Source organism: Pezoporus occidentalis, unplaced genomic scaffold (genome assembly GCF_034315485.1).
Source record: "Pezoporus occidentalis ecotype Australia unplaced genomic scaffold, CSIRO_AGI_Poc_V1 ctg44, whole genome shotgun sequence".
NCBI lineage: Eukaryota > Metazoa > Chordata > Aves > Psittaciformes > Psittacidae > Pezoporus > Pezoporus occidentalis.
The window spans coordinates 3304505-3448683 of record NW_026915769.1 but is presented as its reverse complement, the minus strand read 5'-3'; the positions used below and the strand labels follow the sequence as shown (position 1 = coordinate 3448683).

The 144179-nt window shown below is 41.4% G+C and overlaps 2 protein-coding genes across 5 annotated transcripts; one reads left to right on the top strand and one right to left on the bottom strand.

Moving 5' to 3' along the window:
* The first annotated feature begins 40397 nt into the window (after positions 1 to 40397).
* KIAA0930 (KIAA0930 ortholog) lies at positions 40398 to 118679 on the top strand. 3 transcript variants are annotated; one of them, XM_062634917.1, is made up of 10 exons: positions 40398 to 40849; positions 77363 to 77511; positions 100243 to 100347; positions 101646 to 101723; positions 104194 to 104295; positions 104728 to 104868; positions 106977 to 107171; positions 109296 to 109458; positions 110588 to 110743; positions 113734 to 118679. In XM_062634917.1, exons 1-10 carry the CDS (start codon positions 40705 to 40707, stop codon positions 113772 to 113774), a joined length of 1275 nt encoding a protein of 424 aa, XP_062490901.1. In that variant the 5' UTR covers positions 40398 to 40704; the 3' UTR covers positions 113775 to 118679. The 3 variants fall into 3 exon arrangements, with proteins under 3 accessions (XP_062490901.1, XP_062490900.1, XP_062490902.1); XM_062634916.1 differs by having other exon boundaries at positions 100240 to 100347; XM_062634918.1 differs by lacking the exon at positions 40398 to 40849 and adding an exon at positions 43893 to 43913 and having other exon boundaries at positions 100240 to 100347.
* Positions 118680 to 123342: 4663 nt separating this feature from the next.
* On the bottom strand, positions 123343 to 137658 carry NUP50 (nucleoporin 50). 2 transcript variants are annotated; one of them, XR_009967827.1, is made up of 9 exons: positions 137380 to 137658; positions 134581 to 134659; positions 133355 to 133438; positions 130369 to 130570; positions 128400 to 129060; positions 127032 to 127109; positions 125847 to 125965; positions 124375 to 124484; positions 123588 to 123724 (listed from the first exon to the last, which is right to left on the bottom strand). XR_009967827.1 is itself a non-coding variant. In XM_062634914.1 (8 exons), exons 2-8 carry the CDS (start codon positions 134647 to 134649, stop codon positions 123522 to 123524), a joined length of 1413 nt encoding a protein of 470 aa, XP_062490898.1. In that variant the 5' UTR covers positions 134650 to 134659; positions 137380 to 137655; the 3' UTR covers positions 123343 to 123521. The 2 variants fall into 2 exon arrangements, 1 of the variants encoding a protein (XP_062490898.1); XM_062634914.1 differs by lacking the exon at positions 124375 to 124484 and having other exon boundaries at positions 123343 to 123724; positions 127032 to 127107; positions 128401 to 129060; positions 137380 to 137655.
* Between the last annotated feature and the right edge of the window lie 6521 nt (positions 137659 to 144179).

The following is a 144179-nucleotide window of genomic DNA, read 5'->3' as shown; positions in this document are numbered from 1 at the left end:
CACCATCCATGAGTCAGGATAGAGGTAAAGTACTGGACACTTTTCTTGTTCAGCAATGTCCAGGGCCAGCTGGATGGCTTTCACCTCAGCAAACTGACTCGATTCACCCTCTCCGTCAGCAGTTTCTGCAACTTGTCGTCCAGGACTCCATACAGCTGCCTTCCATCTCCGATGCTTTCCCACAATACGGCAAGAGCCATCAGTAAACAAGGCATACTGCTTTTCACTTTCTGACAGTTTATTATACGGTGGGGACTCTTCACCAAGCACCGCCTCCTCCTTTGGTGACGTTCCAAAATCTTTGCCCTCTGGCCAGTCCATGATGACTTCTAGAATGCCTGGACGACTGAGATTTCCTATTCGAGTTCGTTGTGTAATTAGTGCAGCCCATTTACTCCATGTAGCATCGGTTGCATGATGTGTAGAGGAGACCCTGCCTTTGAACATCCAGCCCAGCACGGGCAGCCGGGGTGCCAGAAGGAGCTGTGCTTCAGTGCCAATCACTTCCGAAGCAGCTCGAACCCCTTCATAGGCTGCCAGTATCTCTTTCTCAGTTGGGGTATAGCTGGCCTCAGATCCTTTATATCCCCGACTCCAAAAGCCGAGGGGTCGACCTCGAGTCTCCCCTGGAGCTTTCTGCCAGAGGCTCCAGGTAGGACCGTTCTCCCCAGCTGCAGTGTACAGCACATTTTTTACATCTGGTCCGGTCCGGACTGGTCCAAGGGCTACTGCATGAACTATCTCGCGTTTAATTTGCTCAAAGGCTTATTGCTGCTCAGGGCCCCATTTAAAATCATTCTTCTTCCGGGTCACATGATAGAGAGGGCTTACAATCGAACTGTAATTTGGGATGTGCACTCTCCAGAACCCCACAGCGCCCACGAAAGCTTGCGTTTCTTTCTTATTAGTTGGTGGAGACATTGCTGTTATCTTGTTGATCACATCTGTGGGGATCTGTCTACATCCATCTTGCCATTTTATTCCCAGAAATTGAATCTCCTGTGCAGGTCCCTTGACCTTACTCCGTTTTATGGCAAAACCGGCTTTCAGCAGGATTTGGATTATCTTCCTCCCTTTCTCAAAGACTTCTTCTGCTGTATTGCCCCACACAATAATGTCATCAATGTATTGCAGGTGTTCTGGAGCTTGCCCCTGTTCTAGTGCAGTCTGGATCAGTCCAGGGCAAATGGTAGGGCTGTGTTTCCACCCCCGGGGCAGTCGGTTCCAAGTGAGCTGGACACCCCTCCAAGTAAAAGCAAACTGTGGCCTGCATTCTGCTGCCAAAGGAATTGAGAAAAATGCATTGGCAATATCAATCGTGGCATACCACTTGGCTGCCTTTGACTCTAGTTCATACTGAAGTTCCAGCATGTCTGGTACGGCAGCACTCAATGGTGGTGTGACTTCATTCAGGCCACGATAGTCTACTGTTAGTCTCCATTCTCCATTAGACTTTCGCACTGGCCATATGGGGCTATTAAAGGGTGAGCGGGTCCTGCTGATCACCCCCTGACTCTCCAGTCTACGGATCAGCTGATGGATGGGAATCAGGGAGTCTCGGTTGGTGTGATATTGCCGCCGGTGCACTGTTGTGGTCGCAATTGGCACTTGTTGTTCTTTGAACTTCAGCAACCCCACAACAGAAGGATCCTCTGAGTGACCAGGCAAGGTGGACAGCTGCTCAATTTCCTCAGTCTCCAAAGCAGCAATACCAAAAGCCCATCGGTACCCTTTTGGATCTTTGAAGTACCCTCTCTTGAGGTAGTCTATGCCAAGGATGCATGGAGCCTCTGGACCAGTCACAATAGGGTGCTTTTGCCATTCCCTCCCAACCAGGCTGATTTCAGCCTCCAGCACAGTCAACTCTTGGGATCCTCCTGTTACTCCAGAAATATAGATGGGTTCCACCCCTTGACAGCTTGATGGCATCAGGGTACACTGTGCACCGGTATCTACTAGAGCCTTATACTTCTGTGGGACTGATGTGCCAGGCCATCTGATCCACACAGTCCAGTAAATCCGATTGTCCCCTACCTCCACCTGGCTGGAGGCAGGACCCCTCTAATGGTCATCACAGCATTGGACACTTAAGTCGTGTTGAAAGGGATTATTCTTCGTTATCACAGGAGCTGGAGTAAAATCAGCTCTTCCACTCCATCTGGGAAACTGCTGACCAGAGACTGAAGCCATAGCTCTCATGGGATGATCAGTCTTGGCCCTTGCTCCCCTCTTCAGTTTACTCACCCGTTCCTCCAAAGCTGAAGTAGGTTTTCCATCCCACTTTGTCATGTCTTCTCCGTGATCCAGCAGGTAAAACCATAGGGTAGCCCGTGGCATATACCTCCTATATCTCCTCTCTCAAACAATAGGACGCCTTTTGTTAATAGCTGAGACGTGTGTTGGTACACGTGAGGAGCTGGATAAATCAGATAGATCGTCCCTCAATTGTTTGAGGTCCTGGGACAGTTTTTCCACAGCCAAGATGATGGAAGGGGTGAGATTGTCTTCGAACTCTCGGAGTTTATGAACCATTTCATCCACTGTTAGTGGTACTATGTCATTCCAGGTTACTGTTGCCAATGAATGGGCATATGATGACGGTGCATTCCGTGTAAGTTTTCGCCACATGGGTTGTGTGCATTCAGCTTCATCTGGATCTATGGGTATATCCCCTTTATTCAGCTTGATGTGATAGATCATCTCTACGATGGCTGATTCCCTCAGAGACTGGATGCCTTTGTCTATAGTAGTCCACTTGGCTGAACGACTCATAACATCGTCCTTGTACGGAAACCTTTCTTTCACAGCTTCCAAGAGCCACCTCCAAAGGCTGAGGGACTTTTTCTCTCTTGCAATTGCTTTGTCAATTCCCCCTTCTCTAGCAAGTGATCCCAGCTGCTTGGCTTCTGTACCTTCTAGTTCGTGACCATCAGCCCCATTGTCCCAGCATCGGAGTAACCAGGTGATGATGTGCTCTCCTGGTTGATGGGTAAAATCTTTTCGCATATTCCGCAGCTCGGTTGAGGTCCGAGGTCGAGAAGTTACCTCTTCTTCTTCTTCTTCGTCATGTGATGATGACTTCTGATCAGATTCTGGACTGGGTGGTGAATTCACTGGTTCTTCATCTCACTTCACCCTTTTTGCCTCCTTTTTGCTTGTTCTCTTGTGTACAGGGGCAACTGATATTGGTACGAATTGGTCCTCTGGTTTGGCTGCAGTGATTATCACTGTGGTTTGAGTAGCGACTGTACTTGTTGCTGGGGGTGGTGTAGCTACTGCGCTTGGAGCTGGGGTAACTGCGCTGTCTGTTGCAGTTGAAGTTTGAGCAGCTGCTGTACTTGCCACTGGGGTAGCTGCGCTGTTCATTGCAGACAAAGTTTGAGTAACGACTGTACTTGTCACTGGGGGTGGTGAAGCTGCTGTGCCTGGAGCTGGAGTAGCTGCGCTGACTGTTGCTTTGCCCTCAGATCCACCGACATTCTTTTCCTTTTGAAGGTGCTGGATAGTGTTGAACAAGGCCCTGTAAGCATAGGCCAAGCCCCAGCACGTTGCCATGATTTGTCCATCTCTGGTATGGCCAGAATGACCACACACTTCATTTAAGTGTTTTACTAATTCTTCTGGATTTTGCAGTTGTTCGGTGGTGAAATTCCAAAGTACTGGAGGGGCCCACTGACCTGGATACTTGCCCATACTGTCCCACACACCCTGCCACTCATGACTGTCCAGCCTCAGAGAAAATCTTCTGGTCCTCCTACATTGTCGTTTGACCCCAGACAAGACCCAAACCTGACTCTGCTTAACTCTTGAAATCAGTCGTGGGTAAAACACACTCTGTATGCGTGCTAGCATGCTGATCCCCATCATGATCAGCAAACAAGTCTCAACAGCATTAAAAGGACATTCAAAAACTTCAAAACTCTCAAATGTAAATGGTCTGGGGGGAGCACTGGGAGGGTAAAAGAGTGTCTCCTTCACAGGTTGAGCACCTGAGAAGGAGAAAAAAGATGTGTAATTGCTAAGCACTTTTATTATATACCTCCCAAAGTATAAAGGTGGTGACCACACTGGGAACATAAGCCAGATCAGTTTCATAATCAATGATTCTATTGTATTACAAGTCATTACCATAAAGTACAATGAGACAAAAGCCTTATCCCAAGCCCCACACTTGAAAAACACTAATACAGAAAATACTGGATGGAAGTAAGGTACTATATACTGAAACTGTGAGATCAAGAGGAACAACCTTGAGAGCCAATAAATCAGCATTGTGATAAATGACTATTAATCTGGTCAGATCTGTTGTTATCTCAACCCCTTGTGCCCCATGTTGGGCACCAAAAAATAAACTGTCGTGGTTTAAACCCTAGCGAGACAGCTTGTTCACTCCCAGCGAGTGGTGCCGGGCTGAGAGCAATTGAGGCCCCCCACCCCCCGGGGCTCTCCCCTTCCCCACTCCCAGAGGAACGGGGAGGAGGATCGAAAGAGTGCAACTCCCACGGGTTGAGACAAGAACAGTCCAGCAACCAATGTACAACACAAATCACCACCGCTACCACCAATGACAACAATGGTAAGAGAAAATAACAAGGGAAGGGAATACAATACCACTGGCCAAGAAACGAGTCCCACCCGGAAGCCCGTGTCCTTCCGGCTAACTCCCAGTTACCCCCCACCCCGGGCATGATGCGCTGTGGTATGGAATACCTCCTTGGCTAGCCTGAGTCAGGCGCCCCGTCTCTGCTTCCTCCCGGCTTCCCCTCCTCCCTGGCAGAGCATGAGGCTCACAAAGTCCTTGGTCAGGGTAAACATCACTTAGCAACAACCGAAAACATCGGTTTCACCAGCACTGTTCCCGGGCTGGAAGTCAAAACACAGCACTGCACCAGCTACCACAAAGGAGAAACATGACTGTCGCTGCTGAACCCAGGACGCCTGATCATTCAGATTCAAAGTACTTTTGAATGCTTCCTCTAGAGCTTCCTGTAGTAGTACATCCTGCCCCCAGCAATATCTCAAACCATTTCCACAACTGGAAGAAATACAGGAAGAAATTTGTAATGGCTATATTGTTTTTGCAAATAGCTGGGCAGGGTTCAGCTGTTCCTGGTGTTTAGTTATGGATATGGGTGCTTTGCACATCTTTAGAACTTCACACTTATTCATCTTATGCAGCCGAAGCAGTTGTAGTTTTTGTATTGATATTTCTATATTTCAATTTTTTACACCTTAAAACTGTCTGTAATATGGATGGCTTGTAGTTATAAGGGAAGCCGTATTAAAAATAATGAAGTTGTAGTCATTGCTGTATTACTTTGCCTTTTATTTCTTTCTGATTAAAAAAACAAGTTTGTTTTTTTTTTGCCTAGTTTTCTTCTTGTTGTATTTTATTTTTATCCCTTTGTTTTCACATGTTCTTACTCAGCTCTGACACTTCCCATGCTGTTGTTCACAGAAGTCACATGATAATGTGAAGCATCTCTGTTAGGACAAATCCTGCATTTTACTGTAATTTGGTCTATTTAAATGATGAGGAGTGTTTCAGGGAAATACAAAAGGACTTTGTAATAGAAGTCTGAAGAGTAACAGTCTGCTGCCATGGACAAACCTTTTAATAGCAAAACACAGAAGGAACTAACAGAAGTGAATTTTCAAAAGGACAAGCAAAATTTATTAATGCAAGTCAAAGTTGGTTGGTTTGTGAAATAAATCATCCATTGCTGTCTGCCACAAGATCATGTGAGGGGGTGAAGAAGGAACAGAATAGTCATATTTTATGTGGTGATGTCACATAGTACTGGTTGTGTTCTTCAGTCTCAGTGCATGTAAAGCATGCAGAGGTCTCTTTTCTGCTTAACACTTCCTGAGAATCTATTTTCAATTATCATGTATGCACAGATTAAGAGTCTGTTTTAACATACAAGTCTGAGCTGAGATCACAGAGAGAAGCTGGAAGAAGTGATTCAGTAAGACAAAAAAGAAAAAGAAAAAAATCCCAACAGACAAAGGAAATCAGTAGAAGAGGCAGACACTGAATTCAGGACTGCAGGCCCTTCAGCAAAGATTGTCTGCACTGCACTGGGTATCTCTTTAAAATGGGATATTTTATCCTTTAATAGAGAAAGCAAATGTAATTAAACAAAATAAAACAAAACAAACAAACCAGGAAATGGCTTTTGATATGTAGGGAATTGTACTCTGGCAGAGAGAGAGAACCTTAATTTTCCACGCTGTATCTGACACTTTCTAGTTTAAAGAAAATTTAGGAAGATGTATTGGAGCATGATCAGATCATGTAGAATGAAAGGTATGTGATCTGTGTTTAATAGTATTGTGCAATACCACAGGGACATTACTCATGGATTTGAAACCTCAGAAAGAATACATAGATGAGTTTAAAATACCAGTGGAAACATAAAAGGTAGTGCTTTACATGTTTAGAAAAAAATGGCATATATACTTCTTAAAATAGCTCTAGTGGCTTCTAGAACAGGTAGACGTGCCACAGCACGGCACAATTTCAGATGAGAGAAGAATAATTGTTGAGGAATTGAAGAAAAAACTAATGTACGGTACTTTTAATCATTTCTCAAAGCTTAATCAGGCTGTATACCAATAAAGATGAAATATTTCTCAGTGGTAATGGCACATTCAAAAGATTCAGTGCATTTCTATAAAACATCAATTGGTTCAAAAAGCAAACACAGATGCTAACCACAGGAACACGTCAAAGAGATTACTGAGAATATAATAAACGTTCTCTTAATGTACAAATTATCTGTAGTAAGCAGCTAAGGGATATTTTAAAGGGGAGGATTTCCATTACTTTAGGTATGAAGAGACAGTTTTGTCATCCTGCAAATTTTATTCTTTGTTTCCTCTATGACAGCTAGAAACTGCACAATGGAACAGCAGCAACTGAACTGAGAGGTGAAAGACACAAAACAATCACTAACTAGTTGCTTTACAGAGAAAGTCTTCTGATGGACAGGCTAATTATTATTTTTCTCAATGGGCTTTTTCCCAGTTTCTTCAGGCTCGTCCTATAAAGCGAGACTAAATGACTAAGGAGACTGGTGGTGTGAACTGAGTGTTCAACTCCTGCAATTCCTACTGTGTGTGCAGACTGAGAGGCTCCAAGTGCCTCACACACGAATGTAAAGATTGGGAAATATTTCCAGTTTGCGTGCAGAACAAGGATATCACCTGGGTTCAACAAATGGCTAATATCCAAAGCAGTTTCTGTTGATGCAATGCTGAGTTTAAGGAGATGTTTTGTAGAGAACCAGGCAGATTAGCTCAGATGCTGTCATGTCAATACTGCGAACTGCTTGCCAGATATGAGCTGGCTCATATGGGTGACTTGGAGGGAAGGTTCAAAACCACATAGGTATATATGTGCATTACCACAGTGAGATAGCTACAAAAACTAGAAGAGAGGCCACATGCCTAGATTTCTAGTGCTGTAGCAAAATGAAAATAAAAAGCTTTTGCTATTGGTATGTAAGACATTCATGTATCTTTACGTGTATTAGTGGTAATTAGTCAGTGCTTTGATGGGTGCATCACTGTAAATTCTTAACATAAAAATGATTGACTTAAAAGGGAAAAGCCAAAATAGAAATCAAATTATGTGTGTAGACCTGCTCTTGATAAGCTTCATTGGATGCATCTTCTGAATTGGCTCATCCTTAGGCTGTCATGACTGCGTGGCTGAGAACATGCTTGAAATGATTACTATTCTGGCTTCTAAATTTAAAGACAGCTGATTGAATCAACTGAAGTATTAACCAATTTTATCCCCATTTTAGCTAATTGGAAACTCAGTAATGGAACATCCCAGCCCTTTCATATCTTATTATGGAGACACGTATTTCTGGCACAGCTGGATGACTGAACTGTTGCTTAAAACAGCCGTGATGTTATTTCGGTCAGCTTCTCCCAGAGAATTCAGGGAGAGGATTTTTTGCCTTGTTTTCATGCCTGAGTTGGCATTTGGTAATTATTCTGTGTATATGCCTTGTCCTCTAATCTCTGAAGTGGCTGATGAAATGTGCTGTCATTGCAGGGAGGTGTATCTGCCATGGAAGCTGACCTCTTCCCTTACTTGATATATTGCAGTATCAAGAATAATGACAAAGTTTGATTTGTAAGGGGGTTTCAGCCACTCATACTACCACTACACACCTTTTCCTGGCCAGTGTTTTTCTGAGCAGACTCTCACTTAAAACAGCTATTTGCCAGCAGGTTCCTCTAAAAAGGCTTGAGGGAATAGGTCCATGAGCAGGTTGCTTTTTGGGGGTATTCTCATCTCAAGCAGTTACGAAGTAGCTTATTGATTTATGCAGCATATAAAGGTTCACTGCGGAAAACAGGGTACCTCTATTTCAACAGCTCCTTCTTGAAGTTTTTCAGTTTGTTGTAACTCCAGACTAACTGCTTCTACCATGTTTCTGCAATTTGCGTGTGAGATCTGCCTCTTTAATGCCAGAAGAAGGAGGAACAGGGGGGCTTTACATGGTCTTCTAAACTAAGCCTCCCTGCCTCCTTTCTGCTCTCTAAAGCAGTACAATTGTCAAGGTAAAGTAAAACCTATTCCAAGGAGGAAGAGTCAAGTGCTACTCCTTTGTCCTGTACTGCCTTCTCTTTGCATTCTGTGCTCTGCAGAGTAGTATCAGACTCCCATGCGAGCAGGCAGCAGATGAGGCAGTGGGCAGAAAGTGGGAGTTGTAAAAAGAGAGTCACTTGCCTACACAAAGGCTGCTGAACATTTCCTGTCAAAAGTGTTTTTCATGGAAGAGTATTTCTTTGTTGTATTTTTTGTTTAAGATAAGGTACTTTTTTGTTGACAAGTGTCCTGGGTTCAGCAGTAGCAGTCATGTTTCTCCTTCTTGGTAGCTGGTGCAGTGCAGTGTTTTGACTTTCAGCCTGGGAACAGAGCTGATAGTGATGTTTTGGTTTGGCCACGGACTTTGTGAGCCTCATGCTCTGCCAGGGAGGAGGGGAAGCCAAGAGGAAGCAGGGACAGGACACCTGACCCAAGCTAGCCAAAGAGGTATTCCATACCACAGCACGTCATGCCCAGGATGTAACTGGGAGTTACCCGGAAGGGCTGGGTGTCTGCAGGGTTGGATGAGGTATCGGTCAGTGCTTGGTTGGGCTGGGGGGGGCGAGTTATCGGTCGGCTGGTGCTGAGGTGTTGTGTTCTCTTCCCTTGTGATTTCCTTTATCATTGTTATTATTGGTGGTAGCAGTAGTGATCTGTGTTATACCTTAGTTACTAAACTGTTCTTATCTCAACCCGTGGGAATTGCATTCTTTTCGATTCTCCTCTCCGTCCCTCCGGGAGTAGGGGGAGGGAAAGAAGGGGGGGAGTGAGTGAACGAGTTACCTGACTGTTTTTAAACCATGACAACAAGTTACAGAGCTTCTTAGATTGTCTGTGTTCAGGACTCATGGCAATCATTTTTCTCCAGAAGATTTCCCAAGCTACTTTTGTGAGCAGCTCTAGTTTTCATATTTGACAAGGAATTTGACTAAGTTTGATGTATGAATTAGATTTTCTAGAAAGACAATATGGAAGAGTTTGCATCATGTTGGAAGCTGGAAACTGATACCGGGAAGGGAAAGTGGAACATAGCTGGAGGTGGGCTAACCTACACAAGTATTTTAAATACTTCCAGTACACAAGCGCTTCTTAAGCTTTCCAAAACTGTCTCTCCTAATTAAACAAAAAAGGAAATTATAAGAATTTACAATTTCTTCCTTTACTTCAAACAGATGGAATAAAGTGCTAGAAAAAGGCTGTAACCTTCTGTCATGGTTTAACTCCAGCTGGCAGCTAAACACTACACAGCTGCTTACTCACTACCCACCTCGATGGGATGGGGGAGAGAATTGGAAAAGTGAAAAAAACTCATGGGTTGAGATAAAGACAGTTTATTAGGTAAAGCAAAAGCCGTGCACACAAGCAAAGCAAACCAAGGAATTCAGTCACCACTTCCCATCACAGGCAGGTGTTCAGTGATCCCCAGCACAGCAGGGGTCCATCATGTGTAATGGTTACTTGGGAAGGCAAATGCCATCACTCAGAATGTCCCCCCCTTCCTCTTCCCCCAGGTTTGTACGCTGAGCATAATGTGATATGGTCTGGGATATCCCTTGGGTCAGTTGGGGTCAGCTGTCCCGGCTGTGTCCCCTCCCAGCTTCTTGTGCACCCCCAGCCCATTCGCTGGCGGGCTGAGGAGCAGAAAAAAGGCCTTGGCTCTGTGCAAGCCCTGCTCAGCAGCAACAAAAACATCCCTGTGCTATTAACACTGTTTCCAGCGCAAGTCCAAAACACAGCCCCCTGCAAGCAACTATGAAGAAATCTAACTCTACCCCAGCCAAAACCGGCACACTCAGTCCTCACTTCCTTCTAGGAGAGGAGTCATGCTGCTCAAGACATATTATTCCTTCTTCAGAGTACACTCTATCACAGTGAAAATGCTTACTGATTAATGCTAGCACAGGAAAATGGTTGATTGAAATAAAGATGCATGAATACAGTAAGATAACCATTCTGGCTAGCAGCCTGCTAAAATAATAGGTTTTCTCTTGGCAGGCTTAATAAGCCTGCAAAATCTAGGTAACTGCAGTGTTGAGAATCCTTCATTTTAAAGACAAATCAAAGTATGTCTGAGGCACATAGAAAACTGGGTGCAACAGAGGAAGATATGAGGTGGCCAAAAATGTATTAATGTTGTTCCAAGACTTGGAGAAAGCCAGCGTCAGTGTTCAGGAGCTGATAAAAGTCACTGGCAGCTGATGATAAAGTTGTAAATTTGAAGGCAGCAAAGCTCAGTAGGACTAGCATTAATTACGACATTCAGAACAGAGGAGTCTTTCTGGTGCAGAAGCCAGCTAACAGATGATTAGACCTGCATGAAACACCTGCCATGACACATGCAAGATGAATTGTGCATTGGTGAACACTCACAGAGGGTGCGCTGAAGTTAATGGTCAATGGTACAGTGGCCTTCAGATCCTGACTGACAACACTGCTGAGAGGACCAACTCTTCACACTGAAGCTCCTTTAACAGCTCAAGATGGCATTAACCAGTGCTGTTGCTTAAAGAGGTGTTTCCAGTCTTCGTGACATCTATCCCTGTCACTGAATGCCTGTTGTCACTTGTGACTGCACAAACACTTATTAAGGTGAACAGTGAAACGGTTCTTGTTAAAATCAACCCTCTGAAAACAAAATGCTGTAATTGAGAACTTGCCTGAGAAGGTTCATTGTAGAAACACTCTAGGAATGTTTGAGCATAAACAAGTGCTGACACGGAAAACAGAAGTATCATAGAATCAAAAAATCACAGAATGGTTTGTGTTGGAAGGGACTTAAACATCCCTAGTTTCCTCCAACCCTGCCATGGTTAAGGACACCTTCCATTAGACCTGATGTCGTGGTTTAAACCATAGCCAGACAGCTTGTTCACTCACTCCCAGTGAGTGGTGCCGGGCTGAGAGCAATCGAGGCCCCCCACCCCCCCCCCCGGGGCTCTCCCCTTCCCCACCCCCAGAGGAACGGGGAGGAGGATTGAACGAGTGCAACTCCCACGGGTTGAGACAAGAACAGTCCAGCAACCAATGTACAACACAAATCACCACCGCTACCACCACCGACAACAATGATAAGGGAAAATAACAAGGGAAGAGAATACGATACCACCGGCCAAGAAACGAGTTCCACCCGGAAGCCCATGTCCTTCCGGGTAACTCCCAGTTACCCCCCACCCTGGCCATGACGTGCTGTGGTATGGAATACCTCCTTGGCTAGCCTGGGTCAGGCGCCCCGTCTCTGCTTCCTCCCGGCTTCCCCTCCTCCCTGGCAGAGCATGAGCCTCACAAAGTCCTTGGTCAGGGTAAACATCACTTAGCAACAACCGAAAACATCGGTTTCACCAGCCCTGTTCCCAGGCTGGAAGTCAAAACACAGCACTGCACCAGCTAACACAAAGGAGAAACATGACTGTTACTGCTGAACCCAGGACACCAGGTTTCTCAAAGCCCCGTACAACCTGGCCTTGAACACTGCCAGGGATGGGGCAGCCACAGCTTCTCTGGGCAACCTGTGCCAGTGCCTCACCACCCTCACAGTAAAGACTTTCTTCCTAATGTCTTACCTAAATCTACCCTCTGTCAGTTTAAAGCCATTCCCCCTTGTCCTGTGCTTACAGGGCTTTGTAAAAAGTCTCTCTCTAGACTTCTTGTAGGCCCCCTTTAGGCACTCCCTAAGGTCTCCCTGGAGCCTTCTCCAGGCTGAACAAGCCCAGCTCTCAGCCTTTCTTCATAGGAGAGGTGCTCCAGCCCTCAGATCATCTTCATGGCCCTCCTCTGGATTTGCTCCATGTACTTCTAATGCTGGGGGCCCCAGAGCTGGATGAAGGACTGCAGGTGGGGTCTCACAAAAGCAGAGTAGAGGGGCAGGATCACCTCCCTCGACCTACTGGTCACACTTCTTTTGATGCAGCCCAGGACAAGGTTGGCTTCCTGGGCCGCAGGTGCACCCTGTTGGCTCATAATTGAGATTCTCATCAGCCAACATCCCAAGTCTTTTCTGTAGTTCACGTATGGTAAAATGTGAGATGGAATTAAAGTAATACATAAATCCTCATAGCTCTAACATTTTACAGAGGGCAAGAAGTTAACATAAAAGCATAGCAAAACAAATATAAAATTGAAACAAATAACGAGGTAAGTTTTGGGATGGTTAGACCAATACAAGAAATCAGCTTGGCATCTGCTGTGACAATGTTGAGGAAGCCTTAACAATTGCACTGGCTTTCTAGACAAGCAAATCTGAAGTTTGATAAGTGAAGACACGTAAAGCTGTGTGAAAGAAGAGATGCAAGCTGAAGCTAGCATCCATGTCTCAAAAATGCCTCTGAAAAAAGAATACAAAGATTAAACAGAGACAGAGCCCAAATCACACTTGCTAAGTAATCTGAGCTAAATTTAATTTAGAAAGGGATAGAGAGGAGGACCTGGGAGGCAAGATACTTTTGCATCTGATTATTTTAGCAATGTCCCTTACTTTGGTGAGCAAATAATTATTTATTTTTTTAATGATGCATTGTAAACACATTGCTATAGGTAGGTCTAAAATACACTTGAAAAACAAAACATCAACTGTTCCCTTGGTATTTGTGTGAACATATGAATACAAGTGTCGTGACTACATGAAGGCAAGGTTAGGCCTCCTGTAGGTGCTAAACACTCTTGGACTCCTCCATGCACAATGCAGTTAGTTGGAGAGTTGGACTAAGAACAGCCTCAACCTCATGCTTCAATGTCAGATTAGGATAGTCATGGTACTCCTTACTGCTGATGAATTTAACAGAAGAAAAATCAAGCCTTGAATGTGAAATGAAAGCATACTCATATTTTTTCTAGGTCAGCATCACTGTATCATTACTTCAGTTTTGCTGTGGTAGAAAATCAGCAAAGGACTTGATTTCAGCTTTCAAGAAAGCGTTTCTCCCTAGAAGACAAACTCAGAATGGCTTCTTCTAATTCTGCTGCCTATCCAAGATGAACTCAGCCAGCTCACAAACAGGGAAACAGTTCTGTGGTATTCATGGAATTAATCACTACAAGTCTGTGGGCTTGAAATGTGAAAATGGGTTTGTTTTTTTTTAAACTTCCTGCCCAACATTAACACAGAATCACAGAACAGTTGAGGTGGGCAGGGGCTCTGGAGATCATCTTGTCCAATCGCCCTGCCCAAACAGGGCCACCTAGAGCTGGTTACCGAGGACCATGCCCAGATATTTTTTGAGTACCTCCAAGGAGGGAGACTCCACAACCTCTCTGGACAACCTGGGCCAGTGCTCAGTTACCCTCACAGTAAAAAGTGTTTCCTGGTGTTCAGAAGGAACTTGCAGTGTTTCAGATTTTTGCCCATTGCCTTTGGTTTGGGCTCTCCTGAAAAGACCCTGGCTCCCTCCTCTTTACACTCCCCCTTCAGGCATTTATATACATTGATAAGATCCCCCAGATCCTCTTATTTAGGCTAAACAGACCCAGCTCTCAGCTTTCCCAAACATGTGAGCTGCTCCAGTGCTTTCATCACCCTTGTGACTCTTCATTGGACATTGGATTCTTTCCAGTACGTCTGTGTCTGCACCTCCCTCTACCTGCTGGCAATACTTTGTCTAATGCAGGACAAATTCCAGGATGCCATTCACCTTCATTGCTGGCTCATGTTCAACTTGCCATGCACTAGGACACACAGGAAGGGGACTTTTCTCCAAAGCTGCTTTCCAGATGGGTGATCCTCAGCATATACTGGTGCCTGGGGTTGCTCCTCTGCAGGTACAGGACCCTGCACTTCTTGTTGAAATTCATGAGGTTCTTGTTAGCCCATTTCTCAGGCCTGCCAAGGTCCCTTTGGATGGCAGCATGACCTTCTAGCACATCAGCCACTCTTCTCAGTTTGGTGTCATCTGCAAACTTGCTAAGGGTTCATTCTGCCCAGTCATCCAGATCATTAATAGAGATGTTAAACACAGAGATGTTAGACTTATTACTGTACTAAATGTATTCTTTAACCCAGCAGATTTCTGACAATAGTCTTAATTCATGAAATCAAAACCAAGTAAATATTTGCAAATATTGTTTTTATAAAGGATTACTTTTGATCAGAACTAGATGACTAAGAACTAATTCTTGGAAGTATGGGGTATTTTCAGTTAGTATAAGAAAGCTCGTGACTGCTTAAAGCTCTACTTCTTGTGGATTAAACTGCTCTTTCTTTTTAAAACTCAGACATATTTCATGCCATTTCTTGTGCTCTGTTCAGTTGGCAATAGAACAGACATTATATGCTCATATTTTTATGGTGTGACTCACAATTATTAAAAAAGTCATCATTTAAGTAATGTAACATAATGTATTCCAGAGATTCTGCAATCAGAGAAAACTGCTACCACTGAAATATCATTTGAATAGCTCTGTATTAGTGTCTTTCACTTTAGTTCATTGATCCTTAGGCTGTGTACTTCCAGCAGTCTCATCTGAGGATTCTAGCTCACAAGGTAATAATGACTTTCAAAAATGCATCATTAATGTCATTCTTTCTTTGTGGTAAAGGAGAAAAAGCTGGGAAGAAAAGAGAAAAAGAACCCTTTTTTTTTCCTGTGTTCATGGAAACAGAGCTGATGATAATAATGCTGATTCAGGGTCAACTGCAAACTGCATTAAAACTGAGATTTTCTGAAGCTATTGATTATCTTTCTCCTAGTTCATGGGGAAGAGTTCTCCCCCTTAGCCCATGACAGTACCTGCCTTATGCTGGCATTTCAGCTTCAGGGAAGATATCCCTCAGTTCTTCAAATGCCCACCTGGTTTATCTACAGCACTACTTTGGTATGTACCTCTAGAGAAATTGAAAGCATCCCTAACTTGTCAGGCTCAGTGGAATTCCTTTTAAATGGCAAAGAAACTCAAAATTAAAACAATGAGGTTTATTTTAAAAAGACAGACTTAAGTTTTCATTTAAAACTGGAAATAAAAGCAAGAAACACAGACTTTTAGCGTGCACAGTCTTAGGCTTTGGTCTGGGGTTGTCTAAAGCACCTCTTAGCTCTCACCAGAGGGGGTAACAGAACAGAACAGAACAGAACAGAACTCAGCCTCAAAGGTGCTGCCCAAGGCTACTTGCTCATCTCCATTCATAACCCAAGTATTCTGAATGCTTTGGAATGTCAATGAAGCTTCAAAGTCCACCACAAAAAAAATCACTATTTTCAGAGCACCTCACCTGAAGTGCTGACATAGGCATCTGAGAGATTGGTGCCAGAATGTTCTTACCTGAGAATGACTACATTTGAAGGGTAGAGGAATAATACAAAGCCTCTTCCTCTTCTCATGCTTATCTTTTCTTTTGGGAAGCCTTTTGAGTAATAGACTTCCTGTAGCATATTTTACAAATCCCATGATAAATGTGTTCTTTTTTTTTATTTTTATTTTGTAGCAGTTTCAGTCACCTTCTGGTTTACTGACATTTTGGTGGGTCCACATTTGCACCATAAAGTGAGATGCCAGTTTTAAGAGACATCTGATCTCAGTGCATCCAGATTTTTAGCAATCTGTAAGTAAGAAGTGCTCTGAACAGAGACTTTGGCTTTAGTATTAAAGGAGAAGATCCACTTGCAAATGAAGACCCAGTCCTCCATAGGTTGAAGCGTCTCTTGACAAAACAACATCCAATGAGTAAGATAACATTCTAAATTGGACAGTTTACTGCAAATTCTACTTTTGACTATTCTTTGGGGGTTTTTACTTATTTTTCAAATTTGAACAAAGTTTGCTACTTCAAAGTTTATTCCCTAGTAGGCTTTTTTTGCCGGCTTACACCCAAAGTGAGCTACCAAGGATGCACGAGGGTACGAGTCCACTTTTCGTTTGTATTTTGGTGTTTATAGCAAAAGTCATGTAAAAATTCAAACTTCCAGACTTCAAGCCCAGAAGTAGGGTCAAATGATAGGTTCATTTTTCACAAACGTTGTTTCTTGTCATAAAGGGAAATGTTTAGCTGTGTTTTAATAAAATACCTGTTCCATCTGGTGTTAGTATCATTGTTAGAAAGAGTTCACTAGAAACCCTTACTCAGAATCTGAAGGGCTCTAATGTTTTATTGTAGTGTTGGCCATGAGCTAGTCAAGCTGTAACACAGAGCAAAACTCCTGCCTGCTCACTGAAGACCTCACAAAACTGTAATTTCTGTAACTCTGGCCAGATTCAGCCAACTTTAATTCAGATCATTCTGTATTTTACTGCTATTAATTCAGCTTGTGTTTTCAGTTGCAGGATCCTTACACTTCCCTTTCTGAACTGTAACGTTATAGTAAGTTATTACATAGTTGGGGTTTTGCACCCTGACAGCAGCAGTTTTTTACCAGTAAACCACATAATGGCAATACAATTTTCATCTTCCTTTAAGAAACATTTGAGACTTCATTAATGCTAAATAAGTTTTTTTGAAATGTCTTGTTGAAAGACATTATACAAACATGAAGTGTTTTTGTTCATAATTGTTATTATTTGAGTACCTTTTCATTGCTCTGTGTATTTCTCTAGTATGTGAAGGTCAATCATTTACAGAGTGCTTGGAAAGCTTCTGAACTGTGTTTGTGACAGAACTGAAGAATGGTTAATGAGAAACCTAAGGGGAAATGGGCTTCGTGCAAGACCAAGCCACAGTTTCTGTCTTTCCCCTCCAAACAAAACATAACATTATCATCTACTGCTCACAGCAGAAAATAATTTCTTTTGAAATCACCCTTCTTTACAGTGCTTCCGTGTGAGCTGTCTCTGCTGTTGTAATAAATTAACAGTGATACCCCCAATGAGAAATTCTGCGTATGGCAGCAAGAGCTGAGCCTTGGTTTGAAGGCAGTAGAAGATGAATTTTGATGTAGAGCAACCTTTCTGAGCATGGTGCTGGCTGAGGTAAATTGAGATGACTAAACTGCATTCATTAGAACCAGTCTGAAAGATACAAGGAGAAACAAAGGAAAAAAATGATACTTTGGGATATTGGAAACTTTCTTACTCATTAGTACACCTATTGTGTTCAGGACAATTCAGCCTCTGTTTTGGCCTATTTTAGAACTACTAGATGAAGTTAAAGAGCTTCTTCAGAAGTGATCCAATAGGAAGAACTGAAATATAAACATAGGGCTGGATTGCAGTTTGAGGTATGTGCTATCAGTGGTAGCCAGGAACAAAGTAGTGGTAAAATATGAAGTGCTGAATATTTAGCCAGGAAATGCAACAAATATGGTACTATTGAGCATATCTGCATTACAGTCCCTCTCCTCTTGGGCCTTGGGTCTTCATGGGAAACTACTGCAAGAATATACAAGGGTCTGAGTGTTGGATGCAAGAGGTATCCTGCACAATTTTTTTTCTCACAGTATATGTCCCTTCTACATTTTTTAAAAGTTCTTTTTAGAATTAGTCAAAGTTTACTAAATGACCCTGCAGAAAAACCCCACCCTTCTATTGTAAAAATGCAACCACATAAAGCAAAACAACTACTCTGCAATCAGCCTTGTTGCATACACACAGTCAAACCCTTCAGGTCAAGGTGTTTTGAATTAGGTTCTTAAATCCTCAATTTAAATTTAGCATCAAGAGGTTTCTGAATCCTAAAGACCTTTCAGTATCTGGTCCCTAAATGAACAGCTTGGCCCTTGAAAGCCTAAGCACCTTAAGGATTTCCCACCGACTTAGATATGTGCCATAGGTCTTTTAAAAAACAAATAATTGTGGGCACGCCAAAATATGACATCAGGGTTCACACTCTACATTCCTTGTTCTGAAAATATTAATAAATACCTGCAATATAGAATATCTCCCTTCTAGGAGGCTACCAGTACTCGCATCCATCCAGGGGATGAACTGGATTATCTGTCCTAACCTCTTTTTCTAGAACTGAGCATGCTACACACTGTCTGTACTCATGTGCTGCCACAGGTCAGTGATGCTGTAACTCAGAGGGAGCAGTGCTGTCTGCAATGGAGCAATGCAGCATCTCTGCAGCCCACCATACAAACCCTGTGTGAATCTCAATTACTGGCTGCTTTAAATGACTGTTCTTCCGGTCAGGATATAAGCACATACAGGCAGGAAGTGGGGAAGGGGTTAAAGCTAATGCCTTTCTCTCATTCAGGTCAATACTTTCACAGTCACTTCAGGCTTCATAAATTCAAATTCTCCTTTGTGCTGGGCAAGGGGAAAAGATAGGGCAATACATCTTTAAGTACTGAAGATGAGATCATCTTCTTTTTATAGAAACTGAAGTCATCCAAAAGCTGTACAGCAGCAGGCTGAGCACATTTCTCAAGCTGCATGGAAAATATCTGGGAATTCCTTTCAAATAAAAAGGGAGAACATATCCAGCCAGACCTTATCTCGAAATGTGACACTGCTTTAATTTCCTGGAGAGAACTGAGAGTTTGACTGGTTTTATTTTATTACATCTCCAGTCATTTAATTCCATCTTTACAGTCATGAAAGTGAAACCCAGGTCTTTCTTTTTCCACTGGGTATGACTGAGAAATCACCATAGCACTTTGAATTTCATCTCAGAAAGGAAAAATCTGTTGCAGTTATGGAGCGACTACTAGTCATCAATATAAAGCAAGAAAACCCACATAGAAATGTATCCTGCCATAATACTGTTCTTTATCAGGTGGGCAAATAAGAAAGAGTGAATATTGTTCTTAAAAAATATTCTTCTGTATGTGAGTGTGCACACATGCACACTCACATACAGAAACAAGCACACTCATGTAGTTGGAGTCACTAGTGGGTCAAGCACAGCCAGGCAGAGGCCTGAACTGGGATTCCTGCAGTAGCAAAGATAGCATCACAGGGCACGTTTGTAGTCATGGCTTGCCCCTGTAAAAACCCCAATAATGAATTCTAGAATTAGAGCACCACAGGTGAAGCTATAAACCGAAGCAATGCCTACGTTTAGCTATGCATCATGAAAAGTGAGTGGCTTCACTGTTTTCTGACTGTCCTGCACGTTGCATTGCTCAGTGTAAGTCATTCTGGGATTAGCTTTTCCTGTGGTTCCTAATTTTAGCAAAGGTTTAGTAGTCTCAAACAAGAAATGAATATGTTGTGGCAATTGTCTTCGACTGGTTTCATATACTGTAACTTTGCCTGGCAGAGGAGAAACAGTCGTTAAAGCTTAGTGAAAGCTCACAGGAAAGGGATTTGACCGACAACATACATTGTATCAGTTGTGGCTAGAGGTCAAGCCTAGTTCCCCAGTCTGGTGTCTTGCTCACCAGACCCTGGTGCTTCCCCATGCCATTTCAGAGGGCAGGACTGAAACAGGATTTTAACATTAGGCATAAGCGGACTGGAGGGAGTGGGGAGTGAGATGTGTTAAAGGTCTGTGAAGGTCTTTACTTGCAGTAAAACAAGAAGCAAGATAAGCACTGCTCTGGTTTTCAATGGCTTGGGTCTGGATTCCACCTCTCAGTCACAGGTTCCCTGAGACACAGAGGAAATAAGATGGTTGGGAAGTTTCTCTTTTTTCTCTTGGTCATTAATGACCCTAGGCTGTGACAACAAAATAAACCCACAGTACAAAGATGCATACTGTTCTGCTGGATCCTTACACAGACCCAAAGGAATCTCTGCAGCTGTCTAGCCACATCCATTTCAAGCAATCTCAAACTGCTTCATTGCTTAGAACCCCTATTCCACTGTGACCTGAGTAAGTAGCCAGTGGGCCAAGCTGGACCAGGAGACCTGGCTGTGTTTTGCCACCCTGCGGCACTGCCAGCTCTGAGCCATCAGAGAAGGGAGGGCTTCCTCCACTGAATGCATCAGGCTGTTGGAAGGCAGACCTCCACTTTCCTAATTGAAAGCACTTCAAAATCCAAGTCCTGCTTTCCCCAATGTTTTTGGGGAAGGGTAAAGCATAAGACTGGGTGAGAGAAATTACCTTGCCTAGTTTTCAAGACCAGTGTGTTTGTGTATATGTGGACTCCACCGCAGACATTAGTTTGATTTATGAGTTTATTTGCTGAGTTTTACTATTGTACAGGCAGACCATCGCAGTATAGTATTACATTGTAGTGGGTCCTATTAGGAATGACATAGATCAGAAAACTACAAAAGGTGATTACTTTTGTAATGTGAGCTTTATTTCTGAAATAGTGTATTGTGTTACAGCTATCCTTTCAGGTTTGACTTTCATAATAAGCGTCTTAGGAAATCAGCGGAGAAATTTCACTCCACATTCATTAACAACCAAAACCCAAGTACACTGCATGCTACAAAAAGCAGATAGTGTATCCAAGATAGTTACACTAAAGATTTATGTTATTTACTAACATCTACCCATATCCTTAGCCTTGTAGACTGGCACAGCTCCACTGTTACATAGCAAATACATCCCAACTGAGAACCCAACCTTCAGAATTTTATCCCAGAGACAGTCATAAAGCAGCCATTATCAATTTAAAGAAGTTTTTGTGTCTTTGGTCTCTTTTCCTTCAGTCTAATTTTTATAAAGGGAAAGCCCTCATTTTACCTATTTCTTTGAAAGAGTGTGCATAATGGATGCATGTGTTTTCGCTTTTGATTAGTTTATTATTGTTGTATTCTTAAAGTTCATAGCAGGAGAGTATTTTAATTGCAAAAAAGATAGAGAAATGTTCTAATTTCAAAGTCTTTCACTATATCTTATGTTTTTAGCATTCCTTGGACCCTAAGTTCATTCGTATAACAAGATGGATTAAGACCAGTAAATGGAATTATTACTGATACCTTGTTTTACCTTCAGCAATCATTGCCTGTCTCACAGTGATGAATTCATACTCATTCTACCATGGAATAACCAATTGTCTCACATACATTCTTACAGTTTTCATCATTACTACCTGATTATCTCAAAACCAACAACTGCATTATCATAAAAACTTTTTACATGAGTGATAGCATTGATTTTACCATTGTAAAGCTGAGGCACTGAAAGAATCACCAGAAAAATTACACTTATCTGGAATACTCTGTGAGAGAAAGCAAGAACTATGTATCTTTCACCTTATTATATTATCTGTCACTTGTTCCAGGCACAAAAAGCATGGACTTCAATTTCAACTGAGTTAATTTTAGGAGACCATATTTACCAGATCATATTTACCTAGTTTCTGCAACATCTGAACCAGAGATATTATAGACAACAACCTAGTTGTCTACACAATCCTAAATTGACCCAAGAAGAGCTCCAGGTCTGGGGTCACATGTTAGAAATAGATGTGTAAAGTGAAGAAGGCTGCTTTCTTGTTGCACAAATTGTGTTAAACAACGTATTGCAGAATTCCTGAGCACTTGAGTTATGCTACTTTGTTTTTTCTCATGCCTTTCTTAACCATCCCCAGCTTTAAAAAAAAAAACAACATTTATCAGAATATTTTAATGTGACAACCAAAATCCATCAACATAACCACATAGTTCTTACTCACAAGTCATCATCAAGTGTAGGACATCTCAATATGCTGCAAATCACTCTGCCGCTTCACCTGAAAGTAGGATTCAGGACTGTAGTCAGTGGCCACCCCTCATATAGATATGCAGTTGGAAGCGTAATACTGCCCTTTGATGGTAGGCTCAACAGCATTTGTGTGCAGATAATGAAACAAAAGGGCTGAAAGGAGTGGAACACACATGGAAGACAATATTCCCTTACAGTCACAGCCCTTCTGCTCATTGGCATTCAGCAATCATTTTGCTCCTGCAATTACACCACACCAGCAGAAAGATATTCCTTATAATTTGCTAACAAAGATAATGGCAATATCACTATATCTGTGTGATTTCTGTACCTTCCAGACCATTTTGGTACTCAGGTGGAACCCTGGTCAGCCAGGGAGCTTGGAACCACTTTTCAAGGCTTAAGAAAACTGATGTAGTCTTTAAATAAAAGCACCAACCCACCTTTGGGACTATTACCCAAACTGGACAGCTGAAGATTTTTAGTAATTTACTACTAACAAAATTCATATTTAACCATGAAACCAAGCAGAAGTAGGAGAGAAAGTTTAAGCTGGATAACAAAGACAACAAACAATGAGTATGCATGTGTGCATGTACATGTGTGACTTGTTTAAAAGAGATTTTTGTATCTTTTCATTGGCTTTTCCTAGAAATCAGTCATTCTACAAGTTATAATGTAACTTTAAAGAAGTCATTTCAAAGACACTGTGGCATTGAATTAAATAATTTAGCTTTTCTTAGCAGTCCAGCTAAGATAGTGACTGTTTTAAAATTAAAACCAATGTCACCAAAAAGAAGGTACAAGAATACATAGGGCATCCACTGAACAATTTTAATATCTCTAAAATGAAAAGCTCTGGCTTCTTTGTTAAGGTTCATTGTGTTGCACAGACAGAAAAAAAAAAAAACAACAAACAAACCCAACACAAAACCCAAAGCCCAGCATGACTAGTTTTCTGCCTTAATTGTGTCAAGCTAGTAATAGCTGAACTGCTGCAGAGCTATTTACTGCAATTCCTTTAAAGCCATGCTTAGAGTGCAGTACACATGTCATTAAGGCAATTATATACTGCTCTGGGCTGCTTATCATACTGGTAATATCAGAGCAGGAAGGAAGCACTTCCTGCACTGCCCACAGGCTAAGCTTATAATACCCTGTTGATGCAAGACAAATGCTGAACCATTACTGGAAGACAGCTGCATGTTGAAGGTGGATACAGATGACAGTGGAAGAGTTAGTGTTCTGACTTCAACTTCAGTGCCAGGAGAGCACATTAACTTCAGTTTTCTTTGACTGGGACAGAATAGGAAAAGATTAAAATGGTCCCTTTAAAATGTACTTATCCAGAAAATAAGTTTTGTCAAGTCCTGATCTCAGTTCTTGGTGATTTTGTCATGTTGTAAGCTCTGGTCTTCTAAGCAGCTGGTATAAGAAAATGTGCACAGCCATTATCCCCTTTAACAAAATAAGTGCTGCCCAAGTCTGAACAGTTGTACAGGTCTGGCTACATTTTTCAGTGAAACACAAGGCAGAGCAGCTTCCAGCCTAACATAAAGGGTGGGTGAACTTGCCTAGGCAGAATTTTCTGCTAATGCCATCAAATCTGAGCCAGCTTATTTCAAGCCACTTGTGGTATTTCTACACATTATACACTGTAGACATACAGAATTCTTGGAGCTAGAATTATAAGCGAGATTCAGCACTGTTCTTGTACAGTTACTTAACCAGTGCAAAACGAATAACGCAGCTAATTTGGCTTGTTGCTATTTTCTGTCAAACTTCCATAGTGAAAAAACATGCACTGAAATGATGTTACATTGTGGTTTCTTTCAGTTGTTTGGAAACCACAAACCATCACACATTTGTCTCTCAACATACAGGAAATTGATGTTTCCTGAATAGTTAGCCTAAATTCAGAGTTGCAGGTTTATTTCCATTTCAATACAATATTGATACCATAAGGAGTGCATATTTTAGGGATTCTGTATATTTATAAAAACTCATCTAGAAGTCTGAAAAGAAACAATAGTTAACCATACCTTTGATCAGGAAGAACATGAAATGTGCTTCTCTGTTTTCTCATGCTCTTATCACTACTTTTCCAAGCTTTCTGCAGGCTTCCATTGTCTATTTTGTATATAGTCTTCTATAAAGTATCTTAACGTTATCTACAATCCACCCAACACTGTCTTCAACAGACCTTCCACTGTGTGCAACTGTACCATGGGGAAGGAAATATTTTTTTCTTTCTTTTTGTGTCTTAGTATATCCATTTACTTTGATTAGGTTTGCTATAATCTTTGCATCAGATTGACCTGATGGCAGCTATTAGCTTCTTTCTAATTTACTTCATGATCTAATGAAATACAGTTTTTAGCACAGAGACTGAGAAAAAACATGTGTACTGTATTATTTCACTGAAAACCGAAACCAGTTACTTCATACACAACACAGGATATTTACTATCCTGCAAAAAGATTCTTATGTCTGAATCAGTAGAAGCCTCAGTAAGCCCTTCAAAATTTAACCAGATTTTCAAAAATGCTGAAAATTGTAGTTTTACCCGAACAACACCAGCAACTCTTTAAATTTTTCAGAGTTCAGCAACCACAAGTGACACATTATTTGTCATCATTTATTTGAAGTAAATCACTGCCAGATGTATGGAATACTTTTGAAAGGCCCACTTAGCTGTGGGCATTGAGTTACTTTGAAAGTCCTCATCAAATGATGGTTTAAACAGTGTGCTGTGCCATGGCTGTATGTACTGGTATAAACTTGAGGTACAAATCACAACCAGTCAGAAACTTGATTTCCTCCCAAGTGTAGGGTGTTGGTTCGTAGTACTTCTACAACCTCATTTCTACAGAAACATACTGAACAGGCACAGAAATCCATAGCCTGGACTGGCTAGGAACAAAATTAACACTTGAATGGACAATAAGTGTATGGGATAAGTATACAATAAGTATACAGCCCTGAGCACTGGGACATAATTGTCTCACAAAGTGTTACTGTAGTCATTTGTATGCTTTCAGCGCAGACCAACAGCAATCTCTCAGGCATCACACAGAAGTTAATGCAGCACAGAGATCATTCCACTTCTTTAGAAGTGCCTAGTAGTAAGTGCTTACTAAGCACCTTCAAAAATGCCTAGTAGGGCAATTTGAAAGTGCCTAGAGTTTCAATATGAGTGCAGGCTGTGTCATAACATTTACCTCCAGAATTAGACCCTGGCCTGTGGTATTTACTAGTATATACATAGCCAGTAAGCCCCAGAACCCATAAATCTTTATGTACAAAGAATTTAAGGGGAGAATAAACTAAATTGTCATAGCCTAGGTCCAAAATTTTGGGTGCTCCTCTTGGCTGTTGAACCATCTTGACCCATCAAGCTTTCTTTTTTCCTTATGTAGTTTTGGGCAACCTCTACTTAAAATCAGAATATAAACGAAGGAGATTGTTGTGGTTTAACCCCAGCTGGCAACCAAGTACATGAAGCCTCTCACTCACTCCCTCCACCGTGTTTTTTTTGGAGAGGAGGGGTTTGAGGCAAAGGCAAAAAGGCAAAAACATTTCAGAACTTCACAGAGTAATCAGTTGAATATAGACACATATTTCATGATATGTTTCTTTTTCTCGATATAAGCCAAGCATTTGAAGTTAGAAGCATGGGAGGTTATTTCACACACTTTCTGGAGTCATGTTGTGGTATTGGATATATTCTCTGGCCCTTTTCATTAGGAAACCATGAAACCATTAAACACAAATGCTATTAAACACCACCAAATTCACAGGCGTTTGAACGGTAATTTTGTGTGGTTGCACATTAGAGGCTCTATTCAGGTTATCACCATCACTAACAAGGGACTTTGGGTTGGATTTTTGAAGGACACAAGGAATTGTTTCACTTTTCTTTGGTCAGGACCAGGTGAACTCTAGTCCTTTCTGCCTTTTCCTGTAAGAGTGAAAAATAAATTACTGCTTTTCAGTGGGGATTTTTGCCACTTTTTTTTTCTAATTCCTGTCAACATATTGGCAGATTCAAGTCACTCAGCTTTTCTGATTTCACATTCACAGAGTCAACAAATTCCCCTGCTCCTAACCCATATCCTTAGAACTTTAATATTATAATAAGATTCAATCACTCATTTAAAACACTGAAGCATGTAATTGAAAACATTGCAATTTGAAAGTCTTTTAAATGTTTATGTCTAACATCATTCTACTTAGGCCCAGCTGATTATAGCCAAGTAGACAAGGCAAGGGCTGAGAATCACTTCTACTGTCTACAGAGCTTCATATGCTGAGGAGCCACATGAAATTCTCTGCTGCTTAAAGTAGTTGTGAGAATGGTTTAATTTCTTAGATATAGTAGATAGGTGGGTTAGGACAAATTTACTCTGTTAACACACTGCTTCCTGAACACAGCCACACTAGAATCTGTACTTTATTTGCTCTGAAATATTATGCAATAGGGAGTTAGGCCAACTTGGGAAAATTGAATAGTCATGTATCATGGATTGCACCTGAATACCCAAGGTGTTTCATATAACATCACAAGTGCTGTGGTCATTTCTTCTGCTTCTGAAGTGTTCCTCAGAGGAGTGGATACTAATGAATGATGAATATCTCTAAGCTTTTCTACCTCAAAACAGAACTTCTGTCAACTGTTTTGGAAACAAGTGGAAATACCATTAATGTGATCCATTTTTGACATTAAAACAGGATGAGACATCTGGATACAGTTTCCTAATATCATTAGCATCACTTGTCATTTTGACCAGATCATAAAGTCCTAATATAAGGCAAAGCTATTTTTTTATGCACTTTTGAAAGTGCAGCTCCAAACCACATTTTTATTGGCAATGAAAGGAACCAAGTCATAATCTACTGCTTGGCTGAGAAGCTAGATTATTTTCTGTCACTAGCTTTGTCCTTCCAGATGAAGATAAATTAGAAGTATGGGAAAGCTTGTATTGCAGCTCCTCCATACATACCATTCACTGCTTAGATAAGAAGCTTCCTCCTTTTGAGTATTACCATTATGGCACTACCTAAAGGGTCCATCATGCTAAATGATCTGGTTTGCTATGCTTCATACACATATGAGTCTCCTGAAGGGGGCAGAAATAAATCACTGCTTACTGTCTATACAAGTCTGGCACAGGAGAGGTTGGACAAGGAACAAAGGCACACTAGTTTGAACTGGCTCATCCAGGACTGGCCAACATGTCAGTGGCACAGCCAGGAGCAGAATCCAATTTCCCACATTTCTAAGCTTGTCCAGGTATTTCTAATCTTTGCTACATATGGATTGCAGAGCTTCATTACCTTGCTTTTAATGAAAAGCAACAATCATAAAACACCCAGCAGAACAGAACATGCTGCTGAATAGCCAGTAAAATCTTTGAGGAAGAGAAAATTCCCTGCTGCTACAACAAGCACCAGCATCAGATATGGCTGTGAGGAAGGTGGAGTTTCTGTAGATTTAACAAGGACCAATTTGCCAGTTCATCTGCCCTGAATGTTTGTTTTCAGCTTATGCTAATGACCAGGGGCTGCCTGATAGCAACTGCAAATTCTAGTATAGACAATTTTGAATGAATTGAATTGGAAATGGTTCTGTAGTGTCTATGCTACTGCTTTGTATTTTGCTGTGCTCTTTTAATCTGTATCTTCCCATTTGCTCTTGTTTTATGGCCAAATCATACATTCTTTGAGAAAGAGCTTGTTTTTCTGTTCTGTTTGTACAATACTTAGCACAAAAAGGACCTGGGAATAATAATTATTAGGATAAAAATAACAGCATTTTTCCCTTAGAGCCAAAAAATTGCCTGGTGTCACTCACAAACGCATCTTTTTGTTGTTCTTTTTTTCTTCATCTCATTTTCCTTACATAGTCACCCATTTTAGCTGCTTATAAGAAGATCAGGTTTTCTCTCACATAATTTTGTGAGGTTTTATATCAGTCTGAGAGAAGGACAATTTGTGAGGTGAAGACATATGTTTTCAGAGTGTTCCTTAGTCCCTGGTGCATACTCAGGATGTGTCAAAAGACATTTGATGGAGTTATCACTATAGCAGAAATATTTTGAATGTCTCTTCAATAGAAAGTTTTGTTGATTCTCCCTCCTCCTGATCAAAAAGGGGAGGAAAAAAATACGGGAGTTTGTGAAGTGTCTGCTGTCCCAAACAGTGAGGATATATATATATTAACCAAAGTCTCTTTTAAGTAAGAAATAATATATTTAATTTGAAAACAAATCCTTCTATGGAATTCATAAGAAACCTATTTATTAGCCCAAACTGTCATGGCATCCCCTCAGTGCTGGACCATTTGGCAGACTCTCACTCCTATACACCAGTGTTAGTTCCAAAGCAAAGTGTTCTACTTTCAGGTTAATAAATTTTAGTTAAAAAAAAACAAACAAACAAAACCTCCCAAAATAAACAAAAAGCCAACCAAATAAACAAACAAAACCCCCCACCAAACCCAAACCAAAAAAAAACAAACACTTTTACTGTGGCAGCCTGCTGACATTATCCATCCAGCAATATTAGGTTGTTACATACACCTACCACATGCAATAATAGCTGTTACAGTGCAAGACGACAGTTGTTGCAATGATATCAGACCCTTCTGCTTCTGAGAGCTAAGGGAATATTGCATCAAAACTTCTTTACATTGGCACATGTTCTTATGCTTGAAAACCTCTCTCAAGGGTCACACACTGGTGAAAGACTACCAAAAGTAGCTTCTGTCAGGGTGCTGTGACAGTTGGCTGCTCTGCATGAGGAGAAACATGAGCTGCAGGGAATCCACACAGGATTGTGGCAGTGCAGGGTCCTCACCAGCTACAGCCTGTCCTATCACCCCCAGCCAGGAAGCAGAGCAGATCTGAGGGGTGACCAAGGGTAGCCCCTAACCCTGAGCATTAGGTAAGCTCACAGCAAATAGGCTGTAAAATCAAGATCACAGGTCTCACCAAGTGTTCAGATCAGCAGGACAGATTGCCAGGTATAGGCATAGCTGCAGCAAATCTCAAGCTATTAAAGGTGTGACCCTCAGTTTGAAAGCAGCTCCCAAAAGTAGTGCAAGGAGCCCACACTAAGGTTTCTCGCAGAGATATTCAGGGGAAGCCTCTGCTGAGGCTTATTTTTCTTTTAAGGCTACCAGCTACATCAACTCTGGGCTAGCCTTGAGCCCAGGCACCCAAAGCCCCCGGGCTCTGACAGTTTTCTCCAGCAGATTTTAGACATTTATACGCCATGTCAGCTCTGCCCAGTCATATTTTGTTCCTTTGTGTGCTGTTAGGTCTCTTTATATTTTTATTATCCCTCTTTAACATTTGAAGATGCGGTGCATAATGCTTGAATTCAACTACAGCAAGATCACCAGACTAAAAATGTGATCTGATTTTTTCCTGATTGAGTACATTTCACCAAAGAGCCTTGGGAGACATGCTCAGTAGGTGTTATTGCTCATTAGTTTGTACTTCCCCTACTGAACTTATTTTTACCCTGAATTATTCATCAGATTCAAAGGCTATAATAAAAACAAGACTAGCACATAAAACAAGACAGGGACCCTCTTCTGTCCCCTCGATAAATGGACACAACTGACACCCAGACAACTAAACTCGCTTATCCTGCAGGACAAAGTGTCACCACCACAATTCACCATCATGTGCAAGCCCCCAAACCACAATTGGGAACCATTTCCCCAGAGCAAGGCTGCAGTAGTGACTCTTACCAGTATGGAAGAGTTATGTGCCATGGTTCAGAGCCAGCTTCATGTCTTCTTGGTTTGCTAGTAAGGATGCACTAAAGCATGTCAAGAATGAGCAGACTGAGCTGTAAACAGGTTTCCTTTCTCTCATGGGTTGCAGGAGTCATCTAGGTTTAACAAAAAGGTTGGAGAATGGAGAAAAATTAAAAGAAATGCGAGTGAGGCTTGCAGCCAGATTTATGGAAAGCAGATTTTTGTGAGTGAAATGTCAGGTGACATCCAAGACCTGACATTTTGGGATGCTTTTGCTATGACAATTCCTTTACCTTGATTGCTGCCATGTCTGATTTTTGAAAGACTTCTAACATTGATTTCTAAAGCTTTGTGCATAAGAAATAGAACTAATCTGTTTAATCTCTTCGGGACAGAGACTATCGCTTGTACATGCATAGTAATTAGACCCAGCATAATTTTGAGCCCTTAAATGTTGCAAGGGATACTGGAGCATTCAAAGCTATACTTATGACATTTTTCTTTTGGGTTAATCTGAAAATATTGCACTTATTCTTCTCATATCGCCCAAATGCATATGATCTTCCCAAGTGGCATGGTCCCTTTCTACTTATTACAAAGACTTGTAGATGTGTTTACACCTCTGCACATGTAAGCCTCACAACGGGGATCCTTACCCAAGCTTATCTGCAAAGGTATAATCAAGCCACCATAGTAAAGCTGACATCAAAGTAGCTCATTAAGTGAAACTCTGGCAGTTATCAATTACACTGTTGAATGAAAGCATTTGTCAGAGCCAATATACAGACAGGCATCCATGAACAATGAAACTAGCTAATTACCTACTAAGTCTTTCCATTTACTTGATTGAGTTTGGCAAGTAGATAGAGCATGTGAAACCATTCTGCAGGGACTTCATGCTTGCACTTAGAGACATTAGCTCTTCCTGACAGGAAATTGCTTTTCTCCCTTAATGTTTCCACAAAGAGGTGGTAAGACACAGGAAACCATTCTGTGCATTTGGCATCTGACATTCATAAAACTTCAGCAGTCCCTGTAAGCAGCTAGGACTAGATATAAGCATTGGCATGCACAGTAAAGCCTTCAACTCAAAGCAGCCGTAGCAGCACCCCTTGGCACTCCTGACATGCAACACTTACTAGATAAAAGATTTTCCAGGAGAGAAGCTGACAGCCACATTTTGGGTAGATGGAAAAGGACATCTGTGAAAGAAGAAGAGCTGTTTGCAATACACTGTTGCTTTTGGCGTTAGGAATCAAATTCAAGTTCAGGAATGAAATGTTTCTGCCTGTATTCAAGACATCAAGTAATCACTCAATGCTCTACAAGTAATTAGAACTGTGAAATTTAAATTGATGTTCTTCAGCTTATTTATGTTAAATATGCTAAGAAAAGCCTTTTTACAGAGCAAAAAGGCATCCTGCCTCCTGAATCTCCTTAACTGCCTGTTTTTCTATTACACTTCATCAGGAAAAGAAATCCCATAGCCTTCTGCCTGAGATAAGCACATAATAAGCTCCCTAAATCTAACAGATGTCTCTACCTTTTAAGCCAACCTGGGGAACACATTTTTTAATCCAAAAAAGTTCGGCTAAGGAGGAGCACCACTACATGAAGAAGTACTATGTTGGGGGAAACCCAGAAACCATGAATGGCCTTAGATTATGCAGATGACAAACCGTCTCTTCCTGTTCTGACTGCTCTAGTCTGACACGAGCCTCACTCCTCAGCACTAGTAGCAAGCAGAGACGGACACAACAGTCACAGCTACTGGGAAAGCAGGGTATCTCATGTCTGGTAATTAACTTGTTATCATTTACTTTTGCTATTAACCCTGGAAAAATAATCTTAACACAATTCCTAGAGTAGGATAAACTCCTTCAAGTCCACCATTCCCTAGGAAAGTGCAGTTTACAGCTGGCCAGTGAACAACCTGCCACTAACAGAAAGAGCATTTGAGACCTCAAGTCTTCAAACAGTTCAACTCTCTACTGCTGGTGGTACCCAGCAGAGTAAGCTTGTACACAAAACAGTAAAGAAACTTTTACTTTTAGGAAATACAATCCCTCTGAAACACCATTTGGGGAATTCTTTATGCAATGTGAAAGGAGGCTACAAGCCCAGATAAGATTTATGTTTATATACATTACTTTCAACAGAAGGCAATATGTAAACAATGTAGGAGAACACATACACTCTCCAGAAATAAAACCATAATGTCCAGCCACAGAAAGCTCTACTGTATTTCAAAGAACTTCTGGTTTACGTAAGGTACCAACATGCCTTTAGAAAAATGGAAAACTAACCTAATTTCACTACACTTCAGATTGGTAGAGCCTTGGGTAAGACATTATGTATTCAAGATTTATGCTTTTATCAACATGCTTTTTAAAAGTCTATTGAAATTAACATCATCCTTTGTTTTTATTGAGCTTAGTGCAGGGTTTATTGCATGAAGCATAATGACCTGTGTTGTATAGACAATTAAATGAGATGAACTATTGGCCTATTTTGTTCTTAAATCCCTGTATGTTGCTAAATCTATGACAATAGAACAGCAAATTGAACAAACAAGAGTAGCAAGTCAGCAGATACCAGTTATTTACATCTCCAGCTTTAGCCTTTATCCTTCCCATCAAAGCATCATTGTGGAGAACGCATTTACCAACCAAACGACCATGCTCATGTGCACCACAAGTAGGTGAAATACACCAATGTCACTCAAAATTTGTCACTTTAGTCTGGTCATTGTTTAGTATTTGATTAAAATGAAACACCTGGGCAAGTGTATGCAGAACAGGGACCCTAGGGCAAAAGTGTCCAAGACAATTATGTTCAAGAACAGGGATTAACCCGTAAGGAAGACGGATTTCAGCAATGGCTTGAGAGAAGTACAGGGAGCAAGAAGAAAAGGAAGAAATTAAATCAAAGATGTTATCTTGATATTTAAAGACACTTTCCTATAGGCTCCTCTGGAACATTAATAGATATAGTAAGATGACAAAGATATAAACCAGCCATTAATTTCATTACTCTGACCCTCATGATTTAGGATAGCATTTTTCAGCACCTTGAACATTTGTTGAATGTGAAACTGTTGAAAACCAGACCTTTTAATAGTTCCTGAAAGCATTAATTCCACTCCAACTCCATTGAGGAATTTGGCTGCATACACTTAAAGATAAGCTGTTTCAGAAAATCTGAGCTTAGTGTTGCCTCCAGCTGGAAATACCAGGCTGATGGGAAATACTAAGAACATAGATCTATCTGTATCAATAAGCTTGTACAAAAGAATAGGTCAGTCAGTGTCAATTGAGCTGGATTTGCATGTTTGCTTCTACTAAGTTTGGAATTATCTTTTTTAACACTTCCTTTCTCTCAATAGCTTGCTTCTGCTGAGAATTTCAAAGCGTCAGCAACTATTAATGAATTACTCAGTTAGCCATACGCTCTTCATGGATAGGGAACCCATAGCTCCAAAAAGAGGGTGAAGCATTAAACACTCTTTCCATTATGATTTGTGCAGATATGACGTATGTTAGTTACAAAATGCAAGAACCAATACACTTTTTGCCTCCCAGCCCACTATTTTAGCTCTTTCATAAAGCTTCTTTCCTTCATTCTCACTAATTATACCCATGTAACTAAAGTCTATGCCAAAACACACCTACTACTCTTCAGATTCCTTTCAATAGATGCAGGTGGTCTCCATAAAGGCTGACTCAACTTCTAGTCAAAGTTTCTTTTATAGTCATTAGTAGAATTTCAGATTTCTTTTTCCATCAAAATAAGTGATCTTTCTGCCTCAGAATAAGCCACTCAAACTGATAGGCAATTTGTGCCACTGAAGCCAGCATACAGTTTATTGCGCTTTCATACCTTGTGGATTTAGTGCCAATCACTGAGGCAAAATCAGTCTAAAGTAATCCAGACTGATATGACAGTGTGACATACCAATTCCTGTGAAAAAAGAAACAAAACAAAACCACCACAACAATTATACCAGCTAAAGGCTTGGCTAGGCAAGAGTTTAATTAGGTATTTAGTGACACATTTGTCAAAGGTACTGGTCTAGGAGGCTAGGTGCTAGCCTTCTGGCAAAGCTAGCTTTTGGTTCTGGACCTTCCCTGACCTCAAAAAGTCTCTCTCAGTCCCTCTGCTGCAGTTTTCCTTCTCAGCTATTTGAAAGTGTGTACTCTGTTTAGATTAGTAATGTCCAAGGCTTCCTGAAATATCAAGGCCTTACTAGGATTTAAAAGTCTTATATATCTATTTTCTTATGTTTTACCTCGTGAGTATGAACTTGCTTAATTTTATTAAATAAATATTCATTTTTCAGAGGTACAGTTGATTCAAATACAAGGCATAACTTTCCAGGCATTGCTGTGCATGAAAGTTACTGTACACTAAAAATTACTGTACAATAAAAGTACAACGTGACCTTCAAGATACAGTCTGAAATTTAGGAGGTAATTGTTTGTAATTATACCAGATGAACAAAATTTAGGATGATTCGAAGTGATCATTGATTGTTGTGAACTCCCTAGATGGGTGCCACTTTAAGAAATACATACAGGTATAATTTCTATGATTTTCTGTAACAGCAGATCCCATGATTTATAAAAGCACTTATTGGAAGGAGCGTGGCTAAGAGTTCTCGGAAGTAATCATCACTCAGGTCACTAATAAAAGCTTTGCAAGCCACTAAAAAATACAGACCATTTTCACAGCTTAAGGCTATAGCTACCTAGCTAACTGCATTTTCTCAGTTCACCACTGGTGGAAAAGGAAAATCCTATGGAGACAACCAAGTGGGCTTAATACCTTAGCACCTAATCTTGAGCTAGTGTGCAGAAAAATCGTGTTGTCATGAGCAAGATACTCAAAATCACCAACATACCATAGCAGTTGGAGACCCATCTTCAAAAAATTCCATTGTCCCAGAGGTAAAGTGTTACCTGAACTGCCTTGAATGTAGTTGACCTGCTTGGAATATTTGCTTAAACTATGAATCTAAAGAAAATCTACCATACCAAGTTCTTTGTTTTTTATCTGCAGGTGCTGCTTATGCCGTTTGTTAGAGCAGCCCTGAGTCTGCTGGCAAGTGTGATTCCTTTTGCTCTCTGCTCACAAGTTCTTTGTTATTTTTGCCTCTTATCTAAAATACATAAATCCATAAATACAACAAATACTGACATACTAATATAATTACACAATTCAGTATAATCAACATAACATTAAAAATAGTAATATAAAAATATGGTTATATTACAGAAATTGTAAGCTTTTCAGATATCCATTTTGTTAGATATTTCTGAAAGTAAAAGATTCAGTCATTACTAGTTGCATTCATACAATGGTTACTCATTTTCAAATTTGATTTTCTGTTTACTTTTCTAGAAGTCTACATAAAATTCAGGAGTTTAAATACTCATTTCCAAATTCCAATGTAATTATCTATAAATTACTGCTGAAAATTCAGGGGCTTTTTAGAAAGTTATCACACATCTTTTCCCAAAAGAATCAAGTTAATAGCTGCTTTCTTTATAAATTGTGAATTATTTGATAATTTCTCTGAAGTAATTTCCTTTATACTCTGTATTACTGTCTGTTAGGATTTAATTTTTTCTTTAAGGCAGGCTGAAACTTGTTCTTAGTAGCTACAAACAGGTCTTGCACAAGCCATCAGCATCATCTGAATTGGACAGCAAACATGCAAGATTCCCGTAGCAGCCAGAGTGGTACAGCTCGGTGTCACACAAGGTCAGTTCACGATACTGACTCATCTTGATGAACACTCACCACCCAGCTCTCTTTAGCCAGACATCTCTCATCATCTCATAGGTCATAATCAAGCACTCTTTTACACAGTCACAATTCAGAAATCCCATGTCCCTAAGAGGTGGTGAACTTTTCTTTATTATTACTGCCTCGGCATTCAAAGCCTGCAACATACATATAGGCTGAAGAGCACAGATGCATAAGGATATAAATAAGGTGAACACTTTAAGTTCCTTGAACTTAAGGAACTTACCAATATATTAGCATCAAGTAATACTGCAGTGGAGAGCAATGCTAAGCTTGTCACTGCTTTGGACAAACTTCCCAGCAGATACTTGGTCTGTGCAAGCTCCACATTGCCTCTGCTGTCTGAGAAAACTTCCCAGACAGTTCATTTTTTTTCATCAAAATCTTGTACGCTGAATACAAACCTATACCTAGACTGGCAGGAGCTTCCTTCCCACAAGGGGCTTGCCTTTACCTAGGGGCTGCCCCATTTCCTCACAGGGAAGTATGTGTAATAGAAAAAAATAGTTATTTCGTACTTGGACTTCAGATGTACTGAGCTGATGGAGAGCTTGGGGTGGGTTCATAAGTGGTGAGCTGTACTTGTACTGTACCCAGAAACATCTCAAGGAAAGCAATGAAACATGGATTCTGTACAAGTGGCTTATAAAACCCAGGAGCTTATTATCACAAAGGCTACAGTTCATGTCTCAATCTTATTAAGATAATTACACTCTCAGGAACAGCACAGCAGCAGCCTAGGATAAAAGGCTCAGGTGCAGAACACTCAGTGGTTTGGGCTGTAGGATAGAGGGATCAGGCTAGACTGAAAATGATTCATGTAAGTTCTGACATATGTTTCTACTCCTACAATGCAAGGCCGAGCATCTCCAGCTTCCATTCAGCATATCCTGTGGCAATTAACTGATGAAAGTAGTGATAGTGATGCAAGAGTAGCACAAAGGGGGAAGGACAAAAGAAAGCTAAACAGGTAGAATAGCTCTAACTTCAGAAATACAAGATCTTAAGTACTCTGCTGTGCATTCAGAGGAGTAATTACAAGGGACAGTTTCAGCTGAAAAAAATCTCACAACATTATATGGATATAACTTTCAGAATATTTAATTGTAGGTTTAATCCTTGCAGCAGGATTAGTCCTGTACTGAACACTGGACAGTTCCAGAAGTAGCTCTGAATTATCTTTCAAGCTGACCAGTTTAACACAATTTATAATGTGAAGCCCAAACCTGCTGTGTTCTGAGTCCAAATGCGTTGATGCAGTTATGGAGGCAATTAAATAGAGGTTGTAGAAGTAATTTTTTGCATATAAACTCCCTGGATGGCCCACTGACCCATGAGCATGCCTTGAGAGAAAGCAGCAGGCTGCTGAAGATGGAGATACCCCAATTTATGACTAAAATATAATTAGGATTTTTAAGCAAATTGCTTAATCTCTTCAGCACAAAGCTGCATTTCATGCCCTTTAAAGTGGATATAATGCTCATTTGCAACATGTCACTGTTATAAATCTGAATTCATTATTATCAACAAAGAAAGACATTATAAAATGAGGCTACTTTGCATGCTTTTTGTAGGTTGAATACAACTTTCAAAGCTTCAGAATTCTAAAGTATATTTCTGCAAAAGTTTATGCACATACAGCTCTTGAAGCACACAAGTAGTGATGATCTCTGACAGGCTATAAGTAGCTACACAGGTTTTGACAGGGTTAGTACTGTAAGGCATTGTCGTGGGGGTTCATCTGTTAGATATACATTTAAACGCATTAAATAAGCCCATATTTGCTAACTTGCAAACTCATTAGATAATTACATACCACGTGGTCTTACTAACAAGCACTGCAAACTGTCACTGTTAGCTGCTCTCAAAATAAACATAGTAAGGAAAATATAGCCTTATATAAATAACTTGCTCAACTTGTGTACGGGTAGTAAAGCTTGACTAATTCAAAAGACATTCTTCTTAACATTAAGTCACTTGCTAACAATGAACTTCAGGTTTTGTATTGTTTTAGGTTTATGCTGTACAGGTCACACATCCTAAGTTAAAAATATGATTTCAGGCTATTCTCTGACCCATCTGGCCTAATCATCTTGTTGATTAATATACATTTCTTATATCAGGACACAAAGTGCATTAATGTGTAAGAAAGCCCAGGGATCTGCTGCCAGGGCACTGTGCAGGCTGAAAGCTCCCCAGGGGCCAGGGACTTGGGGGAGACTCCCAGGCTGACAGGGCCTTTGGGGCCACAGCTCAGCACTACAGAACCTAAGCAAGGGAACAGGGTAAATCAGAGCCTACGTCAAAAAGTACCTCCACAGTCATGAGGCAAATTCATGGCTGAGAAGTCATCCTGCAGGTTATGCTCCAGATCCACAGCATCCATAATCAAACATAGACACAACTGGGGCAGAACCAAAGACCAACAACATGCTTTCACCATAGGTCAGAAAGAGTCTCAGGGCTGAAATTAGAGTCCCCAGCCTGTGCATGTTTGTGCAGACCTCAGATGAGGCTGGTCAGGGCCATTAAGGCCAATTAGTACCCCCATGGCCCTAACACCCATTATTCTGTTGCAAGATAGAGAATTTATTATTTTGTGTGTAATTGAGTTGAGTGAGAGCATGCATGGTAGGATGGGACTCCTGGTATCCATTATAGTGATAACATGGTGCTAAGTGTCAGTGAAGACCTTTAGGAGCAAGATATAAAGATAAAACACAATCCTTCCTCTCTAACAGAACTCCACCAGAGTTTGGCTAGACAGAGGGATTTGTTCTGTTAAAAAGTACCATGGGATCTTTAAAAACCAAAATCAATTAGCATTTCAGGTTTCTAACTGATCCTAAGGGTACTTAAACAATATCCCCTTTAAGAAAACAGACTTTACCCCTCTCCTGATCACAAGCTGTGATCTACTAGGAGGTGTGCTTGGCTAGGGAGGACTATGAGGAGAAAACAACTGAGGATTCTATTTATTGGCCTGTTTTGGTAGAAGCTGGAGAGAGTGCAAGGTCGGGCTAGGAACTGAACAGGGACAGGAATAGCATTTCATTACTCAAAAGGCCTGAATGGGGCAGCAGCAGGTTTGCTTAATTGTTTTTTTTTAAGCAGGGTTGCTGGAACTTTAGGGTGAGAGTTCAAGGCTCAGCAGAGAGGCTGAACTGTTGGAGACATTGGAGAACCTGCTGCAGGGTTGTCCACAGGCCAGCGGCACTGCAGGTGTTAAGTATTTCCTTGTACCCCTTACATGATAGTGGTGTTTGGATCAAGAGATAATCCACTGGGGAAAAATGCCCAATCCTTGGGTAGTACAGCATAATGTGAGGTAAATGAGACAATGATCTCCTCTTGCAGCAGATAGATTCATTCCTCCTGTCTTAAGTGTTGTATCTTGGCAATGTCATGGACAACTAGGAGACAAACAGTATAGGACAGTATTTTGATGCTCCTCCCCTTTGTAAGCCGATAGGATAAGTAACTCTAAAGCACACTTTTACAGGGCCAGTGTGTGACTGCAAAACGTCATTCTCTCCAAGAAAGAAAACTATCAGAGTAAACAATGGAAGAGGTGCTCAGCTCATGTGATTGTGTACCCATACTTACCATTGCTCTGTAATAAAGTAGATATTTTACTAGAAAAATGCTAGGTTAACTTCAAATTTCTCTGATGTGTCCCATTCAGCCTTGCACAGAAAATGCTCTTGTCTATACCCCTTTAACGGGAAATCAGTGTATGGTTGTAAATAGCATCCAGCAGGTGTCTGTTTGTTAGTTTATTGGTGTCAGAAGCTGACATGAAACCAAAACTGGAAACACGGGGTAAATGTTTGCTATTTTGGAGAATAATCATGCAGCATTTGAAACCTTTTCTTTCTTATTTAGCTGTAGCGAAAAGCTCATCTGTAAAATCATGTCAACTCAAATCTTGGGACCTTTGTCCCCTTCTCCCCTTCCCACTCAAGGCCCGCTAAGTTTCAAATAGGACTTCAGAGAGAATAAAAGGCTGCATAAGCCTTAACAATATTTTTAGGAACTGAGGGGAGCATAAAGTGATACTGCAAACAAAAAAATGTTGAGCAAATTATTCACACAGAAGGACTGGCAGGCAGTTGTATTGCTCTCCATCTGCGGTTTAGCAAATCCTGAATTTATGAGCTGAGGAAGCTTTGGCTGTTTTTGGTATCTGGTGGGGACAATAACTGGCAGCAGCAGGGCTTGGGGTCCAGTCTCTGCAGCACAAACTGGATTATTCCCTGGGATCACACATTCCTGATTTACGTTGCAGCTCACTGGCAAACGTGGTGATGCTAAGGGAGAGGTGACCCAGCTCTGGGTAGATACTTCAGAGGGTGCCTTAGGTTGGACTTTGTCCCCGTAGTGCTATGCATGTGCGGTTACAGCTGGCAGGGAGTAGGCTAGCAAGAAGGAAGCAGCAGCTCAGAAGATTTGATGTCAGTGGGGCAGGCACAGAGCTCTGCCTGCGGTGACAGGAGTCTGGGGGCAAATGCGTAGGACGTGGCGAGAGGCAAGGATGGGTAAGAAGGTGTTGGGGACACCTTCTGGCAGGGGTTGGAACTGGATGATGTTTAAGGTCCTTTCCAACCCAAACCAGTCTGTGATCCTACGGTATCCAGTCGTTGCCAGGAAAATGCTTCCCGGCGACACGGAACCGCCAGCCACAGGGGCGAGGCCGGCGGCTGCTGTCCCCGCCCCGGAACCGCCTGGAGGCGGTGCGAGGAGCCGGCAGCACCGCCCCCGTGCCTGCTGTGGCAGGAAGCGGTGGAGCGCGGCCGGGCAGCGCCTGTGGGGAGGACTGCGGTGTCCCTGTGGGCTCCTGGCGGTGCCCGGTAACTTTCTGAGGGGCGAGCCCTGGGGCGCCGCGCCCCTCACCCGCCCGCAGGTAGAGAGGCCGGGAGGGCTTCTCGCTGTTGCCACGGGGCGGCCCCCGGCTCCGCCCGCCGCTGCCGGGAGAGCCGTTCGGGCGGTGGGGGCGGCAGCGCCCGGTGCCGCGGCTGCCTCCGCGGGGCGGCCTGACATGAGATCATCGGCAGCATGGCCTCTGCCAGGAGCGGCGGCCGCACCGGGCCGAGGGACCAGGAGGCCAACGGCGACCTGGACCGCTCCCTGCAGCAGATGCTGCGGGCTATAGCGGAGGAGCGGAGCCGCGCCGGCCTCCGTCAGGAGATCAGCGGCCTCGGTGAGTCGGCGGCCCGGGCCTCCCTGCCGGGCTGGGTGCGGGTGGCGGGCGCGGCGCCCCGGGGCCGGGCGGCACCCGCCAGCAGCGGGGACCCCCTTGCTCCTTCACGGCTCGGGCTGGGGCCGGCCGGCGCCTGGCTCTCCGTGTGCAGCCGGTGGCAGGGGCCTGGGAACCTGTTGTGTGCTGCCGGGCTGTGCTGCTGCCGCGGGGATGGGCCCCTTTTCCTCGAAGTCCCCGGGAACAGGAGAGAGCAGCGGTTTCTGCTCCATTGTCTGAAATGCCCTTGGAGAGAAATGGTCAGAAGACACTACGCACATGAGCTGATCATCTGTTTTCTTTAAGTATAAACTGTGTATCACGTGTTTTGGAAGACAAGCTGAACGAATTTTGTGCTACTCTCTCCAGTGCATAAGCTCGTGTGGCTCTCAAATGATCCCTGTAGTTTTTTTTCCTCTTCTAAGTCAGACACCTCCCTTCTCTGAGTGTATGACTTCACTCCGCTTGCCGTGGTCTAGTAAGCACATGATGAATGTGGTGGCTCTTGGTGGTCTGTTAATTTCCTTAATCATGAAGGGTTTCTTCAGCTTTTTGGCTATCCTGTTTATTTACGTCTTGACTGATGCAGATTTTACAGGGCACGGCTTTATTTAGCTTTTGGCAAAGCTTATGTGTTGCAAAATGAAAGTCTGAAGTTGAAATTCAGTTAACTTTAGGGAACAGAGTGGGAACAACAGCTGTCTTAACCATTTGCATCAGGGAACTTTTCTGACTGGGCTAATGAATAGAAATCATTTGGGTTTATGTGCAATAAGAGATCATAGGCAGAAGGTTTTGATGTTAGAAATTATTTATACCTTATTCAGAACCTTTGTATATCCTGGACTGAACCTGTGCTTTAAGGGGATGAATGGCCAGAAGTCCTGGCAGGGTCAGGGTTTTAAATTATGAGTACTGATGTGCAGTACTTCCTTTGTTTCTTCCATGAAGTATTTGTTGTCTCTTCCTTCTTCAGCTCATTTTAAGGTCCCAAAAGTTTCCATTTCTGAGTCTTCCTTAAAACTCAGAATGACTTTTTGTCCCAGATTTACTGTATTTATGATGTAGATTGGCATGGGAAATCTCACTGGTTGTCTACGTGACCTTTATGTATCAGTTTGTCTGCCAGTGCTTACTGTGGTCTCCCAGGGGAGGAATAGACTCTCCCTTCTTTATTTTCGCCTTGCACATAAAGAAGCTTATGCAAAGAGAAGCGATGAGTCTTTCCTGTTTATGCTTCTTTTTTCCAATGGATTTGGATCTCTGGGCTTTACGTAGTGTAATAATGTTACATGGCCAAATCAAGTGTCATGGCAAAGAAACTGTAAACAGACCAGGAAAAAAAAAAAGCCACAAAATCTAAATGCCTGTGAGATTGCATTCATTGAAAAGCTGTTGTCGGCTAATGTTTGGCCATATCATGTTTGAATGAAGATAAAGGCTCACAGGAAAAGAAATACCACCCTTGTTTTCTTTGAGTGAAATTGGGCAAGGGAAAAACTGCGGTGGCTGGTAAGAACATAGAAATGCTTCCTCTTGGCTTGCCTTTGAACACGCATCCACAGTAGCTCATCAAGAGAAGTCTTGCTGTGTAACCTGGGGATAATCACACGAGTAGTGGGACAGTATTGCACTTCTACCAGATGAAGACTTGAAGGGAAAACCTCAGGAGAACTGCTTAGCAAATTGCACTGATGGCCTGATGCTGGCTGTGGAGAGCTGCCTGTGTATGTCTGTACCTGTGTGGAAATAGGTTATGTGTTGCCACAAGAGTGCCTTGGCTGCTCAGTTTTTCTATCCAGGGAATGGAGCTGAACTTTCCACTGAGAGCCATGTTGTTTGCCAAGCCACTACGTCTTTTTCAGAAGTGAGGTGTCCTGCAGGTGGAAAAGTGCCATGGATCTCCCTGCCCTGGGCAGCTGTGGATGTGATAGATCTTTAGCTGTGGTGGCTGTTGTGATTTTAATGCAGGGAGAATCTGTTCCATGCTGGCTGTTTCTGAGCATAGCTGCTGAATATCCGTTCCTGCTGGCACTCCCCTTGTTAATCCCCAAGCACTTCAGTCACAAAGTGGGACTGTTTGTAGGATTAGAGGTTGCAGACTCAGGCTGTCATAGGAATATACAAATTGTCACAGTATCTGACCAGCTTTTTAAAATCTGCATATATTATTACCTGAAGTCTGGGAGAACAATCTGCGAAGCTTCCTTAAGGCCCAGCAGGCAGAGTCTCTCTGTGCTATAAATATCTGCTTTTGTATATTGAAGGGTTTTCCAAGATCTTCATTTCATTGTGTGCTGCACATTACCTGATACATAACATTGTGACTCCCAGTGAATGAGTGCTCCTTTTCCCTATTCTGTAATTTATTTATGGGGAAGTAAATAGTTTAAATACTTCTCTTAAGAAAAACACTGAGCTTCTGAAGTGGTGCACAGTATGTAGTTCATAGATGAACAGAGGGTTATCAGGTGTAATCCTGCAGTTTAAATTTATGTGTGTCTGGATTGCACTAGTGAACGCTGTTGCAGGGCATGCAACACAGTCAGACTAGCTTGGCGTGCTCTGGAATATGCTGGGCACCAGCAGCACAGCAGAGGTGCGGGCTTTTCCTTAAGTTTTCAGTACTTGAGAAAGTGAATGCAGTCCCGTATGGGTTCAGGTGGTTAATAGAGAGATTTTGTCTGCTTTTTGTGCCTGGGTGCTGTTACTCAAAATGGACCCACCTGTTGGGCTGCAGGATGAGCTTACCCACAGCTGGTTTTGTATTACTGATGTTTCTTTTTGTAATATCCAAATCCATTCAATCTGTGTCAGTAGCTTAAACCTGTTGTGAGTCTTTTGATATCAGCTGGCAATGATGTTGAATTCTGGGTTTTCCCCGAGTGCTGTTAACCCCTCAACAATAAAATGGGAGTCACTGAGACATGATTTGGACAGCCTCTCTCCTTTTGTGTATTGCCTTTAAGTGAGCCCCTACTTCCCAGCCTAAGGAGGAAGTTGCTATTTTTGCTGACACTGAGTTTTGGTGAGAGGAATTGCTTTATTTCAGGAATATCATATGAGCATTTGGACAGGTATTGTCCACAAATGTAAGCATTCCATGGGATCTTCCATTTTGTCCTGTTCATGTAAGGTAGCAAATACAGCAAATCTGACATCGTGCTTAAAAATAATGACTCATGAGTGAGTCCTTACCACGCTGCTTGAGGGGAAGGGTGATGCCTTCCTGAGAAGCCTCAGCTGGCTGTGAGCGTCATCCACTTGTATAGAGTATTACAATGGTGTTGTGTGCAGAGCTTGCTTCAAAATGCCGTTTGTTAGAACATTTCTCTGGAAAAATAGTTCTCCTTCTGGGGAAACAGCTGACTTGCTGTATGTCTCCTCAGCCAGGCTGTGCGTAAGGCTCTGAAGTTACCTTTTTGGCCAAAGCCTTGAGCTAGGAGGGTTTTATTTGTTTTCTGAAACTACTGTGTAATGTTGTCAGATGCTTAATTTCCCTATTTGCCTAAGTGCCTTGCTGTTATGTAGCACAGTGTGCTTTGATGGAGGTGTGACTTTGTGAATACTGAAAATTATAATGAGTAAGAAGAAATGAATAGGTAGATGTGAATAATGTCTTAAATTGTGACTGATCAGCAATGGAGATGTGTAGCCACGTGAAATGTGGAGACAAGGATCCTGAGAAGCAGGTGGCTGCCCCATGGGCTGCAGGAAGTCTGAGTAAGCAAGCAGTTGAAAACTGCTGCCACCAAGCACTGTTTGTAATGGTGATGGTCGTAGGTGCCAGTGGAGAGGCTGGACCCTGCAGAAGGCCTTATAGTCTTACCAGGAATCAAGTTTTTCTGCTGTTTGTTTTTTTCTGGTGGTGGAGGAGGTGTTAGAGGAGGGCAGAGGAGGGTGTGCTTGGCATGGGGACAGCAGAAGGAGTAATGTTCATTCTCAGAGCCAGAGGATTGTTTGAACTTGTTTGTGCAGCAGGGCACCCCAGGGCATGTCATGTGAGTAAAGACAGTGGGATGATTCATGTGCCAAATTATCTTGATGAATAAATCCTGGAAATAAATAGGTGTCTAGCCTTCTTGAGAGGAGGAAAGGTGAGGTGGCATAAGTGCTTGTGCACGTGAGTATTGTGAAAATATGCTGGAAACATAAAGACATAAAATGTCTTACATTTTGTCTTACATAAATGTTGGGAAAACATGCGTAGAAGAATGGTGAAAGAAAAGTTTGGAGAGCAAAAGAGGTTAAAATGAAGAATTAAAAAGAAGAATGAGTAATTTGGGTTTGAAAGTACTAGATGTAGTAACTTTAATTGAATTATAATATTCAAGAAGGATTATATATATGTGCTTCTGAAACTTTGTGGAAAGTGTAGCCACTGAGTAGGTGGAATTGTCTGGTGTGAATCTGCAGCAGTAAGGAACTGGTTTGACAGGAGTAGCTTTCATGCAGAAGCAAAACATTTTCTTCATTTGTGGATCATGCTGGAGTTCAGTGATTTGTCCAGTCAAAGGTGAGAAACTACCAAAGCTTAGAAGGTTTGTTTTTTTCTCAAGTGTGAAAAGCAAGAATAATGACAAATCACATCTGTGCTAACAAAAACTTGAGGGACATGTGCAACCAAATTTGCTCTTGGTAATGTCACCTATAGTGAGATAGTTTAATATACAAATGTGTTGAAAAATTTAATTTCATTCAGGACTTTTAGAAGGATTTAATTATAGTTTAAAATACAGCTTTTATTGCTTGTACCTTAATATTTGTGCAAGTTCTTTTGTCCTATTTATGAAATGTTTTGCAGCTAATGAATGTGAAATGTTCAATGAAAAACGAATAGTCAAATACTGAAGCAAAAAGAGGATAAAAATGTAACTTATAAATAGTAAAACAAAAAGATGTTTATAAAGTGCTTCGTAATCAGTAAAAAAAAAATAAATTATAATTAAAAAAAAAATCACAGCATTCCAACCAGGAAGAATCATTACAGAAAAAGTTCCAGAAATTGCAAATGCAAAGTGAGATCAGAACAGTTTATTTAAATCCAAGTTAAAATAAGTACTTTGAAGTCAAAGTGATATAACAGCTCACCCTGGGGATTGAACCTCAGATTTGTGTTGGAGAAGTATGAGTAAATAGCAAAGGAATTCCAGGTATAATGGAAATGGGTATAATACGATTTATTTTTTTTTTTTTTTAGAGGTAGAAGGGGAAGATGATTTTTAAAGCCACTTTTTTTTTTTTCTTGATGTGCCTTTGAGTGCTTGGACAGGGCGGTGTAGGAGAAACCACTGGATGGGAGAGAAGAGCTTGTGGTGCTGCTCTGGGATGGGCCTCAGCAAGTAGTGCTCATACAAAGAGTGTTATTTGTACTTCAAGGACATCAGAGGTAGGCAAGTCCAGTGGAGAGTAAGTTTGGTAAGTTTGTAGCAGGGCTGGAGCAGGTAATTTTGCAACCAGTGTGCAGGTTTTTAAGGTAATGCATCAATGAGAACAAAGTTGAATCCTGCTGCTGGGAAATTGATGTTTTGGCAGGGCTGTGCTGGGTGGCATGTATTCTGTTGCTGAGACTTCCTTCTGTTAGTATCACCGAGCAGAAGAGAGGCTATGTTTTATTTTTTTATTTTTTTTATTTTTATTTTTTGGTGTATTTCTGTGCTGGTTGCTGGGACTGAGAGCAGGACAAATGACTGTCTCATGCTGGGTCTGGGAGGCCTTGACATGTTAGGAGAGGATTGTGTAGCATTACAGGCAGAGGCAAATAATGGTCTTTATTATTAAGGCTGAAAAGAACTCATGTCAGAAGAAGTTTTGAGATTCTAGGATGCCCTAGGATCCCATCCTGCCACTTCGCCAATCAAGCATAGGATATTTAGGAATATCTGTGTAGGATCAAGTCACGGTGAACGGCAGTCTGGGGTAAACTCTGGAGCTGCAGCCCCCCAGGGTAAATACTGCATTGTTTTGGGTTTTTTTGTTGTTTTTTTTTTTTTTTAATTGTGGTTCATTTAGAATTCCATTTCATTGTTTATTAGAACCTTGTTCATGCGCTTGTCACTAATGGCCTGTCAGGCTTTCCATTACACACCAGTGTTGCTAGGGGATTTGTAATTTGACTTTGAAAGGTTATTTTCTGTCATGAGCTTGACATGGATCATTCCAGACCAATAATATAATGTGGTCTTTTATTACAACTCTTGCATATTTTTTGAGCAGTTGGGTTATTAGTTTATTCTTTGTTTTTAATGGAGATGAAGCTTTATGGGATTTTCATGTCCTGCTCAAGAGTATACATCTTCAAATTATAAGAGTCAGACTGGAGATGCTGAAGGAGACAAGATTTCTTTAAAAGGCAACAACAGAAAACACCCGCCCCCCAAAAAAAAACCAAAATCAACCAAAAAAAAACCCCACCAAAAACCAAAACCAAACAAACCTAACAAAAAACCTCCAAAATATCTTTCAGATATTTTGTTGCCTCCTCTAAATAAGCAATTTTGGTTTTAAAACAAGGCGTGTCGCTCTTCATTTTTGGATGGTAGCAGGAATTGCTGGATACCTAATTTTTGGGAATGAGTCAGTCAGCATGAATTATGAATCTGTAAGCCTGACAGTGGGAATAGTCAGGGTATTTTAAAACATCCATCTCTCATATATGTAATACTGTAGTTCTAGATAGCTTAACTGTTTGGTTTTGTTCTAGCAGAATATTCTCTAAATCTTCAGGGAACTAGTTAAAAATCCATTTTGAAGCCTGGATTCTGTTTTGAACTTTTAAGATGGTTTGGAGGTTTGTATTAGGGATTAAAATATAGCTTACCTTTACAGTTCAGGGTTGATCTTTTAAGGATTTAATAGTATATCTGGTTGGATTCTTTCTAAAGAAAAGAAAAATTGGATTTCCTGAAGAATGAAGCATGTTGGTCTCCCTCTCATCATCTGTGTTCAGGGTGCTGGTCAATAGAAAAAGAAGATGTAAACAGTTGAAATATGGTTGTGTCTTATGTTCCAGCTACAGTTCAGGAAAACCAAAACCCTGCGGTTAAATAGTTAGTAATGGTTGTTCTATCTACTTATGCTCTTAAATATGCTAAGTAGGATCAGGGTGGCAGCTCGCTGACATGGAAAGTATTACCATGAAGTGAATGATAAGGTGTAAGGAGAAAGTGTATAAAATCACTTCATGATCCCAGGAACCCTCGAATAGTGAAGCTACTTTCTTCCAGTTGGTATTCAAAAGAATGTGAAACTGCTTTGGTCTGTTTGCAGCCCCTTGGGCTAAGCAGCATGGATATCAGAGAATCAAGACTGCTCTTTTTTGTGTGTGCAGTCCCAACAAATGTATTGATTACTTCTATGCAGGAAATAAAATACAGAAATACCAGATGGAGCATCATACTGCACCTGTAGAGGAGTTGGGGTAACCTGGGCATGGTTCAACAGAAGTGCCTTTGAGGCCACCTGCTCTGTTGTACTGTGTCTGGTTTCCCTTATGGGAAATGACATTGCTGGGCTTCGTCTCTTTCCTTTGAGCAGGATGTGCTCAGTGAGTCAGCAACCTGGATTTGATGTTAGTGTTGGGGTGATGAAAATCCTGGCTCAGTAGCAGCGTAGCTTTTTGTAAGCTACCACGCAGAGGAGAGAGGCACTATATTAGTAATTGCAGGGGCTGCCTCCATGCCTGCATTCTCTGTTTCAGGAAATTTGCATTAGGTGTTGCTACAACTTTATCAGTCTGTCAGAGTTGCAGCCTGTAGGGTCTTCTGAAGGAATATTGGCAATTTGCCTTTTGAACACTTTGTAGTGTTTCCCTTGATCAGTTTTATGTGAAAAATACATTACTTCTGATTATCTGTATCTGGAAGTAATACAGATAGGTTTAGCTTCAATCTCTACATGTCTTAACTACCACTTAAGTCTTGGTCCTGTCTTGCAGGGCTTCATGTGATCAGCAGGAACTTGAGAGATGGGTTAAAATGCCAGTGAAGCTTGAACTGTCTTTGCACTAAGAAGAGTTTGGTTTAATCGCCTGGAGATGCTTAAACATCATCAAGATGAGGGAAGTGTTTTCAAATGGATTTATAGTATTCTGCTAAGAGCTGAGAAAGACTTCATCAGACATTTATTCCTCTGCTTTTTCAGAGAACAGGTAGATGAGCTCTTGAATGTCTAGCAATGTTAGATCTTCAATAAGGAATATATTTACTTACCTGCCTTAAAGGACCCTAAGAGGTGGATTTTAAATTTCCATAAAACTCAGGGCTCCATAATAGTACAGAAGATGTTTAGTGTGATTTTAGTAATCAGTCTTGAGGAGATGAGTTTATTGCCTTGTGCAGGTCACTTCTGCTTGGTTGTTGCCGGCCTGATCCTTTCAGAAACAAAGTAGCAAACTCAGGGCAGTATGTCTTGGAAATAGCGATCTCTGTGAACCCTGGTGGCTTCCTAAATAATCATGATCCAGCTTTCTATACACTTCGTAGGAGTGTTTAAGTACTTTATTTTCCTTGGTTTTAATGAGGAGTGTAATTCTGCCTAATAACAAAGACTTGAATGGGTGACCTGTGTTTTTCATAGCAAGGGTGACTAAACTCTAGTCAAAGCATCATGTGAATTGTTAGTAGCCTGTGGTTTATGTGAATAAAGACAAACTAATTTCATCCTCTTTGATCTTTGATATTACAAGATTACGTTATGCTGTGTTCTTTGCTGTGACTCTTCAGATTCAGACTGGATTGTGTGTCATAATTGGCTTTTTTTTTCCTTTCAGTTAAAAAAGGAACAAAGATTTAAAGCTTTGTGTTGGGTGCTCTGGGGATATAGGAGCTTTAAAATTGTTCCAGGATCAGAATAATTATTGTGAAGTTTTTAACTTCTGTTCAGCAACTGTCAGGCTAACTCATTTGGTGATACATACATACACACATGCACACACACATATATATATGTATGTATTTAATTCAGTGCATGGATCCTATGACAAGATAAAACTGTTTTTTAATGGAAGAATGTTGCCTTTGATACTTGTCCCATGTTTTAGCATGTCTAGTTGCTCCCAGAAGCTAGTGGGAAAAACTGGTTGTGAACCTAAAATAAAAAAGCAGGCAAAGTGTAAGATCCTAGGTAAGCTGTTTGCTACTTCCAAGTTTTGATGTTTTGCATTTATTTCTAAAATACCATCTCTAGGTATCTCCAGCATAAAGAGATTAAAATGTTTGGACTGGCTTGGAATTCTGTCTTGAACTTGGTCTAAAGTTTTGCTCTGTGGCTTTATGATTTGACATTTGTAGATGGTCCTGGTGCTGCAAGTATCCATTAATGACATAAGTACCACTCTAAGCAGGCTGGTGTACCATTTCTGGAAGTTGTGCTGTCCTCTACACCAGAGGCAGGTTGCTCCTTACTGTAACATGGCCAGGATCATCACCTTCAGCTAGTGATATTTTACTGTCATGGCACTTTTTTCAAGTGTTAACAGGGGATAGAGGACAGTCATCCATCCAGTGCTTGCTTGAGACTTTGAGTCCTTAGTCAACCTGAGGTTTGATTGTTCATCATTCTTTTTACTGGATGGTCTGGCACTACAGAGAAAGGGGGAGGAGTGAGTCACACTCTAATCTGGAACACAGTTGAAGTCCCTAACCCTGCATGCACACACTGAGTAGGGATATAGCAACCATTAGTGCTGAACGTCAGAGATCTGAGTTTGGTGTCCGCTGTTCTGTGGATTTCTTCTGTGATTTTGGGAAGTTGCTGCCACTCTGCACCTGCATTCCCAATCTGGTATTTCAAAATAATAAGCCATTACCTCTGAGGGAAAACTATGGCTGACAACTCTACTAATATTTTAGGGACAAAGGGTGAGCGAGGGCTGAGAGCTCCCTCCGTAAGCAGCATCCTGGAGGAGTGCAGTAGCATAGCCACAGTGGAGTGCATCAGGGAAAGTATGGGTCCATCCAGTGTGGACTGTCCTCTTCACTCCTGAGTTTGTTGGTTTGGCAGAAAGATTGAGCAAATGGTAATAACAGTGAAAACATATATGAAAAATATGAACCAACAGTTCATATATTGCAGTGTTAAGAGACTTAGTGATTTTGTTCCCCATCTGAATAAAACCAACGTCTGTAAATAACATTAATTTTGCTTTATTAACAAAAGCCATGAACACAGAACAGTCTGTGGGATTTTGGGGGTCAAAATTTGAATTCTAAGGTCCTTTCCAAGGTGAATTATTCTATGTATCTGCCAGTACTTTACATTTTTCATCCCAGTACTTTACATTTTTCAGTATCCCAGTACATTCTGCCAATAGTTTACACATTTCATTGTTTTGAATGGGGCAAAAAAGGGAAATCAAGCATAGGCATGATCTCCTTCTTTCTACTTTCCTGGCAAGAAACTTTAAAAGGAATCACAAGTGTTTCTTCTTAAGACAAATGCTGTGAAAAATGCAGCAATTAAGAATGTAGCACTTACCTTGCATTGTTCATAACTGTCTTTTAACCCTGAGGGTGAAGGCATTTTCTCAAATATATGGGAAAACAAAAGCACAAATAGAAACTGGAGTTTCTCTGGCTGTATCTGGAGCCTTTATCTGTCTCTTCAAATGTAAGATCTATGTTTTAGTGCTTTGATGATTGAATGGAAGAAAATTAAGAGTCATGTTCTCTATTTCAAAACTGTTCTGGTGGTGAAAAGCAGCAGTAGACATTGCCTTCTTGTGTTTTTGCTGAGGAATTTTCTGAGACCTTTCTTTCTCAACTCACATGTTCTTACTTGGGGCCATGTAACTGTCATGGGACAGAGGTGGTGATTTCCCAACAGATAAAGGTTGTGATTATTTCTGGTTTTGTAAACTGTATTTCATAACAATCTTTTAGTCTGGAGGGAGTGGCTTGTTGAGGGTGATGTGGTGGGTGGGAGAGAGACCCAAGGAGGGCAGAAGAAACAGAGGTCAAGTGTCAAACCATAGTCCCATTGCAAGGTGGGGTGAAAAAGCTAGGAAGTTCTTAAATATTTAGTCCAGTATTATATTCCCTGGGCCACTTCACTGTAGTGCACCCATATGCAAGCCTTCTGCACCTGTAGGGATTCATAGCTGTGCAAGCTCTTCTCTGCTTTGGAGGAAAACTTTAGTAGTGGTGCTGGATACAAATGGAAAGAGATGGGATGTTTCCAGCAGCTGACTTGTTAATGGTAGATTACAGCTGTGTTTATTAAACTGAATAGTAGCTTTGCCGTAGATGCTCTCTGTCTAAGGGAGTAGGGTGCTCCTGGTGTTAGGACAGTTGTTTTGTCTTCTTTCTGACTGAAGTTAGTATGTCATGCATGTTACTAAAATTCCTCCTTTGTTTCTCTCTTTTAATCAATAGTGTCTGTTTTCCCAGACAGCCAATTTTTCTTGTTTTCAATAGTTCTGTTGTGGACTAAATCACAATCTTATATGTGTGGAGAAAGGTATTGTTCCTTGACAGCCCCAAGTAAAGCACAAGATGCCTGCAGCACAAAAGGCTGGTGTGCTGTTGGAAGGATTGATGGTCTCCAGATCTGCAGTTTTGCAAGCTACATGCAGTGCCAACAGGCTGGGCTCAGACTGGTTCCTTGTTCCTTTGATGATTTCAGAGTGAAGTGATAAGCTGTTAGAGGAAACGTTTTTCTTGCTCGTATGAATGTGGTTTGTTTAAAGAGAAGGGCCTGCTTTTGCAGGAGGTGGAGGTTTCACTGGGATGTATGTGAGTGGGCAGGCACTCTTCATTTTTAGCCAAACAGCTATATTTGTTATTGTAGAAGCCTGTGGTGTTAATAATGGAATTGCTAAAGGGAGTGCTAATTAATTGAAATACCTAGTCACTGGCAAAGATGTTACATTTGTTGGACATAACGTTAAGTACCACTTTGCTTTAGCCTGAAGACTCTAGAAAATAATCTAAAATGGTATTTTTAAAGATTTTGGGTTTTTTAATACCACCTCCTTCTGTAGACTAGTGTTCTTACATATGCATGTCAGGTTGGACCCCAGTTGAGAGATGCAGTTGGACCCAGTTGAGAGATGCAGTGTCAAACATTTGGGGTTTTTTAAATCTTGGCTGCAAGATGGGTGAAAGTGTTGGTTGTCAGCTTCTAAAAGAGAGTGGGTTTGTGGTCTAGAAGGTAAGTGAGAATTACAGTTTCCAGTGCAGAGTTGCCAACTGCTCACTCAGCTGCTACTGATGTACTACTTAGAACAAAGAAACTGAATTTGGAAAATACTAGTGTGTGGTAGTAGGAACGTGTAGGAAATAGCTCTGCTTCCCTGCAAAGTGCTGGTGTAATAATTACTCCTTTCTGCCTTGCCAACATGATGCTAACTAGCAGGCTGCAGCAAAGATAAAATGCTGGAGGAGGTACATATGCGAGAACATCTGTAACAGCCACACTCTAGGTTTATAAGGCTGGAGCTCTTCTAAAATACGATTTACTGGTTTTACCTGATCTACCACAATAGTCTCTCAGGTAGTGCTTTGACAGTGGTATTTATTAAGTGTGAAAATGAAGACATTGGAAGTCATGAATTTACAGGACTAGCAGTCTTTGATCAGTGACTGCTTTGGCAGAGAACAAAAATAGCATGTATATCTAGAGTTGAAAATGCACATTTGTCCAGATACAGACAAGTTCTTGCACTCCAGCAGTGTCAGCATGCTTCATAAGCTACCAAGTGATCTTCCCAGATTTGATTTAGGTCTTGGAAAGTTCGAGACTGTCACTGGGTGATTCTGGAAGCAGCAGCAGGGAATGTGTAACAATTCATCCCTCTTCCACTGGGTTTAAAGAGGTTGTATCCAGAGGAATCAAGGTTGCCTCTGTTAAGGGAGGATGATTGCACCTGTTATGAATTCTCCACAGTTGGTCACTTAAGGAAACACAAAAGCTTTGTGCATTACTTTCTAATGTGAAAGGCACAACTCTGGTGTTATCCAAGTGAATAAATGAAATCTGGAAATGATGCTTCGATGCCTTCTGGAATTGTGTATGGGTTTGAGTAGGTTTGGATGCAGTTTCTGGGGAACAGAACTACCACGTGTGATGAGAGGCTGAATTACAGCAAAGTAGCTGATAACTGTTGGATGAAAATGAGTTTACAGTTTCTGTGCATCAAAGTTCAGTAGCAGATAACTGTATCCTATCAGTTATATTGACCCTTGCTATAATTAGGTATTTAAACTAAACTGGCAGATGCTTGCAAGATGCTGTCACGATTTGGTATTTCATACTGACATATGGTATTTAATTATTTCTCTCTAAATTTAACCTCTGAGATTGCTCCATCTTGGAAAATGCTTCTCAAATTATTTACAGTTCAGTCTGAATTCCACTTTTTCAAAGTGGATATCTGCAGATGATGCACAGTAGTTCATGCTTTTAAATCTTGTGGGCTTTGATTCATTGTTAAGCATTAACTAAAATGATGGTTTCCACAGCATATGTAGTAATAGAAGAGAGAAGACTGACAGAGAGGCGTGAGCTTTAAGAATACATTCTCCTTGCTTTTTTTTTTTTTCTAGAGGAGGTTGTATTTGTGTTCTCAGGCATAGTGATACACAGCAGTCTTAAGAAGCAGGAGAAGAGCACATGGAAATGGAGAATTGAAACAAATCTGGATGTAAGAAAGGTCTTTCCCACCTTCCTCTTCTGAGTAATACAGAAACCATCCCAAAGAAAATAAAGGGAAAACCACAGTGCCCAGGGTCCAAGCACTGATACTCATGTTTTGTATGAGTGAACAGTTGTTTTACTTCAATATTCACATTACTTGCATGAAATGAAGTAACAAATAAGCAAGTTTTTTTTGTCTTTGAGATGGGAGGAATCAAAAGAGGGTCTATGTTTAAAGAAGCTCTAAGCCCCCAGCCAGTCTCTGTGAACACTTCGTGAGTGTTCAAACTTGGGCATGTTCAGCTGTATCTTTTTCTGTCACTTTTAGTGGTCTTTCAAAATACTTTATGAAAATTTGTATGTCCCTTTTATTTTGACAGCCAGCATGAAATGTATTACAGCACTGTCATGTATGCTATCATATGGCTGTCATGTGAAAACAAGCATTCACCTTAATGTTTGTGTTACTAAGTACAAGTATTCATTTGCTTAGAATATACTTGAACATGAGTTGCAGATTCAGCTGAGTTATTCTCTTCACGTGACTTCCACATGTTTTGAGGGGTTGGACTTTAATACATGAACTCGTGCTAGACCTTTACAAAGATCATTCTGTGTTCCTGAGTGGCCCTCTCCTCTCAGTGAGAGAAAACAAAGTGAAAACAAACATGAAGAAGTTGATTGAACTGGCAGATGGTATGTGAAGTGTAGAAAGCAGAAATCAAAGTGCTCTAGAAACTAAAGTTTTCTGGGGTGACCAGAAGTACTTCAGACAGCAGTTGAGTACATAGATAAGATGTGTTACTGGTATCTGGAATGATAGGGTGAGTACTGGGCAGAAAATCTTTTTTCAGTAAGAAAATAGAAAAATAGCACTCCCCCAACACCAGCAACCCCCGCAAGAGAATGCTTAACAAATCTAGTATTTGAGCCAAGGTGTTTTTCTTTCACAGCATCACTTCATGGGAGTTGTTCTACTGCTTTTTTTAGCTGTTTTCTGTATAAGGAGGTGCTAAATTTGACCTAGAAAAAGTAATTCAGTCTGTGGAAGAACTTCTCTTTGTGTATTGTTTTCCTTTCATTGTACATTACAGATGTGCCTAAAGCTGCACTCAGAATATTTTTTTTACAAACCCCTTCTCTTTTGGCTGGAATTCAATAAAATAGAAAATAGCAGAAAAGTATGATTTGAATTCAGAAACAGCTGTATAAGACCTTATCAGTAAGGAGGCAACTGAGAAATGTGTTGGCTGATTGCTCTTCAGTTCCAAGGGAGTTCCTCAGGTGGGTGGAATTGCTTCCATTGCTGCTGCAGTGGGCTTTTATGAATTTAATCTTGAAAAATTAAAGCACATTAAATACTGAGTTTCTCTCTTTGTTAGGGCTCTTTTTCTGTGTTACATATTGTTGTAACCATTCAAATTGAATTGCTCTGGGCTCAGTTTCCTCAATACAAAACTCTGCAATTTCATACAGTGGTTGTATTTTAAGTGTTGCCTATGAGAGCTCTATTATACTCTCTTCTAGGCCCGTTAGTGTGTTCTCTTGTACAAGGGCACGTTTGAATCTTGGCTGCTGTTCCTGGGTGTTTCATCTAGTTGTGCTAGAGCTCTGCAATGGGAATATTTGAAGAGCAGGGAAGAAGAGGAGATAGTTTTGTGGAAAGGAACGTATATGCCTCAAAACTGGTTGCATTAGAAACTCTGTTATTGGGTTCAGCTGAGTTTCAAACATTGTGTTCACGGAACAAGTTGGTATTACCTGGTTTTGGAGCTGTAGTAATTCCATAATAGCTCTTCAGTGCAGTCAGGAGAGGAAGTCAGGTGTTAGAAGTTATGAGGGAAGGGGTAGAAGTCAGTGTTTTGCTACAGAATGGTTTCATAGCACATGTTCATCTTAATAAGGTTCATTGAAGGGCAGCAGAGGTGCCATGGGGATAGTTTCCGTACAGGGCATGTTTAACTGGTAGGCTAGGACTTCTAAACCTGCAAGAAGACTGCTTCAGGTCTTGTGTGTGATGGAGAATTGTAAAGTGGATGGCATAAATACAGTTTATACACAGTAATTGCTCACTGTGTCTTGTGAAGAAAGCCATTACACTAAGTTGGAAATTTGTAGATTTAAAAAAAAAAAGCTAAAAACCAAAAGACCCCATCACCAAAGAACAACACCCCCCCCCCCCAAAAAGCAACAACCAAAACAAAGAACCCTTCCCCCCCCCCCCCCCCCCCCCCCGAAAATTACACACAGATTGTTTGGTAAAAGCTGTTGTGTGATTCATGGTCACAAATAGGTGTAGGTTGTAAAAGCTTGCATAAATCCAAGGAGAGCATGGACAGGTGTGTAGAGCAGAGCTCCATTGGGTGATGCCACATACACAGGTCTCTGGCACAGGATTAGACATGCATTAACCGTGCCTTTGACTAGAAGTGCTATTGCTGTATTATTATGCAGTGTTAATGTACAGTACCTATGAAGACCAGGTGTTTCACTAGTGAATCTAGAAGGTGTGGTCTGTTATCCTTTCTGGATGCAAAGAAAGGAGGCAGTTCTGTTAGGGAGAGAAGAGGTTAAAATAGGAGCTGCAGGAAAGTATAGGTAAAGGGCATGTAGGTTTTAAAGATGGTTGTAGGATAGCAAGACCAACTAATTTTACTGTTAATAAACCAGGAATAATTGACAGATCAACAACCTAAATGTCTCCTTTTTCTAATGCAGTATCAAGTCAGGTGAAAGCAGCTTCACAAAGGAGCCATGCTCAGATCTGTCGGCACTGTGTCTGTATTTCTCTTCCTGCTTGCCAGTAGCTAAGGAGGAGGTAGAAAGACACAAACTGTGTTACAGAAATACTATGATTACATTTATTAGGAGGTCTGTGTACATGTGTTAGATTAGCACCAGCTATCCTCTTTAATTACTTGATTTTGGTAATTAAGTTCTGTAGCCAAGATGCTTGTTAATCAAGGCAGATTTACACAAAGCCTTAGTGTAATACTTAAGTATGGGAAGGCAACCAGGGGTAACGGTTTTGGTCTTTCTCTTTCCTTTGCCTGTAGCTGTTCAGGAAGGAAATGGGGAGATGCTGGTTGTGCGGATGTTGAGCTGTCAGGGAGCAGTGGTTTGGCAGCTCCCCTGTGGAGTGCTTGGGTAGCCAGGCTCTGGTGGTTCTAATCCTCCAAGTTCCTTGCAAGGGCTTTTTCAAAGGCTTATAGCAAGAGCCAGAAATATCTCTAGAACAGACTAAGAGATCTGATGGACAATGGCAGTGTAGAGAAATTTCTGTGCTGAAACCCTGTGTGACTTCTTATGGAAGGGTAAGGTAATGCTGCTTTACCGAACCTCTCATCAGGTTTATTCCATGTGTTAGCCTCTCATACTCAGTGGCACCTAGGTTGAGGCTTGGATCGCTTGTGTGACACGGAGAAGGGATGCTATCTGCCAGGTCTTTCCCTTGTCTCTTGGCTGGTGAAGAAGGACTAGCATTTGGGCAGTTTGGGCTTGTGGGTACTTCGGGTTTGTTTTTCCAGATGGACTCTGTGGTTTGTAAAGGTGAGTTCAAGCTTCATCCTTGCCCTGCACCAGAGGCCTTTAACAGGGAGTTTCTTTGTTGCATCTCTTGTTTCCTTGGTGCTTCTAGGTAGACATTGTCTGTTGGTCTTCCCTTGTCTGACCAGATGCGGTTGTAACTGGCCCTGGAGTTCAGAAAGAACGGGGGCGTGATGGTGGGAGGTATTTGTTCTTGGGAGCCTGTCCAGGGGCCATGAAAGTAGAAGGCTCTGTGAGGAGAGGCTGTGGGGAAGGGGGCAGATGGACATCTTGGGGTTTGGTGGCCAAGGCCTGAGGTCATGCTGGTGGCTGGTGTCACCGAGCACATTTGCATATGGAAGCCCCTTTGCTGCTTCCATAGTTTCCCAGGAATGTTTGTTCCCCTGTGCATCAACAGCCTGGGCTGGCAGTTGACCACACTTCAGGAGCGACTGCGAATGTGCTTTCCAGTTTCCCCATCCCAGGAGCTGGACGAGCACTTCCACGCCTTCTATGTGTCCTGTGGCATTTGGCATTGCCAGTGCGGTGTCTGCATCTCCAAGTGACCTTGGTGGTCATGATGTGAAGGGAAGGGCGAAGAAACAGCCCCCCCCCGCAGGTTTGATTCCAGCTCCCCACCAGGGACTGGCGGAAGGAGTGTGAGTGGGAGAGGAGGAACCTGCTGCCACCCAGCTCTCATCCCCAGCTGCTCTGTTGGCTGGTTCCCTGTGTGACTTGGTGGAGCATGGACATGGAGATTGTCAAGGACAGCCAGCCACCTCTCAGGCAGAACTGGTGGAGGAGGCTTCTTGATTGTGCGGATGAAACAAGCTCTGCAAAAAGAAGATGCCCCTAGTGGCACATACAACCACTCAGGCAAAGACATCCACCTGCTCAAGAGGAATACTTTTACAGAACCTGTTTATCCTAGCTTTCCTTTCTGTTCTTGCCTATTTTTGCAGTGTATCTAATTTAGCCTGTTTTAAAAAGAGTGCATTTTATTTGTTACATGATGTAAATAGACAAACCCTTTGCCTATTGTGAAAAACTTCTTGTAGTACCTGTTGTATATATCTGTTTGTTAAATCAATTAAAAAATTCCTGAGCCTAAAGCCTGGTTAAATGAATTTTAAAATGAGTGTGATGGGGAGATAGTGGCAGCCCATCTACTGAGAGGAGAGCTTTTACAAATGCACTGATAGGGAGGTGCTGGAAGAGCAAAGTGTTGGGATGATTTTAAAGGGAGTTGTTTTGTGAAAATCAGTCTTCAGGAGAGTCTGATCTTATTTGTGGCAGTACAGTCACTGTCATATTCTAATCAACAATTTTAGAATGGCACTCTGTTGTTTTAAGTAATTTGTAGGTCTACGTTTGGGCAACTGATAATTTTAAATAATGGTTCCGAGTTAATGTGTTACTGCCAGAGTAGTGGAGAAATGGCTATTTAATGAAGTAATAGTCCCCCTGTACTTGGCACTGGTGAGGCCTCACCTCAAATCCTGTGGTCAGTTCTGGACCCCTCACTACAAGAGAGACATTGATGTGCTGGAGCAGGTCCAGAGAAGGCCAGCAGAGCTGGTGAAGGGTTTGGAGCACAAGTGTGATGAGGAATGTCTGAGGAAACTGGGGTTGTTTAGTCTGGAGAAGAGAAGGCTCAGGGGGGACCATATTGCTCTCTACAACTGCCTGAAAGGAAGATGGACCAGGAGGTGGCTGGCCTTTTTTTCCCCAGTAACAGGACATGGTGACTGCCTCAAGCTGCACCATGGGAGGTTTAGATTAGATATTAGGAAACATTTCTTCACAGAGATGGTCTCGGGCATTGCAACAGGCTGCCCTGGGCAGTGGTGGAATCACAATCCCTGGCAGTATTCAAAAACTGTGTAGACGAGGCGCTTAAGGGCATGGTTTAGTGGTGGACTTAGCAGTGCTGAGGTAACCGTTGGATTTGATGATCTTAAAGGTCTTTTCCAGCCTAGGTGATTCTGTGAATGAGTGATGAGTTGGTAGTGGTGGGCAGAAGGATGACAGCCCAAGTAGGGACCAGCAGCGTGGTAGCCATGCTTCTTGTTCTTGGTTATGGCCTGTGCTTCCAGTAGGAGGAAGGAGTAGGGGAGTGCTCCTGTGACAAGTTCCACTGGTGACTAGGGGAGGTTCTGACACTTTTGGGATCGACTGGGTGGGACTGTCCTGTGGCTCTGAACCAGTGCCCCCTGCCACAGCTACAGGCTGGGCAAAGATGAGATTCAGAGCAGCCCTGCGGAGAAAGACTTGGTTGATGAGAAAATGAACACGAGCCGGCTTCAGTGTGCACTTGCCGCCCAGAAAGCCAAACGTATCCTGGGCTGCATCAAAAGGAGTGTGACCTGCCCCTCTCTTCTGCTCTTGTGAGACCTCCCCTGGAGTATTGTGTGCAGTTTTGGTGTCCTCAACATAAAAAGGACATGGAACTGTTGGAACAAGTCCAGAGGAGGGCCACAAGGATGATCAGGGGACTGAAGCACCTCGCGAATGAAGACAGGCTGAGAAAGTTGGGGCTGTTCAGCCTGGAGAAGAGAAGGCTGTGTGGAGACCTCATAGCAGCCTTCCAGTATCTGAAGGGGGCCTATAGGGATGCTGGGGAGGGACTCTTCATTAGGGACTGTAGTGATAGGACAAGGGGTAACGGGTTAAAACTTAAACAGGGGAAGTTTAGATTGGATATAAGGAGGAATTTCTTTACTGTGAGGGTGGTGAGGCACTGGAATGGGTTGCCCAGGGAGGTTGTGAATGCTCCATCCCTGCAGTGTTCAAGGCCAAGTTGGATGAAGCCTTGGGTGGTATGGTTTAGTGTGTCCCTGCCCATGGCAAGGGGGTTGGAACTTGATGATCTTAAGGTCCTTTCCAACCCTGACTATTCTATGATTCTATGCAGGTCATCTGCTTCAGGCAGTTGATGAAGGCAGGAGCCTCTTGCCTGAGTGTTTGGAGGACCTTTGCTGGTGCGACTTGTGCTTGTATTGGAGATCTGGGGCCTAGATGTCACATGGGTCATTTGAGCAGATAGGCCTTTGTGTTGAGTTTGGCTCAGTTGTCCCTTATCATCACAGCCTGCGTGGTGCTGTGGTTCAGATTTGGGACAAAACCAGATTTTCCAGTGTCACAGAATCATGGAATGGTTTGGGTTGGAAGGGATCATCTTAAACATCTTCTGTTTCCAACCCCGTGCCAGGGGCGTGGTTCTTCTTCACAAGGTCTGTAAAATGCTGCAACATCTGTGAGATGGTATGACATACAGAACATTATCCCTGATAAACCAGTTTGCTTGTACAGCTGTTCATTGAAATTAATATATATGGGTTAAAGTCAACATGTGCAGGTTGAAATTGTTATTTTCACTTCAGAAAACATAGGGCTTTTTCAAGCTCTGTGATGTATTCAGAGAGTCTACATAACCAGTGTCCTTGGACGTTGCATCGCGCTCGTGTGCTTCCTGGGGTCTTTTTGTGTTGAGCTCAGTTTCCCTGGCTGGGGGGGCTGTCCTGAACGCTGGAAGGAGCGGGGCCATTATTCCCGGTGCTGGGGGGAGCTGGAGCCTCTTCAGTGCCCGGCCCTTACCGCGGTGCCGGGGGAGCTGGAGCTGTTTCTGTGCCCGGCCGTTATCCCCGTGCTGGGGAGGCGGGAGCGTCGCGGCAGAAGCCGGGCGCTGTCCCTGGTGCTGCAGCGCAGCGGCCGCTCTCAGGGCTCCTGGGGCCTTGGGCAGGTTTTAATCAGACTTTTAAGTGCTTTGTTTCCCTGTCCCCTCTCTTACCTTAGCATAAAGTATTTTGTAAGAATTGGGTGGCAAAAGGGACAGGATGCCTTTATAATAAGTGTTTTGTTCAGTGTATATGATGATAGTAAATTGACTTTAATCAGTTTTACAGAACTCTCCTTATTGTTGTGTCATATGTCTTTGTACAGGGATTTAATTCAGTTGTTTACAAGGCTTTTTATGCGAGTTTACCTCAGGTTTTGAAACGGTTGTGCCATTATTGTGAAGAGCACAAGCATGCATGATACTTTGAACACAACGATAGGGAGGATTGGCATCCTAAGCAGGGAATGATGTAGATGACAACATATGACACTGTATCATTCCTGACTGCTCAGGCAAAACACTGGAAAATCTTTGGTGACAGGTGGATGTATACACCTGAGAGGAACCTGTGTACTCAAACATGGAAGTGCATGGCCATTTGTGGAGTTTTGCGAGGCTGGAGAGACCTGGCAGGTCTTCTGGTGCAATGTCTAGGGGATGAGTAAAAGAATTTCATCTCAAAGAGGAGAAGATAGGGGGAGGTGGCATTGAAAATCACCTGAAGGCTGAAGAAAACACAATTGACGTGCTTTTTTTGTTCAGGATTTCTGCTTTTCAGACACTTGGTCTTTATGCTGCTGGGTGGAGCAATGTAAGAAAACCCTTTGACTTCTTCTGTATCTGGTTCTCTATAGTGGTATTTTCTGCTAATTTCCTTTATTTTTACCTCCAAGAGGTTCTCTAGTTTCTGAAGCTAATGACAAGGAAGAAGGAAGCTCACCTTTCCAAACTCAAGTGGAGGAAGGGGGGCTGTTTGCTTTCTCACTTTTGTTAAGAGAGAGGGCACAACTTCTTCCTGTTCTGATTCCCTCCAGATAATTTGATTGATAATAAGCCCCAAACATGTAAGAGTTCACTGATGCTGTGGGATAGCTTTCTGAATTTGTAACTACACTGCTTTATAGCACAGTGTAGGTATGGATTTCTTTGAAATCAATGCTTGCTTGGCTGCAGCCAGGTTACAAACCCTTTTATGGATTTCTTGGCTCATCCATAGCTGTTTTCCGGGTAAGCATTAAACTGGGATCTCAGTTTTTCTTTCTGTTGGAGTATTGAGTCTAATTATTTTATTAGTTTAGTACCTTTAATATGCTGTCTTTTCTGTGAGCTCTAGAAGGCAGTTCTGCCCTGTAAGCAGTACATATCTGTGAGATTACTGGCTTGGGCTTTTAGAGAACAAATACCTGGAATTAATGTGAAAAGACATGTTATAGATGATCAGCAGACTCATGCTGAGAGGGTTTGAGAGGCTGCAAGCCCCAGCTGTGCCCATCCTGCTGTCTGCTGGAGATGATTGCCACCACAGCAGAGGTTGCAGAACAGTCACTGGGTCTGTTCCTGGGGTGCTCCCAGCTGGGCAGACTGAAAAAAAGAGAATTCAATGTTAGCTCATGTTAATAATCTGACCTGCCACTGCAGAGGTGTAAATTCAACACCTGTTCTGCTGTGCCCACTCCAAGAGCACTAATTTGTGGCGGAAGAAGGAACCATCAGCCACAGATGACATCTTTTGAATTTTTCCCAACAGAAAATATATAAGTGTATTTGGAGTTGCCTTGTGTGCATCCATGGGGGAAAAGTGATACTTTCACGTATTCCCTTGTATCCTCAGGCCACTTGTGGTAGTGTCCAGGGTTTGAGCTTTAGTTCACCCCAAGAGAAAATTTGTGAACCAAATAGGGCATTAGGCTGTTTTCAGCAAGCACTGTGCTAGAGAAAGTCTGTGTGTTTTCTCTCACTTGTTTTGATTATACCTTTTAGTCAAGAGCTTCATCTAACTGTACAAAATTCTAACACATGGAAGTGTCTTCTTCCTGGCAGTTTATCATCCTGACACATCAGGTTCAGGAATAACTACTTATTTATTCCAGGTATTACAGTCACCCATGTTAATATTTAGAGGAGAGATAATTTTGTAATTAATTCATGATTTATATTTATTTTTCTTTCTCCAGCTGGGAATTCTCTTTCACAATGATTTCTCCTATTTTCTTTTCTGTATTTTAATTTGACAGAAAATTTCTGACAAACGCTTTTAGTGCTTAAACAGGACAACAATAGTGATGTGGCATTGATGTGAGCGTTAGTCATCTTGACGGCTTGACAGCTGATACGCTGTGATTTTTGTTCCTGCAGAAAGAAATGCATATGTCAAAGGTATCAAGATGTCAAATTTCCTACACAAAAGCAAGCTGTATGGGAGTGTGAAGCATGAGTGCTGGATCTCAGTGGTTACTCTTCCCCCCCCCATAGCAAATCAGAAGCTGTTTATCCCAACTCTGTCATAAGGCAGTTGGAACACAGAAAAGGGGTATGTGCCCAAAACACCAGCTTCTCACTCAACTATATTAGCTTACGTGTTTTCTGTAATGGAATGAAGTTCTTGTTTCACCAGAAGCAAGAAAGATTGGAGTTCTTGTTAGTAAAACCAGAAATATTTCATTACTCTTGTCTGCTCAGCACATGTCTTTCAGAGAAGTGCCTAGCATTTCTGAGCTATTTTGAAAGGCTGTGAAATAATTATGTATTTATGGGTTTTTAGTACTAAATCTCCCCCCCCCCCCCCCTTTTTTTAATTGCTTTAGTCTTTCAGACTTTCTGAATCTCAGTGATGTTTGGCTAAGAAAATTAACAATTAACTCGAGAAATGCATTCCTTCCACATAGTCAGAAGTATTTGTGTCAAAACGGCATTCAAAGCCTGATAGTAGAGTCCATATTTCCCCCAAAACATGCAGGAACTTCTGTGGTTTGGTCCATGGTCTCAGATGATACAAATACCAGAGGAAGCTGGATGTCAGTATGCACGGACGGTAAATGAATGTAGTTTTCACTTTGTGATGGTGCCCATAAATCTGGGCTTTATGGGGAGAGAAACAACAAAGTGGGCTTAAAAGCCATTAGATGAGTCATGTTCCCCTTCCTTTTTACTGTTTCTGTTGTACCCTATCTTGCCTCTTTCGCTGAGGGTATGTTATGCTGCTTCTAGGGCAGGTTATCAACAGCTCTATCATACTGTGTGCTGTGTAATCTGCTTTGGCTACTTGGCAAATAGGCTAGTGTTGAGGACTCTTCCTTGTCAGTTCCGTGCTCGTTGATGTCACCACAGTATTCGTACTCTGCTTCATCTTTTTTTTGAAGTTGGCCCAGGTAACATTCAAGCAATGTTTGATAAAATCTCCGTAGGGTTTAGATACCAGAGTATTTATGCATAGTATGTTTGGAAAGGAAATTTGGTTCTGGCCCAGACTCACAGGTAGAAATAAAAAAAGGAGAAAGAAAAAAGTCTGGAATTATATCCTTTTGTATCTTTGCAGCCTGAGTAGAAGGAATTTTAAGATATTCAGACTATGAAGAGCTGGCATCTATCACTGTTATGCCGCAAATGGGATACAGTATTAGCACATCAGCATAGCCAGTGGCAGAGCATGCAGTCATTGCCATATACACACGCCTGACCTTGTTGGCATGTTGTGCAGTTACTGGCATCTGTGCAAGTATGGAATAGAAAGAGCTGGATAAGGCCTTGAAATAATACCTTAAATTTTGCAAGTAGGACTCCAGTAGGGATGGGGCATGTTTCCATTTCATCTTGCTTTTTTCAGCCAGCACAGCTTTCACTGCATGCATTATTATACTAGCGGAGAATTCAGGGATGGCTCGGGAAGTACAAAGACTTAAATAAAATTATTCTTTCTTTTAAAAAAAGAGCTGTATCTGTTTTGTGTGGGTTTATTTTATTATTTTTTTTTGTATTTTTTGCAACTTGGAAGGCGCAAAGCTGACCTCAAGAGAAAGCATCCCTGACTCCCTAGAAGAAACTGTGCAGCTTCCCAGGGCAGGCAAAATAGCCAGCAACAGAAGCCAGAGCACTGCATCTGTGAACAATGCAGTCCTGGCTGTGATGGCAGCCTTTCTTTGTGCCACCTATTGCTGTGAAGTGCTCTTGCTTCTTTCCTTCTATGGGTTGGTTTTAATGAGAAAGTAAGTTTTTGCAATGAGAAAGTAAGTTTTTGCAATGAGAAAGTAAGTTCTTGAAGGTTAGCATCTGAAAGGAGATTGGTGTGGTCTTTCATTAACATTGGAGAGCAAAATTATAACCGCTGACTTCAGTCAGCTGTTAGCTTTAAAGCTGGTCTCCTTCTTTTCTCCTGAAATGCATGGATGTAAAGATTCGTAAGACATAATCCTATTCTATCAGGATGTTTATATCTCTCTCTTTTTACTGCTTGCTACTTGTGAATGCCTTTTTTTTTTTAAAGAAATACTCCTGTATTGACTGGAAGAGCTATTTCATGCGTGTCTTTTGCATTAAGTTTTATAATACATTCAAGACTTCTTAACTCTAGTTTGGTCTCTTGATATAGGTATTTACCATTCAGTCATCACTTCCAGTCTCAGTGTGCACTTGCAACAAATCACAGTCCATTTACAATTCCTGTTTTATAGCCAAGGCAGATATTTTTAATGTAATACATTCAAACAGTTATTTTTTGCTTGTGTTCATAAGAGACATATATTTTAAGTATGTAGTTACTAGAATAGGGCTAGAGCTTATACCAATTCCGGTAATGATGGAAGCTTGAAAAATCTGGTGTCATTTGTGGTGGCTTTGTCTTGGCTCAGTAGATTTGTTAGCGTTTCCAAACCTTTTCCTTTTCTCAGTTTAGTTCTTCATTTTCATCCCAGATGCTTTTGTTTTCATTTAAAAAAGGAAAAAATTATGTTCTTTTTATGGAAAAAAGCTTAAAATAACTCATACTTAATGGAGAAATTCAAGGCTTTGGAAGTGGAGAAAGTATTAATTTCCAGATTCTGTGCGTGAATATATCCAGGTTTTAAAAGATTCTATGCATTTATCTACTGTCTTTTAGTTAGCTGTTTGGATATCCTGATTTTTTTTCTACTTGTGTGTCTTCTCAGGGGAAAGGAGACATAAAATGGGAATTTTGAAATAAGGGAATAGAGCAGAGGGAAATAATAACAATAATAATGTCACATGATAAAGTGTCATTTAGAAACCAAAGTCTTTTGACTTTCCATGAAACTTACACTTCAAGTGCTCATGGCTGTTTGGAAATGGGAGCTGGATTTCTCAGTTAGATGTATTTTTAAAATACTACCATTTCCCATAAGTGCATTTTATTGTCTTTCAGAGCCTTATACTCCCTTTTGTCAATATGGAAATGGATATCTGTAGCAAAACCACCTGGAGGATATTTTGACTGTACACTAAAATTTGTTGTGTTTGTCCATGATATTGTCCTGGAAATTTATCACCTGCTCTTAGTAAACCAGGTGCTGGTATTGCTCATTCATTTCTATGACAATATGCTTGTTTCCTGTGCTAAGCTGCAAGAGGGATTTTATCTTGCTCTAGGAACACTCTAGCTGGCTGAGTTGCAATGTGTTTTCTTCCCCAAAGTGGCAAAGTTAAAGTTTTGACATGAGCAGTATCACTTTTTCTGTTATTATCCTCATCAAAATCAGTTCTGCATGCTATGAAATATTAAAAAAAAAAATCCACACCCCCCCCCCCCCCCCAACAAAACAACCTCCACCCCCCAAAAAAATCCAACCAAAACTGTACCACTCTTTGGTATCAAAAATTATTAATTGAGGCTGAGGACTTGGCAACTTGCAAAGAGGAATTCCTATATTCTTAAGATTTTTTTTTTTTTTCCCCCAAGTTATTGAGGTGAATTAGGGAAACTCCAGTGTTCTAGAAAGGATAAAAATCTTCCATGTTTTAAGGTGCAGCACAAACTCCAACTGGTAGGCATTATGATGAGACATGGTTATGCAGAAGGGTATTGCATACCTACCTGTTATGAACTGACTCTCACTTTTTGAGGCTCATGGTCCCTATTAGAAACAAGATGTGGTATTCCATGTTCTTCTGGGCATCAGTTGGAATGGCAGTTCTCAGATTTCATCCTTCATGTATTTCCATAATAGTATTTCCTTATGAGCTCTTCAGGGTCAAGATATCTTCATTATTATTTATTATTAGTAGTATTAAGCTTCATTGGCAAGTATTTCTGGTCTTAAGTAAGCAAATGCTCCACATGGAGAGCTGGGGGTTTATGTTGTTGTTCATATTAACAGCTAGTATTTTTATACTGCTGGCAAGAGGGCAAACACTCTCTAATGCTAACATGAAAAAGTAGTATCTTTGGTTTCACTGAAAGGAGTGCATTATTACATGATATTCATCTTGAAACATTTGAATTTCTTTAGAAATTTTTGTAACCTAGAAGGAGTTGGTCACTTCCATCATCAGGTGTTCGCCTTGTTTTTTCTTACTGTTGGAATTTGAGCAAATATGGTCAATATTAGAAATGTCTTCTGTGTATAATACACCTTATACTAATTTCTGCAGACCCATCACAGAAGAAGGAACTTTGAACTAAGTGATAGATAGATGTAAATTTTGTTGTCTGATTCTGATTTGTCTCCATTCTACTGGGTGTTTTCTTAAGGCACATTTTGTGGCATCAAAGTTATTCGTGGATGATTTGTAGTTGGGAAGAATATGCACTCCTAACAACCGCAGGCAAGTTTAATTTGCATGAATTTTCTCTCCTAGGCAGAAAGGAGGAGCTTGTTTATGATACCTGAAGTGATGCTACAATATAAATGCGCTATTTTGTATTTTCCAGGGAGACAGGAAACTGGTTGTAGTTGACATGCATGCTGTGTTGAAGAAGGTAGTAAATTGTGGTGACAAAGATAAACTTTGAAGTGTCTATCGTTTAGATGTCTGGAAGTTGTGTTATGTTGAAAGCAAAGCCTTCTGTCTTAACTGTTATGGCACTAATCTGCCCCATCCAGTGAAAAACCAGGTAGTTAGGTAGGGGTATGGTTATGGTGCAGGGAATCTGTATCTCCTAAAAGCCATCTCTGTGATGGATGTTCCTTGATGCACCAGCCTTGACTGTGATTGAATAGCCTATGTGGATACAAGAGAAAACTTCATGATCTAGGCAAAATCTGTATCTAATTATATAACTGAAATTTCTCTGTATTTGGGCTGGGGACAGCCTGAAGGATCAGGAGGAGCATGGGATAGGGGAGAGCCATCAGTAGCGAACATCAAATATACCTGAAGGTTATATTTTAGTCCTTTAATCAACAAGTTTGATGTGGCATTTTCCTTCTCTTTCCCAGAGTGATATAATTCCATCACTTTGCAAGCAGGGGATAGGGATGTGATGTGATGTGATTGACAGGTGCTTTACAAGTATGGACCGTGAAGCTGTATTGCTATAGCTATGGCTTGACGTTTGCAAGAGTTTCAAAGTTAAAGCTCTGAGGTATAGGAGGGAACCTGTTACAGGCTAGGATAAAGTGTGATCTTCAGAACAGAACTGCATTTTATCCACTATTGTTTATTTCATAGAATCATAGAATAGTTATGGTTGGAAAGGAACTTAAGATCATCTAGTTCCAAACCCCTGCCATGGGCAGGGATGCCTCACCATAGACCATGTCTTCCAAGGCTCTGTCCAACCTGGTCTTGAACACTGCCAGGGATGGAGCATTCACAGCCTCCCTGGGCAGCCTGTGCCAGTGCCAAACCACACTCACAGTAAAGAACTTCTTTCTTACATCTAACCTGAACTTCCCCTGTTTAAGTTTAAACCCATTACCCCTTGTCCTATTGCTACAGTTTCTGATGAAGAGTCCTTCTATTCTTGTAGGCTCCCTTCAGATACTGGAAGGCTGCTAGGAGGTCTCCATGCAGCCTTCTCTTCTCCAGGCTGAACAGCCCCAATTTCCTCAGCCTGTCTTCATACGGGAGGTGCTCCAGTCCCCTGATCATCCTTGTGGCCTCCTCTGGACTTGTTCCAACAGCCCCATGTCCTCCTTACGTTGAGGGCACCAGAACTGCACACAATAATCCAAGTGAGGTCTCACAAGAGCAGAGGAGAAGGGCAGGATCACCTTCGACCTGCTGGTCATGCTCCTTTTGATGCAGCCCAGGATACAGTTGGCTTTCTGGGCTGTGAGCGCACACTGAAGCCGGTTCATGTTCATTTTCTCATTGACCAGCACCCCGAAGTCTTTCTCCGCAGGGCTGCTCTGAATCTCTTTTCTGCCCAACCTGTAGCTATGCCTGGGATTGCCCCAAACCAGGTGTGGGATCTTGCCCTTGGCTTGGTTGAACTTCCTGAGGTTGGCATTGGCCACCTCTGAAGAGTGTCAGAGTCCTTCTGTATGGCATTCCTTCCCTCCAGCATATCAGCCACACTACACAGCTTAATGTTATTGGCAAACTTGCTGAGGGTGCCTCAATCCCACTGTCCATGTCGCCAACGCAGATTGGTCCCAACACCAACCCCTGAGGGACACCACTTGTTACCTATTTCCTGCACTCATTACCTGTTCACCGTAAGTCTTAAGCACAACTTCTGTTCAGACAGCAATGAGTCATTTCTGTGGTTTAGGAAATGAAAGTTATCAGTTGAAAATGAGGTCAGTTTCTCTGAATCTCAAGTATTTTGGACCTATTATTTCATGGAATCATTCGCAGCAATTGTTCACAGGCCTTCATGGAAGACTGTATTACTACAGTCTATTCCTGAACATAGAAATGTGTTTATCTTTCCCTCTCCACACAGAGGATGGCATTTGTCTTTGATGCAAGTGCCAGCTTCTGGCTCATGTTATTTTGGGCCTTTGAGGCAACTATCTGGTGAGAACAGGCTTGAAATTTAGGGTGTGTACTGAAACTGCATCATGATTCTGGGGATCTTAGTGATGCCTACCTTTTAGTCCTGCTTAGAGAAGGTGAGAAATACAAGAGAGGCAATATCATTTATTGGCTAATGAGTAAATATGGCAAAGCAGCTAAAAGAGTAATTGGATGATGTTTTCCTCAGCCTTTTAGCATTGATGGCTTAATGCTTGAAGAGCAAATTTTGTCTGTTCCTTTTTAGATATGCTATGAAGCCAAGGTTTAAATCAGTTGTATTGCTTTAAAAAAGTCTAATATATGTGTGCAAGTTTGAAAGCATGCTAGAGGACATATTCTTAAAATGCCCATGGAAAGAAAGGGAAGAGCAACAAAATTTCTATTTGATTTCAACTGTTCTTTGTAGAAATTCAAATGAGTTTCTATTTATCTTCTTTATAAATTACTGTCTGTTATTAAAGCAGCATGTGCTGTATTTGTTATTAAATTATTCTCTCATCTTTAATTGTATTCTTATCCTCTTCATATTATGTTAATGGATGTGTGGATGCCCCAGTTGATGGGGTAGGAGGATAGTTACCTCCATTCTAGGGTAAGGAAAAGAGGGTTTTGTCTGTGGCAAAGCAGGATCTTTAATCTGTGGCATCTGTCTTGCCACTGTTGCTGTTGTTACCATGATAGCTTCCTTTTCTAGCTAGAGTTCTGCCAGAAAAACTTACATTGGAAGTGTATGTTGTCTTTTCTGACAGATTTAGGACTTGCTTTCAAAAGCACATTTCTCACTGTGCTGTGTCATTACAGCTAGCTTCAGCAGTGGTGTTCCTTTCCCAGCCTCAATATTTTTGAGAGGAACATGCTGTGAGGATGTGCTCTGGAGGTTACTCGTTTGGGAATGCATTCCCTCTATGTTGCCTGCTCTCCAATTGTTGGTTGCCCGTGAGCTTCAGAGAGTGGCAAAGTCTTGTGTTTGTATGAGGTCAAACTGACAGGATTAAATACTGTTCTTTTATGTGGGCATGGCAAGAAGACAGAACTTTAGATTTCTAATGATCTGGATAGCTGGCAACTGTCATTGGACAGAGGATGTCCATTCTGGTTTTATACAGTCATAATTACAACTTTATAATATCAAAGGCAGCTTTAATCTATGTGAAGCACTTCTCATCTTGTACTTGCAGAATACTTGGCTAAACTCAAAAATTAAACGTAGTGCAAATCACTTAGAACTGTAGTTTGCTTTCCATGCTGGGGCTGAAAAACTTCATAAGCATTTAATTAACCCCTAAACATCTAAGGATTCTCATTTTACAGATGAATGCACTGTGGCAGAGTTGGATAAAATGAGTTTTACGATGTTTCATGGTTAAGAGTAGCTCACGGCAGGCTACAGGAGTAAAAACAAGTCATGCAAGCCTTATACCCATGTCTAGCTGAAATTATTGTTCCTCTAATCTCCAAGTGGTACATGCTGAAAAAATGATTATCCACCAAATGGAAAATCTTTTCTCCTGTTCCTCTGAAGCAAAATAATATGCTGATACTTCTCTTTGTCCACTGATACTTTGAAAAGCACTAATAAAAAAAATAATAATAATCACAACTTCTTATGTGGATCTGGTGTCAGTTCCCTGAAATGAAAGCTGAATAGAAAACTAATAGGTAAAAAGAAAGACGTTTATTACACAGCAGCTGGCATAAATCTTGCTTCTAATGAGGATAAAATCCATGTAAATGAATCATTACAGTAAGTTGTTGTAATTAGGATTTATTCATGACAAAGGTCTCATAATTATATAGTCAACTTTTAGTGTACCAAGATTTATAATCTGAAGTCTTAATTCCATTTTATTATTAAGCAGCAGAATTTGCTAGGGGAGGAGTGTTTTCAGGAAGCTGACTTGCGACAAGCTCTCAACTGTAGATGGAATTTGATTCCTTTGCAAATATCATCTAATCCTCCTGTTGCAGAAGGCTTAAATTCTCCTCTGGCAAAAAAAAAAAAAAAAAAAGTTAGCATTTTAAAAAGTCTCCCCAAATACTGAAGAGCTTTTAAGTGCCAGGTTTCATTAAGGGCCTTCCAACTTAACAGTAGAGTATGAGTGTGCATGTGCCTCTTCTGAGTGTTATTCAAACAGCGATGGACCAATGCCATAGAAAGCTGCTGCCAACTCATGATTGTCCAGGCTATGAGAAATTTGCTTTGGTTTTTTATCTCAGCCCTTGCCAGGTGGATAGAAGTAGTATGGAGAATAATAACAGTGGGTTAAGGTCATCAGCAATCCAACTGTGAGCTGAATTTGTCCACTTCTTTGGTGGGAGGCATGTAATAGGGACAAAACTGTTCCCCTTACTATCTTGAGTGCAGCTGAGTGCCCTCAACAGGGTGCTGTGGTAAAGGCTGAGAAATTAAGGCTTTGTGCTTTCTTCTATCTATTGAAAAGAGTAAGTTTGTCTGTTGGACTGTTATCCTGAAAGTTTAAAAACCATTACCCAAAACAACTTTAAAAGCAGTTTCCAGGTTTCTTCCCAGCAAAGCCGGAAAACTTCCAGTGAGATGCTGTAAACCACCAAAATAACTATAAGGGTATGCTGTGCTTTTGGGGATCTAATAGTTGAAGGCAAGCTTGGGTTGGACATACTGGATCTGACAGTTTCTGGCTTGAAATTGGAATAGATTTTCCCCCCTCTCAAGTTTTAGGAAGTCTGCATTACAATTACAGATTTTCTTGTCTCCTTTCCAAGTTAATGCGCTTTAATAGTAGATTCTAAAGGCTGTTCCTCATCCTTCCTGCTGCTGCTAAAATTGAATAAAAGCAACTGTGTTGCAGTGACTTCGCTCTTTTTGGCTTCAAGAAAAGTCCTTTAGCCACTGCAGTTGGAACAGTTAGAACATCCTCAGGCTGGTTTTAATTACAGCAGTGTCTGCAATCATCCCTGAAGCTTGGAGGGTGGTTTTACCTCTCCTCTGTTGCAGGTGGAGTTTTGAATTGATGGCCGTCCAACTTTGCTATAAGTATTTTCAGGGTTTTTTTTCTTCTGCATTGTGCTGCAGAGCTGAAGTAGCTTCACTGCTGCAGCACTTCTGTCCCCTGGTTTTCTGTTTAGGTTAATGTTGAATACATTGGATTAGTTTGTCCTGCATTCCCTAGCAAGGGTAGAAGCACCCAGAGCCCTGGTACTTTACCCCATTCTGCTGTTCTCCTGAATGTAGTAATGCTCTGTTGTAACCACCCATAAATAGTTCAGAAGAGCACATGAACTTCTCTGCTTGATTGCATAAAACTTCTCTGATAGTGTAAGTAGCTCGTGCGACAGCTTCTCAGATCTTTGCGGGTAATGCCAGAATCTGGAAGGGGCTTAACAATTTTTTATTATGGTGGATGTAGGTATCACAGTATCACAGTATCACAGTATGCTAGAGATTGGAAGGGACCTCAAAAGATCATCTAGTCCAATCCCCCTGCCAGAGCAGGAACACCTAGATAATGTTACACAGGAATGTGTCCAGGCGGGCTTTGAATGTCTCCAGGGAAGGAGACTCCACAACCTCCCTGGGCAGCCTGTTCCAGTGTTCCGTCACCCTCACTGAGAAGAAGTTCCTTCTCAAGTTTAAGTGGAACCTCTTGTGTTCCAGTTTGTTCCCATTACCCCTTGTCCTATCATTGTTTGCCACTGAGTAGAGCCTGGCTCCATCCTCGTGACATTCCCCCTTTATATATTTATAGACACTAATAAGGTCACCCCTCAGTCTCCTCTTCTCCAAACTATAGAGACCCAGCTCCCTCAGTCTTTCCTCATAAGGGAGATGCTCCACTCCCTTAATCATCTTGGTTGCCCTGCGCTGGACTCTCTCCAGCAGCTCCCTGTCCTTCTTGAACTGAGGGGCCCAGAACTGGACACAATATTCCAGATGGGGTCTCACCAGGGCAGAGTAGAGGGGGAGGAGGACCTCTCTCGACCTACTAACCACTGCCCTTCTAATACACCCCAGGATGCCATTGGCCTTCTTAGCCACAAGGGCACAGTGTTATTTTTGCTTTATAAGGGAAAAACTATTCCCCCCCCCAAAACAAACAAACGTACATTCTTATATAAGTTTAGGAGTGGCTCAGATAGGGTTTTGTTTACTCATTTATGAAGCAAAACCAAAGGGGTGTACTTCTGAACACTAGAACTCCAGATGAACTCAGGGCAATCCTGTCTGTCCCTTTCCTCCTCCTCCCTCATTTAATTAAGGCTGGGAACTCAGGTACTCAAACCTCATGAGATCTAATAAGTTTCTTTGAAACCATTAATAAATCACGATGAATGCATGCCCTGTTTTCTACTCTTGGCTAAATATAGCAGTGGGACTGGGTTTTCATGTCCTTGGCTGTCACTGGTACCACATGAAACTTCTTAACCAAGCTGAGCGCTATCTTTACAGGGATTTTTACCTTCACTATTCCAACTGAGGGGACTGTGCCTCAACTTCGTGACTTTGAATGCTTAGGAATGGAATTCAATTCTCCAACCTGCAGATGTGCTAGAGCCTTTCATCCTTGTGTGAGCAGTATAAACTTTCATAGTTGCTTTTCTCTTCTCGGGGTATCTGTGAATATACTGACAGATGATAAAACTGTCTTTTCTCAGCCTGGTTTGGGGAGTCTGAACACATTTGAATCCACTGTTATGTGGTAAGCTCTCAGACATAGCTGTTTGCCATACAGACCTGTTCACCCATGCCCAAGGGAGTGGCTCAGGTGGTGCAAGTGCCTTCCATCCCATATCTCATCTCTCCAGTGCTTCATTCCCTTTCTCGGCTGGAAAAACTGGGTAGTACTTAAATGCATTGCAGATTTTATTCACGATTGCACATTATGTTTTATTGTGCCTTAAGTAATTGAGATGACTTCACTGCAGCCATGCAAATAAAGCAATTTCAGCATGGCCTGGAATTAATCTGCATAGGAGCTAACTGCCTTGGCCTTTTTCTGTTCTTTCTCAGCCTTTTCATTTTATTTTGTTTTTAAATCTAATCAGTTATATACATGTTTTCAAATACTGTCCTACTTGATGTTGACTAATGTATTCTGTTCATGGACCATCAGTGAAATTTCATATTGTTTTCAATATTTCTTTTGGCTTTAGTTGCAGAGACCCAAGATTTTGATTTCAATCACCCATTTGTCTGCTGAAAAATTTGAAAGTCTAATTTCCTGCCCACCACAGTAATTAAAGATTGGAAGAAAGATTTGTCTGGCAAATATTGCACATGCAGTGAAGTGGAAAACGTGCTGAGTTACACTTGTGGATTATAAGATTGATTGATTGCTTTATGAAGCCCTGAAGTTAGCCACCAGTGTCTAAGAAAAATTGTGTTCACTGTTACAGTATGTGTCAGCTTTCTTGGCAGTTGACTGGAAAAAATCTTCTAAAGCTTAATCCAGATACCGCTGTAAATAAATGTCACTTCTGTCTCATGCAAGATTCTTTTCTCTGCAGAACATATCTCTTATATGCAGTGTGGGAGGGAAACACACCAACCTGAATGGTAGCTGAGAGCTGGTGAGTGACGTGTGTACCAATCTGGCAGCTGATGTATAGCTTTTAGGGAGATAAGCCACTGTAAAGGATAGACGTTCTGAAGGACAGGTTGTCAGCTGCACGTGTGTACAACACCCCCCCAGTTTTGCTGTCTCGTACATAATGCTGCCACCCATCTTCCATTTCAGGGTTTTGCTGTGTCTCAGAAATACAGGTGGTACTTCTAGTCTGCTTCTTTGCAGGTTTTAGGACAGCTAAACTCTGCTAACAGCTGCAGTTATCTCTCAGCAGGGCTTTGAGGAGAGGATGCAGTTACTCCATCAAGGAGCCTCCAGTAGGACAGAGGAGCAGTGGCGAAACTAAGCTCCCTTGTCACCAGGCACAGTAGTGGCGTATCTTCTTGCCTGTATAAATTTTGTTCTTTAACAGTGTACAAGCATTATGGCACAGAAGAGGTGCAGAACTTTCTGCTCTGTTATTACAGTGAAGTGTTTTGAAGAGCTTCACAAAGTGTGATGTCACCTCCTTTTCCTGGCAAGAAGCCAACTGCCAAGCTATTGCTGATGTAATTTGTCTCCTTGAACAAGACTTTGTTGCATCTTCCTCCTATTTTTCCCCTTCTCTCACTGCTTTTTCTTGTTTAATTGGGATTCAGAGCTCCTCGGCTCCTTGAGGAGGAGCTGGGGTTTGCTCTTTGTCAGAGAGAGGGCAAATTACAGTTTCGCCTGCATGGGTATGTTCTTGTTTCTGTGGATTGGTGTAAGTAAGGTAGTTTTGGAAGGATTGGCTATATAGCCAATATATACTATGTATTAGCTATATAGCATATAATAGACCTCTTGGCAGCTGATGCCTTCACGTCATTATCTGGAGTATGTGTTGGCGCTACCTGTCTTTGAAATTACTCGAGTGCTTTTTTAGTGTATTCTTGCTCAGTGTGATGGTCTTGTCTTTCTCTGAGGCACAGGCATAGCCACACAGTCGTGATCCCTGATTGTATCTGTTGTGCACAGGGGCAGATTGGTTGCCAGAAGGTGGTTTTGGTTGAGAAAAGCCAAAGACAGGCTGTGGGTTCATGCAGAATGACAGCTATGCTGTATACTGTAGAGAAGCTTTGAGCTGTGCAAGGGTATTTCTGCTACATTTGGGCTCGCCTGCACCATGTGTAGCAAAGACTTTGTGTGTCATGTTGAGCACAATCAAATGTAACATGTTAATTCCACAACTCATTTCTCCTTTCTTTTCATGCTTTTTAGGGTGTTTCAAAGATGACCGTATTGTGTTCTGGACTTGGATGTTTTCAACATATTTTATGGAGAAATGGGCCCCCCGGCAAGATGATATGCTCTTCTATGTCCATCGAAAACTGTCCTATGTCACTGGGGATAGTACAGAGGGGAAAAAGGTGAGTAATGACATATTTTAACCTGGGAAATTTAAGTTAACATGGGATTTGGTGAGCTTGTGGACCTGACACGTCTGAAGAACTATAAACCAAGGATAAGGGATCTCCAGCTCTGCCCAACACAAGTTATGCGGAAGTGGCTCATAGAGAAGTACTGTGGTTAATGCTGTGAAGTATATGCAGTGTGTGCATATACTTTATAGTGGTATATGAATATACTTCACAGTGCATATATTGCACTGTGAAGTATGTGTGAAAACATACACTGCACTGTGAAGTATCAGCAGTATAAATAAGCTTCACTATCACAGACTTGAGGAGATAGAGAGTTTACATGCTTTTTGGGGGAAGCTTTTATATTGGTCAGCCCACATTTATGGGGAAAGGGATGGCATCCATGCTGATTTTTGGTTTGCTGTTCAGTTATGATATTTTACAAATTGAAAGGCCCTGCCTGAGGGATGAGAATATCAGGAATGAGCACCTATTGTGTTCATTGTGTATTCAGCAGCAGAATGCGTGCAGCCTCCTGTAGGTGGGGTACAGTAGTAACAAACAGTAAAGAAACAAATGTATTCTTATAATCAGAATCTATATTTAAGACAATACCCACTCCTATAGAAGTACGCTTTCGTGAAAATGTGATAAGGTAGCCTAGTACTGCTGCACAGGTATTTTCCCATTAGAAATTTGAGAAACTTTTCAGCATTTCATTGCAGGTTTCTTAGGTGGGGAAAATAAGGTGAGAAATAATGGTATTATTGGGAATTAAGGAGATGGCTTCAGAGGATCAAAAGCAGGAAGATAAATGGAGTTAAAAAAGACTGTGATTAACTTCTTGACAGATGTAAATAATTTACAGTGTTGTAGAATCACAGATGTTTGCCCCTGGTGCATGTGATAGTATTTTTAACCAGGTATACCGGTGTTCTCTGGGTTTAAATGTGGTGACATAGTTGTCAGCTCCCTTGAGAAAATGGTCCCAGAATATTTTTCCAATGTTTTTTGTTGGCGATACAGAAATGGGCAGAATTATCTTCGCTGTTCCCCCACTCATCCAAGTTCCATCATGATGGCCACTAAGGAGAAGATGACACAATACTGTTCTTTCTCTGACAGATTAATTATTTAGTAGACTTCAGCCAGCATACTTGGAATTTTAAGACTTTTGGAGGGACTTTTCATCCTAACTGTTGTTTAAATGACTATAAAAGCATTCCTGTTTCACATCAAACAATACTGTGGCTTTGTTCAGCCTAATAAAAGTATGGGTTATTTAACCTCTTGTCCTTCCCAAAAAAGAAGGTGAACCTCAGAGGAAGCCTTGTCGCTTAAATTGATTCACAGACCCTGATTAATCTCTGTTTATCTTCTTAATCAGTTTAAGTGTTTGAACCTCTCATGGAGAGGAGACAGTGAAATAAACCCTTGTATTTGTTCTCAGAGCTTTATTTAAACCTCCTAAAAGCATCATAAATAATCTTAATTTATAAGGTGGTTTTGTAAGCGGCAGTTCTTACAAAATCAGCATTAGTGAATCACTTGCTATAACAGCTAAGATGGGGGGTGTGCCTTATAGCACACACAGTAGTTTATAACTCCCCAGTGACTGTGCATTTTGCTCAGCTTCTGAGAAATGGACCTTTCCTGTGGCTTTGAAGTACTTCAGCTGCTTTGTGAAACTTCATAGTTTGGTGATTCTTCGGTATCTGTGCGGATCTCCTCCTGTTTGATTTTTAGCTTACTGCTAAAACTCCTCTTGTATCTAATTTTTGAGCCTGTATCTAATTTTTTGTCCTGTGCAGCGAGATGCTAAACAACTACTCCTATTTTTTTTTAATTAGGACTAGACAGGTTTTATTTTTACTTTGTAGTTTTGAACATTCTTTCTTGAATGTTGGCTCCTGCCTTGTGTCCAGGCTGTGCCAAACAGTCTGGTGATTATTTCTCCGTGGGCCATGCAGAGGTTGAGTATTAGGTAATCATGGAAGCAGGTCTCTCTGTAACTTGGATATATGCAAAGCAAGTTCACTGTAGTTCTTCCATAGGTATTATATATGTGCTTTGCATTTCCCTGGCAATTGTCAGTTGACTGAAGTCTGGCAGAGATGCATAAGTTGAATCGTTGTGCTATGGCGTCTCAGAGCATTAGTTTATATGCATGAAAATAAGATCCACACCGCTTTGAGCACAGTAATCTGTAGGACTGGTGACAACAGCAACAAAACTGGATTGAGTGGGGAGGGGCTGTTTATCTGGATGCTGACAATGGTGATGTTTGTTTTCTGAGATGAAGAGCTCATGCGGCATGTTTGCATCATTTACATGCTATGGTGTAATGATTCATGTCAGTGAGACGCAAGTGCCGATTTATCAAACACTTTTCAGGTTTTGATGGCTGTCCTGTGTGATTGAAAGTCGTGCCTGCTTGTAGTGTTTTTTCTGTGCTTACTGAGCTGAAGAGTGTCAGCAATAACATTTAAGTTGAAGTGTAATAGAGGATAAGCAGCAAAAACCTGATAGGCTCAAGATTAGAGATTTTGTTCAATTTTGTCTGAATGACAGCGCTTTGGATGCAGCTTAGTCACAACTGCCTAAAGTAATAAATCTCACAATTTGCTGTAGCAGTAGGTGATGATGGTAAACTTCTCTATCATAATGAATTTTAATTTAAAGAGCCTTTTAAGTGATCTACTTCATGTACTTGCTGGTCTTTCCATTTGCTTCTTCTTTCCACCTTACCAGTTTCTAAAAGGCGCATGTATGGGTGAAACAGCAATTAATCTTTTAATATGGTCTGTGCCAGGGCAAAACTGCCATCTTGTATTCTGGGCTGTACCCATTACACAGACTTTGGATCCCAAAGGAGCGCATTCAGCTCTGTGTTTCTTTGGCATGTCACAGTTAATGCTTTTGCAGGTTTTTTTTTATTTGCCAAGTTTTGACAATACTTCTCTCAGTGTCTTTAAGCAAAATCACAGTCCCTGTCTGTCAGGACCTGTGCAGGCAGGGCACTGTGGAGCATAGCTCTTCTTAAGGGATTTAGTAGGCTTTTAAGGTGGAATTGCTTTGACTTGCTGCTCTGTATGCACTGTTAAGTCAAGACTCAAAAAACCTCTTTGCTGCTGCCTCACACACCAGCTGATGGGACCTACTGGAAAATGTAAGCCTTGATCCCCATTACAAAGGGTCCTGTACATTGCTAAAACCTACAGCTTTATAAGGTTAAAGTGGTTGGACTTGGGATTCTGATTTTAAAATGATGTTAGATCAAGATCTAGTATCTCTGGCTCTTTCCAGTGCAACAGGCGTATGCTTTGTTAGAACTGCAAGCTTTGGATCTTTCTGTAGAGAAGCTTTACTTTCTTATGGGACTGTGGAAGGTGCTAGTATGGTGTTAACAGAGAGAACTGCCAAGTAGGAAAACTCAAGTAAAATGTTAGTGACAGGCCAGCAGAGTGAGGTTGTATTAAGCCATTTGGCCTTGCATTGTCACCTGAAAAGGGTGCTGTGTTTATAGGGCAAAGCAGTGAAAAAAGAGAAATTTAAGACACCATTGGTATGTATTCTGAACTCGCCTGGATTCTGGAGTAGGTCCTGTTTTCTTCAGCATGGAAGAGTAGCTCTGCCAAATGCATGGGATAGTCATTCAGGCTTCTAAGTCTTCAAAAAGCTTAGGCTACTGATGTTGTGGCTGCAGCTTCAGAAACAGAACTGAACAGGAGCCATAGTTTACATGTTTATGTGTATCTGAACCTGTGACACAACAAATATTGGCTGTGGTGGGAGATCAGTTAGTTTCCAAAGCTAAATGACTTCAGGCACGGGACTCCTACAGAAAATCACAGGATTTTCATAGCTGAATCTCTAATTCACTGTCATCATCTGTCTGGCTGGAAGATTTGAAAACTTGAACTTAGCATCCAGCAGAAATGGAAGTTTATAAAATCTTACATTGCTGTTCCTGTTGTACCTTTCAGAGCAGTGCTAGTTTTTGTTTGTTTGCTTATCCATTGTAAGCAAACAGGATGTCTCCAGAACTCTTTGGTGCACTTCAATGGGGGTTCCATGTCGCTATCTGAATGCATCAGAGAAATAAACAGCCAAAAAATGAATCGTTTTGCCAAATGAATTCTCTCCTTTTACACAGAGAGTATGTGGGAACAGTGATTACAACATGTGCAAGTCAGTACAGAAAGACAGCTGTTCTGCCTCAACTCTTCTGTTGTGCTAAGTTTGTGGAGGTGTTGCAGTGAGTAGGAACAGTGGCTTCTTCTTCAGAAGCACAACATAGAATCAGCTGGGCTGGAAAAGACCTTTAAGACCATCAAGTACAATGATTACCCCAGCGCTGCAAAGTCTGCCACTAACCCATATTACTAAGGGCCTCGTACACAGTTTGTGAGTGCTTCCAGGGACGGTGACTCCACCACTCCCCTGGGCAGCCTGTTCCAATGCCTGAGCACCCTCTCGGTGAATAAATGTTTCCTAATGTCCAATCTAAACCTCCCCTGGCACAACTTGAGGCTGTTACCTCTTGTTCTATCACTGGCTAATTGGGAGAAGAGACTGACCTCTTCATCCTCCTTTCAGGCAGTTGTAGAGAGCAGTAAGGTGTCCCCCCTTGAGCATTCTCTTATCCATCAACGTTGCTGTCATTTGGAGAATGAAAAAGGAACACTGGCATTATCAGATTGGTATTATGATTTTTCTGTAAGGAGCTCAACATCTTAAATGCAGATTTGGCTTTCCTTTTACAATTATCCTTAGAAATTCTTGTGCTTTCTTATGCTATTTAGCTGATGTTTGGTTGTTTAAGTACATGAACATAAAGGAGCTGATGCTTGACAGCCTCTGCTTACAGTGCAGTTTTTCCAAGACTGTCTCCATTTCCTGTGTGTGCTGTGTCAGACTGCCTGGCAAAAGTGAAGAGAAAAATACTGCTGCAGGTGTGACAAGAACACCTCTGCCCAAACAGAAATGGGTCTCTCTGTGACTTGGAATATGCTTGTGACATACCTGGCAGGCTAATGAGCATTCAGGGTGGAGATGATTTTGTATTCTGTCCTATTTCCAAAGTAAATCTGTGTCTAAGGCGAAGTGAGCAAGCAGCTGAAATATCCTCGTGATGTCACAGTTGGTAGACTCCTGACTCAGGAATGGGGTGTGGGCTGCAGGGGTATTTTTAATGAAGTGCCTTTTATTGCTTCCAGTTTCTGAAGAATGCTTTTTAACCAGTCAGATAGAAGTGACAAGAAAGCCAGGATCAGAAGTTGAATTTGATATGAATTGCAGTGAAACATGTCAGCTCAGAGTCATGTGGCTGAGGTGCTCTGTCATCTGCAGCAGAGAGAAAAACTTTGTTGGGAAGAAGCCCAGACCCAGTTTCCCCATCTGATAGAATTGTAATGAATAATTCAGTATCGCAAATGCAGCATATTTGAGTCACTGAGGCTTGAGGGACAGAAGAGCACTGCTAGGCTGAGCTTTGCACCCTGGAAAAGGTAAAAGTGTCAGCCTGGAGCTCCCTAAAACCTAATCAGTCAGCACAGCACTGTGTGTTTGATCTTTGGGTTACAGTCAGTGTCAGCTTGTTTATTAGGGGTATGAAAATGTCTGGTTTCAGTGTAGAAATTAATATGCAATTGCATTGAAGCTCTGGAATATTGCAGTCATATCTCTAATAACACCAGTAATTAGAATTTAAATGTCTAGTCTATCCACCAGTTGTTCCCCCCTGCGTTTTCTGGTCAGTAACCCAATTTATGCATTTCCACATTCAAAAGAGATGGTTTGAAATACAATGATTTATTAATATTTTGTAATCTTATTTCTCCTATGTCCTTGCCTGCTGCCCTTGTTACTGATGCAGCATGCCTTTCCTTATTTTGCGGACTGCATTCTGCGGGAGGCATGCTACATGTTGCTTCAGGCACTTGTGTATAAGGAGGACTTCAGAAAAGTTGGGAAATAATATTACAGGAATAAGGTAACAGTGAGCAACCTGTAACACCTGAACATACTGGCTGCTCTGTGGTCTGGTGCCATGTTTGGTAATGCTTAAGTGTTCAGATATGTATCTGCATTTTCAGTTTTTGAAAGCTGATTTAGAATCACAGGTCCTGAAGGGACATTAAAGCTGATTCAGTTCCAACCCCTCACCATGGGCAGGGACACCTTCCCCTAGACTGTGTTGCCCAAGGCTCTGTCCAGCCTGGCCTTGAACACTGCCAGGGATGGAGCATTCACAGGGCAGCCCATTCCAGTGCCTCTGCACCCTTACAGTAAAGAATTTTTTCCTAATAGCTAATCTGAATCTCCCCCCTGTCATCTTAAAGTCATTCCCCTTTGTCCTGTCACTACATGCCCTTGTAAAAAGTCCCTCTCCAGGTTTCCTGTTGTAGCCGTTTTAGGTACTGGAAGACCTGGATATAAGGTCTCCCTTGAGCCTGCTCCAGTTTAGCAGATTCATGGAGTATTTGAATTGGGGAATCAAAGCTGATGCGATTCATAGAGTACAAATTGTCAGGTGGCAGTTAGGATTACATTGTCAATAACTCAAATACAGTGATTTCTTGCTTTGCTGATACTGATCAGCATGTTTTAACTCTCATCCTTGTCTTGCTTAGCCACAGTTAAAATGGCTTTCTTGGTGTCAGAGCTGTGCTGGGGGAAATCTGTTTACACACAGCCTGTCTTACGGTTTGCATGTTATTGCTTTCCCCTCGTTTGTCTGATGAGCACCATCAAGCATTCAGACTGCTCCTGTAATTTGAACAGCTCACACTTTTCTGATTTTTAATTTTTTATACCTCTTCTGCAATTGCTAGAGTTGCAAAGATGGAACTAGGCTTTCTGGGTTGTTTTCACCTTAGTAATTTCAATTATGGCTGGTTGAAGTTAGCCTGTAATTCTGTGGGTCCCATTAGCTTTTCTCAGTCTTATAATTTACTTGTTCTTCATATTGCTTCTTCATGTACAGTATGCAGATACTGGAAACAGTTAGATGTGTAAGCTTGTTAAATCCTTGTTTTCAAAGATTTTGTCACTTTCTGATCCAGAAGGAATGAATTGTGCTCATTGAAAACGGAATACATTTGGTAGGAATTCCTGTTGATTATTTTTGTAAGAGCTGTGATTGATTTTAATGTGATTAATATTGAGATATAAATATATAATAATGAAGTGAGAATTCAGTGAAAAAATACTGAAGGCAGTGCAGGATATAAGTAGTTTGGGGCTACAATGAGTGGGGCTGCAGAATGCAGAGGTTATAAGGAGGGTGTTTTCTGTCTTTTAAGGAGGAAGTTGCTGTTTCTAGCTGCTGACTGATGCTATAGGTTTCCCTGCTTGCCTTTTACTCCTGTTTTATTAGAGGTAAATGGGGTCTGACTTTTTAAAGGTTACTGTTTAGTTAACATGTAGTCATAGACCAGGGTCTGTTCTTCCACCAGAACAGCAGTTGGGTGGAAGGAGAGGCTGCCAATGGATTGAAATTGGGGGATGTTTGCAGGGATACCTCATCTTTTCTGAAAGGGGTTGGGATGATGAGCAGCGTAATTAACCTTGAATTTCAGTGGCTGGCCGTCACAAATTGGAGCACTTTTCACCCTGAGGTGAACTTAAATACTGACTTTAGGGCGGTCTTATGTCATTAAGCTGTCATCTGCAACCAGCTCAATAAATGACAGGAGGTTAGGTTGTAAGGAATTACATCAGCGCTGAAACCCATGTGAGTAGAGGGAATAGCTTTGTAGAACTGAATATCAAAAGGAAAAGAAACGGGTGGGAATAAAGGCTATGTGTGAATTGACTTTGTGGTTCTCAAGCTCAGACTGCAACTGTGCTAGTTCAGTGAACAGGCTGTGAGTCAACTGGTCTGTGGATACAGTTACCTCTGTTTCCCCAGCCTGAGCCTCTCGGTGTTACTGTGCATTGGTGGAAGGTAGAAGAGGGTTGTATAATGAAGTGGTACAAGACTGGAGTTTTAGCGTTGAGAGCTTTGTTCAAAGATCAAAGCTCTGCTTTGCTCTCCTTCACAGGTGTACAAGACTTGCTCCCTAAAAGCTCTTTGAAAAGTTTCCAAGCCATCTAGTTTGTGATCATCTTATTTCCTTAGGGATTTAGTCCTGTTTGATTCATAGAAGGGAGAGCAGTCAGCCTAGTCAGCTTACTCTTTAAAATGCCAAATTTACTATGAAAAGAAAGCATAGTCCTAGCTCTTTGCCTGATAAAAGCTAAACTTAAGTGATTTGGAACCATGCTGAAATTTACATATGGTGAAATCACTGCCTGTTTTAACCTCCTCAATATCAATCCTCGGGAATAAAAAAATAGTGCGAATCATGCTAGTGATCCTCCTTGTAATGGCTCTTTTCCAAACGTGTATGTCCAATTTCATAATTGCAAGTGGAGTCTTTTAGTGACAACAGAATACAAATTAAATTCTTATAATGCGGTATTTTACTGCCCTTTATATTTTTGTACCAAATAGAAATGGTTTATTCAATCTCATGTTTTATTTTTAGCATCCTCAGCACTCATTACCTGATTTATAATCATTACTGTTGGTTTATATATTTATCACATAAAGACTAACAAACCTTACAAGGTCTGTGGCTTTCAGTGACAGGACTGCAAATAGATCTATAAATCCAGCAAATTACTTTGGTCCCAAATAAAAGGTCCTGTGTGGTGAATGTTCATATTAATGAATATGTAATTATTCTGCTTTGGAATCTGATCATAGTTACAGTGGTTTGCCTGGTTTTTAAACATTTCAATCTAGACTATTGTAGATACACCAATATCAAATTGTTTGTGTAAGTTGCAAATACTTTGCAAATCTTGAGATGAAATCCTAGCTCTTCTGAAGTTGCTGAGAAGATTGCCATTCACTTCTGAGGGCACGAATGTCTTTCCCATTAAAAATATATGGGTAAAATAAATTGCAGAATAATACAACGAGGCATATGGGTATGTCTGATGTCTTGTAAAAATCCTTTTGACTAATCTTGCTTCTCTTCTTGTCTGTTGTGACTGAGCTCTTCCAAAGTGCATCCCTCATTTACATGAGGTTAGTGCTGCTGTTGTGGAGTCCTAAATATATACAAGAGATGGGAGAAAGAGGAGATGAAGGGAGAAGACATTTTGCAACAAGTTCAGCTGCTTATTTAAACTGACATGGCTTCTCTAAGATAGGAAATATTGCAGGTATTGCAATCTAGACTGCATAATTTTGGCTTGAATGGGTTTCACTCCCTTTTACAGATAAGTCTGACAAAACCGGGTGAATAGTTTGTTTACATTTCAATGTAAAAGTATGTTTGATGATAGCCACCTGTGAACCTCCTGCTCCTGAGTAGTATGGTCTGGAGTAGGAGCAGTGTCTGTTGCAGTAACACCTTTCATGTGTCATCAGCCATCTGGAAACTTGAGTGATGAAACGGGATAATCCACTACCATTCTCCAAGGCTCTTATTCTACCTGCAAACACCCTCCTGTGCCCTTGCTGACGAACAAATACACGTAGCATTTGCAGTAAATCTTCCAAGTTGAATGTTGAAGCAAAATGTCAGCATGGTATTGGCAGAGGTAGGTCATGAATACTGCCTCTGGGCTGCAAAGTTTCTTGCTTGAAAGTCATGAATCAGTAGCAGAAGTTTCAGTAACCCAGCATTTCTCATGCCAACAAATGGAAGAGGGAGTCCAAAGCTATGAATAGACTTTCCTGGGTAATTGCACCTGGAAAAGATGAGCAACTGCTGTTGGGCACACGGTTTGTCCCATTTGGACCTTTGAAGGAACCTCTGCAAGGCTCTGGAGTCTGACTGAGGAACCTTCTTGCTGTTTGGATTTATCCAGAGACACTAGAAATTACAGTCAACTTTTAACATCATTTACTGTGCTTTCAGTAAATGAAAAGCTTTTGATTATACAAAGCGATTGTGGGGAGAGAAATCAAAGTAATTGATACTGAAGCAAATTTTTATAAAATGGTTGGTATTGTCTGCAGCTGACCTTTGCCTTTTGCACAAAGCAGTTTACAGTTGCTTTATTGCAGTGGGCTTTGTTTCAGCTTTATAGCTAAGGTGGGTGTGAAGTTGCCATAGCTACTGGGCATTATGCTGCTTTTATGTGGGCTCCAGAGTATGTTCCAGGAGGATCAGGTGCAACTTCTGAATAATTAATAGTGTCCGGGCAAAGGGGATTGGATTTTTGTTTTACAGGTTTTTCTTTTCGTCGTTCTCTACAGTTACTGCCAGTGAAAACTGCAGCAGCCATAATCCAAGGAATGTCCCGTATGGCATCTGAAATAATCTGTCTTCTTAATTGTAGTGTATTCAGGCATTGTTAAATATAGTTGTCCCCTTTTAAATATTCTCTCAGATATAAACATTCTAGGGAAGGTTTATAGTGTAATCTGTTGTCAATGCCATTGTCCCTTCTGCAGCTTGCTTATGTTGACAGAGCTGGGGATGCACCCTTCCCATAGGGCTTCTCTGCACGCTCCAGAAAATACCAGGCGACTTTGATTTTCTTCCTATTTAATAGAGACAGGTCTGTCGATGCCGAGCGGATGAGTGAGCAGATGGATTTTCATGGGTGACTTGGTTGAATCCGTTCATGTTGTCTTATCGGGCGTACATTCTACAATGATGTTCGGCAGGCTGTTACAGAACACAAAAACACTGCTTTATATGCAGGTCTGTGTTACTGCAGCTTCTCGCAGCCTGTTAAATACACGTGAGGCACAACTCTTTGGAGATAAGTGACTGTGGTGATTTCTTGTTCTGAGAAAATGCCCTATCTCAATGCCAAGGATTCCTGGCAGCTCCTGGGATACCTCCTTCTGAATTCAGGCTGCAGAAATTAAAGAATTGTTTAGGTTGGAAAAGACCATTAAGATCATAAATCTGACCATTAACCCAGCACTGCCAAGTACACCACTAAACCATGTCCCTAAGCACCACATCTATACAGCTTTTAATTACCTCCACCACTTTGCTGGGCAGCCTGTTCCAATGCTTAATAACCCTTGTGGTGAAGAAATTTTTCCTAATATGTAGTCTAAACCTCCCCTGGCACAGCTTGCATCTGTTTCCTCCTGTCCTATCATTTGTTACTGGGAGAAGTGACCGATACCCACCTCACTACAACCTCCTTTCATCCTTTTGTTCATATGTTTTCATATGTAGGCAAAGAAGCAAGGAGTGACTCAGTGGTCTAGAGGTGGGAAGTGAATGGTGCTGTGATGGCAGCTCCACGCTGTAGGGAAAGTTTGGGTGTGTTCTGGCAGATTTTTGGAGGTCAGTCTCTGTGGTTGCTCCAGTGAGCTAGAGGAGGTGCTAAAGCTGGAGACATGACAAAGATTTTGGCATTTGTCACACAGTATTGCCACTGGGTTTCAGGCAGCAGTCTTATTTTCCAACTTTCCTTTTCTTTTAAATGAGCTACCCCCAAGAGCAAAATGAACAGGAATCATTGCACACAAACCCTCTTCTGGTACTGGGTAGCTTGGCTTGGACTGAATCTACTTTCTAGTATCTGCTAATCTCAGACCTGACACATGCTGGTAAAGAAAACCATAAATGTTCAGACAAGGGTTGAGTGCTCTGCATTAAATCAGGGTCATGAGGCTTAATTGATTTATTTATATTTTTTTAGATGCAGAAATCAATATAACTCTTCCTTTCCCAGCACCAGTGTATTAAATTAACTTGAAATATTTGTGAGACTGATTCAAAACTCAGGGTTGCTACATCTTTAAATAATACTCTGAAAGTTCTAAGGGGGCGTGCATGTAATTTTTTCTTTCAGTTGACATGGTTAGGGGCAAGCCTGCTGGGATTTGAAGTGTTTCAGAGCTACACTGAAAGTAAAGCATAGAAACTAAATGCCCTTTATCATTGGCATTCTAATAGAGGTCCGCTTCTATCAGAGGACCTGGATTTTTCTCTTAATGTGTTTCTCAGAAGCTCTTCTAAGCATTCCAGTAGCTTATTACAGCTTGATTGCTGCCTCCAAAGTGCATTTGTGTCAATGGCAGCCTTGGTGACATTAGTCATGGAAATGATGCAGAAGTCCACAAGTATATTGGCTTTTGAGAATCCATTGAAGGTACTTTATTGTCAAGTTACTTGACACCTGAGTTTTGGGAGTGAGAATCGATGTCTTTGGTTGGGGTAAACAAGGTTCGTTTCTGTGGTGAAAGGGAGCCAAAGATGACTGTTTATGCTCCAAGACTTGTTCTTGCTGTCTAACCACTGAGTTCTGATAAAAATCTGCTGTGGTCACAAGTTCTCTCCCCTCACATCCGTAAGCTGTCTTTCTATACTAGCATTACTTTTAATCTGTGTTCAAAGGATCCATATAGAAAAGGGGTTTCAATGTTCTGCCCATCTTGGAAGTATAAGTAGAACTTACATTAACATTGCAGTTAAATTCATTATCTTTTTGTCCTGACATTGCTTGATGGCCAGTGTCTAGCACTCAGCACCACTTCAGTGTTGTACTTTGACTGTTTTTTGTGATTTTTCTTTTAAGACCTCTTTCATTCCCCTAAGAGAAAAAAATTATCATGATTGTTTATGCTGATAAAAACATAATCTTTCACAGTCCAAATGTGTGACTAAATGCCTTGTGCTGTGTGAAGCATGGCATGTTATCAATTATATATTAATCTGATATGAAAACAGCTGAGTATCACACCTGCAATGGGGTGGCTCTTCTGATGTCCTGAATCACCAACACTTCTACTTGGAGAGGGTCTGGATGGGGTATGTGTGTGTCTATGACTGCAGACTGTGAAACAAATCCTTACTTCCAACTTCATGCTGTGGGAGTGAGTGGTACTGCTCCATATGAAGCTGCTTGAATGGAACAAGAAAGCCTAACAGCTTGAGTTCCTGACTTGTGCCAGTCTTGTGCTGTTGCAGCTCCACAGATGCCAATACCAAACCTGTCTGGTTTCCTATTGCTGTAGGTTTAGTTGCTGGGGTGAGGGGACAGGATGCCACACAGAAATCCCAGCTATGTGATTAGGTGCTTAAAAAAGTGCCTGTGGAGGTGCAAAACATCAGGTGTTCAAGACTAAAGTGTCTAGAAAATGGAGACATGCTATGCTGCTGCTAGTACCAATTTGCTTTGTTAACATCTGTCTGGGTTACACCATTTACTTAAAGGTTCCTCAGTGCTGAAAAGAGATTGTTAAAGAGGGAGGAAGTAAAATGAGTAGTTGGCAGATAATGCACAAGAAAAGAGCCGAACAAGCTAGGAGTGTGTTTGGGAGTGGAGCTGAAGCATGGGAAAGGAGGACATTAGCTCCTTTGGTCAGTGCTTTTGTAGAAGATGGACCAGTTTGTAAAAAAAAACAACTTTTTTTCCCCTGATTTTTCCTGATCTTTTGAACCAAACCTGTCAGTGTAAAATCCTAAAGATAAAAATTCAGACTCTGTATTGAGCTGGCTCTGGAGACAGTAGGAGTATTTCCTCACTGAACTTCTACTGTGGAAAAAGTCTGAATTTTGTTCACTATATATTCTTCCTCTCCTTTCTCATGTTCAGCCTCCTCCCCTTTACCCTTTTTTTAGTGACTACAGTCTGAAAAAACCCTGAAGAGTGGTGCTAATACTAGGTCAACCTGTAGTCCCATTAGATTTCTATTTAACAGAAAACCAGAATCTGCTTTTTTGGATGGCTTCTGAATACCAACAAACTAGTGCTGCTTGCAAACCCTGTTCCTATTACCCCATGTTTTCTGTGCTGCCCAGCTGATAGCCTCTATCGATTTTTGACTGTAAATTTCCTTTCAGGAGTTTTTCAAAGGCTTATGTGCAAAGCTGTGCAAACAAGGGGATTTCCTATTCACATGCTTTCATCAAACAGCTCTAATGCCTTGGGAACTATATAGAATTATTGCTATTCTCAGTGAGAGATGTTCAGGGTGCAGGGAAGGTACTAAATATGCCAGTATTCGTATTATTAATATCAATTAAAAAGACTGATTGTGTTCTGGAAATTTTGGGGAATAGATGTGGTGGAAAAAGTATCCAGTTTATCACAAAGGTTTTGAATCTAGACTGGAGTATTAGATGGGTTTTTCTGGGTTTTATGATAAAAGTGTTCCGGCTGTCTGTGTGTAACTTGACACATGCATTCTATTGGCTTCCAGTACAAGGTGTTGTATGGCTTGAGTTGTTTTGTAAAGATAACCAATACATAATATATACATCTTCAAAAGACATATTTCTGTGAATAAAATACATCATTGTTAATAGACACTTTTCTCCTATGTACTTATGATGGGTATTTTTTGTGCAGAAGGTAACTCCTGACAGCAGTTTTGGTAATAATGTGTGGTGCAGGTAGTAGTACCTGCAACTGGAAGTACCTGTAAGGCTCCCCAGGACCTCTGGTTGTCACTCTGGAGTAGGCACAAGCGTTGTGTCACAGAAGCCCATGAAGTCCTAGAGGTGGGCCATACTAGTAAGCAAGAGCTGTGCAAGAAGGTAGCCAGAACATTTGCCAAGCAGGGAAAAGAAATGGAGTGAGGAAAGACAGGGTGACGGTGGGGGTCCTGGCTAGCAGGAGTGGTAAAATGGAGTGGGTGAAAGTAGGTTGAAGTGTTTGTAAGGGGACTCTGCAGGGGTTGGTGACCAGGATTATAAAATTGCAGTGGGTTCAAATCTGTGAGTGACACACGGGTGCTGTATGACTGATGAGGGCATGACCATCAGACTGCGCAGCCTGGTCCTTAGGAAATGTGGATCCATTTATTAGTATAGTTCAGTACTTCAGTATCGGGAGTGCACGCAAGCTCTGGACATGACAGGCAAGGCACAGAGTGCAAGTTGCTTAGCATGCAGTAGTGTTGCTGATCAGAAAAAGTGCAGTCCTCAGGGACCAGTAAGAGTGCACACCAGCGCTTTGTCCATACCAGAAAACCCCAGTACTGGTGATAAAGGAGCACAAGTTCTGCAGAGGTGCCCTCCTAAAGAAATTTTGTCTGGTTTATCTGGCAGATTATAAATGATTAAAAAAAACCAAAAACAAACCACCACCCCCCAAAAAAAAAAAAAACAACCAACCAACCAAACAACAAGAAAAAAACCCAAACAAGCAAAAATAACAAAACCACAAAAAAAAAACAACAACCACCAAATCCTACCTGATTATTAAAGAGCTTCTTAATACAGTGAAAATAGGCATGATGAGAGCCAGGGCCTGCAAGAGGAAAGCAGCTGAATTAAATAAAGTTGCACACTTTCAGCCAAGAGGATGATTAATCATTGGAACGAGTTCTCAAAGTAAGGTATTTTCCCAGGCGCTGTCTAATCAAATGTGATTAACTGGGTTTTGTGAAGAGGTAGCAGGTTAAAAAGCCTGTGGCATGTAGGAGGTCAGCCTAGCTGATGTAATTCCTTTAGAGCCTCAGCTCAATAACCTTGTGAATATTTTACGAAGGTGACATTATGGATTTCAGCTTGCTGAAACTGTAGAAGAGTCATCACCTTCACTTGAATGTGGAAATATCCAGTCTGCCTTTTGGATTTCACTGGGAATAAATAATTAGTATTTACATAGTTCTTTCTATTAATAAACTTTCACTCTTGCAGGAAGGCACATGTAATCTAAAGCCAGATAAACAAGCATAGAGGAATGGCCAAGTGAATCAGCAGGAGACCTGGAAAAAACGCAGTGTCTCCTGGATCTCTGACTGAGACAGGCTTGTTTTCTTGGGAGGACTCAGGTGTCCAGAATCCAGTATGCTTTCCAGGCCATATCATTTCTTAACTCCAGAAGGCCAAACATGACAACATAAATTAATTCTAGAACATCAAAAAACCGTTTCTGATGAAAAGCATGAGGTATACTAAGAAATTCTTATTTATTTACTGGTTGATATTCTTAATATATTTTTCTATACATTTAAAAAAATAGGCTTACATTTACCATTGTGATTTCTATGTAAATATCAGGCAACACTTCTGTAAAGCAGGTGTTTCTCTTCATTTAGGAAGCATTGTGCTTAGCACTGGCAACACTGGCTTAACATAAACTCACATAACAGTTTCTGTTACTGGGACATTGTTGTGATTTTGACAGCGCTCCTATTTGCTGATGTCTGAGTACTTAAAGGTCAGAACAGCGAACACTCCGGTCTTCTGTTTCCCATGCTGTCAATCCCAAATGCCTATATTCACTTGAAATTATTCACTTGAATATAAAAGTGAATATAAAAGGCTAGTACTTACCACTTGTTTTTTTGATTGGGATTTAAATGAAGAAAATCCCTTGATGACAGCTAAGTCAACTCTTTCTACAGTATTTATGTGATCTTACATCTTTTTTTACATAATGACCCTGAGTAATGGGACTTTCTGAGGTTTCAGGTTTTGTTTTTTCTGTTCTTGGCATATATGCCATTCGTACATAGTACCAGGAAGATAAGTGTAGTGATGCTGAGCAAGCTTCCTTGGGACATAGGTGGATTAAGGACTATAGAGCCCTGGGAGATGTGGTTAGGGGCTCTGGAGCTCAGATAGTCTTTTTGTCAATTCTCCAGGATACAGGGGAGGACCTAAAAAAAGCTAGGATGATCAGCCAGGTTAATAAATGGTTAGAAGGGTGGTGTCATAGTCAGGGGTTTGAGTGTCTTGAACATGGGACCCAAGTTTGTAGGCCTGGTCTGCTGGAGCTGGTCTGATAATGGAAGCGGAGTTTTGGTAGGAGGCTTGCCAGACTGGTCAAGGAGGCTTTAAACTAGATGTGTTGGGGAAGGGGAGCATCATTCTATCCGAACACACTCAAGTCAGTTGCCAGCACCTATAATAAATGCTTGGAGCAATGTAGAGCTATTCAGCCACTCCAGCCAATGAGCCAGCTTCATCTGGAACTCAGCTCAGATGGATCTATACAAACGCCTGTAGCATGGGGAACAGACAAGAGAAGTTAGAGATGTGTGCACATCTATGGGGGTATGATATAATAGGCATCACAGAAACATGATGGGATGGCTCCTGTGACGGGAGTGTTGGAATGGAAGGTTACTTTAGAAAAGACAGGCTTTTTAGACAAGACAGGCCTGGCAGGCGGGGAGGGGGAGTTGCCCTTTATGTTAGGGATAGGCTGGAGAGTATGGAACTCTGTCTGGAGACAGGTGAGCAGTTAACAGAGAGTTTGTGGGTCAGGGTTAAAGGGAAAACAGCTATGGGAGACATTACTGTGGGGATCTGCTACAGACCGCCTGATCAAGGAGAACCTGTGGATGAAGCACTCCACAAACAGATAGGAAGAGCCTCACACTCACAGGCCCCTTCTTCTCATGGGTGACTTCAACCACCCTGACATCTGTTGGAAGGACAGTATGGCACAAGCAATCCAAGAGGTTCCTCGATTGTGTGAAAAACAACTTCCTTCTGCAAGTAATAGAGGAGCCGACAAGGAGAGGTGCCATGCTTGACCTCGTGCTCACCAACAGGGAATGGCTCGTTGGAAATGTGACTCTCCAGGGCAGCCTTGGATGCAGTGATCACAAGATAGTCGAATTCGAGATCCTCAGGACAGTGAGAAGAGCATGCAGCAGGCTCACTGCCCTGGACTTCAAAAGAGCCTCTTCAGGAACCTGCTTAGTAAGGTTTCATGGGCTATAGCCCTAGAGAGTAGGGGGGCCCAAGACTCTTGGTTGATATTCAAGGATCACCTGCTACAAGCTCAGGAGTGTTGCATCCCAACTAGAAGGAAGTGCAGCAGGAGGGCCAGGAGACCTCCTTGGATGGATAAGGAAATCCTGAGGAAAATTCAAATGAAAAAAGAGGCTTATAAAAAGTGGAAGCAAGGACAGGTGCCCTGGGAAGAATACAGGGATGTTGTCTGGGAAGCTAGGGGACCAGGTTAGGAAAGCCAAGGCCCAGTTAGAATTAAACTTGGCTAGGGATGTTAAGGATAACAGGAAGGGATTCTACAGGTACATAGCAAATGAAAAACAGACTAGGGAAACATAGGCCCCCTCAGGAAGCTCTCGGAAGAACTAGCTACCCTGGATTTGGAGAAGGCTGAGGTTCTGAATGACTTCTTTGCCTTGGTCTTTGCTGGCAAAGGCTCTGACTGCACCACCCAAGTCTTGGAAGGTAATTGCAGGGACTGTGAGAATGAAGACCTTGGGCCCACTGTAGGAGAGGATCTGGTTCAAGACCATCTTAAAAACCTGAACATGCACAAGTCCATGGGACCTGATGAAATCCATCCGTGGGTCCTGAAGGAGCTGGCAAATGAAGTTGCTAAGCCACTGTCCATCATATTTGAGAAATCATGTCAGTCAGGTGAAGTTCCTGATGACTGGAAAAAGGGAAATATAACCCCCATTTTCAGGAAGAGGAAAATGGATGACCCAGGGAATTACAGCCCAGTCAGTCTCACCTCTGTGCCTGGCAAAATCTTGGAGCAGATTCTCCTGGATGGCATGCTAAGGCACATGAAAAAACAACAAGGTGCTTGGTGACAGCCAACATGGCTTCACTAAGGGGCAATCCTGCCTGACCAATTTGGTGGCCTTCCATAATGGGGCTACAGAACTGATGGACAGGGGTAGAGCAGTTGATGTCATCTACCTGGACTTGTGCAAAGCGTTCGACACTGTCCCACATGACATCCTTGTCTCTAAATTGGAGAGACATCAATTTGATGGATGGACCACTCGGTGGATAAAGAACTGGCTGGATGCTTACATGCCAAGAGTTGTGGTCAATGGCTCAATGTCCAGCTGAAGACCAGAAATGAGTGGTGTCCCTCAGGGGTCAGTGTTGGGACCAGTCTTGTTTAACATCTTTGCTGCTGACATGGACAGTGGGATTGAGTGCGCCCTCAGCAAGTTTGCCAATGACACCAAGCTGTGTGGTTTGGTTGATACCCTGGAGGGAAGGAATGCCATCCAGAGGGACCTTGACACGCTTGTGAGGTGGGCTGATGCCAACCTCATGAGGTTCAACCATGCCAAGTGCAAGGTCCTACACCTGGGTCGGAGCAATCCCAGGCACAGCTACAGGTTGGGCAGAGAAGAGATTCAGAGCAGCCCTGCAGAGAAGGCCTTGGGGGTGCTGGTCAATGAGAAAATGAACATGAGCTGGCTTCAGTGTGCGCTTGCAGCCCAGAAAGCCAACCGTATCCTGGGCTGTATCAAAAGGAGTGTGACCCAGCAGGTAGAAGGAGGTGATCCTGCCCCTCTACTCTGCTCTCATGAGACCTCACTTGGAGTATTGTGTGCAGTTCTGGTGTCCTCGACATAAAAAGGACATGGAACTGTTGGAACAAGTCCAGAGAAGGGCCACAAGGATGCTCAGGGGACTGGAGCACCTCCCATGTGAAGATAGGCTGAGAAAGTTGGGTCTGTTCAGCCTGGAGAAGAGAAGGCTGCATGGAGACCTCATAGCAACCTTCCAGTATCTGAAGGGGGCCTATAGGGATGCTGCGGAGGGACTCTTCATTAGGGGCTGTAGTGATAGGACAAGGGGTAATGGGTTAAAACTTAAACAGGGGAAGTTTAGATTGGATATAAGGAGGAATTTCTTTCCTGTTAGGGTGGTGGGGCACTGGAATGGGTTGTCCAAGGAAGCTGTGAATGCTCCATCCCTGCAGTGTTCAAGGCCAAGTTGGACGAAGCCTTGGGTGAGATGGTTTAGTGTGAGGTGTCCCTGCCCATGGCAGGGGGCTTGGAACTAGATCATCTTAAGGTCCTTTCCAACCCTAACTATTCTATAATTCTGTGAGTTAGGTCAGCCTACCAAGAAATTTAGATTGCTGATTTAAACACTAGTGAATAAGGTGTATAGAATGGTGAAAATTTGGGGTTAAAGTTGTTTGCATGAGATTTTTTTATATTTATTTTTTAAATGACTGATTTGGATGCCTCCTTTACTGACTAATGCTGCAGGGTCTGAATTGAGTCAGCCCCAGCCTTTCCTATGTTCCTGGCCCTGCCTGAGACTCCACAGTGTGCCAGTGACAGCGGGATCATTTGCTAAGGGTTGAACTGAGCCTATTGATTTATTTCACATTATATTGCATGGCCACCTTCACATGTCCAGCACCATGGCAGCAGAGGGTAGCTGAGATTAATTTGTGACCTAGAGCACTTGCATGGGGAGTTGAGCCCCTGGAAAGTGCCAAGATGCGTTATGGATACCTTTTCTATATTTGGAAGAAATGTTTAGAAATGAATGACAGATGTTGCAGATAAAGAATGTCTATGAGAGGTAAGGGGTGAGGTTTTTTTCAGAGGTGATTTGTAATTTAGGTGCTTGCACTGTGAAGCATAGTCAGGTACGGAGCAGTTGTGTTGCTTATTAGGGCATCCTGGTGGGGGCTCACTGTGTTTTATAAAGCAGATCCTTCCATGGTGTTGAAAGTAAGGCATTCAAAACTACTGGGTGCTGTAGCAAGCGCTGGTTTCTTGGTGTAACTACTGCCATAATTGTGGGTAAGGCTGATTCATTCCTCTGATGCCTACCAAGGATGCTTACCTGGGCATGAGCAGGAGCTGCAAAATACGTCCAGCAGATGCCAGCGCCATAGCATTTGGAAGTCACATCTACAGTCTTAGGTCTGATTAGTGCTGCCTCTGTTTCATTTGGCTGCTTGCGGCTCCTTTCTGGGAAGAGGTCACTCCTGTTGTGCCTGATTTGACCTGTTGAATAGAGATTTATACCTTGTGCTGTTTAACTGCCCAGCAAAAAAATTTAATTCCTTAAATTGCCTAAATTATTTTCCTTTGTAATAGAGTGTGGCTTAAGCACTTGGTTTAGAGAACAGCCGTGGTGGTGATTCACAGTCCACCATGCCCTAACTCACAGGTTGTATCACCCAGGAATCCTACTGTAAATTAGTGCATAGGGAAAAATTGATTGAAGAAGGGCCCTTTTTCTGTTGTTACTTGTGACAGGGTTGTGAGGCATTCTGTGGAAGAGTTGTTGTGCAATGGCTTTGTAATTCCTGGGGAGAAGTAGTTCAGTGCATGAATTAATTTCACGCAGAAAAGATTAGTGGCTGATTCCTGCAAAAATCTTAACTTTATTGTTAAGAAGCAATTAAACTGCCTGCATTAAAATAAAGGTTCCATGGATATGGAGGCAGAAGAGAGGGAGGTGGTGACTGCTGAGCACTTGGTCTTGCTTACCCTGACCTTAGAGCTGGAGTTGCACCTTGCAATTACTCAGTCCTGCCTTTACCTGATCCTCCCGCTGTGTCTTCAGAGACAGGGAAGGCTTTTGTTTCACAAGATATTTCTGGAATGTTGCAAATGTGATGTTTCTGTGCTTTTAGGCATGAAAGTGCAAATATCACCTTTGTTTATTTGGTGATGAATTTAGATTGGATTCTTTCCTTCAGCTGGGAAAGACGTATTAGCTTTTTGTGGTAACTCTCGTTACTTTGTGCGAGTTTGTTGCCTATAGAAAAAAATAATGGTTAGGAGCTTTAAAAATAAATAAGGGAATAATGATGTATGAGCCTATAGGCATTTTAAACAGATATTCATGAATTAAAAAAATGCATTATGGAAAACACTGTGTTTGGCTATCCTGGTATCTAATGATAGTGTCAGTCCTGAAATACTGTTCAACTGTTCTTCCCTATATTTAGGTCTTTCCAGAGGAGCTGAAATAAATGCACACTTGCTATATGGCTGAATCTTACTCTGTTTGGTTTCTTTCACATATTCTGACTTCTGTGACAATCTGTTTTCTGGCAGATGAGCACTACCCTTCATTCTCTGCCCTGACCAAAGCCCAAAAAAGTTTCATGAATTGCCTGTTTACAGCTTTGTCAACTTGTCACAGTATTCACAAACACAGAGAAAAAATGCTTTTTGAGGTATTGTGTCAAGATAGTTTATAGCTTTGACATGTGTTAAGTGTGCTACCTTACCATGGTCTGCACCACGAGCTGCAGGGGAATCTGTTCTGCTGCCTAGAGCACTTCCTCCTCCTTCTTTACTGGCCTTGGTGTCTGCAGAGCTGTTTCTCACATTCTCACCCCTACCTCTGGCTGCAGTGGTGCAGTTTTCCCCCTTCTTAAACACATTATCCCGGAGGTGCTACTATCACTGCTGATGGGCTCAGCCTTGGCCAGCAGTGGCTCCATCTTGGAGCTGCTGGCAGTGGCTGTATCAGATATAGGGGAAGCTTCTAGCAGCTTCTCACAGTAGCCAGCCCTGGAGCCCCCTGCTACCAAAACCTTGCCACATAAACCCAATACAGAAGGGTTACCAATATGTTCTCTGCGAGGCATTAATTAATGGACTTTGTCTTCCCAGAGATTCCCATCCCAGTGGGGAACATGTAACAGCTACCTGCTAGATGATGTTGAACATTAATCTAGTGACATGTTCATTTCCAAGGGATTGTGGTAAGAAAAATACGTGTGTGTATCCCTGATTTTATTAATTTAATATTTGCTAAAACATACGTGCAATGAGAAAGAAATGAAGCTGCTGTCCATAACTGAGATTTCCCTGCACAGACCTGCCTTTCTCACCTGTTCTTCTTCACATCCCCAGCTTTGCTTCCACACAAAGCCTTCCACAGGGGCTGACCTTGCATGGTCAGGAAAGATCTAATTCTGACAGAAAAACATAGCTGGAATCTCCACAACATGCAGATTCTGGTGTCAGTGTATGTTCGCATATAGGTATCTTTAAGTAATATCTTTCAAGGATTTGTGATATTTTCTTAGCAGGTTGAAGTTGAAGTTTACCGGAGAGATTCTAAGAAGCTTCCTGGCCTGGGTGACCCCGACATTGACTGGGAAGAGAGTGTCTACTTGAATCTCATCCTGCAGAAGGTAACAGTGATGCTTATCTGATTTTTACTGGCTATTTATGCTGGAGAGGTTTCAGGGTAAGTTTTGGTCAGTCCCCTTTCCTCCCTAGCTTGAGGGATTTGAGTACTTCTGGAGCATGAAAAGAAAATATGGCTTTAATTTTGCCTTTCAGAGTCTAAATGAACAGGACCTGAGTTGTTTGCTATTTTTCAGTAGAGCCTTAATAGCTTTCCTCAAAAACTTTAAATATATCCAATAAAGTTGGGCTGAATTTTATGCTCTGGAACGAAGTTTTGCAAAATGGAAGGCTTTGTCAAGTTTGATAGCTTTTGAGAGTTAATGAGACTGTTAGACAAGCAACATTTCTGTTAGAGTTCACAGTACTGGTGCAGCTTAAGAGGGGGAACTGCTAGGTGGAAGTGCAGTAAAGGTCCTATGCATTACACTGGGATTTTGTGCTCTGTATTAGAACTTTAATAAAACTTTTGTTGTTGTTGATGGAAATATGAAGCTAGCACAAATTATTTCCTTAATTAACTCATAGGTTGTTTAGTTATTACATATGTTACATTGGTGCTTAGGGAAGCTGAATGTTCCTACAGTCATTTGAGATCCCTTTACAAGTTCCGTTGATGGTGATCTCAGAAGAGACTGCTGGCTCATTGCACACATCCCGGAAAATAAATTGTTTTCATTCTCTCTGCTTCCTCCCAAAAGTCTCATTGCAGAGCTTCTCTGCACAGGGCAGCTTCCACCATTATTTGCTCAATAAAACCAGAATCCGTTTGCTACAGTCAGAATTCAGAGATGCTGCTACAGCTGCGTATTGCTGTCCAGAGCTATTGCACTTCCTCCTTACATGTGTTTTCAGGTGGCTTGGCAGGCTACATTAATGGTTTCTGACCTCTCTAATGTTTCTGATTTTCCCTTTTTGATGGGAGGTTATCTTTTCCATTTCTACTTTAAAATGTGCTTGTGTGTGTGTGTGTGTGTGTGTGTGTGAGATGCTTATTCCTCTAGCTGACCAGTAAGCCAGTGTTAAACAGTATTCACAGAAGTTTCTTTAGCTGCAGGTTGTGCACTTCAGCAGCATCTCTGCAAAAAAATTCAGTATCACTGAGTTAATAAATAGTCTTGAAAATTGTCGGAGTTTCAGTATAGTGATGAGAATAAAGAAAATGAAAATATCAAAACATCTTGGTTTTTAGCCAAACAGCTGAAAAAAAAAAAACGAAGAGGGAGTGTCTTCTACTTCACAGAAATGAATGCTTTGTTTTTCTAACTAAACCTTTACTTCTCTATCTGGTGCTCTGTTATAGTTGGATTATGTAGTGACATGTGCTGTGTGCACGCGTTCCGATGGAGGAGATATTCATATTCACAAGAAGAAATCTCAGGTGAGATTACTGTATTATTACTGTGGATAAGAGGTTGGCATGCAGTATTACCTAATCCTAAGAATCGTATTAAAACCAGAGCTGCGGTTCTCAGGGATCTAACAGCTGCATTCTTGTGAAGCATCTCAAGTCTTTGTTTAGTGATATTTCCTGACAGGCATCAAAATCTCTAGAGCCCCACTTGAAACATTATAAAGACCCCTGCATGTTTTCAAGATTTATAATCTCTGCCTACAGGATTTTGGGTGGAGGATGGGGAGTGTGTGTGCTGAGGGAGGAGTATACCCAACTATTAACCAGTCAGAGGGTAGACCTGAAATTTTATGAGACCAGAGTTATGAGAATCCTTTGGGGTGTATCTGTAATATAGGGCTTTTGAATGGTAGACAATTTGCTGATTATCAGTTTTTCTTTTTATTACTTTGAGGATCTTGTTTCCTCTCTAAAACTGCTCATTCCTTCTGTTTCCATGCCAAAGGTTTATATCATTTGCTTCTGTGCAGCATACAGTTAATACAGGGTTTAATATAGTGGAGGAGACTGAATTGTAAGCACAGAGGGGATAGGAACAAGAAACATTGGACTTCTTCAATCAGTTTCCAGCAGATCTTGCAATAACTTCTCTTAGTTGGTAGAAATCCTTCTTTTGAAGGCTCCTGCTGCCTTTAAAAGGCTGTTCTTCCCAGACATTTCCATTCCTTTAGCTCATTCAGCTGCTTGCATGGCTTTACCTAAAATAAACCAATGCTCTTTAATCCTTTAATTTTGTTTTACCATTTTGAAACAAGCATTGCTTTGCCTACAAACAAAACTAGCAGCACTGATTATTGTATCTGCAATCTGCATTAGTTAGGTGCGTAATTCTCCTTGTGCTGTTGAGCCGCCACGTTACAACACTGATGTAAGCCTTTTATTTCTCATTGCTTCTTGCACTGTTTGCTAGTGGAAACATCCCCGGTTAACTTCTGCAAAATTTTTTTGAGAATAATCTTTAAAGTGAAGATTTGAAAACTAGGAAGATGAGGGACCTGCCCTCACTGCCTGTGAGCATTGTTCAGAGTAAGGAGGAAGTTTTCTGTTCCTCATTCCTAGAGGAATGTGGGACTGCTTCTGAATTTTTCTCTTCCCTTTTCTGGGAGAAACTCAGCACACATTGGAACTTACCAGTACACATTAGTAATATTTCAGGATCATGAAGCTGATCTATGGAGAGAGAAAAGGCAATTCTGTATACTGTGGAAAGCATGTTTGCAGTAGAGCATCTCATTGTAACGTGCACCATTGAGGCTCAGCTTTAAATGAACAAAACCCAACTCTTTTGGTCCTGTATTACTGTTCTGATGGTTCTTGCTTTTGAAAGCATTTATTACCCTGTCAGTGTGCAGCCAGGTGTTGAACAGGTAGAAGCCCTAGGACAGCAAGCCCTATTCAGGCATAGGACTTGCTGTGCTACTCCAGACCTATGAGTACCTAAGGTATGCAGCCAGAAACTTGTTGCCATCTAATGTTGTTTCTTGTCATGAAGCAACCTTTCTTCTTAATAACCTATATTTAAATGTGCATGTAGGCTTCGTAAGTACAAATAAGGAAAAGCAATTTCTCATGAGTTTGCATGGAGTGGTTTGTAGCAAGAGGACGACAAGCCTCTGACAGTCTGGGCACATTCACAGCATACTGAGATTTGACAGGTTCCTTAATTCAAAATTTTGTTTGCAAACAGAGGTGGAAGGAAAGAAAGCTACCTGGTATGAATTCTTCTTCCTCTTTACCGGCAATCTTTTTGGAATGATAAAATCTAAAGCCTTTAGCTATTTAAACACAGGTTGTTTTGAGAAGTGAAGTGACCAAAAGAGTTCAGCAACTGCTTCAAAGGGAGAAACACGGAAGAGGAAGCACAGTGGATAGAGAAAGAAACAGAAGATGGGGCTGAGAAAAATGCTTGTCTTGCTGAGGGCTATGCTTCTCATTACTGAGTGATGTTGATCTCATTGTGGTACTAAGCAAACAGTAACAATGAAATTAACTGTATAAGCAAATAGTGCTAGGTCAGCTACTCCACAGTAACTTTCTTGCTGTGTGTGCTCTTATTTTGCAGCATATAGCAGTAACTTAAAGACAGCTCAAGGTGGTTTTCTGTGTTAATGAAAAGGTGGATACCTTAGCTGTTCCATGGGATGGTGAGAGGTCAGGTACCCACAGGGACATTTACTGTGGAGCAACTGGTATTTGACAACTTGCATGTGAAAATTCAAGGATTTCACAAGTTTAGTCACTATTGCAAAACAGGCTGTAGTCAGAAACCAGCTCAGCTTTGCCTGCAGGATGTCCAGCATCTCTAGTGTAAGTGAAAACACTTGCTGACTGAACAGTGTGGTACTGTGGTGTTTTGGTATTACTTGCCTTCTGTCCAGTGTGTTCCTTCCCGAGTACATTTAATTGAGATGTATTTTTTCCCCCATATCTTTCTCAGCAAGTGTTTGCATCTCCTAGCAAACACCCAATGGACAGTAAAGGAGAGGAGTCAAAAATCAGCTACCCCAACATATTCTTCATGATTGACAGCTTTGAAGAGGTGAGTTCCTCATTGCAGCAGCAGAGTTTTGTCCTATTCAGTCTTCTGCCCCAATCAGCTGTTTTCTTGTACCTTTTGAACAAATGCTTTTGGCTAATTGAGCTTATCTTCTAGTAGTTTTTATTTTATTTGACCTTTCTGTTTCTTTAATGTTTGACATCTGAGCTTAAAGCTGGATTTTGGCATCTGTCTTTATGATGAACTGAAGCAAGACAGGCTAATTTGAGAGTTGCTTATGATTTGCAGTGTGCACTGCCTGAATTGTTTTTTTGTTTTTTTTTGAAAGGCTGGGGTGGAGCATACTGCTCCCTTGCTTTCTGCCATTTATGTTGAAACTGCTTTGGGCTTAGGGGGAATCCTGGGAATCTGAATATATTTGAACTTTAACAGCTGCAGTTTGCCTTAAAGTGTTTTATCTTGCATCTTTGGCAGGTTTTCAGTGACATGACTGTGGGAGAAGGAGAAATGGTCTGTGTGGAGCTGGTGGCCAGTGACAAAACCAACACCTTCCAAGGGGTGATTTTTCAGGGGTCTATCCGCTATGAAGCACTCAAGAAGGTCTATGACAACAGGGTAAGATGCTTCTGAAAGACAGCGTCCTTGGCACTAATGATACTCTCTCTGACCAGTTTTTCTTTGCTGCTGAGTATGTTAGCTTTTTGTCCTGTTCATCATCTGCATTGTAGTCTGTCTTTCTTGGCTTTGAAAGTTAACTGAAAAGTAAGGCTTTTGGCTCAGACAGCTGAGAGTATTCAGATCAGGATATATTACTCTGGCGTTTGCCAAAAGGAATGAAGTAGTGGAGTTAATAAGCAGTCAAGAATGTGACAGAGGAATGGGTCTGAATAACATTGTTCTGGGAGCCCCTTCATTTTTGTGAAAGGTCACAGATATTTCTAGTTACTTCAGAGGTGTGTTTTGCATGGAGAACTTACAGCAAGGTAGAGTTTATGTAAAATGTGTTTTTCTTTAGTGTGTTTTGTACTTAACTGCTATTTTCAGAAGACCACTGTAGTTTCAATGACACACAAAGAAGCTTTCTTTGCTTTCCTACAGAAACATGAAATTCCAGCACTTCTAGCTCCAAATTCAGTACTTACAGCTGAGGTCAAGAGGGTGCAAAAGCCAATAAACTTCTCTGTTATGAAGACAGCCCTGAGAGGTTTAAAATAAACAAACAAACAAAAAAAATCCCCACAATATCTACTGTGATTGTAAACTTCATTTCCCTTTGTTCCTACCCTTGTCAGGACAATTCCTGAATAATTTCCTTTATCTTTAAATGTGAGTAATCACTCTCTTCTAGAAGTTTTTTGAGGGAACATGAAACTGCAATTGTTTCTCTGTCCCACCACTGTCTTATGAAAATACGTGAGAATGCAGAATCACTAAAGACAATGTAAGAAGAAAGCCCTGTAGTGGAAAGACAGGATTTGATGTGTCAAAGTCACCTGTTAACCTAGGAATGTCCTGTTTGACCACACAGCTATTTTACATTGTTATCACTTCAAATACTCAATTAAGGCCAAAGGTAAAAATTTAAATTTGACCATTCTTTTGACAGAACAGAAGCAATCTTTCTGTGCTGTTGAAGGTTACTTGATTTTCTTTGTATCAGGGGAGGTTTAGATTGGGTTTTAGGAAGAATTTCTTCACTGCAGGGGGTGTCAAGCACTGGATCAGGCTGCTTGGGGAAGTGATGGAATTGCCATCTCTGCAGGTATTTAAAAGATGTGTAGATGTGTCCCTTAGGGACATGTCCAACCCTAACAATTCTATGATTCTATGTTTTGGTGGTGGACTTAGCAGTAATGGGATAGCAGTTGGACTACATGATCTTAGACGGATTCTCCAACCTAAATGATTCTGTAATTCTTAGTGCAGTATGATTTGTGTTACATGATGAGCATCTTGGCCCTTTCAGGCTATAAACTGCTGAAAGTTGTGATAAGCCACTTAAACTTATGGATAAGTCCTACTTGCTTCACTTGGCAAAATCTTGACTATTTTCATATTGGTTTGTTCCTTTTTTCCATTCTCAGTTCAGTTTTCAGTTCAGCTGTGTTAACTGGAAATTGAGCCCTTCTGTCTGTTGAGAGTGTTCAAAAGCTGTCAGGGTTTTGAGGCTAACTGCAATAGAGGTTAGTTGTACATGGAGGCTGGTTCTTCAAGCTTTGGCCTTGACAATGTGGACGCACAAATGTCTGAATTGACTTGCCACCACATAGTGCCAGAATTGTGCAGTGCACTTTGCTAGCTTGAAGTATTGTGTGTGTATGTCTATTGCATTTTGGACTCAAATGAGTGTCCCTGCACAGGCTGTGTTGAATTGTGCATGTGGCTTCTTGTGATCTGGTGTGGCACATTGTGTGAGTCTGGATAAAAACCTTTTTATTTTATCTCAGGGTGCCACTGGGTAACTCTGCCTTTTGGGTAGCTGAAGGAGTTGATTTTTCTCTGAGCCTTTGTTTTTGTATCCGTAAGATTGCTTCCCCTCTGGACATCACTTCAGATTGTGCTTAACATGCTTTTCAAGAATCCAGATAATGATCATTATCCACTATGTTTTTGACTTTCACTATGTTTTTTACTTACTGATAGATAACTTTGATAATATTCTTTTTTTTGAAACATGGAGGTGATGTTATGTGTTCTTCCTCTCCTGTCTTGATGCATTGTAGGTGAGTGTTGCAGCTAAGATGGCTCAAAGAATGTCTTTTGGCTTTTATAAATACAATAACATGGAGTTTGTCCGAATGAAAGGGCCACAAGGGAAAGGACATGCGGAGATGGCAGTGAGTAGAGTTTCTACTGGTGACACTTCGCCGTATGGGACAGAAGAAGATTCAAATCCAGAATCCCCAGTGCATGAGAGAGTAAGTAGTGGATGGAAATACTGACTTAAGGTTAAACATGAACATATTTTGTTCCAAAGCCATTAGACAGACTGAAGCTGGGATTAACTTACATCAGGGTTCTAAACTTGGGTTTCCCTGTGTGTATTTTGAACACGCTCAGTATATGCAGATGAATTTTTAGCTCATTTTTCCTTGAGCACATGCTAAATAGAGAGATGACTGGATGATTCATGCTTCTGGAGGAGTGTTTTTAGGAAACAACAGTGATGTTGATGCCAGGGAAAATGATGATTCTGCCTGTTTTCTATGAAAATTAATATATTCCATTTCTGTACAAGATGGGATTTACCTAGAAATGTAGAATTTGTTTATTATGTAGGTTGCTTTCTAACCTTCACAGGAAATGGTACGGTTAGATTTTGTCACTGATGAATGCTGCCAACGTGAAACCTGTATAAAATTAAAGCAAAGAATACAGATTTAGAGGCAGTACCATATTTTTGCTTAATTTTAATGCAACTGGAGTAAAATGGCTATAGAATCGGTCCATAGGTGCTGATTTCACCCTTATTCAGTCCTGAGTGTTGTTTTCCATAGAGGCATTTTACTTCATTAATGGGGATTAGGCAGCATCTTCAAAATACTTACACAGATATATCCTGACCTGGGATGGGTAGTTCCTGATGGATTCTAGTATAGTTTCCTGTGTATACAATAGCTAAGTTGAGTAATTTAAAGGTCTGCAGGACTCCTTCTGAATGTCTCTATACAGCTGTATGATTTTTGTTTCTGGCTTCCTACGAGGCAAATGAGCTGCCAGCACAGAGCTCGTTAACTAGATGTGCTTGCTTTCTACTGTAGAGATACAGCCAGGAGAGATCAGGCCTGGAGGGACTTCCTGAACTTTTGGCTCCAAGAATTCAAGTGTCAACTGGAAAATGTCACAATAGATTTGATAGTGGGTGATTGCTGCTTTTGGCTAATGGTTTTAATGGTGATTTGTATGTTTCTGGTTTTCCCTCCAGGTGTGATAGGAAATGGCTACAGAATTAAAAACCTGCATTAAAGAGAGGATTACTTGGGTGGTAGAATGCTTCTACCTTTTTTTAACAGTAATGATAGAGGGACAACACGGTGTTTTTCTGCAGTGCAACACCAACCTGTTTGCCTGTCATCCTCACTCACATGTCATCTCCCTCTTTATTTGTATGGACAGAGATGAGCAGTATCAGGTGTCACCTCAGGGACAGCTATGGGATTGTGAAACTGACTGTGAAGAAAGATGAAACAGAAATTACCTCAATTGGCAAAGTAGATATCCCTATTTAATTTTTTCATTTGAGATGAAACTAGAATATTACTAGCAAAACCAGTATATAAGCACTACATTTCAGTTCTTTCTGAAACAAGTATGGTTGACTATAAGTGTGGTTTACTCAAGAGCAAATACTGCTTTGAAGGAAGGGTGTCTTTATAGTTTCATCCCTAATCTGTGTTTTACCATAGACAATTACATACTTCTGTTAGTCATCACTTGAACTGACCAAATCATCAGGGGCATCTCCACTTGTTTTTCCCATCCTCTATTGAAATAGGATATACATGTAATTGTACATTGACTTCACTTTTGCGTCAGGATCTTGGGCTAAGTAATTGCCTTGCGACCCTGCTTCACAGTGACACTGTGACCTTTCACAGTGATCCCAAGTGACATCCTTCTAACCTTGTGTTTGCCAAAGAAATGAAGATGCGCAATTTTAGTGTGTGAAATACATTAAGTTCCCTGAATTTCAACATGCAAAAATAAAATTGACATTCTTGGTGCCTAAATTATTAATTTTCTTCTTTCATGACTATAAATCCTTCTTAAAAGTCATCAGCTCAGGAGAGACTTTATAACAGTGGAGGTTGATGATACATCAAAACATTTTCACCTTGATGAGCATCTCGAAGCTGAGATGACTCTTCAGTTGACATTTTCTGGCCATGCTGATAAACCTTACAGCTAGATGCCGTCACGATTCTTATTTTCACACATATCATTGCCTCGTGGCACATATTTGAGACTGATTATTTCTTACTAGAAGCATTAGAACTTTTCAAACAGAACTTCCTCTAGCATTTGTTTTATTTCCCTTTCAGGTCACTTCTTTCAGCACGCCGCCAACCCCAGAACGCAACAATCGCCCATCCTTTTTCTCCCCATCCCTCAAGAGAAAAGTGCCCCGAAATCGAATTGCAGAGATGAAAAAATCCCACTCGGCAAATGACAGTGAGGAGTTCTTCAGAGATGATGATGGTGGAGGTGAGAGAAGTAGTATCAGCTAAACAGACTTGTTTGGAGAGGGCACAGATCCCAGTGATGAATTTCATGAAAGGTAAAAAATAAGCAGCGTCCTTGGTCTGGCCTGTGCTGCCTCCAGTGCAGACAGACCTGTTGTGGACAGGAACAGTCCATGAGGACTCGCTTTGCTTACTTCTGCTGTGTGCAAGTGTGAAACAGCAAGAGAATTATACTTATCCTAGCTACCAGAGTCAGGTTCTTCTGACCTGATGACCCCAATGATCTTGGCATAGTGGTAACGTGTGGGGAGAGGGAATAGCCTCCTTCCTCCCATGCTGTTATGCATCTTGCTAGAGTAGCTGCTGTTACGTATTCTTCCTTTGCTAGGACCAATTTGTTTGGATCAGGACGTACTTTTAAACAAATGAATCCCAGAGCTTGGATCAGTCTTGTCCAGAATTGTTCAGTTCACTTCAACATCTGCTTTTAGCACTGTGGGACAGGGTTTATTTTTTCATGGGAATGGAGGGAAAGTTCAGAAACACTCAAAAAATGCAGCATATGCATTCCTGGCTGTGGGAGAGACCTGCAGCTATAAAACATGTCTCTAGGTGACAGTGGACTTGGTATCCTTTTGTTTAAAAGTTATTTGTGGACTTCTAATCATGAGAAGAATGAGACTGCTGAAGTGTACCAGGTTTGGCTGAGAGCATATTAATGCTGACTCTCCCCTATCTGGTAGACGTCAATTTTCTTCATATGAAACAATTTTTCTTCTGTTAACACTTGTGAATTTCTACATGAGTAACTTCTTAATTTTAAGAATATTATTTTGTGTATGGGTTAGGATTCTGCTTGTGCAATGTGGTAGCAAAGGCTTCATTCCCTCTCCTGGCTGCTTATAAATGCTGCCAGCTGCTGATACCATTCATTAGCTTCAGTTGTAAATAGTGAATTCTGTGTCAGGCAAGACCTGACCGATTAAAAAAAAAAATAAATAGTAGTAGTAGTGTCCTGCATGTGACTTACCTCTAGACAATGAATAGCAGGCTTTCCTTTTGTCTCCCTTTTTTTTACTTCACTTTCAGGAGTGTTCCAATGAAACACAGGAAGTACAACAGTCACCTTCAACTTGCTTTTGCCTTTACAGATCTGCACAATGCTACGAATCTGAGGTCGCGGTCCTTATCCGGAACAGGACGCTCTCTGGTGGGCTCATGGCTGAAGCTGAACAGAACAGATGAAAACTTTCTACTCTATGCACACTTAACTTACATCACTTTGCCATTGCATCGGATTTTAACAGGTGAATTTTAGCATGTATTACACATAAGCAGAGAGTCCTTTAGTTCCTAGACAGTCTTCTGTATCAGGGGATTCCTCTTTTAAGACAGAGAAACAAGTATTTCTCTGCAAGGAAACATAACAAACCTCATTTGCTGACTATCAGCAAATCAGTATGAACAAGTAGAAGGGTGTCAACTTGTACTCTGGCTGTGGGCCAGTTTTGCTCCATGGTGGTTCAGGCAAGTTGGTAATTTGTACTAACAAACACCCAGAAGACCACTAGTTGCTTTAATATGGAAAGTTCATCCATCTCATGAGTGTATGCAACTTGTTGTAAGCCCATCCACTGACATCAATAGTTGTAGCAAGACTTGTGAGCGGGAGGGTTACAGAAAGGCAGCTCTGGAATTTGGAGTGACCTCCTTTGCCAGTTTTGACTCTTAGATTTGGTTTCCATCCAAGTTGCTTGGACTGGTCAGAGTTAGGCAAGATGTCTGTAAATCTGTCAGGTGTCCAGTGTCTTTAACTAGACATAATAATGTTTGTATGTCATACCATGAATCATTAGAGTCCCCTGTGTTGTTGGTCCAGCTATGTCAGTTACTACACTGATGAAAGCCAACTCTGCATTTGTTCAGCTGAGGCAGGATAGCACAGTAAGTTGGGTTTTACAATCTGCAGGCAGTTAATGAAGTTTTGATTTTCATCCAAGTAACTCTTGACTGCCTACAAATACAGGCAGACTACAGAAAACAATTGGTCTGCTTGAACTCTTTATCAGCAAGCTTGCTAGCCTTTAAAGGATCCAGCTTGCAGAATGAAGATGCCTATGGAACTCTTGAGATGATTCTGAAAACTGAGAAAGTGTAACAGTGGTTAAGCACTGTCTCCTGTGTCTAAACGTAGTAGCAATTTCTTTGACACAGACATTGCTAGTGTCTACTACTGGAAACACACAATCTTCTCAGGCAGAAAGTTTGATCTCAGGCAAAACCATTGCTGAACTCCTTAATCTAGACTAGAATAAAGTTGGAATAAAGCTGTAGTTCCAGCTGAATGTAAAGTTCTGTCTCTAACCTTGGAAGATCCTTAGAATTGTTGCTTCCTCTAAGAACTTAATCTTCTTTCTTCTCTTCATGTCTGGCAAATGGGGTGACTGCTGAATAGGTTTTTCTGAGCTGTGGGCTTTTGATCAGTGCCTGCTTTTTCTTGTCTGGGTCTAAAAAGAGGACACCTCTTACACAGTGGTTGTAGTAGTCTTGTCCTCATTTGCAGGTTCAGCTCTCAGAGCCTGTTGCAAAAGTAGACTGGCTTTTACTCTGCAGAGAAGGAAATCATAGCTGGTAAGGTAAAGGTGGAAATTATAATTAGCAAGGAGATGTTTTTACATTTGCCCTTTCACTGTAAGTAGAGATTGATTTCCATTTAGAAGAAATTACAAATTCCAGTAAAAAATTGCTCCTCTGTAATTAAGGGTGGATTTTGAACAATGGTTCAGCAAAACATGCAATTATGCCTTATGATAATTGTGTTGATGATCTTGCAGCTAGTTAGCTGGAGTTATCAAGCTCACTCATTCTCTCACCACAGGCATTCTGGAGTTCACAGAAGATGTATTGTTCCTGCTGACATTTAATACTTGCTTAAGTGGGTGGCATAAATGCCTCCATGCTCAAATATTTGCTTTGAGCTTGAACATCCTTTCTGAGACTTAATTTGTTTAACATACGGTTGCAGGAGTTGGTGTATATATTGAGATGCACAGAAATAGGACACAAAAAGCCTGGGCCGTAAGGCAGAATTTTAATCTGCAGTTTTTCACTACCTGTGTTTGCTTTAGCTTGGCACATGGGGTAGAGCCCATTTCCAGTGCCTTTTTGGAATTAATGCACTTGTGCTAGTGGCAGCTTTCCAGCAAGTGGGAGCATTACATGTAGGGCAGGGTAAAGTGGGAAAGATGCTCATCTCCCTTGGGTAATTTATGAGGCCAGTACTAAGAAACTAAGTCCCAGCGGCAGTGATCAAAGCACATTTTAAAATGTCTGGAGTTTATGCATATTGATAAGACTTCTTCTGCTCTGAGCCTTCTCTCCATGCTAGATTATCACACTTCTCTCAGCCTCTCTTTGTGTCAGATGATCCAGTCCCTTAATGCTCTTTGTGGTCCTTTACTGTGTTCACTTCACTATGTGTCTGTCTTAACAAGTGTGGCTGGAGCCCTCTGGAGTTGCGGATCAATTTTTGTGCAGCTGTGTATGAACAGCCTCTTAATTAAGTTATAATTAAGCATGTGCTCCCTTTTCCCATACTCTTTGTTCTCTGTGTAGCTTTGAAAAGGACACAGCAACCCAGTTTCCAGATACTCCTACATACTGCTGTGCCAGCACGCTGGATTTACTGTCCACATTTGGAAAGATGCCCATGATTATGACAGATATTTACAGGTTCACAGTCTGTCACATTTGGACAACACAGAGCTGAGAAACCAGCAAAAGGAGTTGGCTTTATGGCAGGTTTTGAGTGCAGAAATACAGGCCTCAAGCTATAAGAATGCATTAAACAGCTGAATTATTTGCACCCATATCTTCAGAACCAGAAGTCTCTCTAAGGGTCTTGGGAATGGTGCATTTCTCCAAGAAAGGAAAAACCCTTGGCATCCCCTCTAATGGCACTTCCACTTGTTTCTCTGGAAGATTACACCACAGTGTCTGATGCATGTTGTTTCATCCTACTATAAATGATAATTAATAGATCAGCTGTCATCTCTACATGATGGGATATATTTGTGGCTTACCATCTTTCAACTAGGATGCAGCTGGGGAGGAATTAAGGTGGACTTTAATAGGCAAAGTCACATACTCACTGTGTTTTGAATTCCTTTAGCAGGATAAGGGGGACTGTGCTGCAGTCCACAATTGCATCTCTGGTTCTTCGTGCTTTCTGGTGCTGTGGCAACTTTCAGGAGCTTTCTAAGTTAGCTGTATCTCTTTCTTTCTCTCCCTTGCCCAGATATCCTGGAAGTGCGGCAGAAACCAATTCTGATGACATAGCAGAGAGCGGGCACTGCCTTGGAGCCTTGTTGCCAAGTGCCTAACCACAGCGGTTTTCTGTGCTAACACTACCATCTAGTGTCAGGAACATAAACCTCCGCAGGAAAAAGGGAAGTCCAAGAATACCAGCCGATCAAAAGTGCCTCTTTCTTCCTTCCTCTGCTGTCATACACCGAATGCCCACTTGCAGTACATCGCCTGTTTCTGACTGGAAGAGGACTTTAAGCAAGATAAAACGAGAAGGGGCTGTGTTTAAAACGAGTCAATGCTTTATGGACAGTTTGTTACTGTGTTTACTTTATAACTAAGAAACCAACAACATGTACAGAATGTGTTAAACTTTATATTCTTTGAAAGAAACAACCTGAGAATTTCATAATGATGTGCTAATGAACGTTGTTCCATGGACTCTCACCCATACACTCTCCTTGTCCGTGGTTTGGCTTAAATGTTTGTCTGAACGTGTGTGTGTGTGCGTGTGGGGATTGAAGGGGTGAGAGAATAATTTCCTGCCGGGAGAGGAAAAGGAAAAAGATGGTACAAAGATACATCACCATTTTGGTACGTGCAGCAGGTCAGAGCTTAAGAGGCTGAAAATGTTCCCATTTATTCACATGTCAGTGTTAGGACAGGTGAACTCTGCTGACAGATTTCTCTATCTACCAAAGAACAGCAACATTTTCATCCTCCAGAACTGGCTAAGAAAATAAGCCAGTGAAAAGAAGGCTAAAATGTGCTGCTATAGTAAAGCTGAGGTTCATATCCAGTACTAATGCTGCTTATCTCTCTGTTAGCCGCGTCGATACAAGTTTGAGTCCCAAGTGGAAAGATAGGAGGCCATAATGGGACTCCAAAATCTAAAAACCTTACCAATAACCAACATCCTCCTGCACGCACTGGACTTCGGAATACATAGGGTCATCCCTGTGGTAGTATTTGTAGCCAAGGAGAGCATGAGAGCTGATTAATGGTTGGGCAGCTTGCCTGGATTCTTCATCTCCTGGTTGGTGTTTCACTGTACTGTTATATGCCAAAGCATGGCATGTTTTCTTGAAAGACAAGATTGAAATGTAATTCTGCTCTGAGAAGTGACTAAAAATTGCATAATGGGAAGTCTGAAAGTTGTGTCAGGAGCTCTCAGGAAAAAAGCCTTATGTTTACAGGTAAAATGCAGCTTTCTCTACATAGCAGAACTCTGCTGTCCTTGACATTTGAAAAGCTAAATGATTCAATACTGAGACTACTGCAGTCTGGTTCACTGTTTTGATATGGGAGCCAGTCAATACTTAGTTTACTTACGACTGCATAACTGGCACAGCAGTGGGTGGGGTAGTGTGTTGCTTAGGGCATGGGAGACTCCATACATGCACAAAGGGAGAGCGAAGATGCCATTTTTGTCACTTTTTAGACTCTGAGCACCTCAGTCTAATGCTGTTGCCACAGTTACCAAGTGGCACGTGCTTGGAGCCTGGACCTTTGTCTCCCTCCCAAAGTGCTTTGTTGTTATTCTGCCAATAGCATATGATGACTTAACCTCTGAAATAGGACTTTCTGCCTTTTTTCCTCAGATTCCATGGGAATAGCTCCACTTCAGCATAAAGGTAGAGATTTACTTTATCATTCAGCCCAACATGGTGAATCCAGCATGGTAAGGAGGTCTTTTTCTACCTGAGGCTAGGCCCAGCAGCAGTCACCATAGTACAGAGTGATGGCATTTCTAACCCTGTCAGCATGAGTGCATGGCAGGGACAGCTGACCAGTTTTCAGTTTGCTTCAAATGTGTTGCAGCAACGTCAGAGAAACGTTCGCTTTGTCATTACCAGCACAGCCACTTTTCACATTGCAGCCTTTTAACTTTGCTCTGTGGGACTGTGTGGTACTCTGTGTGTGTGTGTATCTGAAGGTGTGCACGTGGTCTAACCTGAGGCATGTGACTTTAATGCCTAGGCTTTCTTCCTGAGCCAGGTTAGAGAGGTGGAGTCCTAAGTCAGCAGCTGAAGTGCCCTCTCGAGGAGCTCACAAGGCAGCTTAGGTGCTTACCTGAGGTCCTGAGGCAGTGTGCCTAATGTCAGTCAGTAGAATTATTCTCCCTGTGGCCATGCTGAGAGTTAAACCACTCTTCAGCTAGAAGACCAGTCCTACTCTGAAGCCTCTCAAGATGCTCCTTAGTCTGCACTTTCATACTGATGGGCCAGGCCAATCAGTGTTTGGTTTTCCTTTAAATATTCAGTATGGAGGGAAGGCAGAGAAGGTTAATATGTGTACTACTAGAGACAACTGATACATTTCAGTCAGTTAGAGGAATAACACACGTGAAAAGGAAATGAATCCAGATTAGAACCTGAGTGCTAGGTGCCTGAATACTTCTCAGTTGACAGTAATTTGAAATGCTTGTTATCGTGTATTAACTTTCAGGTAGGTTAATTTCACATGACCTAGAAGACTGAGCAAAATCTTGCTGCACAATAGTTTAGAGCAAATAAATGATTATAAACTAGTACATTAGTAGAAGGGCAGCGTTACAGAAGGTACAGTTCAGATCCCATACCTGTTATGCAGGAGGTATCATCTGCTTGTTACATGTATGTGGGTGGATTTTGATGTCTAGTTTTTGAAGGACTGCAATGTAAATGTCCTAAAAAGAGCCTATTTATTACTTGTATCTTGCTAGTGGATATGCTGTAGGTATGTAGCAGGTACAAAGTCTTACCCTTTCTAATAGGAAAGGGTACAGGTATGCCCAGATGTACATCCATAGAAAACAGAGGTCAGAAAGTCTACTGAATGTCAATAGTGCTTTTCAGAAACAAGTATATGTGCCAGATTCTCATTTATTCCTTCTCTAAAGTTAGACTTCTTATGTATCATCCCTGGCTCCCACTTTCTGTTATCAAGTAGGGGGAAACAGATTCCGTGTTTTGTTCTGCTTTTAAATGAACTCTGGAAACTGGAATTTGTTGTCCTTGTACAGACAGATTAACGGGGAAGATGACTTAAGTTTTGCTTGGGTCAAGATGGCACAGCTGGGCCCTTAGCACGCTATTGCACTAAACCAAAAAAAGAAAAGGGAATGTTAATAGGAGCCTCTCACCCTTTTAATTTGGAGGGGTTCTTAATTCTGTAGCTCCTAACCAGTAAACCATTTGAGCCTCTTGACCATTTAAACAATGGCTGAGGAATAAACTGGTGTGTTCGGAGTGCCATAAAGGCTGTGTGGCTGTCGATGTCTTAACTGTTGGAGCACAGGGGTTTTCATTAGTTATGTGGATGAGTGAGAATGCAGCATGATTAAGAGATTTAGGAGGCTCTGCAGATCAGCTTTGTTTATTTACACAATCCCACCATACACCATACCTCATGAAGCAGTTAACTTCTTCCTTCTGTCCATTCACTCCCTCTGGAGATAGAGGTTTACTACTTGAACTCTCCGTAGATGATGCATATTGATAGATGCCAAATGCAAGGATGTAAATCTTCTCACCCTTAACAGTTTTTTCACTGCTATCAATTTAAGAAGTAAAAGCTGTTGTTTTCTAAAGACAGCTCTTAAATTAATTAATTTGTATTAGCAGATTATTGCTCTGCCTTAGAGACAGTGACATATGTGAGATTGTGTTCTCTTACAGCCAGCCAGTGCAGGGTGGGCTCCAAGTCTCCTTTGAAAAGAAGCCATTTTTAGAAATGCCACACAAATCTTTCAGCTCTTTTGGCTAATCTGATTTGCGTAGGTTCACATTCCTTCTCTTCTTATTCTCCTGGTCTTCATTGTTTACAAGACTTAAGCGTGTTGGGCTCTGGATCACTGTTACTCAGTTTTACATTTCCGGGCATGCTTTGCTTTCCAGAAAACAGGATTGTTTGCACAGGTGAGTTATTGCAGTAAAACAGTTTTCCCAAAGTATATTCTTAAACCAAGTTTTAATTAAAACACTGAAGGCTCTGGCTCTGTAGACAGATTTCTTCTGGCAGACCCTGATGTAGAGAATCCCACCTTGTCACTGAAGTTTTGTATGGATGTGGAGTCCACATACGTAGTCTACACTCCAAGACTACTGACCTGTTTCTTGACAGTCACTGATTTTTCCCTTCCCAGACGATTGCTTGTCCTGTCTTTTGTAGTCTGAAGCTTCCCCTTATTACAGACAGATATAAGATAAAATTTTCAGAAGTGCCTAAGCCCTGTTGTTATCCAGTGGGGTTTAAGAACAAATTTTTATTTAGGAAATTAATGAAGTAGTCTTAAATTCTATCCATGTTGTGTGTAGCAGCATCAAGAAATGGCAAAGTTTATAGTTCGTGGACGAACCGCTTGTCTCCTATGGACTCGCCCTTTGTGTTTGAAAGACTCATGGTCTCCAAAGGTCACAGCTGAAAGCTCTGGAAAATGGATTCATTGTGGTCACAGCAGTCAGATATCTGCGAATGCCTTATATTATTTTGTGAGGTACGACTAAAAGTGTGTGACACTGGTGTGTAGAAATTCTGTGTCAGAAATAGGTATGGCAGAATCCAGTTAAAGGCATTGTGAAGTGAAAGCTTTTACACCAAACCATAAATGAAAAAGTATTTTACACCAGAATGTAGCTGTTTTGATGCTTGGTCAAGATAATACAAGGCTGCAAGCAGGTTACGATGTTGAACATTGTGTAAATATATAAATATTCTCAGCCTACTTTTATCAGACTAACACATGTTGCATGGTTTGGTTTTTTTTGCCTCATTGATCCATCAGTGTTGATTAGAAGATGATGGGCTGAAAATCATGCTGGCACTATACTGAGCCCTTTGAACAAAGAGCCAGGAGAACCTTTGTGCACCAAAAATGGAGTTGACTTTGCATACGGCAGCAGTGAAGAAAGTGTTGGACCCTGCAGCCAATAAACAGACCTCTTAAATGACCATGAATTCTGTTAATAGTGTTTTTTCTCTACTGTGCCTAGTGGTGTTTGAATGTATTCCTTACTGGTAGTGAGCATAAAGGGTGGAATAATGTGCTGTGGCACTCATGGTGAGATTGCCAAACAGGCACCCAGGAGGCAGAGCCTCTTTATCCTTCGTTGCAGGGGGGAGCCAAAAAAATACTGGGCAATTCTGGTAGAAGTGTGGCTCTCTATTAATAGCAACTGCATGCTTAAAAAATGGAGCAGACTCTTGAATTTCTCAATCATTGTAATTGGGGGTGTGATGATGGGGAGATGTTGACTTAATTTTTGCTAACCATTAATTGTATCTTCATGTGAGAAGTAGCTCCCATTTGCAGGCATAAAGTGGGTAGGTCCAGAACTATGAACAGAATTAAGGTGTAGGACTAACCAGCATGATAGTGGCTAACGGCAGGAAGTACAGTTGGGTGACAGGCGCTCCCATGGTCTCAGCAGTTCATGGTGCATTTGTGCAAGATCCACACTTGTCATGACAAGTCTGTTTCTATTTTATTCTTATTGCTTGGTTGATTTGGGATACTTTTGCTGGAGTTTTTTGTCAAACTATCACAAACCAATGAAGAGAAGACTCATGTTGTGGCCTGGCTTTTAGGCTAGATCTAAAGTGAATTCTGTGTCGTTAATCAGGCAAACACCGATTAATATTGCTCTTAGATCTTTCAGTATTCAAGCAGAGGGACTCTTGGTGGCTGTTCTCAAGAGTCATTCTCTTAGCCCGTAAGAACTAGTTTTCTTCTGTCTAGTCAGAGGCAGCCCTGCCTCCGAGATGACTCTGCTCAGTGGCCTGGCAAGAAGCCTTGCTGCTGAACTGGCTTTTTGCAGTTTAAGAGGTCTTAAAGCAGCCTGGGGAAGGGGCAGAGTAGGACATTGCTGCTTTTACCAGTGCTAAGGCCACGCACAGGGTTTTCTAGGCAAAGAGCTCACCTGCAAGCAACTGACTGTAAAATTCATTTTATTAATGCAGTGTTACACACTCAGAGTGAAAGCGATCCACACGAGACACTCATCTCTTATTCTTTTATTCACATTTTCCATGGATTTTTGTACACTTCCTCAATGTATCAGAACTAGTGAAAACATTGTTACATGACAAGTCAAACTTAAGTATCCTCTGAAAACTTCAGAGCAGTTTGAAATCTATTAACAGATAGTCACATTCAGTATTTTCATTGGATTTGTACGAGCTCATGCCACTTTAAGTTGTTTAATGTCAGGTAATCTCTGCACACAGGCACCAGCTACAAACTTTCAGCAAATGCAAACAAGTTAAGGCATCAGAAAGAAAGTCTTTAAGGACATTTTAAATGTTACAGTGCTGCACAGGGAGCTAAGTTCTTAATAGTAAAGTGTACCTCCTAATGGGTTTATGTTCTAAAAGATGTTCATTTGAGCTGTAAATTTAACTTTCACATTCATCATCCAAAAGGGATTATAGGAACACACTGTTGTGCTCCCACACAGATAATTTTAAGTACGTTACAAAAGAATCCCTGCGTATAGCAATTTAGTATCCTAAAATAAAATGTAAACCAACTGTAATAATCTCCCTTACAGATGATTCTGAGAATTACAGGAAGCAGAAATCATGATTTTTCTGGTTTGGTGAGGTGAGAGATTTCTGAGCAGCTGAAACTTCAAAATTACATCAGAAGGAAGAACGCATGATCCACGAGACACTCCTCCACCTATGTACAGCTCAAACTGTGAAGGCATCGATGCAGATGAGGGAGGAAACTGGAATCTTTAACATCAGGTATCCTATATCCAGCTGTTACATACATTAAGTATCTACCAAGATACAGGAATGTCTCACTGAGTTGGAATTCTGATCACAGTTCCTACCTTGTATAGCATGTGACACTGTTATGAAGGCATCAGCGTATTAATTTTTATGCTTTCCTCTAACTTTATTAATTAATTAATTAATTAAGCCTTTATTTCTATTTAATAATCTCTGGTCTTTTACAGTATTGATACAGTTGAATATTTCTTCAGTAGAAAGTGAAGCATCATCAGCAATTTGTTTTAGTCGAAGTACTGGCGCAGGTTGTGTTTTATAATTAAACAAGTGAGAAGCATGTGACTGACTCTTCCTGTGTGATATAGTGGCAGGGTTACTATTAATTATGTTGATTTGCAGTAAAATTCTTCCCTGTTCTTTTAGTGGCAACTTTCCCTGTGTAAAATGTTTGGTATCACATGTTCATGCATATATTTGATTTTCTCATTTACATGAGATTCCAGTTACATACCTGCTCCTATCTCTACCCATAAATATGTACAGTGCTAAAGAATGAAGGTGTCTCATCATTTCTTTCCCACCTCTAACAGAAGCTGTTATTTGCTACCATAGGTATTGTAAGGTTTAACTTTTCCAACACAATTTATTATTCTTCATTACGCTGTGCTCACCCTCAGAATGTCCACCCTTGGAAACAGGAGAGATGCACGAGCCATTATTCAGTTTGCCAGCTTTAGAACTGGGCCCAAGGTGCATGCAAAACACCAAAACTGCCTCACTGTGGAGGCAAACTAAGGATACTGAGGAAGTTGGTTGTCTCTCAGTTGCTTTAGACAGTTGCTCCATGCTTCAGTGGATGAAGAAAATTACACATCTATGAGCTGTCAGCAGTAAACAAAAACCCAAGACCATTTATACAACCTCTACAGTTGCTCTTTGGGGGATGCATAAGAAATTCTCCTACAACATCCAGCACCTTATAGTCCATAAATCCTTCTGCATGGAGGCATGTTTAAGACACTACAGCCAGAAGACAAATGCAAAACTAACTGAGCCCTTGGCCATTAAACCTGAGCCTGTAATAAACTTTCAGGCAACGTTCTGCTTTTTGTTCACACAACTACCAGGTATGTCTTCAGCTTCTGGCCTCCACTATAAGTATCAGCAAGATTTTTTCATACTTTTTTATTTATTTTTTTTTAAGAAAGGACATTATTTTGAAGACACTAATGTCACTTTTAAGGGGTAAGTACTGAGCCACATGAAAGAGAAAGGCACCAGTTTGTACTTCAAATATTTGAAATGGTATTTGAGCTCCCTTTACACTTGAGTGTTAAAATGCAATTCCTGTGACTTAAGTAAGTGTAGCTGAAATGCGAGCAAAGGCTTTTGTTTCTGAACTTTGGTCAAGATCCTAGAGTTTTTTTCCTCCTTATAGTTAAGGGGGGAGAGAGAAGGGGAAAAGCCATAACCTGAATTGTGCAGTGAATTAAGAGTAAAGGCAGCCCTTTCTTCCCCCAGGGAGCAGTGGGAAGCAGGTACCATGCGCTGTGTTTAGTCAAATGGTGCTACTACTTTTTCCCCACCACAGGATGCCACTCTTGTAGATTCCCAGGTTCCCTGCAAGAATTGCATCACAGAATCATGCTTTTATCTTTTTTTAAGGAATGGGATTTTTCCCTCCATGCCCACAGTAACCTGAGGCAGGTTGTCATGTTTCTTCTATTTCCCCAGACCTGAGAACAGTTAAAGTTTAACATTAAACATCTAGCTCTTATATAGTTCCCAGAGCAGGAAGTGAAAAAAAAATCCTTTCTTAGGGAAGGAGCTTCCAGCAAACAAGATGTGAAAAGGAAAAGGATTAAGTAACCACATATGGTCTGATAAAGTTGAGATGGAAGCAGAGACCAGAAAGATGTTCTGACCAACAAGGTACTACCACATGGTTAATTTTAACACAGCTGAAAACTAAGTTGTAGATTAAGCCAGTGCTCCCTACTTACAGAAAATTTGTCCTAAACCTGTGAACTACTGCTTTATTTAATGTAACACAGTAAAGCACTGAAGTTTTAGGGCACAGGGAAAAATAATGACTGACACACACATCTGTACATGTATCTCCTGGTAATGGCCAGAGGCAATATAAAGACCTGTAAAAATCCTGAAATTCATTTGTGAAAAGAGCTACCTTCAGAAAAGTACCAGTAGCAAGACAAGTACACCGTTGACAACTCTGCCTCTGCTGGGTTTCAGCTGTAGCCCAAGGGACTAGGGAAGAACTCCTCCAGAGACCAAAATGGAAGTGCAACCCTTTGCCTCAACTTGTCACGAGTCAGGGAATGCCAGCTGTGGTTGTGGTCCAAGATAAACAATCTTCCAGTTGTCTGCTTGTACTATTGCACATCTTTAGCTTGTTGCTACAGTAAGAACAGAACTGACAGTTCTCTAAGAAACACTACTGTCAACAAGACTACACAAGCAAGTTTTCTTTTAAATAGCTAGAGACGCAGTCTCAAGAGTCTCAAAAGCACACAAGTCTGTAAAACACAGTACAATATATAGTATCGTTGCTGTTGGGGTGCACTGTTGTCACAGAGTTTGAAAACTTAGTCTTACCAGAATACTACAGACCAGTTAAAACTAAAAATCTGGAGTCTAGAAACAGTTTCAACAGTTATACTTCAGCATCCTCCCTTCTGGAGAGGCAGGTGTTGCATTGCACTGCAGTCTGTGAGGAAGCTTGGGTACCATATTTTTGCAGTCTGATTTCAGTCCATTCAGTCAAATTGACCAGTGTTAAAAACAGGCTTCAGTTTAAATCGTGCTTTATCCCCAAGAGGTCCTACATTTAGATACTGAAAAATGAGGGAGCACAGTCCAACACTTGTGTTCTATTAAAGCTTTTATTACCTAGGTTAGCTTTTCCTCACAAAATTTTGCCAGAATCCCTATAACAGTTCTTAATATCAGAGTAAAGAATTAAGTGTTCAAGTGAACTTATGGAAAGAAAAAAGAGCAGCAGCGGTTTGGCAATAATTCCTCACATTACTGACTAAAACTTATTTAAGCCTCCTTTTTCTCCAGTAAGATTTTGTGCAACTCATCTGCATCCTCACTTGTTTTCACCCTTATTAACATAGTGACAGGAACAGCTGGGTTCTTCTCATCAATTGGTGGGTTAGGAACACAAACTATAAGAACATTATTCTTCCCGGTTCTTGTACACGGCATCTTAGGTGGAATTAGAACATTCAACAGTATGTTTCCTGTGTATGAGGAGGGGAAAAAAAAATATAATTAGCAATTCTTCAGCTTTTATTGCAGGACAGATGTTAGTATAATTACTAAATAGGGACTTACATTTATACTTGGAAAGAAGGCAATTCACAAAGATCAGGTGTACTTGTCTTACTCTTCCCTAAGTATCTGCTCATGGCCACTGTTCTCATAGATTTCTTTCCTCATGAGGAAAGAGGAAATCTCTGAAAATACTGTGTCCTCCTTTTTTTAAAGGGAGAACTCTGAAGAAAATCAAGTGATAGCAGGGACACACAGGAAAAAGGGAAGGGGACAAGGAAGAAGCAGCAAAGGAGGAATCCAATCACAGTGCTTAGCTGATGCTTATGCAAGTTACTCATTCTGACCATCACGCAGAGCTCATAAGCAGAAGCAAGAAGTTAGCTTTAACACACACAGACACATTAATGTAATATTGGACAAACTGTGGTAGAGTAAGTACTTTATATCATCAAATTGTACAACACATCTGATGTGGTCTACCACCAGGTTACTAACAGCAGCTCTACGTAAACTTGTTAAATTACATAGTTTGAGAGCTTCAGTATTAGTGGTCTATTAAAATAGTTGCAAACAAACTCAAATCTGCTTCCACGGAAGATGCACACAGTTTGTAAACCTGGTAAATAGTTCAGAACACGGTAGTAGTGTTTAGGGGAAAGTCAGTCTTCGCCTTCCTTTGCAGTTCAGTTTTTCAACACAGTGAGATTTTAGGAAAGGATTACAGCACTGTGTGAAGATAGCAAAAAGGAAAGTGTGCATCACTATGACTGCAGCAGCTTCTAGAAACCAATGCTTGGAAGCACCAAGCTGAAACGTCTTTAAGTGTGTGAGCTGAAGAAAACAGGAAAGATTTCCTAATACAGCACCTGAGATGAAGGCAAATGGAATGTAAATCAACATCATGGAAAGCAGCATCAGCTGAGTGAAAAATCCAGACTTGCATTACAGACTAGGTAACTTGGAGAAATAAAATTTTCACCTGCTGTATTCAACACATTCAAATGCCCAGGGAGAAGCTGAAAGCGCTGACAACTGTCAACATCTGCCTTTAGTGTTATTGCTGTGAATTGCTCTTTTCTGCCAAACCTCTCCACTGAAAGCGTTAATGATTCAGAAGTGACTAGCACAGAAGTCTCAATCTCACCAGACCCCTGCAGAGACTTCGCTAGAGTACATTATAAACTGAAAGTGAGGTAAGACGTACCCATGGCCTGCAGTGCAGCATGGCTTTAATACTGAGGTCTACTGTAAGCACCATGTTTATTCTCTTTTATAGAAATAGGATTTGTCAAGTGCATGTGAACCCCACATACCAGTGTGTTCCAATCAGGTACTGAAATACAGCAACATTTCTCAACGATGATTACCAAATCATTGATTTTGCACAGTTTGAGTGTGTGAACACTCAACATTACTCTTGGAAAAAAACCTGTAACCTATCAAGTCCCGCTAAAAGCAAAGAAAAGGTTGGGTTTTTTCCTCTTTAATTAGCTGTATGTATTGATGTTCATCTCAAAAGTTCTCTGAAGAACTATCACACTATGGGTTACTCCACCATTTGTGATCCAGCTGAAGTTAGCTGAAACAGAGTTCAACAGTTGGACTTCGGCATGCAGTAAGAGAATGTATATAGCAAAATCCCGCATGTCTGACCTATATAATGCCCCCCTTTACCATTAGCTACAGTGTCGTGTCTACCCATATGGCCAACAATTTACATATTCAGGATGAATGGCAGACAAATGACAGCTGGCCTGCACCTCAGCACAAACCTTTTTCCTCTTCATTCTCACCCCCCATTATATGTTACTTGGAGACCTTAAACTACACTTCAAGGCACTTAAGTCAGGGATGGAGAAAAGCTATTAAAAAAGGTGGGGGGGGGAAGGAATACCATAACCTTTTGCTTCCTCATGTTACTTCATGTGCTGTGTTTTCTAGGGACATCCAATTGCTTGTTCAGTACTTGAAATTACTAAAAATAAAGTTCAAAGGTTTTCACCTATCAAGTCTATTATGCTGTGTAACCCTAATGACAGGCAGAGAATTTCACATTCCAAGACTTGCTACTAGAAGAAACTGACTTACCTAAATTGGTGTCTGCTCGGACCAGGAGTTGAGTTTTTTCATTTCCTGCTGGTTTTAAATGTAATGTTCCTACACCTTTTTCTTTAAATTCATTATCCTTTTTGTAAAACAGTTTGCATCTGTGCAAAAAGAAAAAAAAAACACCTTTTTTGTGGTAATATGTAGAATACAAAGACGTCTCCCAAATACACACAGACTGTATGTATGAATCCGATTCCCAGAAGTCAATAGTGTAACAATAATCAGGACTGAACAAGCTGCAAGTAGCATAGATCTCTGTTCCCCTTGACCTTATTGCAAGTGCTAACAGATAATACTTCCAGATCAGAAAGAGGAAGTTGATTGTTTCTTTCAGTAGCAAAATGACAAACATGTTACTTTCAGGGAAAAGCAGAATGCACAGCAATCTGTACTCAGGGTCTATAAGCAGTAATAACTGTGAGCTACTGTTTAAAAACACAAATTACAAAGCCATAAGCACTTGCTGTATTACTCTGGAGCTATAATAAGACTTTTATGGAAAATTTAAAAATGTTTTGGAAGTGAAACTAACAAATCTAATGCCATACTTCACAAATGAGCATGTACTTTCTCTCAGATAAAGCAGGAATTTGTAGAAGGCCAAATTCTGTGCTAAGTGTGAAGCAGATAAGCAGTTACTTGGTCTACTGAACATGCTTTGAAAACCTGCTTCTAGTAGGGCTAGTCTCATTTTGAACTTAAAAGTACAACTCATTCACTCCTTCATACAACAATCAGCATTTTCTGATGAAAGAGTCTTATCTCAGGCTATGCAAATAGCTGAGCACCTGACTGGTTTTTCAGAAGTACGATTCATTTCTGTGGTACAAGCCCTACAATTTAAACTTACAAAACCTGAAGGCAGAAACATCTTCATTTGTTAAACACTGACTGTAAGCGGAACACAAGCTACTATAGTGCTATGTCCAAGCTATACAACTGTTTTAGTAAGATCTTACACGTTTTTATCTGTAATTAACTTTTTTACAAGTAGAACTTCATATTCTATATGGCTTCCTAACAAACTTTATTAACTAAGAAGTCAAGAACATATATACCATTAATTACACACATTGCAGTGGTGAACAACAACAATACGCAAGTATGTAAGTTTTATTTTCCAAGTTAGAATTCCATTCACCGGTCTAAGTCAAAGTTACTTACTTCTTTGAGTAGAAAGCATCATCCTCCTTTATTTCATTAACAATGACTTTTGGTGGCTCTTCTTCCTCCTCTTCTCCTTTAAATAAAAAAAGATATGTTATATTGTGAGTATATAATATGAAAGTATTTTTCGCACTGTATTAGAATTAGCTTATTCATGTTGTATTTGACATACGCATGTGTGGCCTGTAAGTGATTGCCAAAGCATGTTTAGGTCAACGAGGGCTCTGAAACAGCTACAGTCTTATTTTCGTTCAGCCACGCACCTCAAGCAACTTTATGCTCATCTTCAGTTTAAATGGCATGAAAAAAACCAACCCCCACCAAAGAGTCAAACCCATAAATACAAAGCTTAACAAGTCCAGCTGAAGTCAAAACCTTCTGTCAGGGAGAAAGTTATAAAATTTCAAAGAATAGTCTCTACAAATGGGTCCAAGTAAAGCATTAATAAATACTTCCAAACAGCCAGGTTTAATTTCGGGGAAAGGAATTAATTGCAGTAATGACAGCAAAGAGATTGTGGCAGGATTATGCCCTTCAAGTCCCCTGACTGCTAGGATTTCTATCAGCTTACTGTTCACAGATGAGATAATGAGTTAAAACTGTCAAGTAGTATGTAAATTTATTTGCCTTACAGTCTATGAAGTAAGATGTATGAAGTTGTTCTATACCTTATCCATTTTACGGAGGGGATATCTTGATACACCTATTAGGAAAAGCAGCAGGATTGAAATATCCTGCAGGCTCAAAGAGGAACATACCAGTTGCTTTAAAATCTCATAATTTCAAGTCTTGTATTCAGCTAAAGAATTATATTATATTACAGAAAGTACAAATCTGACTTTTTACAAGGGCATGTAGGAATAGGACAAAGAGGAATGGTTTTAAACTGGAAGAGGGGAGATACAGATTAGACATTAGGAAGACATTCTTCACTATGAGGATTGTGAGGTACTGGAACAGGTTTCTCAGAGAAGCTGTGGCTGCCCCACCCTAAAGTGTTCAAGGCCAGGTTGTATGGGCTTTGAGCAACCTGGTATAACAGAAGGTGTCCCTCCCCATGGCAGGGGGGTTGGAACTAGATGATATTTAAGGTCCCTCCTGACCTAAACCATGCTATGATTCTGTGATAAAGGTTTTTATCACAGATTTTGTGATACAAAACATGTATCATATCACATATAGTTCTAGTATTACTTAAACAGGAGGCAAAGCCGAGCTATTTCCAGACTGGCAGTACAGTTTTGCACCTTTAAATTCAAGACAATTACAATCTAGCTCAACTTAGTATTATTTCATTTATGTAGTATTCTTAAGTCATATATATTCACAGGTTACCATGAAAGTCATAAGTTTAAATAGAATTTACCTTTATCATCACTATTGCCACTTTCTGTCTGAGCTTCCAATACATTGGTGGATACTGCAGTGACAGACTTAGCCTGGTTTGCATCTTTTCCAAACAAACCTGAATTCCCAGGAGAAAATGAAAAACTACTGAGTGTTCCTGAACCAAGGGAACCTAAAACAGAACTGTCGACACTCTTGCCAAAATTAAACGAGACTGTTGATGTAGCTCCTGACGATGGGTCTTTTCTTTCTGATGCAGCTTCAGGTTTTTTGTCCAAGGTATCCTCAGTTTTGTTGTTAAACAAAAACGTTGATCCTTGCTGTAGCTTTGCATTCCCAAATGCAGAAACAGACTGAGCGCCAGGTGTCTTGTTGCTTTCATTTTCAGAGCCACTATCGCTACTGCTTCCATGTTGCTGTTCAATATTTGCTAAGTACTTCTCATAGTCTCTAAAGATGGGTGTCAGGTCACACAGTGGGTTTGTGTTTACATGCTTAACTATCCAGTCACGCACGGAACAGTTTAAACCTGCTAACTGTTTGTGGTAAACACTAGAGCTACAAACTTTACTCTGAACATAGCCAGATGATGATGGTTGATTGCCACCATTAGTTTTTGGGCTTGCAGCCTTTTTCTCGGTAAATGCAGTAGTAGTGGGACCATTTGACATTGTGGATCCTGTCAGAAGGAAAAACAAGGGTTAGAACACTTTTTTTCCACAGAAAACAAGGTTCTCATAAAAGTCTAACTAATGTTCTCTGTATTTCTTTATCAAATCACTCATTCTTGCTGTTATATACCTCTCCTGGATCACAAGACTATGTACCAGGTATTGCTGTACAAATAAACAGTGCTGTGAAGCAGACCTAAGCTCACCAAGTTTAGAAAAGTTAGTCCAGGGCTAGACAAAATAAATGGAGCACATCTACTATGTATTAAAAAAAAAAAAATCTTGTATAGAATACCATTTAAAAAAAAAAGACAAGTTTAATATTTCACCAAAACCTCCAAAATATTAATTCGAGCTTTACCAAGCCCTAACAGTCATTAAAACAAAATATTCCCTTATCTCTTGCTACTCATACTTTGTAAAACTCTGAACACACTAGCCCATGATTTTGCACATCTTCAAGTGGTTTGCATATAAAAACCGTAATAAGCAAATTAAGAAAATCCTCATTAAAGTTTCTCCTAATTTAGTTGAACTCACTGAAATTTAATTTACTCTAAACTTCAAACTCCACCATTTCTATTCTGTGACATGTTTAACATTTCTGCATCTCCGACACAGAGGGATAGAACTAATACTCTTTTACGACTATCAAAACATGACACCAGAGCCAGACTTGCCAGAATAGTTCAAGTATCTTGAAATGTAACAGATAAAATTCTAGTTAGACTATTTGCAATATAAGCTGTACAGGTTATATTGCAAGGTTGTTATCTTAGAAGGTTAAGATTTTAGCTATGCAGCATATATTTACCAAGAACTGCAAAAAACACAGAAACAAAACCTTAAAAACAAAAACAAACAAACAAACAAAAAAAAAACCAAACACCAATCACACAAAGAATCTGTCCTACTAAATGGGCATTTCCAGTTTGCTGCCTTTTTTATTTCCAATTGAATTCAGAAAATTAGAGCAATTATTTAAGTGGAACATGTTATCAGCTCTTTTATACTATTTGGAGAATGTCTTATGCCAGTGTCTTCCAGTCTCATTTGTGCCTATATAGCTTTTGCCTCTGGTTATCAGAGCAAACACAGTTTTAGTTTCCACCTCTTAAAATTGCATGCATTTGATAACTTGTCTCTCCAGCAGTCTAAATCATTTTAAGAAACTTAAAAGGAGGAATAAAGTCTCAAAACCTTAAAACAGAACTACAGGGTTGTCTCTATTTGGGTTTTTTTTCACTATTAAAAGAACCCTGCAGATTTTATGGCTGAAAGTTTTTGATAAAGGTATATGCTTATTCAAAACTTACCAAATGCTGATTGCGTTTGTGTTTCAGAACTGGTCTTTAAACTGCTGAAAGAAGGAGTGCTAGTGACACTACTGCTTCCATTAGACAACCCTTCTAAAGGCTTTATTCCTGCACCATTACCAAATCCGCTGAAGCCACTTCCTCCTTTTCCAGAAGGCAATACAAAGCCTTTAAAACCTTTAAAAGCTCCTCCACTTTCAGACTGGGGAGAGAAAAAATACAGAAGACAGACTGTTACATACATCTTCTCCATGGAAATCCTATGCCCATTTGATATTCCTTTTATTATTACCCTGGTTCAGTGTGTCATTTCGGTGCATTATTCCAAGTCAGCCATGTAAGCAAAGTTATATGCTTCCTTGTGACACATATTGCTACTATTTTTAAAGGACTCAGATGTTTGGTATGAAAATAAACCAGATCTAGGAAGTGGCTATAAAAGAGTTATTCAGAGCAGAGGATGTGTTTGACTACCTATTTAGGCATTCATAGCATCTTGTTTTCTTTAAATAATTACACAGCAATATAATTGCAGGCTTATTTTCAGCAATAGATAGCATTTACAATCACAATTTGAGTCCAACTCTTTAAGCTACTCATCAAAACCAGCATACTTTGTAGTCACCTATGTAACGTTTGTGATTTGCCCAGAACACTCCAATGTGGCTGATGGGAGAAGCAAAGACAAGACTGCAGTCGATAACATAGGCATGCTTTCTGCAGCCTTTTCATTACCTAGTTCTGATAACTCTTCATAACCAGATGCTTTTAGGGCACAGTTTCTTGCATGCTTTTAAAAGATGCAGTGTGATTTAGACATAAATAGGCATTGCCACTTTTACATACTACATATAATGTCTTTTGAGGTAATGAGCACATTATTACTGGAAGTGAACTTCTGATGTCTCTGAAAAGCCATCAGAGGAAAAGGAGAATCACTTCTGAGTTTCATCTGCTTTTGCCACTGAAGAAATAGCAAACCTTACCCATTTCAGGTTCTGCTCCAGTATCCTGCCTTCTGGGCATGGGCTTTTTGCTTTACTCTGTGCTTTACTTTTTCCAGTGCAGTCCTGTTTCTCACTTCTAGGTAGCTATTTTTACTTTGTGTCTCTCTGATCTTTGTGTCTCCGAGTCCTACCTACATCTCCAGACGTTCAAGTTAAACTGCAGTCGTCTTTTTCTTTGCAGCATTCTGCTTGCCTCATCAGGAACGTAAATAAAGTTCAAGCTTACCTTTCTGTAAGGGTTTCACTGGTTACTAATGCAACCTCAGCTGTCCTGCCATCTCTTCTGCTTTTTAGACTTTGCCCAGCCTATTGTCCTGGTGTTGGCTGAGGTAATTTTCTTCCCTCTTTTTGTTATCTCCCCTTTTATTACTATTATTACATTTTAATTATTAAACTATTCACATCTCAACCTATGGGTTTTACCTTCTCCCCTGCTCCAGTTCTCCTCCCCATCCCACCATGGGGGGGAAAGCCAGGCTGTACAGTACTTAGCTGCCGTCTGGGCTTAAAACCACAACACATCCTGGCTCTTCTTCCAGCTTTGATCTCTTAACTGCTGACTCCCAGCCTCCTGTCTATTTCTTCTACAATCATCTGGTTGACTTTCTCAGCCAGTTCTGTTTTTCCTATTCCATTTGCCCCACGTCCCTCCTGCTTAAGTTGTAGTTTATTTCTTGCATAACCTCTTCCCAGTGCAGTCCTTTAACTGCATCCTCTATCACACTAGTGGCTATAATCGTTATAGGCAGAAGTGGGCCAAGACAGCTTCCTCATTTACACTGCCTGGACAAGAGAAGGGAAATCAAACGCACTGGAGAAAACCATCTAGCCCCCTAATTGTACGTCATCCCATTCAATCCAAAAGCAATTTAAGTTACAGGTAAAGTTTCTGTCCTATCTGTATCATGGTGCATACCTTGTCCAAAGAATGTTTCACAGAAAGTTACATGATCAGGGGGCTGGAGGACCTCCTGTACAGAGATAGGCTGAGAAAGTTGGGGCTGTTCAACCTGGAGAAGGGAAGGCTGTGTGCCAACCTCATAGCAGCCTTCCAGTATCTGAAGGGTGCCTATAAGGATCCTGGGGAGGCACCCTTCATTAGGGACTGTAGTGACAGAACAAGGGGTAATGGGTTAAAACTTAAACAGGGGAAGTTTAGGTTAGACATACGGAGGAAATTCTTTCCTGTTAGGGTGGTGAGGCACTGGAATGGGTTTCCCAAGGAAGCTGGGAATGCTCCATCCCTGGTGGTGGTCAAGCCAGGTGAGACAGAGCTTGGGTGACATGGTTTAGCGTCCCTGCCTATGGCAGGGGTTGGAACTTGGTGATCTTAAGGTCCTTTCCAACCCTAACTATTCTATGATTTTATATACCACAAAGCATCTCTCAGGGATTTTGGAAGAACTACAATTTGGTTGGACTGGGTTAATACTTTCACAAGGACTAAACCTGTAACAAAGACCAACTTCCTTTCAATTCTCAATTTGTTACTGCAAAGAGTAGGTGGCACCAAAACTCTTAATATGGGGAGGGGGAAGTTCCAGCATTCTTAACAAAAGACATGGTTTTTATTCTTAGAACAGCTTTGTATTTTGGCTTTTATTTATAGCCTCTGAGGCATCCCCCAGCCCTCCAGTATGGATTAACTTTCAATTGCTAAGCTTCCATCTCTGCAAAGAATGAACTGGAGCAGTTCAAATGCTATTTTACTCGTATGTAGATGGCACTGTCTAAAACACTCTGCATTTATACTTAAAAAATACACACTTCTCTTCACCCAGTCTAATACTAGTATTACTCATGTTTTCCTTCTAGCTTTACTCTTTCTATGCAACAGTAAGCTGACTAGTTGCATATACTTTCCAAACGACAGCTTTATACAGTATTACTACAAGCCCAAATAAGTAAAAACCTGAGCACAGATATCACATTTAGCAACTGAGTCAAGCTACAACAGTAATGCTCAGTGATTACATTACCTCTGATCCAACATTTCGTCGCTTTGCTTTTTTAATAGCTCTGTTCTTCAGGACTTCTTCGCTAGCTACTGAGAATGTCCCCACCTTTAAGAGAAAGTTATGAAATCGTTACTGAAATTCTCTGAATGCATAAACTCATCATAGTCTGAAGAGATGGCAGAGATCAGTTTTGTAACACAACTGTAACACTGCTCCCAAACAAGTAAGGGAAGTTAATAAAAAAAAAACCAGCACACCCAGAAAATGCAACTAATGCCAGCTACTTCGGCATTAGCTGATTCTTTCAAAACTCTGCCTTTATTGTTCTAAATTACACTTCCCTTCATGCAATCTCAATCTTATTACAGTAAGTAGCTCAAGAATTCCCCCCCCCCCAAAAGCTGTAAGATATCTTTGCTGAAGGTAATCTATCAGTACTGCGTTGTTACAATCTTCAGTTTGGAGAAGGTACATTGAGATGTATGCTATAAGTCAATGTCCTGCAGTCCACTGTAGTTCAAGTACTAGAAAAGGCAGCTAATGACTAATTACTTCTTACCCTGTAATAAATGAGGAAATTAAGTTTGCTTACACTCAAATTTCTGGAAGAGTACTGTCAGTTTTCTTTCTCACATTTTACAAGCTTAAATATTTAACACTTTTAGTAGCACAGTCTGTGTAGAGATAATACATCAGACATAAGTAAGTGACATTAAATGTGAAAATCTCCTTTTTACAATCAGATGAAACAGATCATTTGACTGTTTGCTTAAATCCCCCTGGCTATGTAGCTAAGCACTCAATGTTAACATAGTTCTGAAATTAACTATTACTGACCTTAAAAAAAAAAAAAAGACATGAAAAATATTTATTTCAAGAAATCTCAAAACCACTTATTATCTTAACAAATACCCATCGTGCATCTGAAGAGTTCAAAAGCATTATCCATTTTAACAAGCCTGGGGTTCCCTTTAGAAATGTAAAGTTCCTTTCACCTGGCTGCTGATGTCATTTTAACTGTTAAAAGCCGTTTTGCCATATGGTCTGCATGTATTGGAAACTTCATTGGAGGAAAAAAAAACAAAAAAAAACCAAAACCAACAACCCCACTTCTATAAAATTATCTTTAACTGCTACACTTTTAATCAATTTCACTGGATTTCACACACAAGATTAAGTAGCACATGTAAAATAACTACCCTCCTACCCGCAGGGTTGGTATGAGGGGAGTCTAATGTATCTCTTACCTCCTCAGCTTCATCCTCCTGATCCCAGTTTCTGTCAGTCAGTTCCTTCTCTGCAATTCGCTTTGCCATTTTTCCACACCTGTGTGCAAAAAAAACAAAAAAAAAAACAAAAATGCACAGAATCAATTGCACAGAAATTAAATTGAAAGCAACAGTAGAACAGTGGAGTTTTAATTGGAACAAATAATGGGAATTGGAGTTAATACAGAAGTAGGTCAAAGTTGGAATGGCAGTTAAAAACCACATGTTTCTAACAACTATTGTGTCAACAAGAAACAGCACTTAAGATTCAAGTTATAGTGATAAATTCTTTGTGATCTTAAGTTTAACCAATAACACAAACACGCAGTTCAATGACGGAATAAGGTTTCTCCAGCAGCAATGCTGACTAGAGAAATTACTTTCAGTCCCATAATTCATATATCTGGTCACCACTTACTCTGTTGGGCTGCAAACAAAAGACCCCAAAATATGGGGAGGGAAAAATCTGGTTTAAATATTCCATATTCAACTCCTTCTTGTCTCAATACCCATGTAAATTTTTTTTTGTAAAATTATTACAAATATATCAGATTATATTTCCTCTAAAGGACATATAAAGCATATCATAGATTTTGGAGCAATTACTGTAAGCAGTCAATCATCATTTTGCTAGTTATCTCTGCAGTGTAAAGGAAAACAACTTTGAGGAAACAATGTCCATAACAGTTCTGAGTTCCATTTTACCAAAATGCAACCTGTCAGCTGTATACAAAACAAAGACGGGCTCTAGCTATCCTATTTTGTACCTGGAAGGCAAGCAAACACATCACTCAGATTTTATATGCAAAAAAGTTTATTTTTAATAACCATGCTTATATCTGGTAGTTTGACTATTACTATTCATCTAAATTTGAAAACCTTACAAAGAAGAGATGCAGTTCTGTAGTAATTTAAGTCTCAAGCAAGCACACAAGTTAGAACTCTTCATAAAAACCCTTTCGGGTTTATGATTAAGACCTGACCAGATTAAGAAAATATCTACACATAGTTGAATTTCAGAACCTAAAACGATCAAACTACACAGTTACAGAATATCTTGTTTAGCTGGTGAAATATTTTAAATAGAACAGTAAATCTTTGCATGACTGCTGTGCAGCTGGATTAGGCATCAAAGTCATGAATTTTGGTCTGACACACTTCACAAATAAGGTCAAGTTATTAGGATCTTTCCACGTACAGTGACAAAAGACTGTTCTGTGTAAACACTTTAAATCACCCCAGTCCACACCATCCTGAAAGTAGAGGTCTAACCATGCCCTGCCTTACTCTCTGCAGACTGGAGGACCCACTTATATACATATTTATTTTAAAGTCATACTGGCTCCTCAGTCCAGAGGAAGACAAGACTGCATCTCTCTGGTAGGAGACAGAGCTCAAAGGCTAGTAACACCTGGAATTACACCATAGGATTCCGTGGAAGATAAAATTACCACTCTCAATCCGCCCACTTGAGCATGACATGAACATTAACTACAAAGCCTGTTCTCCACTCACAGAAAAGGGGTAAGCCTGTTGGCCTTGCCTCCAAGTACTTTGCACCTACATGTGTTTACACAATTGCTCTACATTAATACTAACAACAGGATCTAATATCTCTGAGGACAGGAGCAAGAGAATCACAGATATCTTTTCTAACCTCTGAAACAAGAAGCAACACAAAATCACCTCTACCTGACATTCACAACCTTAAAGGAGTTTTAGCAGCAAATGTTCTGTACAGGTTGAGATACTGAGAAACAGCTCTATAAAAAAAAGCCAAACAAAATCCACAATACAGATTTTTGCTGAACTACCCAAATCCACCTAGTAACTACAGCTGCCCTATTTAATGCAAGCGTTTGAGAAGAAGACTTAATTTACCATTTGCATTCCACAGTATCACCTGTAAAGCTAGAAAACATGCGTTACTGGAGCGCCCAACCTAAGCCGGACACCGGCCGAAGTCTCTGCTACCTCCTCATACTTGCAAGACCTGAGGCGTGCGATGCGGCGATGCAGAACGCCGCAGACGCTTTTCGGTCCCGGCTGCCTAGAAGAGCAGGAAACGCCTGTGGCTTTTCGGGTGCGCAAGAGCGGCGGAAGCCGGGCTGCCGCCTGGCAGCTCCGCCACGTTTCCCCTATCCTGTGAGAATCTTCGGGTTTCGGCTTTCGACTTTTAACATACTTAAGTCCCGCTCACTTCCTCACCACGGGCCTAGCTGCGGCCCCCTGTAACACTCGAATTTCCACACACACCACCCCTCACACACACACCCCGCACACGCACTACAGAGCACCTCGGTGATTTTTAAGCGCTTTGATGTACTGCTGCCTTCAACCGTGGTCCAACTGCCCATAACGCCACGGCCCCTCAGCACCGCCAACCAGGCCCCGGGGAGCCGCTCCAAGGGAGAACTCCCTTCCTCCCCGCCGCCCCAACCTTTCCGTTTGCGGCCCGCGGGTGACATTTGAGGCTAGACCCTCTCTTCTTCTCACCCCAGACACGCGTTCTTCTCTCCTCTCCTGACAGACGCGATGCCCGTGGCCGGCCCGAGAGGACAGGCCAGCGGGGCGAAGTACACCCGTTCAGGCGCCTTGGGGGAGGCGCCAACCCACCGGGAACGGTCGCGACCTCCCTCCAGGGACGCCGGCCCTAACCACGCCACCCAGGCCGACAGCCGGCCTCAGCCCTAGAGTGGCGAGCCGCATGCCGCCTCTGCGCTCAGGCAAGGCGGGCGAGCCGGGGAGCAAAGAAAGGAAGAGAGAGCTGACACTTACCCTCACGGGGCACCCCGTTACGGGCGCGGGGCCGAGCAGACGGCTTTCCAAGGGCCGAGGTTGCGTCGGATAGGAGATGGAGTGTGGTCGCAGGATACCCGGGCTCGGAGCCCTCTCACCATCCCCCGGGCGGGGTCTCAACCTCCGCAGCTCACCCGTATCGCTCCACCTGGTGTCAAGCCACCGCCATTTTGTCCCTCCTGGATGCGGGAAGAAACGCGTTTAAACAGCAGAGCGCCGCCGGCCGCCGCGGTGCTCACCGCACATGCGCACCCCCTCCAGCGGCCGGAGGGAGGTGCTAGGCCGTGGGTCACGTGACTGCAACTGCCCAATGGGCGGGCGCGTCTCGCCAACAGCCGCGGGATCGCGCATGCTCGTTGTGGAACGCGTGGGTGTCGCGCCAGGCGTTCGAATTCCCGTCAGGCGGGCCGGTGTGAGGTGGGGCCGCTGTGGTGCTGCGCCGCCTGCATGAGGCTGCGCATGGCGGCCCACGGGAGTCCAAACGAGGCGTGTCCGGCACGGAAGCGCTCGTCCCGCCACAACCGTCCGCCGCTTTTGCCCGGGCGGGAGCGGCTGCTGCTGATTCACGGAGCAGGGCCGGCTCCAGGCTGGCCTGCGGCGGGAGATGGAGCTGTGTGCCAGGCTCTGCGCAGATAAAGCCTGGACTTGCTTGCCGCTCCCTCTGTGGCCTGGTCTCCCTGAGGTGTATTTGTACGTGGGATTAGCGCTAGTGTGAAGTGACTGGAGGGAAGGTGCCGAGCTCTGCTGTAGTTACAGGTTGTAAATGGTGGCTCCCAAGCCGTTTTGCATCATGTACAGTAATCATGTACTACGCTGCAACAGTAACTCCAAAAGTGAAGTCAGTTAGAGTAAACCTAAAAGCTGCAATTCTCATGCCCTGCCTTAGAGGCTAGCTTACAGCTAAGGCTGAGGGTGCTATGCAGGCAGGCTGAAACACTTTGACTTAAGTGTATTTTATTTTTTAAGAAATAACTTTCTGGAGAGAACTTGCTATTCTAAAGCATATAAATTGATTAAATTGTGGAAAAACAAAGCTTTTAGCAGGAAATAGGCTGAGGGGAAACCTTGTAACAGTCTTCCAATACCTGAAGGGGGCCTACAAGAAATCCGGAGAGGGAACTTTTACAAGGACATACAGTGATAGGACAAGGGGAATGGATTTAAATTGACAGAGGGGAGATTTGGATTAGATACTAGGAAAAAATTCTACACTATGAGGATGGTGAGGCACTTGCACAGGTTGCCCAGAGAAGCTGTGGCTGCCCCATCCCTACAGTGTTCAAGGCCAGGTTAGACGGAGCTTTGAGCAACCTGGTCTAGTGGAAGGTGCCACAGGCAGGGTCCTAGAGCTAGATAATCTCTAAAATCCCTTCAAACCCAAATGTGATTCTATGAAATAAGAGTCACTGATACCATATTTGTGACACTGTGACACCTAAGGCATAGACTTACTCCCCAGTTTTCTTACCTGGGCTAACCTTCAAACAATATATTTTCAACAGATTTTTCTTCTTTATAAAATGTACAAATATTCTGAACCATCTTCAGGTAATAATTTGGAAAACTCATTTTACCTGCCCTCCTGGGATTTCAGATACACTTTTAAAATGTGTCTCACTGCACGATAATGATGTAAACCAGTGTTAATGCCTTGAATATAAAATTAAATGTAATCACTGTCACAGAGCCATTAGATCTTTAACTGGCACTCTGCTGGTTTAGAACCCATTTATGTTTTAAGATTCCATCAATGACCCCTTGTGTTTTTAATATCTCCTCTAATCCAGGAACACACACAAAAAAAAATCCATTCTCCTTTGGCCTTTTTTGCATTGTCAATCTGTCAGCCCTTCTTAAAAGTTCTCTTTGCTTAAAAACCAAAATCCTTGAAATACCCTTATTATCGTGCTCTCCTGGAGGTTCTGAATAGGTTAAGGTTATCCTTTCCTACAGTTTGGATGTATTCTAGCTTGCCCCTTCATAGTTGCAGTAACAGAGGCACAGTCTTCAAGGATTAAAAATAACTGCTCTTTGGTTCTCTTACCACAAACAGTGTGCAAGGCTCTGTTACTAGCAAACACTGTGACCCTATTGTCTGATCACACCACAAGATTTATAGATTTTCAGATCTGTGCTCCTGAACTTTCCTGTCTAAACCGGGGAGGTTTCTCCCTGAATTTTGTGGTGGTCTGCTTGTTTAGCCCCAAAACCTCAAAGTTGCTGCCTTCTGCAGGCAAGCTCCCTCGAGTTACTGCTTAGGGAGGAGCTTTTTTCCCCCTGTAATTTTTAAAGAATGACTGACTTAGCACTTGTATTTCCTGCTCACTTTTCACTCGACCTCTTTGACTTGTGGTAAGAACGCCTTTCATTCTGCCTGTAACTACGGTTATATTCAGCTATTGTCTGACCTCTGCGGTTGCTGGGAGCTGTTCCAGGCCGGCTCTATCTGTACCCCTCCCAGGATCATTATGCTCTGCACAGAAGTTAGTTCTTTTAAGAGCAGGCAGATAGCAGTACAATAAGGAGTAGATAACCCTAATCAAGCGTGATTTGCATAAACATACAGAAGCATTCCATGTTCTCCTGATGAGTTCTGGATCAGATGGATGATTCTTGTCCCTCCCCAAAAATATAGACTTTTTAATTGGCTTTCCTAGTAGTTATGTTTGAAGGTCTGTGTAATACAAAACTAGAAGGACGCCTATAGGTGAGGTCAGTACTATTTAGCAGGTATTTTGTGTTATCTGTGTTCAGAAATGCTGAGATGAGAACGTGTAGAGAGACACTAAAGTGGTCAGTGAAGCAGTTTGCAGACGCCAGCAGGCAGGCGTGGCTGCAGGAATATGAAGGCAAAAAGCCTCAGGTGTTCTGAGAATTCTGCAGTTTTAAATAGACTTCATCTGTCCCGTCTTTGCAGGTCACCTGCTTTTTCTCCATTCCTTCTTTCATACTCTCTTCAGCTCACTTTCCTTCAACTCCTGTCCCTTTAACTTTTCCTGTGCCATGCTCCCCTCATGTAGCCACTGTTGACTTCATTTTTCCCTGATTGTTGAGGGAGAGAACGACACATAAAACCATTATGCTTTTTTTTTTTGCTGTTCCTTTGTTTTATACACCATTTCTTTATCCTGTGTACTTCTGAAGCACACTGCTTGTGCAGCTCTGTAGGATTAATTTTCTTTCTTTGAGCAGTGCCTGCCACACAGAGGAGCCCCATTCTCAGTTGGGTTTCAAAGACAAACATGAAAGTGACTAAAAAGAGGGTACTGCAAAACAGTTTAAAAGAATTTAGTTAAAAAGAAATTTTAGAAACTATTTTCTTGAGGTCTTTATGATGGTCATGGTAGAATAGGATGACCTTTTATGTCATAGTATAAAAACAGAGATTCAGCTTAGTGCAATACTACGGTCGGTGTTGAACACTTTAAAGTTGCTCAGAAGTGCAATTGGTCGCTGGAAATTCCTCCTGGTGGAGGGCAGTGACTTAGCGGATGGACCTGAAAAAGTATTTTAAGAATGAGCACATAACTTCCTAAATTGCAGAAAGAAAATGAAAGATAGATCACCTCAGAAATAAAAGGAGCAGACCCTCCACAAATGCAAAGTGTGGAATAACTGATATAACAGAGGCAGACTGGGGATGCCTGGAGCTTTATAGCAGACCACAAGCACTGTTTGGCAATGTTCTAAGAGGAATTAAGGCTTGGAAGATCACTAATGAATACAATGAAATAATTAGAAGCCCTCAGGTAAAACACTTTGTCCAGATTTAGGCGCTAAGCTTTCAGGTGGATGCAAAATATCCACACGCAATCATAAAAGATTATAACAGGGAAGAAGAGATGATCAATGAAGCAAAATCAGAATAATTTGTCTGTCTGATGAAAGAAAGTGAAGATGGGGGGACTAAAGGATGATTTGTTCTCCAATAGGTAGCAGGTTGTTAGAAAAATAATAAAACCTCGGTTATGTCAATTGAAGGAATGAGTAAGTCTTAATAGTCTTTATTTATAGCCAGGGAGAGTGAAAGCTAACATAAGAAATTCTGTAAGAATTAAATATTGTTACAGGCCACCAAGAAAAAATCACTAGATATTCATCATTACAACTTTTAATTACAGGTTAATGAAAAATATATTTCAGTTACGCTTTGTATCATTTCTGGAGGTCTTGCCCAGCATTATCCTTCTATTACATCTAGTTGAGATGTACGTTGGGCAATTTCAAGGTACTGTGAGGGTACACAGGTACATCTCCAGGCTGGTTGCAAGGTGGAACGATGTGTCTGACAACATGATAATTGTCAGAAGCAATATGCTTATGCAAATCTTAAAATAAACTTACACCAACATCTGTCTACTTGTGTTTCAGAAAGAACATACTGATCAAGAAATGCATGGGAATGTACAGCATTTTCATACAAAATAACAAATTTCTAAGGACAACCCCTATGTGATTTATGCAAACAGTAGCTTTGTTGCTGTATTGTCTTCCTACTTGCTTCTGTTTTCCTGTTAGTTTTCTTCCAGTACTCTCTGTTCTCCGAGTCAGGAGCTGTATGGGTTATTGACATGTGTAGTCTCACAGTGACATTCACAGTGCTTCTCAAAGAGATACATACATAATCGGTTCAGTTTATGGAGTTTTTTAGGATGGACATTGTGTTTCTTAGATTTGTACAGCACCCAGCACATTGGAATCCTGACAGAAGAAGTATTCATGTCTGCATAATAAACCATGTAAGAGTATTCTCCAGAGCATGCTATTCATACTCTTTAGGGCAGCTTTTTAAAACAGTGATAGTATGCTTTTTTTTCCCAAGTTGTGCTAGAGGTTGAAGTTAGTCTTTACTGAACTTGTGTGCCTTAAACATTGGAGCATAAATTGGAGCTGAAGAAAATTAGGAAAAGAAGAGCTGATAATTTGGAATAGTTGTATAAATGTGTGTTTTTCTTTTCCTATAAATTAAACATTTTTACTACATTTTCAGGATTTTGTCAAAATCCTTTGCTGAGTCCCAACTTCTGATACCTTGAGCATTTAGAACAAGGATAGTGGCCTGGCCCAAAACAAGATATTTGATATCTCTGTTCAGCTTCTAAACATTCATTTATGAATACTTTTTGCCTAGTTTATATTCTCACCTTATAGTACAGTGTGATAGACAGTTGCATAAAAGTACAAAGCTATCTATTTCTGAATAACTTTTAGCTTAAATTGAGTCATCTCTGCTTTATGTAACTTTGCAGTTGTTACAGTTCATGGAAGTTATGTACCATTTTCTTTCCAGAGTGCTTTCATGTAGCACATCTTGAAATATTACCACCTGAAGTGTAATGCATTTTTCACTGGATGCAACAGCACTGAATTTAGGTATGGAATCCTCAGTGCTAACATGATCGAGCAGGCTTAAACTCAGTAGTCCTGTTGAAAGGTGTGGGTGTTAAGAGGCTCAGGGTCTTACTTTGAAAGACTCTGAACTGAACTAAGCTTTGTATTTGTCATCCACATAGTCCACTATGTCCAGATGAATGTCTGCTAAAATGATTGCTGTAGTTACACTTCACTGTAACTACCTGAACATGTGTATAGAGTTTACTTAAGCTTCTAAGTAAAAGTAAAAATGAAAAGCTAAAATACTTAATCCTCTTATTCAAACAAACAAACAAACAAAAAACAACCACAAATGCAACTAAGCAAAAAACCAACCTGATATTGGCAGTATGCTTTTCAGGCTCTAGCACCACATTTCTTTGTATGTTTTTTTCTGGAAAATAAAGAATAAAGCTAAATAAACTTATTGAGTTTTATCACAGCTTGTTTACTCTTACAAATCTCTACTATAATCTTGTTAGTATAAGAAATAATATACTTTTGAGGAAAGAGATAACTGTGTCAGAGACCTTGCAATCCTTTATGTAGTAAATTAAGCCACTTGATTTTCAAGGGAATGCCTACCTCCAAGGTCAGCTTTGGTATGGTGAGGGGTATCATGGAATTACAGAATGGTTTGGGCTGGAAAGGACCTTAAGATCACCTAGTTCCAACCCCCTGCCATGGGCAGGGACACCTCACATTAGACCATGTCGCCCAAGGCTCTGTCCGGCCTGGCCTTGAACACTGCCAAGGATGGAGCATTTACCACTTCTTTGGGCAACCTGTTTCAGTGCCTCTCCACCCTCATAAGGGAAGAACTTCTTCTTATACCTAACCTGAACTCAGGTTCCTTAGATGATCTTGAACCTGATCCTCTCCTACAGTGGGCCTAAGGTTTTCAGTTCTCACAGTCCCTGCGTTTGCTTTCTAAGACTTGAGTGGCGTGGCCAAAGCCGATGAAGGCTGAGGGAAAGAAGTCATTGAGAACCTCAGCCTTCCCAAAACCCGAGTAGCCGGTTCTCCTGTTAGCTTCCGGAGAGGGCCCACGTTGTCCCTAGTCTTGTCTTTTGTTTGCGACATACCTATAGAAGCCCTTCCTGTTATCTTTGACATCCCTGGCCAAACTCAATTCTAACTGGGCCTTAGCTTTCCTGACGTGGTCCTAGCTTCCCGGACAATTTCCCTGTATTCTTCCCAGGTCGCCTGTCCTCTCTTTCACCTTCTATAAGCTTCCTTTTTCCTTCTGAGTTTTCTCAGCAGCTCCTTATGCATTCATGAAGGCCTTCCTGCCCCATTTTCCGTCTTGTCAGGACGCAACACTCCTGAGCTTGGAGCAGGTGATCCTTGAATATCAGCCATATCCTTGGGCTCCCCTGCCCTCCAGGGCTTTATCCCATGGAACC

What these genes read in the sequence shown, in the direction of transcription:
- KIAA0930 (XM_062634916.1), top strand. Translation starts at nt 40,705, where the DNA reads ATGGCCTCTGCCAGGAGCGGCGGCCGCACCGGGCCGAGGGACCAGGAG. An exon ending in TTCACAAGAAGAAATCTCAG is followed by an intron (nt 101,724 to 104,193) that starts GTGAGATTACTG and finishes TATCTTTCTCAG; the next exon opens with CAAGTGTTTGCATCTCCTAG. An exon ending in ATTGCATCGGATTTTAACAG is followed by an intron (nt 110,744 to 113,733) that starts GTGAATTTTAGC and finishes TCCCTTGCCCAG; the next exon opens with ATATCCTGGAAGTGCGGCAG.
- NUP50 (XM_062634914.1), bottom strand. Translation starts at nt 134,649, where the DNA reads ATGGCAAAGCGAATTGCAGAGAAGGAACTGACTGACAGAAACTGGGAT. An exon ending in AGGAGGATGAAGCTGAGGAG is followed by an intron (nt 133,439 to 134,580) that starts GTAAGAGATACA and finishes TTTCTCTTAAAG; the next exon opens with GTGGGGACATTCTCAGTAGC. An exon ending in ACAAACGCAATCAGCATTTG is followed by an intron (nt 129,061 to 130,368) that starts GTAAGTTTTGAA and finishes TCCTTCTGACAG; the next exon opens with GATCCACAATGTCAAATGGT.